The sequence below is a fragment of the Electrophorus electricus genome, chromosome 7 (genome assembly GCF_041902795.1).
Source record: "Electrophorus electricus isolate QZ-2024a chromosome 7, ASM4190279v1, whole genome shotgun sequence".
NCBI classification, from domain to species: Eukaryota; Metazoa; Chordata; class Actinopteri; order Gymnotiformes; family Gymnotidae; genus Electrophorus; species Electrophorus electricus.
This window is the reverse complement of record NC_137503.1, coordinates 16,126,258-16,270,436: the sequence shown is the minus strand read 5'-3', so window position 1 is coordinate 16,270,436 and position 144,179 is coordinate 16,126,258. Positions and strand designations below refer to the sequence as shown.

The window sequence follows — 144,179 nt, the reverse complement described above, 5'->3', positions numbered from 1 at the left end:
ATATTAGGTTTGAGACTCAATTTATTCTCAGGCACAGCAACCGGGTTTACACAAGGATGCAAATCTACCCTATGTACCCTCTTAACAGGCCCACCTTCTACAGGCTCAACAGCATGTGTAGTGCCCTGAATCTCCACCAACCTGTAGACTGTAGGACCCCAGGAATCTTGGATCTTATTTCTATCTAAAAGGTCTATAGCACAGATAGACAAGCTGACCAACCTTGATAATACACCTTGTCACTAAACTTTGATATTCTTTCAGTTGCCTTATGCTCCTTGGGTTTTTTGTGGGATTCCCCCTGTTTCTAGTTTCAACTAAAACTCAAAGATAATTAATGAACATATTTCTTTGGATTTTACTGTGTAAATCAAGATTGGTGGTGCTATTAAAGAGAGCAAATACGTCTTCTGTTCACAAGTCTATAGCAAAAGGTTAATTATTCTCAAATTAATTATAGGACTTTAATAATATCATTATAATATAATCATGTGTTTTAAAATATCCTCAAGAATGATTTTAACATGGAGCTGGGTTCACAAAAATCATAGCTTTGGGGGTCATTTCCAAATCAGATAGAGGTTTGTATAAACAAGAGAGAAATCTGATTCTAGATCAACATTTTTTTTCTGAGATACTCTGGAAATACGGGCTCTGAAACCTAAAACAGTATTCCAGTTGTTTTCTGATGTACTCTTTGATAAGTCTATATTATGTACTGATATAGGTTATAATTATAACCTTTATAGGTTATATAAAAATCACCCTGTAAATAAATAAACTGGTAAATTTTCAAAATAAATATGCCTAACTAAAAAGGACTGTTCTTAGGCCTCATAACACGAGGTTTTAATACACCAGCACATTTAGTAGACAATTGTATGCATTTATTTATTTATTTATCTAAAGTTCCACATGCTTTAATGATTAAAAACATCTTTAGAATATTCTATAACAAGAGAGAGAAAATAATGAAATTGTATTGTATTTTTAATTGCTTAATAATGTGTTCTGAAATACCAACACCAACTTCCAGGCTGAGGACATCACTTCTTCTATTACACAACACAAGTCCAAGCTCTTAACACGTTTATGTGTTGATATGTATGTCAAATATCTTGCATTTTTTATGAAGAGGCAGAAATTTACTGCCAATGTTATAGACAATAAAGTTGTTTTACATCAAATGTTTGATTGTCATTTTACCCCTCTACTTTTTCTGTGTCTAATTCTTATTCTATCTTCTGCATGTGTAATTAAAAAGAGGAATAGACAGTTAAGTTACAACTTAATTGATCCCCTCAGGGAAATCAACTGTATTCAATTTACATGAAAAATAAGGATAATGAGAGCTGGGCAGATTTCAAAAACAAAGGAATGAGGTCTATAGATTAAATGACAGAAATAAAAAGGTTTAATTCATAGAAGAGATAACAGAATATAGGAAGGATACTAGCAAACTATGGAAAACCCTTAAACAGTTTTATTATAGTAAACGGCTGAGAACTAAAATTAGTAATATTCGCTTAGAGTTTGAAGATAAGGTTATATCAGATAAAAAAAATAAGTGACAGGTTAAGTAAATGTTTTATATCAGCTGCCTGGTCAGACTGGGCTGTCTGGGGAGAGTTAGGTCTGTGACTATTTTAAACAACAAAGGGTTACAATATATAGTTTTCTTTTAGACAGTGGTGTTTGAGAGACTTCTTATAAAGCATCCGTTCTTGACCATATTCCAGCAATATTCTAGACTTTTAAGAAGTGCTGCAGAGGTAATTTTCCCATACATTATGCATATTATAAACTTGTCAGTTCAATATGGCTATTTTCCAAAATCACCTTCAAAGATGCAAGGGTGATTCTTCTTTATAAAAAAAGGGTAGTAAACTAAATGAAGGACAATATTGGCCTGTATCTATTTTGAGGATCTTATCAAAGATAATATAAAAATTATCTTTGAACATATAGATTTTTGTTTGACTGGTCAAAATCTTTTTTTTTAAATTTCATTCTGGTTTTAGAAGGTCTCTACAGATACATGTTTACTTTCTTTAACTTTTTTTCATGTGTGAGATAGATAAAGGGAATTTCTGTGGCATGGTAATGCTGGATTTGCAGAAGGCTTTTGATTTCATTGACCATGATAGTTTGTTAACTCAGATAAAAGCTAATAGTTTTAATGATATTGCTGTAAAATGGGGTGCTTCATATTTGAAAGGAAGGAAACAACAGGTGGATGTAGGAGGTACTCTAGCTTTGCCTAGCTTTATTAGTTTTGGGGTTCCCCAAGGAAGCATTTTGGGTCCATTTTTACTTTTGTATATCAATTATTTAAAATCTGTATATTCATAAAACCTTTGTCTGTATGCAGATGATTTTGCAATTTTGTTTTCCCATAGAGAAGAGTATGGTAGAATATACACTGAGTGAAGACATTTTGAAAGTTAGTAGGTGGATGTCAAATAATGGGTTGTCACTTCATTTGGGGAAAACAGAATCAGTTTGTTTGGTACAAGGATATTTAAAAAATTACAGGACTTAATGTGTTTGTTTGGGGCATTGTGCTGTAAGCTACTTATTTAAGATGTATGTTAGTTACATGTCAGGAGGGTGATAGACACACAAGTACATTTAAAATAGGCTTCAAACATTGCAAAACAAAATAATTAGGGTTATTTTAAATATTTTTATGGGATTTCACCTGGAATTGTATCCTTATAAAATGATTGGATGGTTAAAGGTTCAGTATAGATTTGTTCTGATAGAGTTATACAATGTTTATAAGATTGTACATGGAGCTGTTCCACAGTATCTTAAAAATTATTTTATACAGGGGTAGATGTTACAGTTAATAGCTAGTTTTAAAATGTTTACTTTAAATGATGCTGATGAATTTAATTGTTAATTTTACATGGTTGTATTGATAGGCACAGTGATTTGTATTATGATGTAATGCTTGCTATGTTTTAACTGCTGCTTATTGTTGAATTTGTTTATTTACCAAAATGGTACCAAAATGGAAATAAGTCTTTGGAGTTTTTGTTATCCCTGACTCTTTCTGATTTTATTATACTTTGTCTGATGAAGTGTGGGAATGCTGTTTTATTTTAAAATATGAAATGGTCCAATAAAGTAAATCAACCAATCATTCATTCATCATTTGTTATGTGTTGACAAGACTGCAGATGTTCACATGGTAGACACCATAAAGATTTTCATATATAATCTTCTTTTCTCAAAACTTTAATAATACCCTAAACATTATTCAGTCAAATAACCAAGGTTAAACTCAAACCTTCTGGATAAAAAGAAAAAAGGTGCAATTCTGGGCACAGTGACCACGGTAAATGTATACTTTGCTGACATCTTCCACCAACATATTCGCAAAATTCACTGCTTCTGAAAAAATAAACATAGGCTTATAAACGACTTAGCCTAAACATGGAGGGATAAAATAATCTAGAAATCATGGCTTTTCAAGAAAGGTCAAAAGTTGAGACACAGAAAGCTTTTCGCGATTAGCACAACTCGAAATTTAAGACAGTTTACATAGAAAGAATAGCCTCATTATGAGCAGTAAGAAAAACGCGTTAAAAATGATCAGGTGAAGTGGATAAGGCATCCAGTGGATCTCGCAATTTTGAAGGGGCTGTTAACCATGGTTTTTCGTGAGGGGGGGGAGAGAGGAAGGCTTCTATCTTTCCCACCTCTTTTCTCTCAGCTTTTAACAGTCAGAATGTGAGGCGCTCAAATGTCGCGGAACCTGCTACTAGTCGGTCGTCGTTCGCCCAGATGCATTTGCGGCTCTTTCCTCTATTTTACCTTGTTTGTCACACACTTATGTTGACGTTAGCGGCAAGAAAACGAAGTGGTAAGAATATGTTTCATTAATTAAATTAGTTATTTTATGAATACCTATTTTATGAATAACTAATTAGATCTTTTTATTAAACATTTTTGTGACAAGATGGTAAAATAAAACATGCTAAAAATGTTTAATAGTTTGCCATGATAGGTTATACGAAATCTCTCTTAACCTTTCGTTGATTAAAATAATTGGTCTGTACTGTAGTCTAACAGGGTTCTTTGAATGCTTCTACTGTTGAACCGGTTAGACGATAGTAGGTGCATGACCTCCTGTCGAAACTAATTTCTCTAAATAATATTTATAGTCTGTCGAATTTTAGAACCTAAACAACTATCGTTATTTCTCAAGCAACAACAAACAGTCCGCATTAAATTTCTGAACAGTTATACAACGCAAAGATTTGTTATGTAGCTGGACATTTTTAGCAAGTGGTTTTGCTGCTTTTTTGGCTACTGAAACATTTAATTGAGAGACGAAAAACGGCTGAAACTAGTTACATACAAAAGTCAAAGTTCACAGACAGCTAGGCTTTAGACTGTTCACCTTGCACCCCCGGTAACAGCGGGATTCGTAGCGCTGGGGGCCTTTCTGCTAATTAGAGCTTTCAGACGTTATACAGCGCTATATTATAGGTTCCAGATTGCTACCGTGTAACAGACTTTCGTTTTCCATTTATTTTGATACTTAGACTATCCAAGTGAACGTTTTCGTGAAATTGAAATTTCCATTAAACGTCAGTAATATTTTGTGAGGATGTTTAAGATACATCTCAAGTTTATGTGCAAGCGTGTATTATTATTATTATTATTATTATTATTATTATTATTATTATTATTATTATTATAATTCTTGTTATTATTAGAATTATTATTATTATTATTGTTGTTGTTATTATTATCATTAATAATAATAATACGTTTACGGATTTCGTCTAGACAATAGGTCTATCTCACACATATGTTCCCTATATAATTTATAATTGTCTTTTTCTAATGCGATTTAGAGATCTTTAAGTTTTTTACCATGTGATTTTTATGAAGTTATTTGCAATAGCGAATTAGTTTACTTTGTAAACAGCAGTGTTCCCCGAGTGTTAAGGATTCCGATAAACATCATTCTAATATGGTAATATCGCACACAATCTTGATGTCCAATTTTTGAGTAAAATTTAAATTGTATATTCTTTGTAGTCCCACAATGCGCTAAACCCACGCGAACTTGTATTTTGCATTATCCTTGTATAACGCAATTCTTCCTTATATGAACTGTCTATTGGATTGTATATAATGTCATATGAACTGTGTAGTTATAAGAACCATCTTTAGTGACTTTTATGCTTCTGTTTGGGGGGTTATTTGGATGGTTACATTAAAGTAAACCAGGTTTTGTTTTTAAAGAAAAATGTGCTAAAGAAATAAAGGACATATAGATGATGTGGGAGTGAATACTGTCTGTTATTAGCAGGTAGTTGTACTGCACAGAGATTAGTCACTGTTTACTGTTCCCAGGTATTTTTCTCTCATACCTGCTTATGTAATGAGCTGCTGGATCATCCCTAGACTTTGTCCGTGATGTCTTCTGAAAAACATGAGTGTATCCCTGTATGCTACTTGATTTGAAGAGATATTGCCACTCAAAGCTGATCTAAAATGGAGCTCTGGGTTAATGCATTTAGGTTTCTTAAAGCCTAGTGTCCTTTTTTCAGTCCAGTACAAGGGTGATGATTAGAAGGAGAGACCATGTTATCTTTTTTTGATACATCATCTCAGCTTTTTGTCCTACAATTCAATTACATGTTTAATACACTGGGCTCATGGTGCACTTGCCCCAGACTGTTTTGTCTCTCTTTATTTCCCTTATCTAGGAGAGAATGGAGATCAGTAACATGTGCGTTTCTTTGTGCTCTCCCCATTGACCCTTTTTAATGGAAAACCCAGACAAGACACAAAAAAGGTCTTCTCTCTTCATGTCTCTGAGCTCAGCCAAACTTAAACAGGCATGAACTCTGTGCAATAAGACCACATTTCATGACAGTGCATGAGAGAGAGAATAAAGCTTTTATGGCTAAAGTCTCTTGTGACAAATGTATAGTCAAGGATTGTATTTCATACCGAGTTAAACCAGAACGTGTGTGCATTGTAATGGGACAAGATAGTTTTGCTTCGAAATATCCTCATTCCTATTTTGATGTATGCCTTAGACTGTTCTGAATGTGCACATTGCTTGATAGCATTGGGGGAGTATTAAAATTTTAACAATCCAGTACTGAAAGTCTTCAGTAAATAGTAGTCTTTTGGAAACTACCAACTGGAAACGAATAATCACTTGAATTAAAAGAAGGAAGCAGCAGGAACTGTTAGGACAGATTCCTGCACTGACAATTATTGTTATTCTGTGGTGGCTCAAAAAGATATGTCCTATAGTAAGAGAAAAAATCTTTCAGATCTTTCCATAATCAGGCTACATTTGACTGATGCTCTTTGCATGCTATTTGAATTGTGCTCTCCACAAAATCTCATCTTTCTGTATAAAAGACTGAATATTGTTTCTAAAAGAATATGCATAGCCATCTTCATCCCATCAGATTTGATTGTTAAGGAACAATAGAAGAAGAGAAGATTCCGTACAGTGGCATTTCCACATGAGCCGAAGGTTTTATGATGTCTTTTTTTGCCCTTGCAGTTCTCTGATATTGATGCATTCACATTTGTGTTAGTCACCAAAGAGAACTGGCAACAGGACTGCAAGAGCTGCCTGGAGTGCTCAAAAGAAAATGGATGTCTGCGTTGCCCTGAGCGACTCTTCCTCTACTTGCACAGAGATGGCATGAGCCATCACGGCTTATGTGTCCATTCCTGCCCCACTGGACACTTCGGCCTGCGAGGAACAGATGCGAACCGCTGCATAAGTACGTTTGTCCTGGAAGTTCCTGGTTATATATGCACACACATGCTGTGTTGGATGTGCATGTATCTTAAACACTTTATTGGGTTATCTCAGCTCAAAGATGTAGAAAGCAACCTTCTTTTTCTGCTCCTTTATCCAAAAAGAGTCCTGTGGTCCTGTGACTAGAGGACTGCTATAAAAACAATCTGTTCACTCTCTTGTGTTCCCTTGAGTGTAACTGATTGATGTAAATATATTTGTTTTCCAGAATGCAAAGCTCAAGAGTGTGAAAGGTGCTTTGACAAAGACTTTTGCACTAAGTGCAAAGGAGGATTTTTGCTCTTCAAAGGCAAATGTTTCAGCAGTTGCCCTGATGGCACATTTCCTCATTCTACAGACTGTGTTGGTGAGCCATTTATTACAGTTGTGCCTGGTTAATTGTTTGTTCTTTATGATTAGATGTATTTAAAGTTCTATTAGCATGTAAATGAGACCTGTCATTCCAGATGTTATGTGAAAGGATTGGGCCAAGATTGTTTCCCGTGTGTACAGGTAGACAAAACACATGGTAGAATGGTATTCTGTGCCATTTTTAAATAGATTGGCATTATGTGTTAAATGATAGAATCTACACCACAAATCTACACAACATACACACAGGAGTCCTGTAAATTATAATGCCACATGCTATAAATATCCATCAGTCTGAAAAAAGTAAAAAAAAACAAAAAAACAAGAACAACAAAAAAACCCAGATGTTGAGTTGTGTTTACCTTCAAAATCTAATTTTAACATTATATATATATATATATATATATAATTTAAAATGGCAGTTACATTTTAAAAAGGTTTTGAAGGCCTATTCAGTGCATCTTTGTTCTGGAAGTCTGGGTGTGATGTACTGTGGATCTCTAAGAGCTTATGATGTTGAATATGTTTCAGAGGGTTGTATTTATGGTCCAGTTGGTTCCTGGGGTGAGTGGAGCCCTTGCCTCCACAATGGCCTAAATTGTGGTGTCAAGTGGGGGTGGCAGAATAGGACCCAAGTGCTGTCAGGGAGCTTGCCAGGGGAGCTGTCTGCATCATGTCCCCCTCAGAGTGAGACAAGAAAGTGCCGTATGAAAAAGAAGTGTACAAAAGGTAAGAAGGCTTGCTTTTTTAAATAGACTGATCCAGGGCTTTATGAATAAATATTTGGTTTAGATTCAGATAATGATGCTTACAAAGAAATCAAGATGCGACCAAACTTTGAAGGCAGTGATCTTGTGAAATGAGACATTCAACAATATGACGGCTAGGTCTTTATTCTGCTTTGCTTATGATATTTAGTAAATCACTGTCTGAGTACTCTAACAAGTCACAGAAGCACCACCAGCACGCCTACCCATTTAGCTCCCATAGTTGCTCAATATACCATGATCTGCACATTACATGAAACACAAGATTCACATGTTAAAAAGCTGTAGTGCCAAAATGGCTTTGTTTTCCCTCTCTCAAATTTGGAGATTTTTCCTCTGTTTTAGCAGCTAGGCTTTTTTAATCTCCACTTGATTCTACTCTGGAAATCATATGTTTGGACCAATTATCATCATCATTGGCAGATCAGATGTCTAGTGGCATTAAGTAAAATGGAGGAATAATCTTTGCTCTTTGCCGTCATTCGGAACAGCCATCTCAGCCTCTCTTAATGGCAGCCATGTGTGATGCCGAGGCAGAAGGGATCCTCTGACATTCCACTGCCTGCTCATAGATTACCCAGTGTCTCTTCAATTTCAAATGTTTATTGCTTTCAGATGAAGGGAGTGAATGTAGTTCCCCTAGTTGTCATGTTAGTTATTGATAAAAGTGGACTTGATACATATTGGTTTCGAATTTGTGTGTGTGTGTGTGTGTGTGTTTACTGGTTTCTGGGTTTTTGGTCATACCAGTCTGTTTGATTCTGTATAGTCAGTCAGTCTGGCCAAGTCCCACATGTAAATTTAAATGATGACTAGTCAGGTGTCACACTGTAAGTGAGATGTATGATCTAGTAAAGTGGTGTTGATGAGGTAAAACTTAAAGTGCAAGGACCCAGATCATCGCTGTTGCTGTTAGGTGGTCTTAAATATTTCAAGGACAGTGTATGAAAGCTTTGTGCCATAGAGGCAAAGCTTTTATTCTACATACACAGTTGAGTTATGCACACTATACCTATGGATCCTTTCAGAAGGTTTTTATTTGGTTTGAGGGGTGGTGGCAGGGGGTAACATTTCTGTAGCCTTCATTAAGAACTGAACATCACATGCATATAAATGTGCTCTGATCTAGAGTCATATCATGTGGTGATGTGAATACAAACATGGTATTTATTTTTGGTGAAAGGAGGCAGAAAAAAATGTTTAGATTAACCTTGCTCTGACACCCCTAATGGAGGCCATTCTGTTTACAAGCTCTCCAGGAACTTTCTCCAGATTCATGCTATGCTAACAAGATTAAAATGATGAATTTAAGTAAGGAAATTATGATGCCCGAAACATATGACACAAATGAAAAGCATATGTAATGGACATATCCCTTTCCATAAAAAAAGAAAAAATACTGTTAAATTAGGTCTAAACCGGTGGGGGGGGGGGGGGGGGGGTGATGCACTGCTCTCATCTCTGGAGCTCCCTGAATGTCCAGCTCTGATGCAGTATGACCAGTGTATGATCCAGGGGTGACCTGGCATCTCAAATGCTAGCAAAAAGGACAAATTATTAAAAGGATGACAACAACAACAATAAAACAATATTTTGCTCCATTTACCACCCTCTTAACCTCAGGATTCTGGTAACATGATTTCACTATGATTGAAAAAATTGATGCAGGTTTTGTAATAATGTCATCTTTGTGGTTTTAGGGTTTTAGCTAAACTCCTCCAAACCACTAGATATGATGTCCACATTGCTTTTACAATTTGGATGCAATGTTTAAATTCCTTACATTAAACTCGCTGCAGTGTTTATCCTCAGCTTTGAGTCTGTATGTTCCCCATTATTTAAAAAAACAAAGCAAAGAAAAAAATCTGAATTTATTTAATCCATCATGCCTTTCACAAACAAAGTAGAGACAAAAATTATTTCTGAATTTTTAATAGATCACTTAAAACACATGAATGAAAATAATCATAAGTAGCTTTATGTCTTATATTTATTGTTTAATCATTGTGTACTGGGTGTTCACATGCATTAGTTTGAGTGTCCACAAGCACAGATGAGGTGGTAATTCTCAGTCTCTGCACTGACACCTAGATGTGCAGGATCTCTGTCAAAAATGCCTATTGTTATAGGGAGTCTGATGTTGGGTAGCAAATATAGCATTTTGTTCTGACATGAATAAACTAGTGTATGTGATCTATTCCAAGGTGATCCCTCTTAAACCAATTTTAGCCCTTAGTGAGAGGAAATCTTGGATAATCCTTACAAATTAAAAAAACAGAGAACTGTATATTTGCATGATACACTTTTTAGGTTTAGTGTGACTGTTTTTAGTTTAGCGCTGCGTGTACAATTGAAATGATGATTAAACGCACTGACAATTATGATAGAAAAAACTGTTCAATTTATTAACAGACACTGTTATTGTGGCTCAGTGTACTGCAGTCATCCTTATGACATGTGCAAAACCCCTCCTCCTTAGTCATGTTACATGTGCAACTCTGAGGATTTTAGACCACTTCAGTTTGTGGTCAGAATAATCAGAGAGAAAAACAGAAGATGGTTATAAAATAATGGGTCTCAGTACTCTTCAAGGGGCTCCTTTAAGACTGTTAAATAAGAGCAGAATGGCATAGAAATCCTTTATTGCAATAGATACCAGGCCATGGAAAAATGGAATGCGTAGGGCTAGAGGTGTGTGTGTGTGTGTGTGTGTGTGTGTGTGTGTGTGTGTGTGTGTGTGTGTGTGTGTGTGTGTGTGTGTGTGTGTGTGTGTGTGGTGACATGGGGGTCAAAAAGAGATTAAGTGATTCAATTCCTAGCTAGCAGTGGTGGCAGGTTTCAGACCACAAGCCCTGTTCCCTGTTTCCTTGAACATAATTACTGTGCATTTCATTTTTATCTTACTCTCATTTTTGACTCCAAGAAAGACAGACAAACAAGCATTATGATTTGGATTTTGACAAAGACAAAAATTATACATTTGTATGTGCCTACTTCTGTACACTATTTGTTCCGCTTTCCCTTTCACTTTTTTTTTCTATGCCTTTTTTTATAAGCGTTCCTTCCCAAGATAGTGCATACCACCCACAAGCCCCTCTGTTGTTGATTTAGGCTTAAAAAAAGTTATTTGAACTAGACATAAACATACTTGAAGCATTGGAAGGAGCTCACGGTTTACTTCTCAGGATTAGAAAACTGAATCATAGCCAATGAATCTTAAGTGCATGTAAATTACATGCACAATGACACTCCTATAAACCCACACTTTAGGCCTGTAGAGGAATTTAATTCCTAACCAGTAATGTAATAGCATGAGACATATTTGTTTCTAAGATAGAATTTAAAAAAAAAAGAGTGAAGGAGTTAATCATAATAAAGGAATAAAAATATAGTGAATAAAACTAATAAATATTCGATTAACTAAAATACTGTAAAATCTATTTTCAGAGCTATGAGCTACCTACTGGAGGCTTGGGTAGTACTGTGAGCTACTGCATGCATATGGCCTTACATACTTTCACCAGACTGGAATGACTGCCCTGCCCTTACATAACTACTGTTTTGACCTTACAGATAAACAAAGAAAGGATCGGCGAGGGGAGCGGAGAAGAGCACAGAAGCAGTGGATGCTTTTGGACAACACGACTGTTCTTGAACCTCCAGGAGGAAACTGATTGATCAAAATAAAGAGCAGCAGAGGTCAATGGCGCACCAGAAGAGTTGTACAGACAATCCGCTACCAAGCAAAGCATTCATGTCGTTTCTATATTTTCATATTAATATATATCAAAGATTTTTCTAGATTTTTTTGTTTGAAAATATGAAAGATGCTCTGAGCACCATGTAGCCATGTAACATTCCACACCTACTACTGTTAAGCAGTATTCATTTATATTACTATTTAGGTTAATGAAATGAAAGCTCTTCAATGCCAGACTTTGATATTGTCATTTGTTTACAATAATGTGGCACATGATATCCTGTATTTGTTCTTTGCATCACAAATTGGTCAAAGTTCTACCCAATACTGCTGTATTGTTTATTAGAATACACTCATTTAAATGCAAAATAGATTGATGGAGACACACTCAAAGCCGTGATACTGCACATTTTCTACTGATGGATAACCAACAACTTCAGTCTATGGTTTTGATTTGTGCTGCCATTTCTGTTCGATCTGCCTCGCTCTGTTTCTTTCCTTTTGTGGTCTCCATTTTCTTACCACATCTGTTCCTTCTACTTTTACGTCTTCAGCAGTGTACTTGCGCTACTGCAGACAAATGTATGATGATGTAAAATTGTGTTCTGTGAACTTCATTATTTAAACTTCAGTTGCTGAATTTTTAAACAAATACAGATTAGTTATGGGTGTCCTAAGCCTCGGGGGCCACAGCGCTTGGGTAACAAAAAATGTAATGAACTGAGTCAGGTGTGTTCCAGGAATAAAATATGTTAAACAGTGTGTAGTGCAGCGGTCGTCTATAATTGAAACTGGGAAACTACGGGTGGATCAAGACATGTGATTAGCACATTAACTGTTCAGTCCAACAGTGTCTTGTATATTTCCCCATCAAAAAATATTAGTCAGTCAAAGGTTTTATCCTGTAGTTCAGTTTTGGGGCACTTTTGTCAGGAGGGACAACTTTTATATTGTGATTATTAGCTGAACTGTAATATTAACTTGCTCACAGTTAAAAGTAATAACATTTTCATAGATTTTTCATCATTTTGTTCAAGTGCAAGACTGATTTTCTATTCAGTGTTATTATTAACTTAGCTATATGACTGGGGAGCCTTGTGGTGTTAAGTCATCAACTTACTAATATAATTGAGATTTTTTATTTATTTTGAATTATTTAGATGAAATCCAAAAATGTCAAATGTGAGTAATAGTTTTTCAACAAACAGCATAGGCATTTGACAATGCCAAGTCTTTATTAAAGAAATAGTTAAAACTCTCAAGGTCAGAGAAATGCAAAAGGGGTGTTAACCCCTACATTTAGTTACTAGTTACATCCTTTGTTGGTTTTTCAACTAAAGACTCTTTAATGATCAATTCTGCACAGTAGTAAGTAGTTATTTTGGCCCATTCCTATATACCACACTGTCGACGCATATATGTTTTTGGAATGCTTTAAATGGCCTGTTTCAGACCACGCAGCAGAAGGGCATTTGGACTAAGGTTATTTCAAATTTTGTTATTTAAATAAGATTGCCTTTATTTATTACATCATAAATGAAAGTTAAGTTAAATATTTAGGCCACATTTTTCACAATTCCAGATAATTCCAAAATTTTCCCAAGCCATATGTGCAGTTCTGCATGTGCAGTTGTGTGTGTGTGTGTGTGTGTGTGTGTATGTATATATATATATATATATATATATATATATATATATATATATATATATGTGTGTGTGTGTGTGTGTGTGTGTGTGTATATATATATATATATATATATATATATATATATATATATATAAAAATTCCCACTCTGGGTGGTCTTTTTCCTTCATGCTTGGGGCCCTCCACCAGAGGCCTGGGATCTTCAGAGTCCTGTGTAGTATCTTAGCTGTTCCAAGGACTGCACTCTTCTGGCCAGAGATCCCAGATGTACCACAGGAGCCACAATTGCCACAGTTACCCTCCAAATAGTTTCTAGCTCTTATTTCAGCCCCTGGTATTTCTGGAGTTTTTCATGTTCCTTGTTCCTGATGTTGCTATCACTTGGGATTTCTACATCTACCACTATGGCCCTCTTCTGCTGTTTAACCACTACTACTATGGCCGGTTGATTAGCCATTACCATCTTGTCTGTCTGTATCTGTAAGGATCTCACAGGCTCTTAGACATTTTTCACCACCTTTGGAAGTGTATCCCACTTAGACCTTGGAACGTCCAGTTAATACTCAGAACAGATACTCAGCACTATGCCAGCTACTTGGTTATGGTGTTCCATGTATTCCCTGCCTGCTAGAATTTAGCATCCCGCTGTAATGTGCTGGTATCTCTTTGCACAGCCTGCATCTGGGGTCCTGTCTGCTGTGGTAGATCCCAGCCTCTATTGATCCAGTATTTAGAGCTTGTTCCTGTGCTGCCATGATTACTGCATCTGTGTTGTCTTTCAGCCTTTTCCAGCCATTGGTAGGATTTGTAGGACTCCATATCAGTTACTTCCACTATCTTCCAGTGGTACATACTGTGCAGTGGTTTATCCTCCAGTGATGATACCTGTTCCTCCTCATTTCCATCCTCCTTGGGTTCCTGCTCTCTGAGGGTCTCACAAAGCACTTCATCACTTGGGGCCATCATCCTGGTGTATTCCTGGATCTTGGTTGTTTCAACCTGGATAGTGGCTCTGACGCTCACTAGTCCTTGGCCCCCCTCCTTCTGCTTAGTGTACAGTCTCAGTGTGCTAGATTTGGGATGAAACCCCCCATGCATTGTGAGGAGTTTCCTTGATTTGATGTCAGTAGCTTCCATCTCCTCCTTAGGCCAGCATATTATGCCAACAGGGTATCTGATGACTGGCAGGGCATAGGTGTTGATAGCCCGGATCTTGTTTCTCCCATTCAGATGACTTCTCAGGACTTGCCTCACTCTTTGTAGGTATTTGGCTGTAGCTGCTTTCCTTGTGCCCTTTTCATGATTCGCATTTGCCTGTGGGATTCCAAGGTACATGTAGCTGCCCTTAACATCCATTATATTACCTTTTGGCAGTGTGATCCCCTCTGTTCTAGCTACCTTCCCTTGCCCTGTAATGATAAGACAACACTTATGATTATCATAAGTAATCATAAGACAACACATACCAGTCCGTATGACATTCTGATGTTTTTGCTGTATATCCTGGTGAGATGGATTAATGAGCCAATGCCTTGTTCACTTCTGGCATACAGCTTGATGTCATCCATGTATAGGAGGTGGCTGTTCTAGATGTACTGTTTGTAAATGTATTAATCCAGCCACTAAATTAACTAACACAAAAGGATCAAGTATGATCACCCGTTCTTCCTCATGCATTACTGTGGGAGTTTTGTACAGAATTACTTGTAAGAATTGTAAGAATTGGAGAAACCAAGAGAACAATACAATAATAACATATCTTTTTAAATTACCATTGTTGCTATGGCAGCAACGAAATTAGGAAACTTAAAGAAAAATAACTCATTTACGCTCTTGAAACTTTAGAAGCCCATGGAATGAATTTTATTATTTAAAATGACTTTTTCTTCCTTCTACTAATTCAGAAGCACTTTACATGCACAGCTGATGAAGGACCTCTGTCCAAAACGTTCTGTTTCTCTGGAAACTCTATGTACTTTACTACTATTTTTAATATCTCTACATCTCTTACTACCTCCATATATATGGAGATATATCAACATATATTTCCGTGTGTGTATATATATGCGGTGAAGCCTCCATGACTCAGACATAGTTTTCCAGCACATCGTATAGATGTTAAATTAAACTGGGAGATCTGGGGGATTTGGAGACCAATTCAACAAACCATTCATATGTCCATTGTAAGCACTTTTGATGGTGAATAGGGATCATCATTTCGAAGGTGAGTAGGGATCATCAGTGGACAGTGTCACAATACGGCCCCTCCCTCTTCCTCAAACATCTCTCTGTGCGTGTGTTTGTTAGTCTGTAGTGCCACGCCCTCTTGTGTCATCCACTTGATCCTTGTTGTGTGTAATTATCTAGTGTATATATATATACATATATATATATATATATATATATATATATATATATATATATATATATATATATATATATATATATGTATGTATATCGTGTATTGTCGTATGTTTGTCGGTGTTTGATGTACTTTAGCATGTGTGCTAAGTAGAGGTGTTTTGTGTTAATAAAACATTTTTCTCAACATGCCTCCTCCCCGCATCCTGCTTAAGCCTCGTTCTGTCATAGACAGCCTATTGGTGTGCAACAGTGCAATCCCATATACAGCATGCAAGTTGCAATGCACTCTGTTTTCTGACACTTTTTTATCTGCTAAAATGAACTTTTACAGCAATTTGTTTTACAGTAGCATTTCTGTGGGACAGCCTTCCCTTCCCACATGCATCAGTGAGCCTTGGGCATCCATGATCCTGTCACAAGTTGTCCTTCCTTGGACCATTTTTGTAATAACCATTGCATACCAGGAAGTCTCCACAAGGCCTGCTGTTCTGGAGATGCTCATTACAAAGCCATTACAATCTGGCTTTTGATAAGTTGTTGAGATTCTCATATTTACCCACATTTCCTGATTCCAAACATCAACTTCAAGAACTGATTATTCACTTGCTGTTTAATATACCCCCCACTCAGGATGCCATTGTAATAATCAATGTTATTCACTTCTCCTGTTAAAGGTTTTAATGTTGTGGCTGATCAGCTGAAATGTGTGTACATATACACACGCATGTATAATCATATTAAGAAGAAAAAAGGAAAGATGCATCTGTACTGTCATGTACTACTGAAACAACTGTAGAATATTTTTATCTTAGATTAAACTCTGTCTAAGTTTAGGCATTAATACATTAGCACTTCACTTCTTTTAAACATTTCAAGTGTATTGTTGTATGTTGCTTTTAGTAGCTGATTTTTTGAAATGACATCAGGATTTTTCATATATAGAATTACCTCTTCCAAGCTTCTATGACAATCTCAGCTAATGTTGTGCAAAAAATTCAATAGTTTCATGCTAAGTTAGGTATATTAGTTAGTATATAAGGCATATTACTGTTATACTGTGGTACAACTGTAACCCATTTTACTGTTGACTAACCCATTTTACTGTTGACTATCTACATCTTGTATTCAATCGAGGTTAATCTCTGAATATTATGAATTGTTCCATATGATACCACTAGGTGGCAGTAGATACTGCTACATCATCTAGAGATGCATGCATAGTGTAGCACCACATTTTGGGCCCTGGACCCAGTCATTTTTCCAGGGCCCCCTTCGCCCTCCCTAAAATTAAGAAATTGATTGAATATATATTCAATCAATTTCTTAATTTTTTGGGGGGGGTGGGGGGGGGGCAGTATAATTTAGTTTTTCTTTATACGGTTTGGTTTGTGTGCATTTAAAGCATTAAGCATCAGAAAAGGAAAAGGTGCCTTCCTTGAGTGACTGGCTGCTTCTAACAGTGTGCGTTTTACAAGTTAGTTGCTGGGTTGGCTAATTTCTTTTGATTATGACAGAGGAAACACTGACTGTTACATTGACTATTTAATGGACAGTGGTAGCTCAGTGTTTATGGTACTTGTAATTGTAAGGTTGATGGATCAAGCCCCACCACCTCCAAGTTGCCTCTGTTACTACTATTGGACACCTGAGTAAGGCCCTTAACCATTAATTGCTCAAGCTGTATTAAGTTGTAATTGCAAGTTGCTTTGGATAACAGCATCAGCTACATGCCGTAAATGTAAATAGTTACTTGCTGAACTGAATTAAATTCCTGTAATTCTTTATCAACTTCTTCTTTTTATAAATGAAATATTGTTACATATGTTTAGTAATCTCACTAGCAATTGCCCTTGGCACAGTTCAGGCTCACCTGTTTTCTGAAAGAAGTGGGTCAGAAGTTGAAATTACACAATACAGACTGGTATAATTTATCTCTATAATATCTCAATTTATTAATCTCTATAATAACAGAGTTTAAAAACTAGAAACCAAAATCAATTGATTTCTAATGCTATTGAAGGGCCCCTCATCCAAGAAGGGCTTTGGGTAGTCAGGGCCACCATTACCCACTGTCCAACACTCATGTGCATACCTATCTTGGTGCATAAGCTCAATGTTTCCACATTACACAGAAGCAATGTACAGTCTGACTATGGAAAATCTTAGGTGTCTCTGATATATAGCAGACCAAGCAAAGGTTGAGTAAAAGGTTAGCTTCTAGGCAGACATCATTGCTTCCATGTTAGAGTAAAATCTTATCATTTCAGATATATTTGGTGTTATGTGTATTTATGATTTGTTTTCAAAAGCATTCTGAGCATACCTTTTAAAGAGTGTGCACATGTTAGTGTTTAGCAATTATTTTGGGATATAAGAATATGTGATCTATGTAATGTTTTTGGACCTGGAAGAAATTTCTTTGTCAGTTAAAATGTGTCATGTATCACTAAATGATTATTAATACCAATTTTAAAGTCCTACATTTCAGCATTCAGCTATAGACCATAATTGGAGCTGTCCATCCAAAAAAAAGTGAAGCAATGAAAATAAAAAGGTCAAAATCTTTTTCACAGGCTCGTTCTGTGCTTCAGTTGAATCATGCGATGCCTCCTGCCATCTTCAACCATTGCAAAAAAACCTCACTATGCCGTCCCTTTCCATAGTCTGTGTGCTATGAATAGATCTTAATTAAATTAGCATGGTGGGTCATTTGTTCCTCATAAGAGAGCATGTTCATAAATGCAGACAGCACTTTTATTTGTTTGTTAAATGAGCACCGCTGGTGGTGTAAAACCAATAAGAAATGTACAGCATTATTAATTGAAAGAAATTTATGACAAAATTCATTCCTTACATTGTCAGAAAGGAATTAAAGAAATTGTACATTTGGAATTATTTCCAGCTACAAATATATATATTCAAATAGTGACACAACACTAGTTATTTCTAACACAAGTTTATTATGAGTTATTTCTTTATGCTTCTGTACACTAATTTTAGTATTATCACTTTCCTGCTTTAATTTTTATATTTTCACTTTTTTATATAATACTGTAAGATATATTTATGCTAAAATTGGAGTTTACCTACATTATTAACAATGCCTCTGTTAACAGTACCCTTATCATTGACTATATATTTAGTTTTCAAATGAGTAGTTATCAAACCAGTGATTAAAAACATCCTTAAATCTTTGTAAACTAAGTATAGTCTAGTTTTATATCACTGAAATCTTGGAAAAAGTAACTGAGCTACTACTTGCATTGTAAATGCATGAAATATTAAAATTTATACCTTATCACAGTACTGAGACAGTACTGTATAAAGTAACAAACAAAAAAAAACACAATATTTACACATTATCACAGTGAGACAGCACAGTATAAAGTAGTAAACAAGCTCTTACTGACCTCCAAGCAATTGTGTATCTCTTTGCATATACTGTTTGATCTCAAGATTTCTCTCTCTCACTTTCTCTCTGTCTTGCTCTCTTACCTCTCTCTCTCACACACACACAAACAAACACCCACAAAAAAACCCCACAAACAAACAAACAAACAAATGTCTGTTCTAGGACCACTGCATATGTATTCTGCCATGTGAACAATTATTTACATGGTATTGTCTCAATAGTTCTGCTGATGGAATACCACTACATGTAGCAGTGAAACAAAGACATTAAGTAAATTCCTCATTCTTAATTCTGACACAAATGGAAGTGCTTTTGCTTAGACCAAAAGCTGCTATAGCAAACTGTCTGATATGTTAAATTGGGATGGCTTTTCAGTTGCATAAAGTGTAGTCTTAAAAATCTTTATGACCATTAAATGAAATCTCTTACTGGATGCTTATTACTACCACAGCATTCTTGCATCTAAGAAACACTAGTAAGCTAAGAAACATACGTGATAGAAATACTATCATTGCATGAATAAAAACTAGTTCATGTCCAGCTAGTTATCCCATAATACAACAGAAGGTGTCCTTACTAGAACCAGAAGGTTTTACCATATTAGCCATATTTTATTGAAGCTACATTGGTCACCAGTAAATTCCATGTGTACTACAAACTACTGTTACTTCTCTATAAAACTGAAAGGTCTTGAGTGACCTCAATACCTACTTAACCTGAATGACCTCATTGCCTATTATGATCCAAACTGATCCTTCAATCGCCATGTGGAAGCTCATTAGTACGTAGAATTACGAACATTTCAGCAAGTGGCAGGGTTTTCAAGGTGCGGGACTGAAGTCTAGACTGAAAAGGACTTGCTTAACCAGGTCTTTGGTTAACAGCTTTCCTTTTTAAAAAGGTGCAGATTTAGGGGTTTCATGTACATAAAGAGTTAGATGCTGACATAGAGCTGCTGACTCCCTCATGTGATTGCTCAGGTTTGTTGATCATAGTTTGGTGTCACTGATGAATTACAGAGCCCTCACATCAGTGCTACCTTTTGGCTCTCCCTTTCAGTGAAGCTTCCATAGCCACACCTGCCAGAGGCCATGATCGCAATACAATCATTTACATTTACATTTACTGAATTTGGCGGATGCTATTATCCAGAACAACTTACAAAAGTGCATTTACTCACAGAATGATCATTAGATACACACCGTTTTTACTGTGCACCATATACATACTCATTTTCTACAAGCTGTTCTGTCTCTCTGATGGAGCATATGAATATTCTTGTTACCTGATGTGTGATACGACATCTCAAAGTGTTACTGCTGCTGTGGTCCCTCTGGCCTCCCTGACCTGCCATCATATAATGCTAGTGAATCATCATGATAACTATCCCTGCTGTGGTTCCACATACTTTCTGAATCTGCCCAACATGTCAACAGTTTGGAACCTACGACATCACCATGGTGCAATTTGCATGTGAATTTTCTGCTATGTAAAGTTTAGATCAAAATCTAATATCGAGTAAAGAGGATAATAAATGCTGCTTTTGTGTCTGGTTGTTTTCAAAGTTTCTTTTACATGCCATCTTGTGGATGTGTGAAAAAAGACAAGTGTAGAGGCAAACAACCTGTTTTCAACCATGTCACATACTCAGATGTGTTTATAGTGTTTTTGTATGGTAACTGTGATCATGTAGTAGTCTTGATGTACAGTATTTATGGAAAAATTAATCAGGATTACTGGAGTATAAAATTAGATTTTTTAAAACCTCAGAAATCCTCAGTTACCTCAGAATTAGGAGCTAGGGCTGATGTTTACAGTTGCACTTGTATTTGCTTGAATATAAATTATATATGCCTATTTTAAATTGTAAACATCCAAAAATATGTGGCAAATGAGCCAGCAGTCTCACCTAAAACTGCTGAAAGGAACCCAGTGGCTATTATCATGATAGAAGCTGACAGTCATTAAAAGCAATCCTGGGGCATTTAGGATTGCTAAACCCAGGTTGCCAATTACAAACCAAAAATGATTTCAGTGGGTTTTCCTGTGTTTTGTTAAAGTATCTGGTGTGGCTGATTTCAGTAGGGATAGTTTTCTGAGATATATCTCTGAGAGATAGTTTTCCAGCTGCAGAAACCCAGTGACAGCAGGAAAATAAACACTTTGCAGGACCAGCCACTGAAAAATAAATAAATAAATAAATAAAAATAATAATAATAATAATAATAATAATAATAATAATAATAATAATAATAATAATAAATATAGTACCTCACAGATTGATTTAAGGGCTACTGCAAGTAGGCTAATGAAGTTCAGGAAGCCCGAAGTTTATGAGAGCATTGCAAAGTCATGGCATAAAGTTGAAGGCCACTATGTGTGAACTATTCATGCAAGAATTGAGGTATGTTGGGTGGCTGGTTTTGGCTGAGGGAGTCTGCATTGATCCAAGAAACATGGAGGCTGTCACAGCTTTATAAGATAAAATACCTTCTTGGTTTTCTGAGCTGGTACCACTCATACATACAAGACTTATCCCAGACTGATGGGCAAACATATAAGCTGCTGCACAACAAGGATGGAAAGCATGAAGTTCCACAAGAAACATCTAAAGCAAGGAGTGAAAAGGGGTGCCTACCTGTCATTCTGGACCTTGACGGAATGGACAGCCAAACATCAGCAAATTCTTACTAGTCTAATTCACAAACCCACATGTGCTTACCTACCTACCAAGTCCAGCCCTGGAGGGCCGGAGTGTAGCAAAGTTTAGCGATTGCCTAACAAACCTATCAAACCTGGCAATTGATTGATGACTTGAATTAGGAGTCTTTAACTAATATTAGTTATGAAGCACTGTGGTGTCAAATCCTGGTCCAAGAGGACCAGAGTATGGTTTGATGATTGACCTTAACTGCACCTGATTCAACACTGTAAAAGATGAATTAGTGGCCCAGTAGATCTTACATTAATGTTTTAAGTAAAATGTATTTAACAGAAATGTCCATGAATTTGTGGCTATTATTTGTGCTAATGTAAGCGGAAAATGTAACAATAACAATTTTTAACTAATAATCTATTCATAAAAACATAATCCATTTTCAATAGTTTTGAGTAAATATGAATTAATATAAATAAGTTAATTTTCCAAACACACCTTTGTGTGAGTGCTGTCTTGCAGCCCACAGTCCATGCTGCATGTTAAAAGGCTCAGGTTGTGACAGCTCAGTGGTTATGGCACTTCACTTGCACACAGAAGGTTGCTGCTTCGAGCCCCTGAGCAAGGTCCTTAATTTCTTAAATTGTACTCAGTCATAATTGTAAGTTGCTTTGGGTAAAATTTTCAGCTAAATGTTTTGACTTATGAGATGGTCAATGCTATCTATGTAAGGTAAGAAAGCCTGTTAGATTTTTTAAAATCTTAGATAATTTACTCATGAAACCAGCAATTAATTTTTACAATATTAACTTCACTGGCTATTGCTTTACTTAATCAGCTAACATAACATTAGCTATTATTAACTATATGAAAGGTAGCTAACATAAAATTAATGTTAACCTAATCTGGTTAAAGATGGCGCCAAGATGGACCAACCACCTGAAACTCCGTAGCAACCACTTGATAACACCATAGCAACCACCTGAGACTTCATAGCAACTACATAGCAAGACCATATCAACCATTGAAAACACCCTAGCAACCACTTGATAACACCCTAGCAACCACCTAGCAAGGCCATACCAATCACTTGTAACATCTTAGCAACCATCTGGGACTCCATAGCAACCACTTGGTAACACCCTAGCAGCCAAATAGGAACTATGCGGGAATTGCTTAAGCTGCACAATCACTCTGCATGTTCTTCAGAAAATGCATTTTTTTTTCTAGTTATTGTTTTGTGTTGCTCCATGAGGAGGGAAGTGGCCATTTTAGTTTTTTTATGGCTTCTATGCATTCATTGATTTGGGCCCACAACATAGAACAAAAGAATAGAGTAAACTTCAGGGTTTATTCATAATATCAGTTGTATTGTTTTTTTTCTTTTTGTAAGCAAATGCACATAGTTGTGGGCCCATCAAGAAGTTTCCCAACCAGAAGCCCTGGGTAGACAAAACCATCCGTGAGGCTCTGAACTCTCGCACTGCTGCCTACAACATGAGGATCATCAACGGGAACATGGGTCCATGGTGGCTAGCAGGGAAGAGGTGATAAAGAGGTGATACAGTTCAGCATTTAACACTATCATCCCCTCCCTACTCACTACTAAGTTGGAGGATCTAGGACTGCATACATTCCTGTGCGACTGGATCTCCAACTTCCTAATAGACAGACTACAATCAGTACGGGTGGGCAACTGTGTCTCATCCACCCTCACCCTCAGCACTGGAGCTCCTCAGGGTTGTGTCCTAAGTCCCCTGCTCTACTCACTGTTCACCTACAACTGCGTAGCCACTTCCAGCTCCACCATCATTGTCAAGTTCGCTGACGATACTGTCGTTATGGGCCTGATCTCGGACAATGATGAGAGGGCCTACCTGGAGGAGATTAAACACCTGGAAAACTGGTGCCAGGGAAATAATCTCCTCCTAAACATCAGCAAGACAAAGGAGCTGATTATGAACTGCAGCAAGAAGCAGGAGTGGCACTACCAACCTGTGAGGATCAATGGAACCATGGTGGAGAGAGTAGATAGTTTCAGGTACCTTGGAGTTCACATCTCGCAGGACCGGTCCTGGTCCCACCACACCAACTCCCTGGCAAAGAAGGCTCGTCAGTGTCTTTACCACCTCAGACGCCTAAGAGACTTCAGACTGCTCTCCGAGGTACTGCAGAACTTCTACACCTGCACTATCGAGAGCATCCTCATGGGGAACATCACAGTTCAACAGAGCACATCACTCTTATGAAACTTCCTGACCTGCAGACCATCTATTACAAGTGGTGCCAGACCAAGGCCAGGAGGATTGTGAAGGACCCCACAATAGGCTTTTCTCTCTGTTGAGGTCAGGGAAGCGCTTTCGCTCCCTGAAGACCAAGGCAGAGAGACTGAAGAGGAGCTTCTTCCCACAGTCCATTCGGGCCCTGAATCAGGGAAACTGATAAACTGTGAGGACCACAGCCATGCCGTGTTACACCACCATGTAACATAACTATATATATATATTCAATTACCTTGTAACATAAAAACTGTAAATATGTTATTCTACAAAATGGATCTGTACATTCTGTACTTTGTGTACATATATATACACACAACCATATACATTGTACATTGTGTATATAATCATAATATACATATATTGTATATACATTGTTAATATATTTTGTACATATATAGAATATATATATTTCTCTATGCATATATATATATATTTCACATATATAGAATATATATATTTCTCTATGCACCCCTGTTTTCTTTTCCCTCAGTTTGGACAGAGCACTCTCAACCATTTCACTGAGAGTTATACTGTGTATGACTATGTATGTGACAAATAAACCAAACTTGAAACTTGAACTTGAACTTGAACTTGATCTGTTGCAATAAATGTTGGTGCTAATTAGATTTTTAGTTCTATCTCTCCATGTATGTTATGAAATATAGTTTAATTAGCAATATTTTTGTAATGGTATTTGTTGTAACATCAAACATGTCTTATTTGAACATAGGGTTAATTTGTGTAATCTGGGACATTGGGTAATGTGGGTCAGCCAGTGTGTTTATTCCCTGCTCTAACTTCTACTCTAGGTTTAGCATGGATGTCTTAATTAAAATCATATGGCTTCAGGCAACTGATGTCAAGAAGGGGAGTATGTCAATATGTTACAGAAACATGTCAATCAGAAGCTCCCCTGGGAATCGCATGTCATGGTTAGTGACATAGGATTCTGACAGGAATAATGTTAATGATATAAATCGATCATAAATCAGAGAATGTTCATAATTGTTATAAAATTATGTTTATGATCTATTGAAGCAACAAAAAATGAGTTAAAGTGTGGAGAAAAAAAATTTCAAACATTTTTAGTTGTCCAACTTTATCAAAATATGATTGAATGTATGGGACAGCATGCTTTGGATAATTTGGGACAGTCACTTAAGTTCCTTAACAATGGAGAAATTTAAATGTAGGGATTCAGTCACATCACATAATTTAATATAATCCTGCTTGGTTGGAGTATAAAACATTAACATAAAGAGATTTAGCATATGGCCTGAAGTTGTCAGATAGGAGCCAACACGATTACAAGATTACAAATTATGTAGTGTGAACAGTACAATGATATGATAACTCTGAAAGTGATGTAGTTTGTCTGTGACTTAACACAATACTGGTGAGCTGAATGAAGGGTTTACAGTGTTATCCACAAATTAGTTATACTTTTGCGATATTTCAAGTTTCGAAAATCAATGCGCTTTGACTACAATTTTTTTCAGTGTTCCATATTGTAAAAAATGTACTGTTTAAGTTTGCAGGAAAGTGCAGAAGAGGACAAGCTCATGATGGCAGCTGTGATGAGAAGAATTGGAGCTACTTCAAGAGCCCAGATGACATTGGAATTGTTATTAAGGGTGTCCGTGTCATTACAGGACTCAAAGATCTTGCCATAGCTTGTGCTGTTCTGCTTGGCCTGATCTACACATGGAGCCTCAGCTATCCCATGCAGCTGAACAATACATTTGATGTATTTCAAAAATGTTTTTTGGAGCTTGATTTTCATAAGCTCTCAAAGAAAGTGCAGTTCCTAAAGTACAATCTACTGGCATGGAACAGGAATGATTTTATCCAATCCTATATCTAGTGCCATACTTTTCAACTTAGGACAATTTTGTCCTTTTCTCTGTTTAGAAGTTTATAGGAATTTACATTTTTAAATGATTAAAAAAAGCTAAAATCTGAGTTTTTCAAAGCTCCTGAATGAATAAATCTGCTTTCAATATGAGTTGATTGACATTTTTGTATAAGTTGTTGTAATGAAATTATAATTTCTTGAGTCTTTTAAAAATAACTTTGTTTGTAATGTCAGAAGTAGCATTTAATAACAAACCTTATTATTCATCTCTGAATTTGTGTTTTTTATGTGTGAGAGATGTTTAAATTGTCATGCAGCCCTCCAGAACCACTACACACTGCATGTCCCAGAATCCACCATGGAGATCATCATCCCCAGAGTTTCATCCCCATCATCCCCATTAATTCAACACACCTGTGCTTCATTATATCACCTATTTGTGACAGGCTTCTCATACGCTTTCTCACTGCGAAGTATTACATACTGAGCATTGTATATTTCTTAGCTGTTTATTTGTGTATTGACTTGTTTCCATATTTAGATCTAATATGAGTATTGCCTTGCCCCTGCTATACCTGTTTGCACTAGTCATATTGCCTTTGCTATCTTCTCCAGTCTGATTTGGATTTGCCCTGTTGGATGTATTTGCCCCTCAGACTGATTTTCTTGATTTTTTACCTGGACTATGATACAAATAAACTGTTTGCTTTTTGTCTTGCAGCATGACACTAATTAATATAACAAAATAGAATAGTAAATAATATATGTTTAATTTTTAGTTTTACTGCTATGGCTAAATTTCCTTTAAATTAATACAAAGCATGGTTATATTTAATCAATAAGATTGCTTGTAAACTGTTGCCTTAATTTCATGGAGCAAATATGGGGTATAATTTTTTGCAGTGAACTCAGGTTCGATAGGTGTGTCTGATCAGGACAATAACTAAACTGCTGGACTCTGATGCCCCTTCACCATACCAGTGCATTAGATCATGGACTGTGAATCTGCCCTGAGCCAAAATGGGAAGTGTCATAATGGGAAGATAATAGTGATTTGGTATGGCTTAATAACCCTCACTTCTGCTGAATGGAAAAAACTTCTGGAGTTCCAATCTGTGATGAGTTTTGGGATTATTTATTCTTTACCCCATTTTCTATGATGAGCATAGTCCTTTAACATAGGTCTTGAGTATGACCAAGCTAAATGCTATGGGCCACAGATGGCTTGGCAAACTGGCTGATTTTATATTTATCAAGCATATACCAGGCAAGGTGAATGTAGATGCCAACACATTGTCCTGGTGCCCTCTCACTGTGGACACTGTGTCACTAAGCGTAAAGAGGAACTGACTAAAGAATCTCTCTGCACCATATGGGAGGGTTGCAATGGTGCAAGGAACCAGGAAGCTGCCTGGACTGCAGTACTCAACGATGTCCATGAACATGTCCATGATTTAGCAGAACAAGGTTTAGTAAGTGTGTTCAAACTCTTGTCAGCAATCAACCATGATGAACTGGTTGAAGTTTATAGTTCAGATCCTGTAGTACTAAAGATAAAAGAAAATGTGAAGTACTTACCAGCAACATGAAGCAAGGAGTTAGGGGTGCTACCTGTATAGTACAGTAGAGGCCAGCCAAACATGTAAGAGCTAAGATGAGGAGCATTACTACTAACTCATCTCTTGATCAGATGTCCACTGACTTACTACACCTGGAACCAAGTAAAGGGGGTATGAGTGTATTCTGTATTACTTTACAAAGATGATGATAAAGAAGGACATACCTACTGGTTAAGAATACCCATGAAAATGGAGAAAAGTACTTCCCAATGTCAATCATAGAGGCACCAAACCTAGCTGTTCAAAACTGAGAATTCTGATCCAACGAACACCTAAAAAAACCCAAAGAAAACAATACAGAAAATGAGAACGAACAAGCGAGTGACACCATGCCAGTGCACAGTTCTGCCAAATCTAGTGACTGCTTACATTCAGTCACGTGGTAGGAGGCCAATGTAGCAATTTACCTAAATCAAATCAATCAAATTTATTCAGATAGCACGTTTTACAACAGATGTTGTCACAAAGCAGCTTTACAAGTCCAAGTCCTCAGTGAACAAGCCAAGGGTCACAGTGGTAAAGAAAAGCTCCCTAGAGCATGAGGATGATACTTTGAGAGGAACCAAGATTCAAAGGGGGGATCCATTCTCCCTCCTCTGGCCAACAACAGTAACCACAATAGTAACGATTTTAAGAGAAAAACACATAAATAATAATAACATGAAAAAATAAGCAATTAATGTCTAGTCCGGTTTTCTAGAAGTCCTGATGGCGTGCGCATGTAGGAAAACCCATGCCACAAGAGAAAGACCATCAAGGGCAACAGAGAAGTAGTTGACTGTGGTGGAGGTGTGGTGGGTCCTACCCCACATTAAGTCAACCTTAAGCACATTACCACACATCAGTTTCACTTCACCCAATATTAAAAAGGCAAGTAAGTTTTTTTTAGTAATGTACCATTTTATTTTGTCTGTTTTCCATTGCAATCTGCCATTTAAAACATCAAGATTTATGGCATCTAGTTGACACTTTCATCCAAAGCTACATACAATTATGACTGAGTACAAGTTGAGCACTTGAGGGTTAAGGGCCTTGCTCAGGGGCCCAACGGTGGGGCTTGAGCCAGCAACCTTCCAATTACAAGGCAAGAATCTTAACCACTGAGCTTTTACAAGGCAAGAATCTTAACCACCGAGCTTCTACTGCCTTGTGGCTGTTGTACTAGGTTATTGAGCCTTTTACAGTATGCAGTGCCTGCTGTTACATGTTACCAGTAGGAGGCAGTGTGATCCTTTGCTGCACTGTAGGCACCTACTGTAGCCTTGGGCTACTCTGAGAGGCATTTGTGAATGCAAGCTATGTGGTCTTTCTCATCCCTTTAACCCATCCCTTTTTTTTTCTTTTTTCTTTTTTTTTTTTTACAGGTGAGCACAGTGTTAGAATTGCACTAAAATATGTTTAAACTAGTTAATACTGCATAGACATACATATTTTTAGGTTTATTTGAAGTCTTAACACACAGAGAAACCAGAGTGATAAAATGGCATATTTGTTTCTTTGTAAACTGTTTAGCTCAATTTGTAGTCACTACATTTTGTAAAGGGCAACGTTCAAATGTTTTCAGAAGCTTCATGCTGTTTGTTTAGTAAGTGTTAGTGGCACCTTTAGCAATTTAGCCTCTCCAGTGTTAATCTTCTATTTACTGTGAGATGTAATATTTGGTTGTTGCACATGGAATATTACTCTTTTCAGTCTGAAAATAAGTATGTATGATTTGATATCAGTCAGGGGTATATGTTTTTAAAGTTGGATAGTAGTCTCCATTTATTTATCTTTTATGAGACCATTTGTGGTGAATGAGTATATGATTACAAAATAGAGGCTATTTTTTTAATATTTTGTTTTGACACTTAATTATATTTTGTCATATGTATAACTGAAATATGATTTGTGATATATATATATATATATATATATATATATATATATATTATGGAAGGGGGGTGGGGGCAGGGTAGTAGTAGTTTTGGTGCTGATATAGATCTGAGTGTCATCAGCATAACAGTGAAAATGATGTTCGTGATAGCAGATAATATGACTGAAGAGTAACATACAGATGTTGAAAAGGAGAGGGACAAGGACTGATCCCTAGGGAACACCTTGTGTAACAGCAATAAATAGCAGATTTAGGCATAAATATTAAGTGCAACAAAGTGAAGTTAATCAGTAATATACAATATGAAACAGGTGAGGGCAGTGTCAATAATATCAGCATCTGAAAGGCTGGAGATAAGTATGTCATGATTAACAATATCAGTTGCAGCATTTAGATCTAAAAGCAGAAGAATACTCTGAGCACCAGAACTTACATTTAGCTGATGCTTTTATCCAAAACAACTTACAATTATGACAATTTGAGCAATGAAAGGTTAAGGGCATTGCTCAGGGGCCCAGCAGTGGCAACTTGGTGGGGCTTGAACTAATAACATTTTGATTAGTAGTCAAGTACCTTAACCTTAATAACCGTAAGTGTAAAGGAGACGATTATTAAGACAGGTAGATGAATTTGTTTTACCAATTAAAACTCAGAGATGAGAGCAGGCTCATTGGGCGAGAAAACAGACAGGTTCAACAGCTGATTTAAGAACGATATTACTATAAAGAAGTGTTAGGAAGGATGTTACTATAAAGCGGTATTAATAAAAATGTTACTATAAAGAGGTGTTAAGGGGTTTGAGAAGAAATGTTGTTGGATTTTATAAATTTTGTCTTTGAAAAATATGCAAAAGTTTCAAATATATGAAAGATTTCACATCAACAGTGCAGGGAGGGCTAGCAAAGGGAATTAAAAGTTTGTTAATATTTTATTAATGACTGATGAAATAATCAGTGAATGTACAGTATTTAAAGCAACTCTATATCTAAGCGTGTGATCGGAGAATGCTAATGAACAAGCAGTGAGGCCTGCTCAGGCTTAAGATGGGGAGGAATGGCCAACTGGACTAGTCTTTAGAGGGGCCAGCTGGTCAAGTATATCAAAGATGAAGACATTAAAGAGAGACAGAATCATCAGGACAAGACAGCTGAGAAATAGAGAATAGGAATAGTGAAGCTGAGTTCACAGCAAAAAGCAAAGTAAAATTGGAAGCATATACACAGAGCAACCAACTACGAGGCAATGCGAGCAAAAGTTGCAAAATCAGAGTACCAAAAGAAAATCACAAAACAAAAGCAAAAGTCAGTTGAGAAAAAGTGGGTAGAGGGGTGGATTAAAAACTTGAGTAATTGAGTACTAAGCACTACTTACTTTTTTTGTAATGGTAGTAAATACTTTTATGGTAGTGTAGGGTTATTACTGCTTTCAAATGAACATGGAACATTTAGGATGCAATTTAGCATTGCAGCTGAATATCCCTTGACCTTCGAACCTTAAGAAGTGAATTTCTTTCATGCTCTGACAGTTTAAAATTTGTGTACATGGAGGCTGTCAACCACCAAGTATTCAATTTCAATTAAATTCTAATACCAAGTGTAAAAGCTGAGTGAAACTAGTTCCAAAGTGATGCACTTAGTGGGATCAGATTTTTCTTTGTCTCAAATCTTTGAGCCTGCTTTGGCTCAAGCTTTGCATGGTGCTCAGCCCCATGATGCAGTTGGAAATTTGGAAAATTATTGTATGTTTTACTGATAGACCAAGGCAACCTAGACATTGTAATACCTAGGTATTTTGTAAATAACAAAACAAGCAATACACTTTTCCTCTATTAGAATTTTTGGTCCCAAAGAGACGCCATATGGTGAAGTGAAAATAATACACTCTCTAGTGGTTTTACCATCCATGTAAGAGCAGCATTCTTAAGAAACACACAAATACTAACCATCTCTCTATGGGGTGGCATAGAATGGAGTAAATATAGCTTATTATCAGAGATGCATTTCAAAGTACACACATTTTTGGAGTTATATAATTCTTGTCTTAAATCTTATATAATGTTTTTAATGTATAATTAAGTACAGCACTATATGCCTAGTATCCTTACTCTAAACATGCAAACTGAATCTTATATGTCTCAGGTGTTTACACAGGGCCGGTAACTCTCTCTGATGTTACTACAAATTATATGTATAAAGTGTACGAAAATACATTTCAATGTAGCGATGAAAAGTGATGACAGATACATATGATGAAAAATTGTTATTGCCCTCCTCTCTATTGCTTTTGGGGTTACATTCTGAAAAATGTATCTTCCTTGTCCAAATACAAAGTGTGAAACAACCTCACTGGGGCAATCGCAATTGCACCCCGAAACATATATCAGTCATATGCTGCCCTTCCTAATGTTAAGAAGTGTGTGTGAGGGTGTGGGCATGTGTGTATATGGGTGCATGTGTGTGTGTATGTGTGTATGAGGAGAGTGGGGTGGGGGCTGCAATTTATGCACAAATAGCCTTGTAGTCCATAAATTACAGCTCCCTTGGGAATGGTGTTGTTAGCTGCAGGAAGTTTCCTACTCGTAGGAGGATTAATGAACAAAGCTTGAACACTACACAGACCCCTGTAACCTCAGCAGCTCAGGCCCACTGTGACACACACTCCCCAGAGTCTCTGTTAGGGTCTCTGTTCGACGAACTGCTGAGCCAGGATGAAATTCTACCAAAACTTTACTGATGTTAATTACCCTAGTGTTTACTCAAGTGTATTACCAAAACAAAAAGAAAAGCATAGGCAGAAAAGTTCTTGTGAGCATAGTTCAATGTACCTGTCAACTATGCTTAGCCACTTTGCTGATCTCTGAAATGATATAAAAAGAAAAAACATCAGGTCTGGTCTTTGGTCCAATTGTTTGCTTCATTACCCAATTAAATCTCTGAAATAACACCAAAATAGTAGAATTCAGAAGAAATCTCTTATATCCTGCATTTTTATGGGCAAAGGCCCATAAATGTATGTAATTTATAGAAATGTTAAAAAAAAAATTCTTTCCTGTATATTCTTCAATAAGTAGAAAGGAGTGTTCCAATGGATCATCAAGTCCAGAATGTGACACTTAAATTGAAGAATTGAAGAACTGAAGAACACAACAGCAAAAAAAATCTTACTTGGTGAACCACCAACTGACCTGTCACAGCTTAGCCAGCACCAGCAACATGACCCTTTGAATAATTATTTTCATGGTCAAAACACATAGATTTTCACATTTTAATTCATTTCAAGTCATTTCAAGTAGGTACAAATGTCTAGCTACAGCTGGCAGAATGAAAGGGGTTCTCTCTCATTAAACTTATAACCCCTGGATGATTCCTTTAATCCCTTAAAGACAATCATATTTTATGCTTAAAGGAATGACATATCAACAAATATTCAAAGATTCTGATACTGTCAACTTTACATTTTAGTGTATTTCACTAAAAAAAATGACAATGGAAAAGCAATGTAATTGTGTTCTGTATGAATGAACTCATAAGAATAGGTATAAATTGGAAACCTGACATTTGGCTTTATCGTTACCGTACTTCATAAATTTTCATATAAATGAGGTCATGTTGATATTTACATACATACAAATTTCCACATGCACAGCCTTTCCAAACTGTGTGTATGTGTTTACACATGCATGTGTGAGCATTCATGCATGAGTTTTACTGCCTTTAGCTGTGCTATTCTGAAAAGGCCTAAGCCCTGTTCTATATCGTAGAAGCCAGGAAACATCATCCCCCAAGAGACAGCCAGTCAGAAACTACAGAACGACCATTATATAGAAAGATATACAACGGTGAATTTTACATCACCCAAATACAGGGATGGCCATATGCAGTAAAGAAATGAACTGATTTTCACAGGTCAAAGAGGAATATTTTAAGGAAACTTTGACAGTGAATACAGTAAATACTGACAGTGGTTTATTTGCTGATTTATTGCCAAACTTGAAAGAAACACTAAAGCAATATAACATATCAGCATTGGCTGACATTAGAGTCCTTAAGATAACATGTCAGAAATAAAAAGATTGATCACCTTTTCTAAGAAAACATGTTTATTCTTTCCCTAACCATGCCGAATATCTTTTGATGGTCACTCCTTAAAACCTCAAACACAATTCTAGCTGGCCTAATTTTGAGCTTGCAAATTTAGCCCATAAGACCCAGCAAGGGTTGCGCCAAGTGAAACAAGGCTTATAGTGGCTGTGTTTATGAGATTAGCTGATATCATAGAAACCAACTCCAATCTGGTAAGAAAAACAGAGATAAAATAGGATTTAAGCAGGCCTAAAACTGCTGCCAGTACAGCATGTGGCAATGCTCCTAAGAGGTTTATACATTTTTTTCGAGAAGACCTGAATTGCTGTCTGCAAACACGTGTGGATTATAGAGTTACAGTGTAGAACTGCTATTCATTGATTAAAAAATCCATTAAATGTGAGTAGCCTAAAACATTAGTGTAGAGAACTGAAAAGAAGTTAAGATAGGTGCTGTCATGGTTGTTAGGTCTTAAAAGGTTTACAGTGTCATAGGGTAGAGATATAGAAGGTTTATATTTGGATTCTAGTGATGCTTGACTGGTCAGCAGTTGCTGTGGACTAAAGTGGAACCTTACAGATGCACTGGGGTGGTCTTATTAGATGCTGCCCAGTTTTATGAAGCTCGGTGTGGCAGCTTTGAGATGTTAATAAGTTCCAAGTAAATTAAATAATTATGGTTCCAGATAAATGTTAAGGGCAAAATGTAAAATAAAAATATTATGTAATTACATTTTTTATGATCACAAGTAAAACCATGTCAAGGTTGGCCCCTCTTAGAGTCCCTGTCTCTATGGATTCCCTAAGCGTTACTTCCTTGTTATGGTTCGATTCCTTAGTTTCATTTTCTCCACCCACTATTTGTATCACCTGTGTCTTGTTAATACTTGTTAGACCATGTATTTAAGCCCTGTGATAGTTAAGTCTTGTTGCTGGTTATTGTGTTAATCCTAGCCTCTGTTTGTGTGATTTCTAGCCTTTATGTTAATTCTAGCCATGTTTTCCCAGTCTCTACATGTTGGCTCTATGACCCTGGACTATTCAAATGATTATGATTCTGGATTTGCCCCTAATAAATCTTGCTCTTCTCCACACATGCATCCACTTCCTATCCACTAAACATTGCAAACCATAATTAGGATATGCTTATTTCTAAATTTGTTGGGATGAACATAAAATGATTAAGTTTAAGATTGAGCATGGACTTGGTGGTTGTAGCTACCTGTGAACCAGGGGCTTTCAAAAAGTTGTTTCCTGTCATAGTGAACTAAAGGATAGATCAGTTGTAGCCTATGTTACAATGCATGTTGGTCTTGTATCACTCCATAAATATTTGCTTGCGATTCTTTGTATTATCAAATTATGTGAAGTTTCTAAAATGTCTTAACAGTGAACGTATGAAAAAATTGAAAACAGCTACATTTGGTTAAGGTACTTCTATGACACCCTATTAGATCAGCAAGCAAGCAAGTTCAAGCACCTTTGAATAGAAATGGTGTTCAACCACAGTATGCTGTGCCAGTTTGTGTTTTTCTTGTGAAAAGGAAGCACAGCATAGTCCACTGTTAGTGCTGTTTGTATTTTCATTTGTTTTTATCTACGTTATTACATGAGGGACTGACTCATAGTGCAATCCACACTGAAGGTTTGAATTTGTACTGGGAGGTCTCCAAATAAAGGCTATTCACCTTCTTCAACAGGGACAGGAACATTTAACACATCTGTCTTCTGTTTCTTATCTTCCACATAATCCCATAAAAGCATTCCTGTCAACACATTTTTTTCCACACATTTTCCTCTTTGGACTGTGCTAAGACTGGTGTGATAAAACAATCAGGGTCCTTTGAAGGTATGTTCTCAGTAGGACTCTTAAGGTTCCCTAATGGGGAGTTCATTTTCAATCTCACTTGAGAGTATGCCACAAACAGTAGATTACTAGATTAGACAAATTTGGCAAATACTTTTTTTTAATTCTTTTTTTTTTCTTTTTTTTTCTTTTTTTTTCTTTTTTACCTCCAATGAGCTTCTGCCACCTGGTAAACAATGACAAGAAACCACAAACTGTGACCTAACATCTCCTCTACTTACACAATATAGACCCATCAAAATGTCACCATATCTAAATGATAATAAGCTTGAAGCAAATGGTATATCAGTTGTTCTGAGAAATGTAGTCTGCATTCTTATTTGTTGACCAACTGTGAAATTAACTTTTTGCAATTATTTGGAGGGTTTTTTGTTTTTTAAACAATTCCAGCGCCTACAGTATATACACTTACCAGCCATTTTCATAGAAACACCTATATTTTAGGTACCTTGTGAACCTATGGTTAGCATATATGGCCTGTCTGCTTCTGGTCTGGATATTTTTGGAATACAGACCACTCTCAACCCAGCACTGACACAGACAAATGTAAAAACCACAGCGATAGCGCATTGCCTAATCCAATATGACTGATAAACCCATGCTTGTGTCAGTGTTAATGCCAGGGTAAGAATTATCTGCCACCTGAATTATATCCAGTCAAAAAAGGTCCTGTGGTCAAAACCTGAATAGTGCTGAACGGAGTAGAGAGTGACTGAAGAATCACATATGCCACCAAAGGGGCATGGAATTAAACACTTAATAGACAAAATGGCCAATGAGTGCAGGTGCAAGGTAGGTGTTTATAATAAAATGCCTTGTACATAAGGTACAGTCAGTAAGCAATTGGATTGTATTAACATTTTACTCCAGTACATTAGATATTAAATGAAACAATGACTGTGACATAAAATTGCAGATTGTCAGCTTTAATTCAAAGATATTTTACATCTTTGATATAATTTGTTGTCAACAATGGGCATGCACATGATGTCACAGTTAGTGAAAGTGGCTGAAAGACTGTCTGATAGTGTTAATGTTGTGAGTGAATTCCAAAGAAACACAAAAACATCTAAAATATGAAAGGACTGTGTTGTTACTGTACAAATTGTTCAGAATTAAAGACCACTGAAAGCTACAGAAAACAAACTAGAAAGACAACACAGTTTAAACAACTAGTCAGGTAGCTAACTTTGTAGATTTAGAAGTTAGCTATACTTGCATTAAAGATCTCAATGAACAGAAGAATGTATTTTTTATATGTTCAGTTTAATGGTCACAATGGAGAAGAGGTTGTTTTATCTGCACAAATAATGTTACATACCGTTACTGAGTAGCAATGTTAGCCATGAACAGAGTAGCCTAGTTAGCTTACAGTTTTCCAAATAAAAGTAATAAAATACAAACCTATCCATATATAAACAGATCACTTGTTAACTCCTGGTTTTGCCATTTCCCATAATAAATGCTGCCATGTTTTGCTATTCAATCTGACCAGTATTCAATCAGTAGTCTGTATTGTGCACTTCACCTTTTGACAGCACCTTGGCTTGCTTGGAACTTTGATGGAGGTCATACCAAAAAAGTACCATTTTCTATCCACATCTTTTTCTAAAGGATAACCAAAAAAAGTGAGTAGACTCAAGTCAAGCCAGTACCAGGCCAGCACCATGCGGTGTAAATGCACCATAAGACACATTTTAGCTACATGCTATACAAGTGTCCAGTCTACATACAATAACTGAAGTGCCTTACAGACACATTAAATCACACAGCATTGGTATCCTGGATTGAACGAAAATCAAAAATGCAAAAGTTGTTTTTTCCCTGACTTTAAGAAAATAAAAAAGCTGTGAAATAAATGTGAGGAACAAAAGTTGCTGTATGTTAAGGGCCATTGTTATATAAAAGGACACCGTTTAGTTTGATATTGCAAGTTTGTATAAAAATAAATATTGGCAAGGATTTCTAAAACCCTTGGTCAAACAGGAGAAGGAACAAAGGCAATTGTCTAGCATTTGATGCAGATGCACTCATAACATCTTGAGGTTGGCCATCCTGATGTTTTTGTAGTTAGAAATACAACAAAAAGGCAGAATTGAAGAAGTGCAGTCATATGATACATACCACATTTACTTTTTGCTCTTTAAGAGTGCTCTGTGCCTAATTCATAATTTGATACAGCTTTATTTTATTGTTTAGGTATGAGAAAATGCTACTGAATCATTGCAGGGGACTTTGAATTAATCATTCTTATCATCACAGTTAGACAGTCCAAAGCAGGAAGATGTCATGCCGTGTTGACATTCTTATTTTTGTACGGTTTCGTGTTGCCGTCTGCTTGTGGTTATGGGCTCCCCCCTCATGTGTGTAAGTGTGTGAGTGTTTGTGCAGGTGGAGAACATTACTCAGAGTATGAGCTAGATTTTGGAAATTTTGTTTGTGTGTGAAAGTTAGAGTTGTGTTGAAAGTTACTCACACAAGCATGCTCTGAATCAAAGGTTTTATCCTCCAGATGTATTCCATATATATATATATATATATATATATATATATATATATATATATATATATATATATATATATATATATATATATATATGCTCATTCAAACATTTAATCTGAGTGATTCATCTGAATCATTCCCTACATGTGGTATCATATCTGTGTACTGTTTTGGAAACATGGATAACACTTCTAAAACTTTAACCAGAAATAGAAAGTTGTGGCATGTGCAGTAAAACTGCTGATGACATAATTTAACAAAAAGAATATTCAGCTCCCTCCCCTTCCCAACCACAAAACTGCCCTAAAAAATGAACCTTTCTAGTCATTAAGATTTTGCTTATCACCACCAGCACTCTGAACAATCTCATAACTTAGAGAGAACCTCAATGCTCTTCTATGACATTATCGGCAGTTTGCAAATAAAGGAAGCAGCTGATTGCAATTGGGAGCCGGCAGTCCCTTGATAGAGGTTCATTACATGCAACAACAATGTTTTAAAGTAGGCCTCAGTGTCCATAAAAGACTCTTTTAAAAAGATTGGCAGGGCTTGGTACCATGATTTAATTTTCTACAGCCTTAAGCCAAATTGAGCAGAAATATATATAAATATCAAAAATGAATTACATGGATCATCAAGCCATATATTGGATGATGGAGTATCAAACCATATTTTGTGAGATGTACTTTTGTGTAGCACATCTAACCAAACACACATAGGGTAACACTTTTGACCCAACACATCTGGCCTAGTGCACTTGACCTAACATACATTTCAACAGGAGACACTTGGCTGTGACGCTGCTTCCTGTTTTTGAAACTGTTTCATGCCAACACCACTGTTTTGGCATACTAGCCCTTACTGCTCTCAAACTGTTTATCAATTATTTCCTTGGACTTAAGTACATTTTACCTGGAAACCGGCAACTTCCACTAGACACCAAAAACTGCTTTATCATCAAAAACTACATCCAAAGAACTACCAAAAACATAAATAACATTAATATTTTTCTTTTTCTATCATGTCTGCTTCCATTCTCCTTCAGTGTGCAGAGTGAAACATGTTTAATTATTCTTCATCCATCATTAGCAATAGTTTTATCTGTCAGAAGTGTAGATTAATTGCTAGTGTGATGGAGAAAACTCTAGCACTAGAGGTGCACATCCAGAACTTAGAAAGTGATAGACCTATCGAGGAATTAGACGTACAAGCTCTGGATGCCTTAGGTGAAGTTAGCATGTCCTCAAGCCCTCTGGCAATACAGTCCTTGCAGTGGGGTGAATAGGTGACGTTACAGTGAAATAGCCAAGCATCGGTTCAGCCATGCGAGCACCACACATCCCCAATTTGTGTGTACAACAGGTTTGCACTACTCAGCGAGGTGCCTGTTGAAAGAGTTCTGATTATAGGGGGCTCTATTTTGTGACATGTGAAATTAGATCGGACTTTAGTGATACCAGCAACAGTAGTTAGCTGTATACCGGGGTCCAGGGTGCCAGACACTGCAGGTAATCTAAAGGTCTTAGGCAAGCACAGGTTCTGTAAGATAGTAATTCACATAGGAGCTAATGATATATGCCTTCGCCAGTCAGAGATTACTAAAAATAATATTGAAGAGGTGTGTCAAGGTGATGTCCCATGCTAAGATCCCATCCTAATGTGGCATGGCAATGTAACATACAGACGGTTATCTTCGCTAAACTGCTGGATGTCCAAGTGGCACTCACAAAACAATGTGGGGTTTACAGATAATTGGAACACATTCGAGGGCAAGCTTTTAGGGTGGGATGTTATCCATTCTACAAGGGAGGGTGCTGCACTCCTTTCCTGTAACATAAGCCATACTCATATGATAGACCTAATTAATCTATGACAATCCAGAGCGGAGGCCAGGCAGCAGATAAAGTGTCTAAACAAACTGTCTGCTGGTCGCTACGTGACAACACCCAAGGTTCATCATATTGACACTGTGTCTGTTCCCAGAGCTAAGCAGAAATACAGAAACCTTAGAAAAACATAACCTAATTAGTATTAAAATAACCTAATTAGTATTAAAATAACTGATTCACAGAACACTACCTGCACCTTTCATCAAAAGCTGGGTTTACTAAATTTTAGATCCCTAATATCTAAAGTACTCATGATAAGTGAAATCCTCATAATAAGTCATAGATTTAATGTACTTTGGCTAACAGAAACCTCAATCAGGCCAAATGAGTACATAGCTTTAAACGAAGTGTGTCCTTCTGACTACAGCTATGTACACCACCCTTGTCTAACTGGCCATGGAGGTGGTATTGCAGTTATTTATACTGACACATTAAGCATAAACCAGAAAGCTGGTTATGATTTTGAGTCCTTTGAAAATATTTTTACTAGCAAAAATATAGTCAGTGATGAAAAGCCCACCCATCTACAGGCTACCAGGACCCTGTTCAGAATGTATTAACGAATTTGCAGATTTTCTCTCTAATCTAGTCACTCTAGTAGAAAGATCCTTTATTGTTGGTGATTTCAATATTCACTTTGATAGTGCCCAAGACCCTCTGAGATCGGCATTTATTTTTATATTATAATCAATTGGTTTCACCCAATGTATAAGAGAACCCATATATTCTGGTGGACATATGCTTGACTTAGTACTGACATATGGTGTAGCCAAAGAAAACATCATTATACTATCCCAGTCTGATGCCATCTCAGACCATTCCCTAATTTCATTTGAACTACATATGAGTCACAACATAGTAACCTCACCTAGCTAACATACCAGATGCACAATCATGTCAGCCACTGCACCTACAGTTGTGGCCAAAAGTTGAGACTGACACAAATTTTGGTTTTCACAAAGTTTACTGCCTCAGTTTTTTTTTTTAGATCCTTTTGTCAGATGTTTATATGGAATAGTGAAGTACAATTATAAGAATTTTTAAAACTTTTTATTGGCAAATACATCCAATTTAAGCAAAAACTTTAAAAAAAAATTAAGCATTTACAGTATTGACCCTTTTTAAAGACTTCTGCAATTTGCCTTGGCATGCTGGATATCATCTTCTGGGTAAAATCTTGACTGATGGCAAGACATTCTTGCCTAATCAGTGCTTGGAGTTGATCACAGTTTCTGTATGTGTCCACCCTCTTGAAGGATTGACCATAGGTTCTCAATAGGATTTAGATCTGGGGAATTTTCTGGCCATGGACCCAAAATTTCAATGTTTGTTCACCAAGCCTCTTGGTTATCACTTTTGGTGGTGGTGCTCTGTCATGCTGGAAAAAGCATAGTTCATCACCAAATTGCTCCTGGAGCATTGGGAGAAGTTGCTCTTGGAGGATGTTTTGAAACTATTCCTTATTCATGGCAGTATTCTTAGGCAAACTAACTCCCTTGGATGAGACCCAAGTGAGCAAACCCACACCCTTGGATGAGAAGCAACCCCACACATGAATGGTCTCAGTATGCCTCACTGTTGGCATAACACAGGACTGTAGCTCAGCAATTAAGATCATACCTGAATCAGAACCAGATACATGAAGTCTTTCAGTCAGGGTTTAGACCTAATCATAGTATGGAGAGAGCAATAATTAAAGTAGTTAATGATCTGTTGTTGGCTTCTGAACAGGGTTATGTGTTGTAGCTTATATTATTTGATCTGAGTGCAACATTTGACACTATAGATCACAACATTTTACTCAAAAATGTTGTTGGGATTAGCAGAATAGCCATTTCCTTGTTTAATCTTATCTAGCGGGTCACTACCAGTTTGTTAACATAAATGAAGACTTCTCAGCATACAACAAGGTTAGCTATGGTGTCCCACAAACATCTGTTCTAGGGCCTTTGCCTTTTTCTTTATATATGCTACCTCTAGATGACTTTTATGTAAACACTGTGCTAGTTGCCACTGCTACGCTTATGATACTCAGCTATATGTCTCAGCCAAACCAGAGGACATATATCGGCTTAGTATTATTGATAAATGCATAATGAATGTCAGACCCTGGATGTTGAGGAACTTTCTCTCACTTAATCCTGACAAAACAGAGGTGCTTCTATTTGGCCAAGAGACAGCTAGGGCCTATCTAATTATGAAATGAACCTCAAATCATCATTAAGTCTCCCAATCACATCTCTAATAGTTACAGATCTCGGAGGTATTATGGATCCCAGTCTCTCATTTGAAGCTCATGTAAATAATATTTCTAGGACCACCTTTCTCCACCTCAGGGACATTTCAAAGATTAGGAACATGCTCTCCTCATATGATACAGAAAGGCTATCACTTCAAGATTGAACTACTGTAATGCCTTAATATCTGGCTGTATGTTTTAGTGCCTGAACACGCTCCAGCTAGTTCAAAATACAGCACCCAGAGTTACTTACTAGAACTAGAACATTTGATCACATAAGTCCTATCTTAGCTACTTTAAATTGGCTCCCCGTAAAATTTCGTATTGATTATAAAATACTTCTAATGACCTACAAAGCACTGAATGGTCTTGCCCCACAGTACCTCAGAGAACTCCTAGTGCATTACAATCCACTACTTCTGCTTAGATCAAAAGGTGCGGGCTCTTTACTATTACCAAAAATAAGAAAATGTACCACAGGGGGCAGAGCCTTTTCCTATAAACCTCCTGCACTATGGAATAACCTTCCTGTAAATGTTTGAGACTTAGACACAGTCTCAATATTTAAGACTAGGCTGAAAACCTATCTGTACTATCAGGCATTTTATTAACTACTTCCCATCTTAGGTAAAGATGTAGATCTGTGGGTCCATGGTCATTGACAGTTATGGTAAACTGGGATGTTATGATGCTGTCACTTCACCTCTCTTTTGTCACTCAAGTTTATTGACTGAGAGCAGTGGAGTGCTGATTTTCCAGGGTGCCCTCATGCCTGTGCTTCTTTCTGGCTTTATCCTTTTAGCTATGTTGCCATAGCAAGATCTGATTGACTGCAGCTTTGCACATTATAGTTAATTAATTTATACACTCTCACACCTGGACATGCCTAATAATCTATTCTCTCTTTCTGCCGAGGTACACCTATCCCTGATGTCATGATGTTACTGAGCCTCAACCCATCATGGCTACTCCCAGCACGCTCTGATGTCCCATGCTGTAGCCCACCACAACTCCACCCCAGCGAACTACTTCTCCATTGCCTTTGATGCATGTTTTCTTGCGGGATGGGTTTTGGAAATGTGCACACCATTGGGAGAAGACTAGGACATCTAGAAAACCAGACTAGACATTAATTGCGTGTTTTTTTCATGTTATTATTATTTATTTATTGTTCTCTTAAAATTGTTGCTATGGTGGTGACCATTGTCAGCCAAAGGAGGATGGACCCCCCTTTGACTCTTGGTTCCTCTCAGTGTTTCTTCCTCATGGTCTAGGGAGTTTTTCCTTGCCACTGTCACCCTTGGCTTACTCATTGGGGGCTTGGACTTGGGCATTTGTAAAGCTGCTATTTGACAACATCTGTTGTAAGAAGTTCTATATAAATAAATTTGATTTGATTTGATTTGTCAAACCATCAACTAGATTTCACAAGAAAATTCTTAATAAATAAAAACAAAACAAAACAAAACAAACACAAAAAAGCTCAGCTCTGATTAGAACATAAGATGAAAAGTTGTGGTTTCTTTTGAGAGAATGACTGAAATTAAAAAGTGATAATAGAAGACATGCAGTACTCAGCATCTGGATTTTATTTAGTCAGTGTTGTATATTTATTTTTATGGAAGTGCAATGCTAAGTGTTTGCTGTAATTGATCACTAGAGATTTTTGTTTGAGCACAAATATACAGATCATTCTTATCCAGCAGAACAATTATCTCAGATATGATGTCATCTCATATGCACCATGGAAGGTGTGCACCAGAACAATGGTTTTGCAACTTCTGAGTTATAAATCTCAGTCAAATGTAGTGTTCATATGCATATGCATATGCATTCCCTTTCATTTTAAGAGCACATAACCTTGACAATCATGGTTTCATGAAAATTGATTTCTTGCTAACAGATTATCGCTGACACACCCACGATAGAGACCACCCCTACATGACACATTCCCACAATTGAGACCAGCCTAAATAACAGTACATTTCCATCATTTGAGACCAGTATGCAACAATCCGATTTTCCTCATGCTTCTCACAGATTTAGATGAGCCAAACAATCAATAGTGTAGAAAGCACAATAGACTTCCAGATAACACATACCTCTGTTATCTAACACCTGATGAATGAAATGAATGCTATTCCAAGGTGTGAGAATACATGCCAAAGACCCGCTTTGTATCATAACATCAAGCAAGTCAACATTGTTACCAGCTCAATCTGAACTGACTTAAGGGCTCTATAAGACACAGCTACCCTTGACTGAAAGAGAACTATGAACAATGGGTGAAAACATGTATGGGATCAATAGCACTACAGTATTTAGCAGGAAAGGTGAACAGCTACTTTATAGATTCACCAACATGGGAGAGGTGGTGGGTGGGGGGCTTCAGTAGTGAGCAAAGCAGAGAATTCTGCCATTTAATCCTTTCTCTCTCCCATGTTTCCCATGAGAATAATTTCATTTGAGGGCAAAGAGTCACTGATCTTGACATCCTTCCCGAAGGATCAGGGCCACGCCACAAACTAAACCCAAAATAAGTATTATGTAAAAATAAACAAATGGGTAAGGGGCATAGTGCATTAGAAAGTCTCATGAAAAAGAGGGAGAGTGATATCATGCTCCATGGGAGATCTGAGTCCTAATAATCTCTTGAAGGTTTTCAAAGCAAGGAGATGTACAAAGAAGATGGCAGATGTACTTGGATCTCACTTTGGGCTTGGTTAGCAATGAATGTAACTAATTAATAATTTGTGATCACGCAAGATTTGTGATTTGATTACACAGTATATTTTATCAAATAAAACAAGTCAAACAAGATTTGATCACCAAAGATGCTAAATATTCAACGAGCAGTGACAATGCTGTCTACAGAAAAGCCCTGATATACCTGGTGTTATGGTATGGTAATACCCAGATGGAGCACAGTCTCATAAGAGAACCCATCATAGATTTGTTAAACAGCCATGCCTGTAAACCCCTCCCTATGGAAATGAACCATGCAACCTGGCCTCACAAAGAATTCCTATGAGATGATACTGTTAATAATTTTTATACATAGTATTTCATCTGCAAAGTTGTAATCGTCATGTGTGCAAAATACCGCAACATTGAGGAGAGTGGAGTTTTTCTCTATTTTTGCAACCAACTCTCATGGAGAACATTACCCCCATTTCCCATCCCAATTCCAAAGAAAGTAGAGTAGAAAATGCCACCAGATGCCAAAATTGCCAGTTTGTCTATGTCTAGCCAGTGATGTGGACATTGGGAACATCCTTGAGTCATATGTGGTTCATGTGGCATGGTGTCTGTCCCACTGTTAATGACCCACACAACCCTACAGCAATAAAAAGACCACAAAAGACTGCACATGCAATCTTGCCTCATGAAAGTGTTTCCAATCTGTCAGATTTAGAGTCAGTGCCTAGTTTACCTATGCACCTTTTATGTTATATTTATGAAGATTGTCTATTTTGTATGCCTTGACAGTTTGTCAAACAGTTAATTTTAAAAGTTTGGCAACCCTATGAACTGCAACTAACTGTGTGCTTTGAATAGTTAGAGTACAAATTAGTATTTCGCTCCTTTTGTAATAATTTTTTGTTCATGATTTCCCTCATTTAAAAAACACAAGGAAAATAAATAACTCTAATCAATATGGAGTAGAACTAAGTCAGATAAGATCACTACTATGCATTATATAAGACTGTGCTATGATGTTACAGATTTCTGGTATGTAAATCAGAATTAGTTTCTGTACAAGTAACATCCAAGACTGTTTATTGTATAAATAACAGTCTTGGATGCATTCAATCTGTGTAAAGTTCTGTAAATATTTTGTAGAAAAAAAACACTCAACTTGCCAGGATCAAGAAAAGATTAAATAAAAGATTGAAGTTGATTGGCAGCAAAAAAGAAGAGAAGACTGTCTATCCTTCAGGCGAGGCAAGCAAGGAAATGCTTTAGTGCAGTGAGCAGAGACAGAGCATGTGCTAATAGACCTCCCTCAGCCTTCTGCCTCTCCTCTCCTCCTCCCCGCACACTCCCTCGCTCCCAGATAAGAGGGCAGAACTCTGTCTTTCTGGTCATTTCAGACACTGCAGGATAGAAAGGAAGGTCTTCTCGCATTTGTGTCATTTTCTTCTCTCTAAAAAAGGCTGCAGCTTAAGAGTCTGGTCCAGAGGGCTTCCTCGTTGGCCTCGCACTCTCCTCCTTGTTCTTTTTCTTTCTCTCGTTCCCTCTCACTTCGGTGCTCTGTGCCTACAGCTACTTGGCAGTGGGGGGGGTGGGATCTGCACTTCAGCCTGGTTCTTCACGTAACACAGGGGCCAAAGAAAGTTTAAAGGAAACAAGACCCTGCTTAGGAAAATAACCACCTCCACTACCGGGAGAGACCCAAGCACAGAGACAACGTTAAAGAAAGGAAGCGGAGGGGAAAATAGAAGAGGAGGGTCAGAAGACAACAGAGCATCTCTTCTCCCATCCACACAGCTATACGCGCTGCCCTCATGGCTGAGTGAGTGGGTGATCCCTTCATCAACAGGTGCCTTTTTCCAGACGCTGTGACCCATCCGTGCTTGTAGCCATGAGGCTGGTGGCACACAGACAGTGGCTGGCACTGCTCCTGTTGCTGTCGGAGGTGTCAGCTCCCGTCTGCTGCGGGAATGGGAGTGGGCAGAGGCGCGGGCAGGGTGAACGGCGGAGGAAGCTGCATCGCGTGCAGCATGGCCAGTGTAGCTACACCTTCATCCTGCCTGAGATGGACAGCTGCAGGACTAGGATGGATCCCTACAAGGGTGGCAAAGTTGTCCAGAGAGATGCGCCCCCCGGGGAGGGAGAGTGGCCGACCCAGCGACTGCAGCATCTAGAGACAGCCATGGAGAACAACACCCAGTGGCTCCAGAAGGTAAGTACCAAAGATGGCACTGGCGCACACCGTTAATTTTAAAGTCACTTTAAATTGCGGGACACAGGTACCCAAAAGCAATGCTTCTTACATGATGGCCTAAAGGGGGTGAATATACTAATTTAAAGTCATATACTTTCCATGGTGGCTTTTGGCTAAGCTTGATATGTGAGCCAAGATTTGAAGAAGGAACTGTGGCCTAAATAGGCAAATGGAATTAGGCTATTCAAAGTGACAACACTGGCAGGCCTAGGCTGATTAAACGAGAGCATAATAAATCAGTATGACAAGTTGAGTGGACTCAATGCTGTGTGAAAGGCATCTAAAATGCCTCTTGTGATTGTTCAAAGCATTCACATCTTTTATTCTTTATGGGCTTTCTTTTATATCAACTTGTCTTATTCCATCTGTAGCTGTGGCATAATGCAGGAAATAAGCATACTTGACGACATCAAAAGGGCTGTGATAAAACTGTGAGAGGGAGATTTGTTTTAGTCAGTTTGATTGTGCTGCCTTTTCTACTATGATCCAAGTGTCTTCATTGGTAATTCTGAAGGCACAGAAATCAAACTAAGGTGTGTTTGCTTTTTTCACTTGACTGTCTTATATGATTTTATATCTATGGTGTCCATTGAAATATGCTAAATACAAGACTTCAGTGTTATTTCAAGGAATTGATATGCTAAGTGATTTGACTGAGGTAATGAATAGATGAATAGGTATTAGTAAGCATGTGTGTGTCTGTGCATGTGTGTGCTTGTGTGAGTGTGTGTGCTTGTGTGAGTGTGTGTGCTTGTGTGTCTCTGTATGATTGTGTGTGTCTGTGTGTGTGTATGTCTGTGTTTGTGTGATGATGTGTGTGAGTGTGTGTGGGGGGGTGTTTGTTTTTAGGGATATGTGCATTTGGCATACCACCCAGGCTGATGAATGAATGTAGGTCATGCAAAGTTTTCAAATGCTTCACCTCAAGATGAAAATTATCCTCAACTCGACTCTTTTGAACAGACAAGATCAAGATTTTAAAGTAAATAAATAAGCAAATCAATGTAAAACCTTATGTTGTTATGTCAATCAGTGATGTAATTACTGCTTTGAGATTTATGCTCTGTTAAAAAGTGGGGGTGTAGCCACCACTGCTTAAATTCTGTTTACAAATAAATTAAATAAATGTATGTCTGTAATCATCAAAGCTATTCATGCAATTATATATTGAAAACATAGAGAGTGACTGTTCTTCATGTGTTTGTTTTTGTTCTAGTTACAGGAATAGAATATTCCCAGGTCCTTGGTGGACTAACCCTAAAAGTGCTGACTCACATTCTGGGTTCTTAAAGAATTTCAGCACATCTGTAAGCAACAGCCATGGAATCAAGCTATCGGACTTAGGGGGGCATTTTGGTAGTGAAATGAGAGAAGCTGTCTTTGATGTGCCACTGATCATTCCTTACCTGATAACCTACAAGATTCAAAAGCAACAAGACATACCATATGGGGGGGGGGGGGGGGGGGCATTGGAAATCTTCCTTATTTTTGCGTAATGGCCTTGGAGCAAAGATCTCTCTGGAAAAGAGCACCTCCGCCATCAAAGGCCAGGGGATTAGCGATTGTACGTCCCATTTGGAGCAGTTTATGATACAGCATAGGCCCCATACCCCTTTGAGTAATAGCTCCACTAGAAGAGACAAAAGGGACTTTTGGTCACTGTTGGTTAAGCTTTCAGTTTGATGCCTTGCTTGGAACAGACTTTAACATTTTTTTTTCTGTGTGTTAGTTTGTTGGGTTTTTTTTTAGTTGATTCAGTCCAAGAAGTAAATGCTTCTTTAAACTCAGTTACTCTTGGGGTCTATCTGATCACTGTGGACATTTTTGATTCCCGTAAACAAGGTTTCTGGTAACATTTTCACTTTGGATTATATCTACTCTGGTTTAAAGAGATGTACCATGGTCTACATTGTTACTGCATCATTGTTTCCATGCTCATTTCCCTTTATTTACTTGTACAGTATGAAAACAATGTTGCTTTATGACACACATTAAACTGCAGTCAAGTAGTAAACATCATATAAGTGGGTGTTGCTCAGTAATGCTATAAAACCACCTCTTGAAAGAGGGAAAAAAAGATTAATTTATGACTTTTGGTGAAACCTCTCCTATTGTGATAATTTTAATAAACAGGGGTTTTCCTTATGCTACAACACATTAATAGCTCCACCTTGGTTTATGGTTATGGGATTTGTCTCCAGCCTATTTCTTGTCTACATTCTCCCACATGAAGGAGGGATGGACAGAGTGAGAGCTCGGACAAGAATAGGCTTAGAAGTGTCACCTCGGGGCCACCAAGTCTATGACACCTTAGCATTGCCTTTAATGGTCTCATTAAAGGCAGCAGGCACAGGGCTTCCCTCTATGTCTGCCAGGGCCGCCCCATTGATCCCTTGCTGTGTCAGCCCATCCAATCTGAGAAACACATCAAATGTTCCTTCATCATAGTGCTGCCACATGGTGCTGTAAAGAATGTTCACTTGAAGCTCAAAATAAATAGCGTACCCATGGTGGGAACTACATGAAATATGTTTGGGAATTCAACTGAGGGAACTGTGTTATAAGAAAGCACAGAGTCCTCAAAACTATTTTCGGCTTAGAAGTGAGAAACTTTCTCCATTCTATACCCATATGTTTAGGACAAAAGGAAGTGATTGCATAATATGAATGCTTAGATATTAAGTGTTTTAATATACTCTTTGAACTTTTGCTGCTGTGTTTCTTTGCAGAGAGCCTGTCTCACAGCAAGAGCCTCTGTGTGTGTGTGTGTGTGTGTGTGTGTGTGTGTGTGTGCGTGTGTGCAGTAGTCATAGCAGTAGTAGGGTTTCTCTCTTTCTCTCTGATGTGATGCCTCATGTGTGTGCATGAACACATACTTGCTGGGTTTGGCCCTGATCACAGCAGCCAGCTTCAGTTTGTTAAACAAACATTTTGCTCATGTTTATCATTCTTGGGGAAGTGTCTTTGAAAGCACAGGGCTTATGAGGGGAGGGAATGAACATGGCCTAGGTCTTGTTGCCTGCCCCTGACATCAGTCAACAGTAAGAGAGCTCGATCACAGCCAGGACTCCTACACCCCTCCTACACACTGACAGGAGTGCTCTTACATAGTGAAGTACTGAATTGTCTTTTTGGCACTGGTTCAGCTGAAACTGGTCCTAACTAATTTTGACAAGATCAGTTGAAATTTAACCTTATAATGGGGGGCAGCAGTACATACAATAACTTACAAATCTTGAAAAGGATGTTGTAATTACAATTTTGCACTGTTGCAAAGTCATTTCTCACACTGTAGGTTTCTGATGATGCTATATTTTAGAGTTGGGAGAAGATGAACTACATACTATTTAAGTTATATTTTTTTCCCTCGTTGGTAGGTTTATGCTATATATTTGAATTTTATTTATTTGTGTTTTTTAACTATTACTTAGAATTTTCAGCACCACTCATTTAAAATAGCTGGCATACTGAAGAAATGCTTTACAGCATGTACTTGCACAGTTCTATAGGCCCTTGCTGGAGTGGTCTGATTTTACAGCATTCCTTTTATGCTTTTAAGATGATTCATTTATTGGTATGACAGTGGTCCTTTAAAACTTCTGATTAATGATGTATCTAGCCATTCTTACTGTAAGATTCAGGCTATTTCTTGGAATTTTGCAATAATAGTGACTTTCTTCAGTTCTATTTCTGTATTCTGCCTTACATTTTAGAACATATTTTGTTTAGACATTCCAAACTTGAGACTCATAAATTCATACGTTTCATCTCAACTGACATACTCTGCCTTTGTACCTCTGAGAAAGACATTTAATCTTAAAATATTCCAGGACAGCCCCTGTAACTGATTATAGTCTGCTACTAACCAAAATATGCCCTATGGATTTAAGCAAATTCTTATGAGTAGCGAACAGAAAGTAGAAACATTTTACTTCATATATTATATAGATCAGATTAAAACAAATGCTTTCCAGGTAAAACTCAACCTAGTTCTGAAAACTATCCATCAATTTTTGTTTTTAAGACAGAATGCATCACATCACAACATGAATTAATACAGCTTCAGTGTCTAATCTTGTCCGTAATCTGGAGTTTCTTGCAGTTATGTCTATAGGCCAGTTGTGAATTAGGAGAAAGTGAGCATTGTCTGTATGGCTGAACAGGGCTAATTCCAGTCTCTGGGCTTTGTTCTTTGTTATTGTTAAATCAAAAGCATCCTGTTGGCAATTGAGTTTTGTTTGTTCTTGAATCCATTTCCTTAGGTTTTCCAAATTTCCACAACTGGTGTTAAATTCAATTGCAATATATTTGGCTTCGATGCAAGGCAAAGTACAAGTAGGAAATCTGTAGTGAAAATGAAGGGGACCCATCAGACATAACCTCAAACATCTGGCCAGTTTCCGCAGACTGCCAGGAACTGCAGAATAATCTGATCCTGGACCAGTGGCACTGTGTGAGATTGATTTTGTCAATTTCAGCACTGAAGGTCACCATTAGTCCTTATTGGGCAAAGTAATTCTGCATGGCCCTTGCAGATAAAGTTCATATAAAACATTATTTGGACCCTTGAATCACACATATATTATGATCAATGCATTACTGTCTTAGATCTCTTTTTGTCTTAAATACCCAATAATCACTAGAGGCAGTGCATGCCTGTTGTTATTGAGAAACTCCAAATTACATTCAATTTTAAATTGAATTACATGGAAGCAGGAATTCTCAGGCCCTAATAGTTGGTCCATTAGTCTTGAAATCCAAAACATTGCTCAACATTGTGACCATCTGTTGCAACTGTTAATTTTCCAGAAATATGTTTCATCAGTAGTGTCAAAGACCTTAAACATGTTTTCTGATTACAGATAGAAGACAGACTTTAAATCATCTAAAAAGTTTGCCAAAACCACCAACACCCCATTTCACATTACACAATTGTGATATGGGTCAAAACAAATGTTTTAACAAGAGTCCCAGGTGAGAACCTTGTCTTGGACACCTTTGCATCACTGTGAAATAAAGTAAAAGTCACCTCCTGAGCACCAACAGGTCATTGTCCATAGCCTGCAGTGCTTCTGATAGCTTCTCCTCTGCTAATGTTTGGGATCTCTAGCTGAGGAGGCCTGTAACTCTCATCACTATTTGATGCCTCATTTGTCAAGCAGAGTGTGTAAAACATTGAAAATAATAATCTTAACACAAGAACACACTAACAAGCATGCTATCCTTGGAGAGAACCGTCATCATCCATGTTTCATTTTTACATCCTTTGTAACTATACATTTAGGCAAATTTGGAGTTTTAACCTTTCAGTTTTTCTGTCTAATGTTTAATTGTGCTTCTAAAACAAGAAATGTGATTTTGTCACACCCATAGTGTAGGGCTTAAATGGTCACCACCCAGAACCACCCTTTTTATTGACCACTGCCCTGCCTCCAATGGCCTGTGCGGCTATAGGTAAAAAAAAAAAAGTTATATTGCACTTTATCAAGTACGCAATAGATCAAATTAGCTGTTATTATTTGTTATATTTGTGTAAAAGAAGATAAAGAATAGCATTTCCTCTCCCCATGTTTCATTAGCAGTCTGATGTTTTAGAGAAACAAAAGCCAGGCACTATAATAAAATATTTATATCTCTTAGTTATTAATCAAGCTATGCTTACTAATTACCTGACTACTTCTTACTGTGTGACTCTCAGGGATGTACATTCACAATGCAGTGCATACATGCTGATTAGGCCTCATAGGCAGAACAAAAACACAGGAGGACCTATATAGAATTATATTGTATTATTTCATACAAACTTGTGTAATAAATTTGATAAGCTACATTATAAACTTGCTAATAGTCAATATTAACACTTTCTGTCTAACTTTGTCAAGAACTGCATTCACATAAAGTAATTTATAATAGATTAATGTTTACTGCTATCATGAAAATTATGCCATTTCTGTAATGAAACACACTCAAATTGATTATTCTGAAATTTCCCTGATAGAATTCTGGCAATGATAAATTTACAATAACCTACACATCTTACTGGATACAATAGTCCATTGTAACTGTAACTCCTTATAGAAAATCTAAATTTCTAGCACCCATTTTAAGTATCCATGCTAATTACAGCATTTCCTATATATATGATACATCTTCAGGCTGTTCATCACTACTTTAGGCATATGTAATGGGTAAAAAACAAGTAATGTTTTGTGAAAGTTAACATGTCTCAAGTGTTATATACAGTAGTGTTATATGTGTACCTGCCACATCAAATATCAGTGTCACTTTCACTGAAATACAAATACAAATGTAATAAAACACTTTGTAGATACAACCAAGACTATCATGGAGTAAAAAACTGAAAGAACCAATAATTAATTTTTCTATTGTTTTTGAATCAGATAAGATTAAAAACTGTATTTTGCACCTAAATTATTTTTCCCTTAGACCTAACAAGTCTTATTCATTCAGGGAGATATTTCCCACAAAACAAATGAATCTTGAAATTAAACACTGCTTGAGCAGGTCAGTATACTTAGTTTAAATTGGCAATGTACAAGTACTTTTTGGCTGGCCTACTTTAACAAGTTATTACCTACGTAATGAGTGATCATGGCCCTTGCAGTTTTTTACGTTAAAGAAATCCACTGGGCTCATTACATTACATTATCCAAGCAATTATTCCCTTACCAGTGGAATCACCTGCATAGTTTATGTTAGTTACCAATTCAGTCTACTTAACATCAAACAATATACTATCATACATGTCATGCATTTGTAATAAATAACTATGTAAAATTCGTTTACATTGGCAAATCTCACAACTGTCTGCACAGAGTGTGATGTTTTTTGTAAAAAGAAGCAGTAAGAGCACAAAGCAGGAGCTTCATCCATTACTCAGCTCTCTTAGCTCTTGTGTCCACTGCTTCCTGTCTTATGTCTGAACCCTCTTGGTCAATAGTCCCCGGCATGAGCATTACCCCTGAGCTTGTTTGTTTATATTAGCCCAGACGGGGAGGGAGAGGAATCTTGACTCGTGCAGTGCAGCTGTATTCTCCCCTCCTCTGCAGGGTCAGCAGTGAAGCCCTGATTGGTTGCAGCGAGATCTGAATTGCAAAATAAACACAGTAGACTTTCAGAGGAGCAGCACATTTGATAATTATAATTAATGCTGGAATCTGGCTCAATCAAATATAGTCTTAACCCTGCACTTCTGCAGCATTAGAATACAGAGGAGAATATATGGCAGATATGCCTTGCAAGTGACTTAGCTCCTCTGTGCAAACAAAAACATTTTGCAATGCTCTCTTGATTGGGCTCTGTTGATATGTGGGGTGTTTGCTTGTTTGTGTGTCTGTATCCTTACAACCAAGATGATGCATATAATCTGACAATGATCAATTGCAGAAGTAAGAGGTCTTAGCTCAGTCCTGCTGACTTGAAGTTAGTGCAGCTGTCACATACTGGTTCCATCTGGTGCAACAATCAGGTATGGACTTCCCCAAAGCACACCAAAATACTGTATATAACCATGATAGGCAGACTCGTTGTCGTATTTGATAAATTACAGTGCTATGTAATGACTAGCAAGATTTGCAATGAAGACTCAGTTTAGATTAAGGACCTCCCAAAACACATAAAGACACATTTTTAAGAGACAGCTATAATACCTTCAGAGGTAACCCAGTCCTCTATAGGATACACATGGACAACTGGGAGCTATCACAGACTATTAACATGTATGTCACTCATTCTCAAGTTTCATACAGAGATCATGAGATTCATATGTTTGACCCATGTTTAACACCTAAGTAGGGAAGTCCTATGCACTGAAACTAAAACCACTCAGGAGGTACATTTTCTGTGATCCATATAACTTTTCAAGATAATGCTTACTTTCCACTTTTATAACATATTCTTTTCCCCCATTCATAAAATATTGCTATTTTAATCTCTAAAACTTTGTAGTCAGCATTATACACAATTTACCAGCCCCAGTAATATGTTAGCGTAGATGTAAAACCATAAGGACATATACAATTATGTAATTATATAATAATAGTATAAAATGTATAGTTTACAGGAAGCTCTCACCGGGTTTGACGGATAACTTCCCCAACCACAATGCTCAGTGGTAGATTATATTACCAGTTCAGCCTTCAAATAGTTGACATCTTAGTAGACAACCATGTAGTATTTCTTGCAGCATGTAGTTGTATGTAGTTTTTATGTACATGCATACATCCTTGTGCTAATTTCTTTAAAGATACTCAAACTCTGAGGGGGTTCACAAATGTGGCCTTTCGCCTAAGCTGCTCTTCGGCCCATTAATAAATTCTAAAAAGGGGAAATGTTTCTACTGGTGCTTCCTGAGGGAAGACCCTTTCTTTTTTCCAGTCCAGAAAAAAAGAGTGAATGAAACATAGAGACTCTCCAAAGCATCTCTATATGGCTTCAAAGTGAAGACACTTTTTCAGGCTCCTTTGGCTCTCTATACCATATCAAATGAAAACAGATAACAAGACTAATCACATGTAGCCATGCATGTGCATGTAACCATGTTTGTGTCTGAGGTAAAGCTGTGCTGTCAGTTGAAAAGAGTATGGCCCAATTTCTTTAAAAGTCTCCAAAGGTTTCAAATAGCAGGGTTGCTATTTGTAGTCATACGATGTTCTCAGAAGAATGGGAAGTTATTTTCAGTGCATTTAGTACAAGGGTGGGGGTACTTACTGGAATTTTGTATACTCTGAGAAAGTGTGTGAGTGTATGTTTGTGGGTGTATGAGAGATGGTGTATGTTTGTGTACATGTGAATATATACAATCTTGCATGGGTGTGGACTTTCTGTAAACTGTATTAGTGTAGTGTGGTGTTACAGACACACTCAAGCATACACACATCCATACAAACACAAACTCCCCCAAGACTCCTTCTGAAGACCCTTTTATCAGGTGGGAACCAGTACCGAAACAGTGCCTACCACAATGTGTGTGTGTACTCCTGCAATCCATATCTCTCAAACAGGCAAGTGAGTAAGTACATTACTATAGTTGATATGAGGCATTAACAGCACATAATATATTAGCAGAAAACATCAGGGTTGGCAACACTAAGAACTGAGAAGAATTTTCAATGTCATTTTATTTATTTATAAATCTGTAAATAATGTGTGGGAATACTGCTCTAAATCCAATCACAATAAAAGCAATGCTTAAATGCAACAAAAAGTATGGAAGAACTTTTGTATAGGCATTTTAACAGACAGTTGGCAAAAATGAAAGTGGAGGAAACAGATGAGTCCACTACCCTGTAAAAGGAGGGGAGTGAGCAGTCTTGACGACAGTTCCTGATTCTTGACTTTGCCCATCCGGTCTTGATTTGAGCAGGGGATGATGTTTGCTGGCAGGATTGCAGGAATCACCACCCATTCCCCCCCACCCCCCACCAACACACACTAACTTCTTAGCTCAAATGTAATATGTTCAGAGTCCGATCGGGAGGAAGTAGTAATGTAGTAAAAAGCATGCCTTGCCATTGAGCTTTCCCGTACCCAGGGCTGTCACTTCCAATCAGCCAATCTGATTCCATGGCCACAAAGCAAATGCACACAACTGCACGTCATCCCACGCAATTGCACTCATAATCAGTATGCCAAATCATATTACAGGTCAAATTACAAAACATTTTGAAAAGTCCCTTAATGACAGAATGTTCTTTTTCACCCTTCATCAAAACACTGCCAGCTTAATTACATTTTCTTTTCCACCAACAGAGTATATTCTTGTTCTGTAAGAACGCATTTATTCTAACAATGTGAAAAAACTGTTACCATAAAATGGCGTTTCGAAGCCACTACTTAGCTACAGAGCTGGTAATCCTTGCATTCTTTGTAACACTGCTGGCCCGAGTGCCGCAGGGCACGACGCAGACTTTCTCCACGGTGAATGAAGTTTATTAACGTTAACTGCAGACAGCATAGGTGGTACTAACATAAGACATCTATGGTGAATATGATTACACATTAACATTGAACGAAGAACACATACACATTAATGGTGAGTACATAGACTAACGTTATGTCTACAGCGATGTTGACATAAATCGACTTTAACACATAAGTAGCGACATAGCTACTTATGCTACATAGCTATAACGACCAACAAGGGTGCACACACAGACAGGGGTTTAAATAGACAAACTAACACGTAACATTAATTAAACCCTGTTCAAGCGTGTGCAATCCCGGGCGGCATGGTTATAAAACCCCCTGCATGTGGCAGGCCGTACCACGTGACTCGTAGGGGCGGAGCATTCCGTGACATTGTTAGAGACCAAAAGACTTAAATTAGCAAGTTAGTTAGTAGTTAATTTATTTTATTGACTATGGCCACAAGCTATGTGATTGCTACAGCTAGCAGTAGTAATGTTAAAGTTTAAGTTTTCTAGCTACCTTTGTCAGCTTGCTAAGTGATGTCAACTAAATAATAGTTAAGAAGACAAGCAGATGTTGAGCAAATGTGAAATTGCCAGTTATTTTCTGAGTTTCCTTCTATTATTACTATTATTGCAACATCAAAGGAAAAAGAAAATTTATATATATATATATATATATATATATATATATATATATATATATATATATATATATATATATATATATATATATATATATATGAGAAATCAGCATAATTCCCTATTCTTTCTTTGGAGGTTGACAATTCTTTGCCCATGTCCCTCCTTTCACTGGACAATGTACCCAGATGACCGTCCATGTCAACAGCCCTGTCTGCACATGACATGACAGTGGTTCAGTTTTTTACTATATTTATGAAAATAATACCCTTTTGCCAAGGTTCTGTAAGGAACTATTCACTTGTCAATAGTGATATCTGTGTACCTATTCCAGAGTTGTATCTTACCTAGGACCTGCATGAATCGTGATTTACAAAATTCACACATCTTTATGTAGATATACACTGTCCATGTCACTGGACAAATTTGCTGAAAAATTAACCATTAATTTGCATATTTATAACTTTGCCAAGTTTTTTGCTGAGACCAAAAGAATGTTTGCAGGATAATGTAGCTGACACTGTTTGTTAGGTTTGGCAGTGTTGTCTTACATGTACATGTTTAGTTCAAGTTATATTTTTTATCATAATCAGGGTACATGTCTCAGCCAATGGTATGATTACAGAATACAGAACAAGAGCAAGAGGATATGTTTGGTTTGCCATGGAAAGAATATATTCTCTCAATTTATTGCACATGCTTTCAGATAACTCTCCACTTCTCCAACTTTATCATGAAACAATAGTTGGATCTAGAACCCAGCCACAAAATCAATAATCCTGCAAGAATCCATTTTTTTGTCACTATGTTTGAAAGAATTTGCTTGAAATTCTCTGACACACTGTCAAACTGAAATCTTATAGATTTGGTTTATGGAACAGTGGGAGTTTTGGAATAGTGGCTCTTGAAGTGAAAAGCCAGAAGATAAAAGTGAATGAGACCTATACACGTGGTTATATTGGTACCACTTCTAGGGAACATTTTCAACACCTACTCTTTTAAAAAATTGCAGCTTCCCTAGCGTGATACTGAAAACATGAAATATTCTATTGGCCCAAAAACAAAGTGAAAGACTCGCATTATTTATAACTGAAATCATGATTGTTACCACATAATTGTTTTTGTAAAATGAACTAGTTAGTTAAACATGTCTTTTCAGTAATAAAATAGCCATGAAGTGTAAACACAGCTGTTAGGTGACATGACGTAAAAACTACAAACCCATTCCACTCTGATTATTTGAGGTAGTGAACTGTCCATAACTGAGGACTACACATATCTGTACAGATGGGGTTTGAAGTCAAAGGAATGTTTTTCTCAGCCTCTGACTGAGACTCCAGTTATTCTTGAACTTCCTGAGCTTCTAAAACAGCACATTAACCTGAAGCCAAGTCCCCCATTTCTGGCAGGAATGTGTCTTTAACATTTCATAAAACATCTGCCATTAGAAAAACCTGTGGAAAATATAGTTTATAAAGATGTAGAAATAATCTGTGACTTTTACTAATATTGGTCAATGGATGGATGTCCAGGGAATCCTTGACAGGAAGGAGAACTCAAACTAAAAATTTGTACATAACCTATAGATAAAATCTGTATTTTTCTATAGTATTTCCCAAATTGTATTTTTTCAGAAGGGTACATATTAAGAAACCCAGTGTATGTTTTACTACTGTTTTAATAGTGGCTGTAAAAATGTTTTACTGGACTGGTTTTATTTGCTATATGTCATTAAACAAAAAACCATACAAATGTTTTATTTATAGTCAACATGCACAGAAGGTACAGTCATGATCTCTGCACAGCTGTCTTCATTCAAGTGACATATAAAATAAAATAAAATTCGGGATGTGAAATCGATGCAAAAACCACAGAACAGACCCTCGACCAAATCAGGCTGCAGGTCTCTGAGTAAAATAGGTTCCAACTTAACATTAGTCATTACCTGTCTGCCACTAAACTTTGTCAGAAATGTATAAATGAGAATGTTTTACAGCTTGTTAGTATTAAATCAAAATAAAAAATTTAAAAAAACAGAAGTCCCCTTTCATTTCTTAATGAAAAAGCCTTTTAGAGGCTGCAAAAGAGGCAAGGATTAAAACTACAAATTGTTGTGCTGGATCTGAGTCAAAGAGGGAAGAGAAGGAAGTTATTGTTTGACTGACTGGAGAGCCGAGGACGGTGTGCTGTGGAAGCGAGGCAGGGGAGACTGGGGCCGGCTGCGAGCCACAGAGATAAAGCCGATACTGGAGGGTATGTAAATGGAGAGCCAGAGAACCAGCAGGGAACTGAGTCTCTGCCCCTCATTCCCCTCCCCTCTGTCTCTGCCTTGGGTCTGGATGCTTTCATAGCTAGTACCAGTTGTTTGGTGTAGGGGTTTGATCAATTTATCCCCACGATCGTCACTTGTATATTCTGTGGAGAGGTATTTAGTTTAGGCCTGATTGATCTTAAAGAGAATGATTAACAGAAAGATGAAATGACTTTTCCTAAATGGGTCAGGTGAGCTAATTTCATGAGAGCCCCCTTTGTTAAGTCTTAAATTATAAATAATTTTATTAATTTATCTAGGCTATGATTATACACTTGTAATAAGTGGCTGTATTTCCTTGTGAATTGCTTTTTTTTAAAGTTCATTGTGTTTTGTACAAACAGTATCTTTGTACCCAATTATGAAGAGAATGTGAGACAACTGAACAGGGATGAAATAAAAAGTGCCCAGAAGTCAAAAGAGAACTTTATTACCCACAAATCCTGAGCAGCCTCTTGATTCTGCCAATCAAGCAGTGATTGATAGGGTGCTACTTAAAAGTGGTCAAGTCGAACCTTGTAGAAAAGTTCATACAGTAGTTAGGCTAGATCTTTGTAATTTTACAATGACTCTCATAATTTTGACCACATTCTTACCTAAAGTAAGTTGATGTAGCATTTGGTGCTTGTTGTCATACTAAATTGATTATATCACAACAAACTTATGTTCTAAGCATGCGTGTAACATTTTTTTCACATATTTTTTACTTAATTTAAGCAATCCAACCAGGCATCTTGAACTATTGAAAAACTGCATTAGAAATAGCAACAGGAGCCATGCTGACCAATATTGCTTTGTATCTGCAAATTATTCCATTATCTTTCAAAATGCATTTAAACAGAAAATTCTACCCACCATACTGCTCCTCTAAAAAGATCCAAAGCAAATTATCAGTGCTTTACTGTCACTGATAGCGTATTTCTTTCAAAAATGGCAGCACATTGTGCTATAATCAGAGTTATGCACGACATCTGGTTTAAGTTAGTGCTAGTTTAGCAACCTTCACTGAATCCAAATCAGCGTTCCCAAGCTCATTCTTTGGGCTTGTCTTGTGTGATTTTAATCCAAGGCAGGAAGCTTGGGTCAATTAACTGGTCAGGGCACACGAAGTCTTGTGGGAGTTAACGACAACATGAGAAATCCCAACCTTTTGGTTTCCCTGTTTATCTAAATATATTTTTCCAAGCCAACCATGTGTTGTATTTGTCACTACTTTAGATGTCCCTTTTTACTCCCAAGGCTGAATCTATGAGAAGGTACACCATTCCTCTCACTTCTGGTTGCTGTGTGGTGTTGATGGACTGTTTCAAATTCAAAAGTTCCCATCCTGAAACTAAGCTGATATAACGATAAGCTTCGTAGCTTTCTCTAGAGGCTAAGCCTGTTTATTGCGATTGTGATAAATTTTCCTTCGTTAGGCCCACTTTTGAGTGGCTCAGGACATGTTTGTTTTGGAGTTAGAGCACATTAGCTCTAAGAGGGTCACCACGGTGCACCTTTGGCTGGCACTGGATCCATCTCTCTTGGGCTTTCTGGGCCACTTGGCTGAGGAACAAGACCGTGTTTGATAATAAACATACCAGTTCCTACTCAGCTTGGCTAAGGAGCGCTGGAGGCTTTAAGAGTGGTTCTGCCAAACTAAATGAAGTTTTAGTTCGGGTTGTCTGAGCAGAGATTGTTCACAGTTCGTTTGCAGCCCTCAAAGACTGGAGTTAAATGGTACTCTTTTAGCACATAACATCTGTTAATGAGCATGCATTGGTAAGCTTCAGGAAATTGGTAATCAGGGATGACTTAATAGTATTCAGCAATGCCAGATGTTTTTGCAGTTTTTTGAAGCTCCAGACTTGACATATCACATTCTCTTAGTAAATTCATTTTGCAGTTTTATTATCTGTGTTACTGCTTTTAATGCTCACCACCTCTCAACAGTCCCCCGAGGGACAGATAGCTACCACCTGTTAGATGAAAGTGTTATTAGCACACTATAATTAAATATCAGTGTTTTCTCTCTTTTTGGCTACAGTTAGAGACCTATATCCAGGAGAACATGAAATCCAAAGTGGTGCATACTCAAGCTAATGTGGTTCACAACCAGACAGCCACTATGCTGGAGATCGGCACCAATCTGCTCACCCAGACTGCTGAGCAAACCAAGAAGCTCAATGTCGTTGAGGCCAAGGTAAAGAAGATTGGCATAAATAACCAAGATTAACATCAATAGTTTTTCCCTAATGTATTGGGTTTTGAATCTGTCTATTATCTGAATATATTCCTTTATTCACTGAATATATTCACTGCTCTCTAGCCTTTAAGTGGTAAACATTTACATCTATTAACCTGAGACATGCTTATTGTTTGATTTGCAGTATGTAAATGTAAACTTTGCTCTTGTGCAGTGCAGTAGAAACTGGCACCACTTCAATTGGTAATGTAACACTTGGGATTTTGTCATGCTTATCAAAGGTAATGAACCAGACATCAAGACTGGAGATTCAGTTGTTAGAGCACTCCTTGTCAACTAACAAACTGGAGAAGGAGCTCCTGCTGCAGATAACAGAGATTTCGAAGCTTCGAGAGAAGAACAGGTGTGGTATTGTCAAAATAATGCTATGTTTGTGTGTGTATGAGTGTGCATGTTTGCAAATGCTGCAGCACTGAAAAACTTGTGCGGCAGAACAGGTCATTTTTCAATATCTAAAAACATGTGGACCCTGTTTAATTTTATTGTTAAATTATGGACCTATATATAAAATAGCTTGCATGTATGTGTGCATGTCTGGGGGGGGTGGGGGGAGGTGAGGTGTAGGCACACTTAGCTGTTTTGAAGATCATGGACCAAAAAGAAGTTTCCCATACTCACCCAGACCTGCAAGATTTGGTGGGGGAAGCAGAAGCAAAGCCTTTGCAATGGAAATTCATCAGGCACTTAATTGATTGTTTGTAATGCTGAATAACTACAGAATAAACACAGTTCATGGAGTAGACCCCAGGCAAGTCTTTGTTGCACACAAGGGGCATAAGGCTTTCCCAGAAATGTCTACATTAAACAGACATTATCTGATATAATTCATCTATGAAGACCAGCTGAAGTTTGTTGTGAGCACTGTTTTGGTTACATTGCAGTGCATACAGGAGAGACTGAGGCTACTGCGTCAGAAACTGGTGCCAACTAAGAGTTCATTCGGATCTCTCATCATTATTTCTAGAGTACGTGTTTGTACAATTAAGAGAGAAAAGCGCTTTGGGGCGCTTAAAGTGCTAGTTTCATGTCTGCAAATACAAAGTCATAATTGCTCCAAAAATTGATGCAGGCTTAACCAGGGTCAACCTTAAATTACCAAGGGAACATTTTTCTTTCTAATAGATGTAACTGAGATGTGATCACCTCAACAGTGCATATACTAGACGTCCTTGCAAGGATTCTTGACGTTATAAAACAATTTGGAATGAATCATGTATTACAAATATATTAGTAACACTATGCGGTGTCATTTAGGTACATAAATGCAGGTCATAAAAGGGTGTTTGGACTATGAGGGGTATCACGACTGTCACATCAGGGTTAATGCCTAGTTGGATTCATGACAGGCTTGATTTGACCTCAGTTCACAGCTGTTTTTAGCTTCTGTCCTGCAGTAGTGTTATATTCTCTTTTTTTCTCTCTCTGTGTGTCTCTTGCTTTCTCTCTCTCACTCTCTCTCTCTCTCCCTATCACACACACACACACACACACACACACACACACACACACACACACAATCACAAGCACAGAGTTCAGTGCAATTATGAAAACTGCTATACAAATATATACAGTACTGCATATTTATACAAAATTAGTTAGTTGTGTCATTGTGACCACTTATCTCAGGGCAAGTGCATTTTACATTTAATCATTTGACAGACAATTATCCAGACACACTTGCAAAAATAGCTCATGTTTGTAAGCTGCATTGAACACAAAGAGTGTATCACAATATTAATAAAAATGTAATAATAAAAATAATAATGATAATAATAAAATAAATTATAATTAAATGAATAAATGGGGGAACATTTTAGCCTGCATGGTTTTAGCCTAAATGACATCCAACTAATGAAAGCTAGCTAAGAGTGCATTCTGATTCCTCTTCGTTATTTCAAGAGCCTGTGTTTTTACAATTAACAAATGAGCTGAACTCAAAGGCCCAGTAATAATTATTCAATATTACCATAGTTAAGTGCAAATTATTACACTGTTGTGTAAATAGGGGCCATCATTTTGAAATGTATGCTCTTGGTTCTCTGTCCAAAAAAAAAAAAAATGTGTTTGGAGAAGAAAAATATAAATTGTACTGTTGTTGCACTGTCCAGTGTCAACCAGATTTTTTGTCTTTTGAGTCTTGGTTCAACTCGTTTTTTCCTCACACTCTTAGAGAGTTTTTCCTTTGACTTACTTACTGAGGGCTTGGACCTTGGCAAAGACCTTCTCTAAAAAGGGCTATATAAATACAATTTGACTGATTGAATTTATAACATAAAGTTTGCAGCATTAGTTTGGCTATTGCTGGAGGGAACTGAACCTCAGTTACCTGTCCCAGGGAGAAGACCTGCACCATGATGTCAGAGTTACAGTCATTGCTGTGTGCATGTGTGGTTGTTTGCATTTCCCACTCAGATAGGGAAGCAATGATGAAATCCACTCTTAGTCTTCTTTTTAGCATCCCCAGTGGACATTAATTCCTATAACATTTTGATGACTTGCTGTACAGTGGTCCTGGAATCCTAGCCTCTTGCTGTTTTACACTGTTCTCAAATATTATATGAGTAATTACCATTACCATCACATCATCCTGGCCTCATATATAAGATATATAATAACTATACATTTAAAACTTACCAATTGTCTTGTAACAACAAGGAAAAATGTCCTCTACAGAAGTTAATTGTTTTTTGGAATAATCTAAACTGACAAAACAAATTATTATTCTAAATCCATACACAACAAAAAGTTTCTGTATTTTCTGCTGTTTAATTCTCATTAATATATCTTTATTGAATGCATTAGCGGAGGTTTGTATTTTCCTTTTTTTTTTCTTTTTTTTTTTCCTGAAATTACAAGGTACAACTAAACAAGAAAAAGTCATCAGATTTCACTTACATTGAGTGTAAACATCAAGGATAAGAACTCTGATGAAATCCATAATGTATTCCAGCCATTTCCAGTTTCATGATAATATTTTTTGTTTGGAAAGTAAACCTCTCCTTGACAACCTTTCCTGGGTCTGTGGCCCACGGGTTGAAAATCATTGCTGTTGGGTATTTATTTATAGGGTGGGATGACAGCAGAGTGTCGCAAAGAGTGAAAACAAGGCTGAAATATTACAGAGAGGGTACAGAGAGCATGGAGTTCAGCTAAAGCAAAAAAAAAAAAAAGGGTATATCAATGTTTCTAAAGGACTGATTCCATCTTATACGGTGACACAATAGTATTGCGCATAACTGACACTGATATTTTATCGTAGTTATTTTAACATTCCGCTGACTCATCATAAGATTGCTGTCCTTTTATTATTGTAATGATGTGTGAAAGCATACCCCATTGTACACTTTGATCCACTGGTTTTTGTTTTTGTTTTCTTTGAAGTGTTTATTGTTTTACTGTTTCTCTCCTGCTGTGCCATCAGAGCTGGCTATAGGAAAGACTAGATGACTTGCTTTTTCATGGATCTGTTTTTGACTTTTTTTTTTTCCACATGCACACATACACACACACACACACACTTCCTGCATGTCACAGTACAGAGGTTATTCCAGTTTTGAGTTTTTGAACAACAGTCAACAATAGTAAAAACCTGCATGACTTACTTAAAATGTGGAGGCAATGGAGAACACAGTTGCTTTATTATGTTTTCATTTATCGTGGCTTGTTGTGTTGTCTACTGTTTGCACATGTTTGGCTAAATGACTAAATGTTCCATATTGCCTAAATGTAAATGGAAACTAAAAAAGGCAGACAATATTTAATAAAATGGAATATCTCTAAAAGGGACCATACTAACATACAATGCATGCAGAACATTTTCAGACTGTGTCATGTTTTACACATTATTGGTATGTTTCAGATGTAATTATACACAGGAAAGGTTGTCCAATATCCTGTGCCAAACAATTCGAGTTTCACACATAGCCCAGCCCACTCACTTCATAACAGAAACCACATCCTCACAAGCTCTACACACAAGGATCAACAGGTAGGCATCTCCCTTTGTCAGTGTTTCACTGAATTAAACCCACAACACCTACAGAAGGTTCACCTACAAAATTACTTCATCACTACCCTTACCTTCTGCAAACATGGATGTAGCAGCCTTAAGTACAAATCCCCTAGCTCCTATCTCAACTGGCCATATATATATATATATATATATATATATATATATATATATATATATATATATGGCCAGTTGAGATAGTTGAGATATATATATATATGGCCAGTTGAGATAGCACTGCCCCCAAAGGCTTGTACGGTAGGCACTAGACATGATGGGAACATCACTTCAGCCGCCTCTCTTCTTACCCTGATGTGCCTATGACTCTGGAACAAGGTAAATCTGGACTCATCAGACCACATGACCTTCTTCCATTGCTCCAGAGTCCAATCTTTATGCTCCCTAGCAAATTGAAGCTGTTTATGCAGGTTAGCCTCACTGACAAGTGGTTTTCTTAAGGCTACACAGCTGTTTAGTCCCAATCCCTTGAGTCCCTTCACATTGTGCATGTGGAAATGCTCTTACTTTCACTATTAAACATATCCCTGAGTTCTACTGTTGTTTTTCTACAATTTGATTTCACCACACGTTTAAGTGATCGCCGATCACGATCATTCAAGATTTTTTTTCCGACCACATTCCTTACTCGGAGATGATGTTTCCCCACTGTCCTTACGCTTTTTAATAATGCGTTGGGCAGTTCTTAACCTGATTTTAGTAGTTTCAGTAATCTTTTTAGATGTTTTCTCTGCTTGATGCATGCCAATAATTTGACCCTTCTAAAACAGATTAACATCTTTTCTATGACCACAAGATGTGTCTTTCGACATGGTTGTTTAACAAATGAGAAGCTACTCACTGCATCAGTTAAGGTTAAATAACTTGTTGCCAGCTGAAACATAATCATCCATGCAGTAATTATCCAATGGGAGGCTCTTACCTATTTGCTTAGTTAAATCCAGGTGGTGACCATCTCAGCCACTTCCTTTTGATTGCTTTATCAAATGCATCCTCAAATGGAGTTGTTAACTCTATAAAATAAACTGTCCACTTATTTTCAAAGTACAACACCACACCCTGCCTTGGCATAGTTAATGCAACACACTAAGGGCCCTATAGGATTTTTTGTTGTTGTTTCTTTCTTTTTTCTTTTTTTTTTTTTACCAACATCTGCTACTAATTTCCAACCTCATCAGTCCATCTACCAATATTTATAGCCTGAGATTACTCCCCAGAACACTGCCCCTTGTTCACAAACCTAATTGCTGTCAATACTTGGGGAAAGAGTTAACTTCTATGTGCTTATTTTCAAATAAACAGGCTATTGAGCTAACTGCCTGGTTGTCTCCATGTATAACTTTCCTGCAACAAACTTTTATACTAATAAAATCTGCTTATCAACCACTACACAAAAATCACAGGCTAGGATCTTCAACTACCCATTGTCCAAGGTTTTGTGGAGTTGGAAGAACATTGTAAGTTGGAAGTACATTTTACACAACTCACATCCATTGCCCTTGCCAAGTGATTCTCCACTAAATTTGAATAATGAAATCTTTCCCCTTTTTCCCATTTGAAGCCACTGATGTGCATGGTGTCTCCTCTTCATGTTAATGAATAAAAGCAGTAATCATTCACCTTCTCTCTGGCAACATGGTCTTATTAAACACATTCCACAAATCATCTCTTCTGCTTTGCAATGGCCCTAACACATCCTCATGCTCCAAAGCACTCGTAGGTAACTGCAATACCACTCATAGATTCCACGTTCTTCCTGTTTTTGTGACTGGCACAGCCGTTTTTATCACAGCATCCTTAGACCCTAAAAAATAAGATAATGAGTTCCCTTAGCATATTAATATTCCCCAAATAAACTTGTCGGAAGTAGCTCTATCACATCTCTCTGTACCATGCCACACTACTTAGACCAATGGCACCCTTATCTTAAACCTTATTCATAATCCTCTCCAGCCTCTCTATGCTGGTGAGCGCAACTGTCTGTGGCCATCTAATATGAGGCAGCAAACCAAACTGGAGGCACCACATTTTCAATTTATCTGGTAAAAATGACCTATCAATATTATTAATAGCCTTCACCATTTCCTTCTTCAGCTCCTCAACTTGTTCTTTATCATTTAATGTTGCACTACACCATCTAGCCAAACTCTTTACTGGTTTCTCCACTACAGAAGGTATCTGTTCTCCTTCCATAAAAAAAAATGTTCCTGCACAAGTTTTTCTTTCACAATCTTCTAGACTTATTAAGCTTAACCTTCATCCTACCTCACTTAAGATTATCATTCATCTTCTTTAGCAACTACTGAGTACATGGCACAGTAGCTGTCAGCATTGTCAGCATTGTCATCCATGTAGGCCCTGAATGGAGGGAGCTGGGTACTGTGCTACAGACTCTCCCTCTCAGAAGCTCTAATTATCACCTCCATCGCTATTGTGAATGCTAACATTGAAATAGTACAGCTGGCCTTTATACCGATTTCCAGTTGCTGTAACATACTCTCCTGTATTAAAACAAAACTTAATAACCTGCCTTAATTAACCTGTCTAGTAATCCTATCTGGTACCTGGACGAATCCAAATGCCTTCCATAAGAGATTTTGCAGTACCGAGCCAAATGCATGTGTAGGTCCCTATCCTCTTTCTTTTCTCTCTGGATTTGATGCCAAATCATGCTGCTATAAGCCAAACAACCTGGAAATTCTGAAACTCCTGCCTTTTGCACTGATGTATCCATTAACTAAATCACTTTTAAATATGTAACCTTTGCAGTCTTTGTGTGATCACCATAAAGGAAATCTTACCCTCTACATTAAGACTCATAGGCCAAAACTGTTCAATACCCCCAGCATCCTTCTCTTTTGGTATAAAATACAATCCTGTCTCTTCTTGACTCTTTTGGATTAATCCCTTTCTTTTACACTATGACCATCATCTTTCATAAGAACTTCAAGATATCAGGGGCACCTTTATACATGCAGTACAGGACTCCATTAAGCTCAGAGCAGAACCTGCCTTTACACTTTTATACCTCACTCCACTTTGGTGGGCTGGCATCCATTTGCTGCTCTGTATCACCCACTGGTAGAATTTATGCTGCCCCAGCTTCTTTGTCCTTTACTTATCAGAATACACTCTATTGAAATGCCTTTTTGAGTTCTCTTTTGGGAACTTTTGAGTTCTTCTTTTCAACTTTTAGCCTCCTAGATTTCTCCTTACTAAGAAATGTCTTCACAAACCTAAATGCATCCCTAAAAGGTACCCTATAAGTCTCCTTCTTGTTTCTACTTTTCCTCAAGATCTCTGCTCTGCTTTATACCACCAACCTATCATTCAGCTCCTTTTGCAGTGTATTGATACCCCTCTCTTTCCTCCTCTACTTGCCTCCACTGCTTTCTAAGTGACCTTAACTCCTAAGTGAGTTTTCTACTTTCTAACTATTTCTACTTTCCATCTTGAATTCATTATGCCTTGCCTCTTTTCCTTTCCCTGCAAAATACCAAATCTTGCCATCCTATATTCATAAATAACCTTTCCTAAGGTACCTTCAAACCGGTCACTAATAGCTTTCAGATCATCATTAACACTCCTTCCAACCATCATGTCTTCTCCACCTGGCCATCTTACCTTTACTCCCAATCCCTTTTTCATTCAGACTTTTAAAATGGATTTAACTATTCTTTATTGACAATCTATACAGTACACCACAATGACAATGTACTGGAATGCTTTGTCATGTTTTGTAAATATATTAAAAATAGAGAACAAATATGTTTGCAACTATTCTTCATTTAGTATTTGCTTCAAGTATCTTTGGCATCAATTACAGCTTTATGTCTTCTTGGGAATGATTCTACAAGCTTGGCACACCTGTCTATTGTAACTACAATTTTTGTTGGCAGAATCATTTAAATAAAGTCAGGTTGGACAGAAAGTCTAAATGCACAGTCATTTTCAGGTTTCTCCAGAGATGCTTTATTGGGTTCAGGTTTATACTTTGGCCAGGCCACTTAAGAATTTTCATACTTTTTCCAAAGCCACACTTTAGAAGTAGTAGTGGCAGTATGTTTCATGTTATTGTCTTATGTTAACCTTTGTCTAATCCTGAGATTTAGATAATCTGAAAAAGGTCATCACCCACAATTGCTCTATATTTTTCTGCATCCATCTTTCCCTCTGTCCTCACTAATCTTCCAGTCCATGCCACTGAAAAACATCTTTAAGACATGATGCTGCCTCCACACTGTTTGACTGTAGGGTTTGTATAAATGAGGTGATGATCACTGCCTGTTTGTTTCAATGCTGCTGGGATCTGTGGCCAAATAGTTGAATATTAATTTCATCAAACCTGAGGATCTTGCTTCTAATTGTCTGAGAGTTGATCTTTTGGCAAACTCAAAGTAGGTTAATTTGCTTTTTAGTTAGGAATTGCTTTTATCTAGCCAGTACTGATCTAAAAGCCCAATTAGTGGAATGCCATTGGGTTCTTGCTTACCTGTCTGACCAAGGCCTTTCGTCCCCAGTTACTCAGTTTGGCTCCATCACTATATCTACAAAGACTGTTGGTGGTTCCACATTTTGGCCATTTTCAATGCTGCAGACATTTTCTTGCATTCTTTCCAAAATATGTGCCTTGACACAATCCTGTCTTGTAGGTATACAGACAATTCTCTCAACCTCATGGCTTGATTTACATACATGATCCACTGTTAGAACCTATATGGAAAGCTGTCTGCCTTTTGTAATTATATCCAATAAATGCAATTAGGTAAAGGTAGACTCCAAAGAAGTTGTAGAATCATTTTAAGGACCACTGACAGATGTAGGGTATCCTAGGGTCATAACAAAATGTTTGAATACTTATTTAAATGCTATATTTCAATCTTTTATTTTTAATTTAAAATGCATTCTATAAACCAAATTTTTCTTTGTCATTGTGAAGTATTGTATGTGGATTTTTGATAAAATCATGCTGGTTGATAAACAGTTCCTTTATTGACCATGAAGACTGCCATTGAGCAAGAGAAGCTTAGATTAGCTGTATAAGCAATTGGGAATAGGGTCCCTTTCCATCCCCAAATTCCTTTTTATTGAAAAGACCTCTGTGCTTTGTGCGTTTTCTAATAGATACATCGATTTAAAACTACATTGCATTCTTGGGGGAAATTATTTCAGTTTAGAAGCCATTTGGGACTCAATTCAAATGAGACTGCTGGATTGGCCCCCAAACTTTGGAACTTTCTACCCCTATTTCATCTTTAAAAAAATAAATAAAATACAGTGAAAAACTTTATACTCAGCCCCTTTACTCACTATCTACCAAATATATGTTTTCTGATAGTTTACTCCTTTAGTTTGTTCTGTCTTTTGCTGCATGTTTGTGCTACTGCATTGTGACCTTGGGTCTTATGAAAGACCCAACATAAAAATAAAAATAAAATAAAATAAATAAGCTAAAGAATTTTAAGTAGCAATTTAAACATGACCTTTAACCATGTGTTTGCATCTGCAGTGTTTCCTCAAATGGATTAGTGTTGCTTTTGAAACAGAATTGGCTAGCTAGCTGCTTATTCCATCTTTGGCCATTTCCTCATAGTCGTTTGGAGAGTAAGGTGCTGGTGCTGGAGACTCAGCAGCGAACAGAGCTGGAGGACATACGGGAAGAGAAGGAGAGGCTGCAAGACCTTGTGGGGAGGCAGTCAGCTGCCATCACAGCTCTGGAGAGGCAGCTACGCACAGCCAGCAGTAACAGTTCTGCCCTACAGAAACAACAGCAACAGCTGATGAAGTCCATTCATGCCCTCATCAGCTTGGTGTCTGCTGGGACAGGTAAACACGAATGCGTACAGACACACATGTGAGTACATATACAGTGCATACCTGTATGTTTTCAAAATGTGGGGTTATATATATGTTTTATTTGTGCTCTGAGTTTAAGGAAACATAGCATAGTTCTGGCGAAAAAAAAAAACATTTGACCTTTTTGGTATTATTTTGTTAGTCCTGATATCTTACCACCTTTTCCATTTGCTTTTCCTTTAAATAAACACACACACCTGCACACGTACACACACACACGCACACACACACACACACACACACACACACTGCATGAGATTACAGCTGGCATTTTTAAATATTTTAATCATATATAAAGTGATTGAGAGAATTAGAGGATTAGGTAGTGCCCCCTACAGGACCCCCTGAACATTTGGCAATTGTCAGGACTGCCCACAGTAAAGAAATGTAGTATCATTAGATAGATCACATGGAGGTCCCCATTTAATTTTCATTAGGAAAAATTATGATAGGAAAAATGTTTTAAAATAATTATGAAGCAGCTACAAATGCAGTGATTCAGATGAGTGAAACATAAAGAGTGCATGTTTGGTCTGAGCAAAGAAATACATTAGATAGTTTAACAATAAGCTCTTTCTTTTGATATTTTTGTCTTCTCAATTAAACATACTCTCATTCACAGACACTTAGACACATACACACACACATGGGGAGCTCAGCTAACATGAGGCAGAGTACATATCAGCTTACAGATTCCCTTTGGCAGTCCATGAGAAAATTTTTAATTTTCCTATGTGAAAAATGATCTTTAAAAGATTCCAAAAACAAAGATATCTTGCCTGAACAATGTGCAACCATCATGGGATATGACCTGTTCATGTAGAGTTAATGACAATAATTAAAATCACTTCTGTTGCCATGAGACAATGCTACTGGGATATGAGGACTATGTTAGTTTGCCATCTAAGAATTCTTGATTCAGCATAAACTTGACAGAATAAATATCTTCCCTTGCAGTGTCAGACTTCACACCAAGTGAAAGGAAGTTCAGAGACTGTGCTGAAGCCTATAGGTCTGGTCTCAACACCAGTGGAGTCTATCACATTTATGTTGGAGACATGATGGAACCCACAAAGGTACAGCCTTTCAACCAGGTCATTGAATTAGTCAGAAAGATAGAATGTGATGGACCCTGAGGAGCTTTAGAAAATGACATGATTCTTTATAACCCCCCAGTTCGTTCTTTTCCTGCAGCTCACCTGGTAGTGCAGGTAAAGCAAAGTGCTTCCAATGTGATTCCCAGGGAGAACACATCCTGATATATAGATGAGTCTTTGCCAAATGCTGTAATGGTTCTTTAAGAGATGAAGAGGACAAGAATGTGCTTAGCACTCTTTGACCTAGGACCATAACCTGCAGTTATTTGAATTGGTGAGGCCTTGAAAAGTGTTTGACTACTTAACAAGTATGGACTTGTTAAGAAGGGTGTATGGAAAGTCATGATAAATTAAAGCGTTTAGCCAAGAGAAGCTGTGCATTGCAGTGATTTTTTTCAAGGTAATGGCGTGAAAAAATCACGCCTTACCCATCGCAAATCAACACACAGCTTCAAGTAGCTTTTTGCGTTTATAAAACAGAGACAAAAATAATGTGATCAAATACACCAGTGCCCAATAAATCATTTAATGTATTAAATAATGTATTAATAACAATATTCATAATAAACACTTCTTCCACCAGGCAATTCTTTCCACTAACTAGTTTTCATTGCTGAGTAACACAAGGGAAAGGATTATACTACTCAATGGAATATTGCATTAATACAGAATTCAGCCATTGTGAGGTGGTCATAGGTGTGTATATCGAAGATTTTACAACAGCTTTCAACACTGCTCAGCCAAGCAGATTTTTATAATGTAAAATATATTAGAATATAAAATCATTGTGACAGAATAATGTTTGACAACCCTTTATGGTCCTTTGCTGCTAGAGGCTATTATTCAGAGCATAATGACTCCTACAAGATGGCTGTGGATCCACCACCAAGTTTAACATGCATGCAAGATTTGTGCTTTTTATAACAGGTTAGGTGTCTATGTGTCCTTCCTCGGATGCAAGCAGTTTAAGAACAGTGAGCCTGCCATGAACTCCAGTTTTGTGAAGCCCACAATACGCAATTCATGTTGTTGAAGTTCCTCAGCTGCTCTATGGCCGTTTTTGAGATTGTGGTTTAGTGGTCATTAGTAGCTATCCTGTTTGGCAACCAGGCATGCTTGTCAGTGAGATACTGTTCCACTTTGCTGATGCATTCTTACCATATTTGTTAAATGCTGCCATGATGATTGAGACTTTTCTCATTTTCACCTTAAAGAACTTCACCATTTTTTAACACTGACTGACCTGTTATATGGAATGCTGTTGGTTGTTAAATCTCCATAACCAATTGTCAGAACACTTTTATTGCTGATGTAGAATGTTATTCGGCAATCTAATATAAGTCACTTGCATAACTACCTCTGTTTCTTCTGTTTGATTTGAAAAAAAAAAACCTCATTTACCTGATGCTTTTATACAAAGCAACTTGCAATTATGAGTAAAGGGCCTTGCTCAGGGGCCCAACAGTAGCAACAGTGCTTGAACCAGCAACAATCCAATTATAATTCAAGTACCTTAACCACTGAGCTACCACTGTCCCAACTCACATGAGAATCCACTTGTTCGGTCATTTTTCTTATTATTCATGAATGTAAGCTTTCCAACCCAAATAATCAGTTATCCAAGATGCCATACCAGTATCTATAGATAATTTATTTAGACTGCATTTGAAGTGTGGAGAGAGATCAGTCAGTGAGATGCACTGTCACCACAGGTCTTCTGTGACATGGAAACCAGCGGAGGAGGCTGGACAGTATTTCAACGCAGGATCAACGGCACAGTAGATTTCCAAAGAAGCTGGAAAGAGTACAAAATGGTGAGTACACACACTCATGCATGTACACGCATACCTAATTGGACACACTCAACACACATGTGCACACACACAGAGTTTTTTTAAGTCTTTCAACAACTAGCAGCCTAGTGAAAGGTTGCTCAGGCAACATTGGCTCTGGTTTACTCAGGATCCATTAATCTATTAAGCCATTATAATTGGTCATAGCTGAATGAAGGAGATGCTACGTCCTTGTGCTGTGTAGGTTCACAGGACAATATGAACATGGCTAGATAATATTTATACAGAACATGGGCAGTTACTAAATGTTTTCTTAATTATTCAGTGGAAGAGTTTGGCTTCATTCTCATGAAATAAGCTAACAAATCAGCAAAAGAATGAAACATGGAGTGTAAAACAACATCTGACAGTACGACGTCACTGCCAACATTTGTACTCTTTTTATAAGGACCGTGGCCTGTACTATGTGAAGGCTCTAGACATGCTAGACATGCTACAAAAGTTTATGTAGACACCAACATGTTTGGGGTTTTTTATGTGCTACGTATAGCCCGTTCGAGCATCCCTGTCTTCATGGTTTCTCTGTCTCATGTCTGTTTCGTTTCAGTCCCGTTGTCCCAGTCTGTGTTGCATTTTTGTTTTCCTCATCCTTTTGTGCCTCCAGTCATCTCTCTTCATTTGTTATCTTTTGTTGTATCTCCTCAGCCTCCCTCCTGGCCCTTTTGTCATCCTCAGTCTGTTTCTGTTAAGGGTTCTGCTCCTGCTTCCACTGCTGCATCCATTCTTGGTTCTTGTTTTGTTTTGTCTGCTCCTGTTGCCCCTGTTCCCACGTCTGTTCCCTTGTCTGCTTCTGTTGTGTCAGGTGTCTGTGTGTTCTGTTTCTTTTGCTCCTGTGCCTGCTTCTCATCATGTCCAGTGTTCTGCTCCTGTTTCTGGTCTGTCTGTTCCTGTGTCTCATCTGGTTCCTGTCCCTTCTCCTCGGCTTGTCCATTCTGTTCCTGTCGGTGTCTTGTCCTATTCCTGTTCTTGGTCGGTTCTGTTTATTTTTTGCACACTTCCGTGCAGTGTGCTTTGGCGGGGGGGGTACTGTCACTATTGGCCCCTCCTAGTGTCCCTGTCTCCATGGTTTCCATGTCCGTGTCTTTGTTTAACTTTACTTCCTTGTTGTGGTTTTTGTTCCTTAGTTTCGTTTTCTCTGCCTCTCATGAGTTGCACCTGTGTCTAGTTAAGTCTTATTAGTATATCTATTTAAACCCTGCCTTTTTGCCTGTGCATTTGCTGGTTATTGTATTCCATGCCTTGTTTGTGATTCCTAGCCTGTGTGTTCATCCTATCTTAATTCCTTGATTGTGATTCTTCTCTGCACATGCATCCAACTCATAACCGCTCAATGTTACACTATGTTTTCACTTTTCAAGGAAGTGTTTGAAATTGTCAATACTTTTCCATAAACCACAGGATAAACATTATGTGTACAATTTAGAAGCATATATAAACCTTAATATGTATGAACCTTAATGTGCCACATCATAACCATTAAATAAATATCTACAAATATTTACATTTACAGCATGTGGCAGATACCCTTGTACAGATTTTATAGTCTCAGTCAAATACCTACTGGCTACATACTAGTTGGTCAAACGTAGCCTGATGCAGAATGGATTTTGATTAGTTATCTTAGGTATATACATCTAATAATAATTTTCTTAGATATCACACAGTTCAGTGTTTTGTTTTGTTTTTTTTTTTACAAATTCTTAAAACTAAATCTGTTATCACATGGTGGTATGGTGAATTTAGCCACTGACTGGAGCCCATCTTTCCTCAGGGCTTTGGGGATCCAGATGGAGAGCACTGGGTGGGGAATGAGGTAGTGCACCTGATCACCAGGCAGACCCAGTACTCCCTCCGAGTAGAACTGAAGGACTGGGAGGGGAATGCTCCATATTCTCTGTACGACACCTTCCAGTTGGCCAATGAAAAGCAACAGTACAGGTAAAAAAAAAATACAAATACAAATAGGGGGAAAAATACTTTAAGGTCTTGAAAGTTTTGAGGATCTATTAGTTATGCAAATTTGCATTCATTCATTGAGAGACTCAAATGTTTAGATTGGTACTTTAAGATGCTCTTTGTGGTATCAAGCCCTAGTTGTACTTCTTTGTGTGCTGCTTTGATTTTATACCATTACATAGTGGGCTGCAATTCAAGTTCTATTTGGACATTCAATTAGACATTTGGACATTCAATTTGGACATTCAATTTTTTTCAGTTATCCACTTCTGTACAAATACGGCGAGCTTCATCTTTTTTGAAGAATGGGATCTTGATGTGTATGGGTGTGTGTGTGTGGCCACAGTGAGATCTTTAGTGACCTCTGTGCTGATTTCCTCCTGTTCAGACTTCTGTTGAGGGGTTACAGTGGCACGGCAGGGCAGCAGAGCAGCCTGGCCTCTCATGGCACCAGTTTCAGCACCCGTGACTCAGACAACGACAACTGTCTCTGCAAGTGTGCACTAATGCTGACTGGAGGTGAGGCCCTGTTTCTTTTGCATATGCAAATTACTACTGAGAGAGTATATTGTGTATTGTGTAACAGTGTATATGTCCTGATAAAAGTACAGGTAAAAGTACAAATAAAATGAATGTCACACCCTTGTTCAGGATTTATAATGATTATTATCAAACACTCATAGAATAATGTAAATAATAAAGTAATTTTTTAAAAAGGCACCAGTTGGCCTCTGCCTGGCAATGGTGGCCCTCCATGTGGCCTATTGTTTATGTTTCATTTTCAGGTTTTATTCCATGCCACACAGGTGGTGTTGTCTATTTACATAGGTGACAGCTTTATCCAAAGCAACTTACAATTATGACTGAATACATCTTGAGCAATTGAGGCTTATGGGTCTTACTCAGTGGCAACTTGGCACTGGTGAGGCTTGAACCACCAACCTTCTGACTACAGGTTAAGTACCTTAACTACTGAGTCATAACTACCCACATTCTCCACACCGATGTCAGTCAGTGACGATGTTACATTGGCTTTCTTTAGTTGTGGTTAGTGCACTTTCATGTTCGGGTTTGATTTATTTGTTTCAATAAGCTCTTCAGTTGGAGACTCTCGTTTGCTTCTTTTCTTTTCCTACATATTCTACACCAGTGACACTGGCTAGTAAAAAAAAAAAGTTTAATCCAGGTCTGCTGGCCTTGTAAGATTTAATCTAAAGCACATTATACCCCTGTCTACACCTTCTCATTCTCAAGTCCCCCTAGACCCCATTATTTACGTAGCTTAGCACCCTAATCAAAAAATTTAAAAGCCATCTCTCAGCACAGTCTGATCTTACTCTTCCACCCAGAGTTTAAAACTGCAATATCATTTAAAAACAAGTTCCACACTTTCAGACTTCTCTATGCTCGTACACACATCTCCCTCTGTCCAAACAGTTTATTCAATACCAGTGTTCAACCATTGATCCCTCACCTCTAGTGGACTCCAAAATAAACTGGCTTTTAATTGTGATCCTGAACGTTATTTAATTTAATTGCCGCAAAACCAGCTGGAGACCTCAAAGTGCCCCTCTCTGTTTGTATAGCTATTCATAAGCAAATGTTGAAAAGCCCTGCCCTAAATCCTCCACAACTGCCATCCCTTTCCAATCTAAACATGTGTAGAGTGAAGAGATATTAATTCAGTCATGGTTAGTTCAGTGTCTCTCTGGGGAGCAAGAGCAGTCTGCTTCTTTTAGGAAGAATCACAGTTTGCTTAAAATGGCTATGAGATACCTCTTGCCCAGCGGGGACTCATATCATTCAAAACACTTGCAGCCTGTTGAGATGGAGAGAGCCTGCCCAGAAACAGAGACAAAAGAGACACTGTGGAGGGGCAGGCGGAAGAGGCAGAGGTGTTATTCTGAGGTATCATTTGTGCTTGAACAAGCCCCCACATGTTAGTACCTACAGAGAAATGCTACTATGTTCACTTCCACACAAGCACCAATGGATAAACCCCCTCGTCCAGAAATCCAAGTGGACAGCATGGATCATATTTATCAACCTGAGAAACATATCATGAGGTTATTTTCTCATAGATAAGTGCTTACCACGATTCTTCTCTGCGCAGGTTGGTGGTTTGATGCCTGTGGCCTATCCAACCTGAATGGCATGTACTACACGGTGGGTCACAACATCCGGAAGCTCAACGGTATTAAATGGCACCACTTTCGAGGCCCCAGCTACTCACTGAAGTCCACGACTATGATGATCCGGCCGACCGACTTCTAATGCAGCGTGCCCATGATCACAGCGTGGCGGTCTGGCCGTCAGGGATAGCCGAAAGCTGAAAATCAATGTTCCGTAACAGAACTCTGGACCAATATGGTTGTGATAAGCATTTGGAAAGTGAAGTCTTTTGTAACAAAGAGTCTGTTACTTACTGGACAACTGATCTTCTGTAAAGCAGAAAGTTACAGAAAGCATAGTTATCAGACTGATATTAAGAACTTATAGCTCTTGTTCTCTCTCTCTCTCTCTCTCTCTCTCTCTCTCTCTCTGTCTGTCTGTCTGTCTCTCTCTCTCTCTCTTTCTCTCTCTCTCTCTCTCTCTCTCTCTCTCTCTCTCTCTCTCTCTCTCTCTCTCTCCTATCTGATGATCTTACCCAAAATGTGAGAAATTCCCCTCTGCTCATATGGTGTCTTTGTGAGCTCAGCAAAAGCTGTTGTTACGACAACATCAACAGAAAAATAAATCATGCAACATTGAACTCTTTGAGACATGAAGAATATTACTGATGCCACATGTACTTTCTTAAGGATGATGGAGGTGAACTGAGCATATGGGATTCAAGTGATTAGAGACAATCTGTAGAAATTATGATGACCACTTTATTTTAGAAACTGTCATGCTCAAATGGTGGTATGGACATGATAAAAAATGTAAGAAGGATCCCCATGTATTGTTTTCATGATTTCATGATTTGTCATTTACAGATCCTAGTGGATATACATTTTTATACACTTTTTTTGTTTAATCAGTGTTTATATTAACTGGATGCAGTACATCTCTTTCTTTTAGAATCTTGCTAGAATTATATAAATCACTTGTTTGCCCCTTTGTGTGTGTGTGTGTGTGTGTGTGTGCGTGCGCGTGTGCGAAAGAGAGAGAGAGAGAGAGAGAGAGAGAGAGAGAGACACTTCCAGTTACTTGGTTTATGCTCATCATTTTTGCTCATCTTTCTGTGTGAATGTGAATTTTAATGCCTCTTAAGAATAGTTTTTTCCTGGTTTCACCATCACAGTGTAAAAACTGCCAGTTGAACAATTTGTGAAAATGCACTTTAAATGAATAGTCTACTGTTTCTGATGAAATATCTTATTCAGTCATAATCATGACATGAACTATTAATGCAGTTATGTGAGATGAGTTATGGTAATAGTTACAATAGTTAAAATTATTCCAGTTTTGTCAATAACCTTGAAAGACGGTCATCAGCTCAACAGCTGCAGTACTTCATAAGTGTTTCACAGCCTGCACTGTTTTCCACAGTATTCTGAAGGTCTGACTGAGGCACATTCAAAATCACTAAAGCATCTCACATCACATTGCTCACTGCCCTAGCCTCCCACATTCAAACTAAATACTTCTGGACGTGTCAAAAAAACAGAAGTGTTCTCTTTTTACCTTCTTGTCTTCTTCCCTACATTAATTGTTTTCCAGTGTCAAATATTGATTTTGCTTTTGTTGCTAAATGATTGGGTCTGAGCTATACAGTAAAACATTTCTTATATAAATGTGTGTCTTTTTGTTCTGTGCCACAGCCTTTGTCTTTAGCTGCCACAAAATTCCTCTTGGACATATTTGAGCCAGGTTGATCGCTTTTCTCTCTAAAATCAACTACACTCACAGATAAATGCTCTTTAACGTCATGCTTTTAAGTACCATTGCCACTTGTGATTAACTGCCCTCATGATGTAATCTCATGCCTTTGTTATCACTGAGTGAAATGCAGTAAATCACATCGTGCACTTAGATCTCATCTTGGCAGGGCTTGCGTCACGTTGATTCCGTAATATGCTCAAGCAAACTTGGACGCTACCAGAACCAAGTATCCTGTGATGTGTTCCAACATGTGTGTTGATTGGATGGAGAACCCTCATATGGAAACGCTTGCGTCTGAATGATTATAACTGTCTAAAGTCATATTTGACGCTGTTGAGGCTGATTTTGCAACGCATTATAAAATGTAACAAAATTGTGTTGTCATTGAACACATCATCTTGAAAATATCATTACAATTGAACAGCTCTTTGCATTAAAATGCAATCTGACATTTGCAACGTTGTCAACACAGAGGTCCAGTTGCTAGATTAGTGTGCTAATAGAATGATATAAATCACTTGTTTGCTCTGTCTCTGTGTGTGTGTGCACGTGTGTGTGTGTGCATGTGCGTGCACGTGTGTGCGTGCAAGCACTGGGTTGTTATGAAACTGTATGTTGTACATGAGTTGTTATTCTGCATCACTGCCGCACAAACTGCACATTAAATTAAAGCTTATACTGAAATGAACTCTGTCACCATGATCTGAGTGCAAATCCCAGCTGTGCCATGTGCCATCACCATAGGTGGTAATTTCATGAGCATACCTCTTATTTAAATCAGTATTCATTCAGATCCTTTCTCTAATAATCGGAGAGCCTATGTTACAAAGTACTTTAGTAAATGTTATAAAATAATTTCAGTACTCTGTTACCCAGTTGGCTGAGTTGGTTTGTTAGGTTTCTTACTTGTGTCTTTTGAGGGAGTTTCCTTTCTATTGTCACCCTCAGTTTATTCTGATGGAGGGGTGCTGGGCCCTTAAAATATTTGAAGTGAACTGAAGTGGAGGGAAAGATGGTGACATACCTTACTTTATCTCCATGGTTGAGTTGAATGATTTATGCTTTCCTAGAATTTGAAAATTTGTACATGGAAGGCATGGTGTCAGGTGATAAAGGACACACTTTCTGGTCTGGAAAGTTCAGCAGTGATTAATTAATTTATATGTTTTTAGTAATTTTATTGTTGTTTTCTAGGGTTGCTGTTATATCAGTCAGCAGTCCTTGGAGTCAGTCGATCAGCTCAGCTCACTAAAATGAGAAGACATGAATATACTATGTGATGACTCATCACTTAACTTTTGTTCATAAAATAAGATTATATACTCATAAAGATGGAGATTTCTGTGTCCATAGCATTAAAACATCAGTTAAACTATTAGCTCCTGCAACCATAGTGCTCTATTTGATCATTTATTCTCTGTCTCCCTCTAGTGGACAGACCTGTGACATTCCTTTTGTAAGGGATGAGACCCATAGAAACAAATTCAAAATCAGAGTGTAAAATAAAGTTATTTTTTGTAGGTCTGCAGGTTTGGGATTGTTTTGGGATTAACAACCAATTGTAAGATTGTCACTATAAATGTGTAAAAGTATATATAACTTTTATGTGAAAGCTTATACTTGATAAATTCTGTACCAATTTCCTTTGCAGGTCATCAAGTAGAGTGAGTTGAATTGGTGTCTTCAGGGATCTTGCCTATGCTCTCTTTCTTTCATGCATTTCTCTCTCTCGCTCTCTCTCTCTCTCTGACCTAAATTCTGCCTTTTTTACTCTCCCCCTTAGCGCATGCTCTTGTTCCTCTGGAGAAACTATAAGGGAAATCTAGGCTATCATGTCTGAACTATTTCCAACTACAAATCAGATAACCTCTGAAAGATTCTCACCCTAAATGCTTCCCTCCTAGATAGAATGCCCTACCTAAACTCTCAATACAAAACTATCTGTGCAATCTGTGCATGTATGTATCCTACAGCTATGATTAGATCCTTCCCAATACACTTCCCCTTTTTATGTTACTGTTAATGTTTTTCAGCACATACACAGATACACAGTAATACCAGGAGGGGGCAGTAGTTGAAATTGCATTATTAGTTAGGTCAACACCGAATAGTTACATAATGACCTGCATAGACTAGATGCAAAACTAACGGGGTAACAGCATTAAGCCATGTTGTGCATTTAGCTATGTGACTGCATAGATATGCTTGATTTGGTAATACATTTGTGTTTTAGCTAAAGTGCTGTGTGATAGAAGTACATTGCAACATGCAAAGTTCAGCTGGCAAACACACTATCACTTTTGTCCCCATTAATATATGACCTGACAAGAGGGGGGGGGGGGGGTGTTCAGTTGTGCACCCTGTCAGGCTTTACTTGCACAAAGCTTTAAATCTACCTATCAGCTACAAGCCTGGACATGCCAGATCCATCTCAAATATGCTAGAATGTTGAAGAAATAGAGAACTGCATGATAACTTAATCAAGACTTCTCCAGTCCTGGTATCTCCCCATTAAGCCATAAGCCAGGCTGGGGTGACTGTGCTGCAAAATTCGACTTGCTCTAAATGTGGAATGAATGCATTATTTTTCACATTCTTCAATACCTTGACTGATAGCTTTTCACATATTTTTGGCATGTATGCATGGTGTGTATGTCCTGTCGTATAGAATGATGTGAATCACACACATCTTTGAATTACACAAGGGTAGGAGTTTTGTGCCTGACTGAAGCTGAAGACATCACCAAGGCTTTATTTATACCTGGGACTTTATTAATCTTGGGACTTGCAGATTCATATTAAGTCATTCTGAAAACTTTGAAATACAGTACATCTGTGCAAAAACATAGACAGTTTGCACAATGTGCAGCTATTACCTATCTCTTGTTCACTGAACAAGCGAGTAAGTAACACAGATTGTAAGTATAGTAGCTGACAATGAAACTAAAGATTTTGCGGCTTTTTTGTGGCAAAATTTGTGGCTTTTCTTAAACTGGGAGCTCGATTATGGCCTGTAGCTAATGCGGTATTGCTGCCACCAGAGGATTGGTCCAGAAGACTGATGCAACATGTGATAACTCAATCACAATTTGTACGCATCACACACACACATACACACACACATACACATATATACACACACACAAGCCTACATGAACAATTAAATAGTTCTATATTTCTAATTTAATCAATTAAATTCTAATTTAATTGATTCATTGATGTCAAATAAATGAAATCATATAAACCCCATACATCAGATAACAGATTATATTATTCCCAAGAAGTCCTACTACAAGACTCTGAAGCACTATGAATATACTATCAAAATAATTTCTCCGAAATGCAATGCCTTGCATTTCTTACCACTCCAATGATGCGTGCTGCATGAAGTAATACTAGCCCTGTGACTGTTTTTAAACATAGCATTTGTTTCCCTCACCTTTTATTGCCTGTTTCCAAAATGCCTGTCCAAGGGGTTATGAGATACAGTATAGGAGGCTGTTATGGGTAAAAAGATAAATCTTTAAGATGAGCAAGCATCTCCCCAGGGTCATGACTCTGATATGCTCTCACCCTCTCAGTTCTGTGCATGGAAGAACCTGTTCATGCACTTGTATAACATTTGGTACAGCTACTATATCTGAGACATCCAAGCATCTGTGAATTATTTTATCTTATTGCATCTTAATAAGACTAGACACAAAAGCAAACATACGAACAAAAAGAATTAAAACCTTCTTTAAGAAGCAGGTAATTGCTTTGGTTGTCAATGCTTCAAAATGTATTAATTGCAGGTTGTGATTGAGCAGGAATTCATCAATAAAATTAATTTTATTTACACAAAATGGCTGCAGCAACCACAGACCAAATAAAATTTTTTTTTTGAAGGGCTATACCAGAAAGAAGGTCAAATTAATGTGTGCATAATAAAGACAGAAGGCATGTTTAAGAAAACTCCTGCATCTGATTCCTGCAGTGTCACGTTAGGTATGTACACGCCAGGGTCCAATCAGTCATTTCAGTCTATTTGGTGGGGATCGGAGATATGCACTTCAAAGCTGATTGCATGTATTGATTTGAGTTGCGGCAAACGCGTGCGAGAGCAAACGAGATGGCAGGGAGAGTAGAAAGAGGGGAGGGGAGGGAGAGAGTAGAAAGAGGGGAGGGAGGAGAGAGAATGAGAATACGGAGAACAAGAAGAGCGCAGCACGAGGAAGATGGCGAGATGAAAGGTGGCGGAGGGAGAGACAGAAGTTCGGCCTATTTTCTGAAGCAGGTGCTGGTGTCGTGTCGACAGAACGGCTGAGGACTGGAAGGATCAGCGGCGTGTGAGTCACACCAAAATGACTCACAGACTACGCCAGTCTCTCTCGTTAACGCGCCTAGCCAAACACACACGCACACACACACACACACACACACACACACACACACACACGTAGAAAATCATTTCACATTCATTATTACAAACCTATGCATGGAGTATGTACAAATACAAATACACATGTGGAAGAGAGAGAGAGATGCTCACAATGGCAACATCTTTTTCATTTTTGCCATTTGTTGTTAGTTACAGCCCAGTTGGATAGGGAGGGCTAATTTGGGTCACCATGATTCACTGAATAAGGCATAGCACTGATCTGAGAAATTTCTGAGTGAACTTCTAAAGGTCATGTAAATACCTGCATGGAAAACTGGATCTGTAAATTTAGAGTTAAAATCTCGAACCTGTTTAAATAAACCAAAATGCTGTCATAGAAAATGTGTCTAGTATGGGCTGATTTGAAAAGCAAGAAAAGTAGAGTTTGTTGTTAGATTTCATTCCTATGATTCAACTCCTTTCACTTGTAATGCTCAGATAAGGCTCATGCTGAAGGCTGGTAGACTACGCCAGGCTACAACATTTGCATCAAACCTTGCAAACAGATTGTCTTATAGGATTAGCCTCACTTTATTCAAAAGTAGAGTCACATAATTTACTGAGCAATACTGTACCTCTCTGTGTCCTCCAGTAGAAAAGTCACAATGAAACCCACTGAATACCAGCACTGCATCCCTTGTTATTTATTTCCTTTATTTTAGTTAGTGTTTCCTTTGATGATACACCACCAAAAATACACACAATTAAATACTACAAAATGTTTCTAAGGTATCTTCATTTTTAATGCATATATTCAGTTACATGAAAATACCAAAATAATACATGAGGTATCTTAAATGGACTTTAGCATTCTCTAAATATCTATATATATATATATATATATATATATATATATATATATATATATATATATATGTAGCAACATGTCCTTTTATTTTTCCATGTGTGTAACTCTAAAGATATCTGGATGAAATAAAATCAAACTAAACATTTTGCTGCTTGTTCAAAGCCCAGACATAGATGGATACAACCATGAAGAGTACAAAGTAACAGAAAGCAGCACAAAAGCATGGTACAATCCAATATATCAGAAAAGGTCAGGTGTCATGATGTCAATAAAGGGTGACATTGTGTTTCAGACTGCATGCCAACCTATGGTGGTTGGACTGGGTGGAGACTGTTTCTAAAGCTGGTGGTGGTCAGAGCTTTGAAGCTGTAGTTGCCAAGTCACAGGAGAGAGAACTGTATATGGTCAGGTGTGTGCTAGTAGTTTAACTGCTCACACTATAACCGGAAACATTAGCATGACAGCTAATCTTTCTCTTGGATTCCTCTTATATGTGTCATTATATTTATTTAACTACTAAATATGTAGCCTACATCGTGTCATCATTATTTTGTAGCAACATATTAGCTATATCACAGCTTTATTTAAGAGTTTACAATACTCACTATGTCATCATTATGTCTGTCACATTATTTATGCTACAGTATTATTTGTTTATTATTTATCTATCAGGGACAATGCACATTGATCAACATAAAGTAAATGCCACAGCATCACCCAACTGGCTAATGTTCAGCTGTAGTCCCTGAGGCCTGATGCATGATACTTATAGATATGCTTTTAAAAGAGAAACATTTAGATATTAAATTCACTATCAACTTCTGTCTCATTAATAAAAGTCTCAAAAAGTTATTAAATTCTCTACCAATTTCTGTTTGGTTATAAAAAGACTAGATTGGTTATTAAATGATTTGCCTATGTGACCCACGATATCATGTCTTAGCTACAGGACATTCATGAATCACCAAATATAGAGCATGAACACAAATATGCTTGTTGACTCATATGTGCTCAGTCTATTTTTAAATATGAGATATCCAGAGAGAGACAGAGTTAGGTGGGCAGTTGTAGTGACAACCCACAAAGAGTCTCATACCAAAGCTACTGCAAAGCAAGACAAAAATACTGTATAGTGGTCTTAGTGTCAAAGGCAGATATTTGTAGGTCAGGAGGAGTAATTTTAAATAATCTGGAAGGACTATTGTTGGGGCTCTAATGTCAATTAAAAGAAAATTGCTAATTAGTCATGGTAAGCCTCTGAAATCATAGCCATGTTGGTTAAGGAAAATATCAACAATGAGATCCACAACTTGAATCACATTAGTGATACCACTATAGGAAGGGGGCTTAATACTAGCCTAATCTTATACATCTCTTGTGCAAAATAAATAGCCTTAAGACCATTTACAATGAGATTTTGTCTGAGCAAAGTCAAAATTAAAGGAATACACATGAGTCATAACAGCCTAGAATAATAAGGTGGTCTCTCAGGTCTGGTATACAGAAGTGGTGAGCGATGGTGATAAAACTGATTTACTTTGGTGTGATAACATTTATGAGTAACTCAGAAGTACTCCAGAAATGTTGGATCTTCATGACAGTACCCTGTGTTTCCTGCAGCTGGATTAATGCTGAATAACTTTAAGCTAATGCCCCTTAAATTTGTATTCCCTTTAAAATATATTTTGCGCAGTGACTGAAAGGAAGAGGTTCACAAAAGCTTTATGGCCATGTTTGTCAAGCCTATCAGTGTCAGCACTACGGATTAAAATATATTTGTAGTAAAATTGTTAAAAATGTATTTTTCTACGAAATGTCAACTGTGCCACGTTTATTATCTCGGCATCATGTGGCATAAAATATAACCACAAACAGTTTTAGATTCTGTCATTAGGAACATAATATGTTTTTTAATAAAACAAGCATATGATTATTCAAATTGAGTTATGTAATAATGAATAAAATATGTATTTATATACTTGAAGAAAAGACCACATATTAGTTTAGAGGAAACAATAATATTTTCAGAAGTATTCTTTCAAAAAATGGTGGGGTCAAAATCAGCCAATTTCAAAAAATGGTGGGGACATGTCCCCAGCATCCCCAGCATAAATTACGCCTATGCATGCTATGATTGGATGGAAGGGACTGAATTCATTTGCCCCCGGACATGACTAAATAAATGTGCTTGATGAAAAAGTACCTTGGCCTGAATTGCCATCCAATTTCAGTCATCTAGAGTTCGGAGATCTCAATTGTAAAGCTTATTAGACACACTAATCATGATAATATTAACACATTTTCTCTCTATACCCATAATTTGGTGGAGAACTGTCTACATGCAGAAGTGTGGATGTCTGTTCAGCTGCTTTGGTAATAGTAACTATAGGGTGATTTCACTGTGGAAGTGAAATAGGTTTCCACTGATTTTCATTCAAGAAAACCTAAAACAATTCCTGAACATCTTTTTGAGAATAAGGTTATAAAGTCAAACCTCACACAAATAAATTATGCACTCCTGTTACAGTCTTGCACATTATCCTACTTGCTGCTAGAGTACTGTATTAAACCAGCACTGTACTCTGAACTGTTCTGGCTGCTACCGGTGACTATGTTCAGGGTAGCATGTCACTGATTCCTATGCACAACTCGCTTTACATATGCCCAGTACTGTGTACTGGACTAAATAATTGCACTGTCTACTCATTTTGTATTTGTCCTGTCCTGTATTTATTATTGTTTATTTAATGTTTATTTAATGACGTTTTTGCACTATATTGGACTGTTTGTACTTGTGTAGCATGTTGTCTGTTGCACTGTTGTTTTGTGTTGCACCATGGTCCTGGAGGAACATTGTTTTGTTTTTGTTCTGTACTTGTATATAGCTGAAATGACAATAAAACCTTTTTGAACTTTGAACTATAATGCATTCTCTTCAAGCATCAAAAGGACTAAGGTCATTGGTGACACAGCACTACTACAAATCAAGTGATGACTGCTCATTCAACACAATTCTGTTACTTATTTCTACCAGTTGCAATAGGCTGTTAATTTACCATAATATCCCCACAAGTTATATAACATTTGAATCACTTAAGTGAAAAGCACTAATATTGTATACAAGCAGTAAAGGATGTGTAAACATGGTTTGTATGAAGCACTATATCCCTATAATTGTTTTTAAGTGTTTGCATTCATTCACACACACACACACACACACACACACACACACACACACACACACACACACACACATTCACTGTAAAGTTATGTGATTCTCATTCTGTCACACTTTCTGCACACATTCTAACATACTTATAATTATGTAAGTTGTTCTGAATATGAGCAAATGCCAAATGTAACGCTGTTTGTGTGTGTGTGTGTGTTCTTATTAGTGCTACCAGTATGCCCATATGGGACATGCATCCAAGGACTGTGCTCTTTTAAAATCGAGTGTGTAAATTTCTTCCTCTTTGTGAATTATTTTGAATATTTTGAAATAACTTGGAAACTCAGTAGGCTTCTTTGTCAAATATCTTTTAATCCATTTTACAAGAATGTGAGGTTGATATTGCTCTGGCTAGTCTGAGAAGTTTTAAATACACACAAGATTCAACCTACGGTGCTATGTGAGTGCATCTGGCTGACAGTGTCAGAACTGATGTAAGTAATGCTTTCATTCATTCTGCATTACACTCCTCCGTGCATGAGTCACCCCAAAGGGGAGGCAAGCAAGAGCATCTGGAATGGCAGTCCATTTATTTCTGTCGCCACACCACACTGCCTCAAGGAGATAAAACAAGCAATTTTTGTTGGACAAAAACACTTGTGAAAAACAGAATGTTCTTTTCTCCTAGATGTGAGTCTGACTGATAATTTTTTGGTATGGTTATTAAAAAGCAATGAGAATAATACAGTAGATGATATTCCACTTATTAAGTGTAAAACAGAATTGGGGAAACATTCAATACACTACACCAGATCACTTGTTCACTGCCAAACAATTCTTGTGGAACCAACATGTGCAGTTCAACATGTTAAATAGACCAATAGCTATAGAAGTGATTTCCTTTAGCTTTCATTTAACGTATTTTATTGAATTTGACTATATTTTTCATCCTAGTGTGAAAACACTACTGAGTCATTTTACCGTTTGTTAAGTTATGAAGTTACTATTATGCTTCATGCTTACTCTCATAATCCTTTACTTAATATTTTAGGGCTTCAGTCTCACAAATGATACGTCTTAAATGATGTATTATATCGTCTGTGTACTGTAAACAGAGCAGACTTGTTGTAGAGTCCTCTGTTCATCCCAGATTTTCTGCACACGATTCTTCTCCCTAAAATAGGCCCAGCTTACGCTTTCAGAACAGGCCTGTGTATCAGTCAGAGGAAGCTAGAACATGCACAAAATGCAACAGCCAAAATGCAAAAATAGCCCTTCACACAGAGTGCTGGCAAGCTCCACAAAGCATTCTTTGGCAATACATAAGGCAGTGCTTGGAGAGGCCTTTTAATCTGTGACCAAAGTTATCTCTGTGATGTGCTGTGTATTTATATATACATTACACAAGCCTGTAACTTGCAAGTGACTCCTAAATGAAGACATGCAACCTTTTCTCTTGTGGTATGAGATTTTTATTTGATTACAAAGCTAGACAGGAGTGAGGCAACACTTCTTGGCATGGCCACCTGTCACCCCTTTGCCCCCACAGAGGAAAAATTCTGCTAATATTTCAGGGGTCTCGGTGGTCACCATGTGCATAATAGGAATGCCACACCTCCCATCTGTGGGGAGGTACTTCCTCTTTCGTGTCATATTAAAAGCTCAGTGTCCCGCTAAGAACTTCCATACAGAGTGCATTGACCATGAGTTTGACTACCACTCAGAGTCAGCCCTTCAGCCGAGCTGTAAGGAAGATCAGGGTGGCTTCCATGGTGGCCAGCCTGGCCAAGAGCTGGCAAACCTGGGCCAATGAGCACACTAACAAACAAGACACCATCCCAACAGGATGGATTCCTGACTCCATCATTGAGCAAGCCAAAGAGAAGGATAATGTGAGGAATGAGACCAAGTTCCTGGTCACACCACGCATCGCCATAAACGCCGAAGATGGCAGCAGCAGTAGGATCAAGACATGCATGATGAGCAAGACCATCACACCAAAGAGCAGAGAGTGCAGCCATAATCTGGTGAGTTCCAACAAAGAGAAGATCCATTCCAATCAGCTGGCACCCGAGGAGCCTAGAAACTGCCTGGGGAATAAATCTCCCACCAGAAGGCGCCACTGTGTCGGCAAGGTTACAGCTGTAACAACGGCCCTGAGAAAGACAGAAGAGAGGGAAATGTCTCGCAGCAGTAGTATAGAAACTGAGGACAGCGGACTTGGAGAAGATGTGTCTTTAAGTGACAACAGTGATCAAAGTGAGCCTGAAGAAAATAAACTAATTAGCAAAGCCAAGGTATGTGATGCGTATCAACCAAACCTCCTTGTTTACAGTGTTAGTCCACTCTTCATGAACATGTCCACAGTTTTTTTAATAGGGAAAACAAATAATTTTTTTAATTGATGACAGTTTCAAAGCAAAGAGAGTGAATGTCATTCATTACTGAGCAGCTAACTGTTCTCAGAATCCTCACTGTTTAAACCCCCCCTCTCCCTCACCATACACGTACACATACTTGTGTATCTCATTAATATTTTCCCCTCTAGACGACACTGCAGTATTCTGAATATTTACTTGCAGTGGAAGATATGCAAATAGAATACAGTACATGGTTTATCTATCTGACCTTCAAACAGAGCCGCATGGCTCCCTGAACTATCACAGCAGTGTCACTCTGCTATTTGTCTCATTGTTCTGGCTGTTGGCCTCCAGTCTCCAGATTAACATGACACATTCCCACTGCACAGGACACTGCCTAGAATAAGAGCCTTTTAGGATATCACATAAAATACCAAGCAGTTCGAGTCTCACACATGCAAAAAGAGAACAGTACATTGTGAGCTTTTGGCAAATGATGAGCTGACTCACTCTGTTCATAAACAAGACTTAATTGAGACACTGTGCCTTTTAATCCCCTAGCTAACAACTTTGGAAGATAGAAAAATCCATCCCTGACAAATTAGCACAACAAGAAGTTAAATCTTTTTTACCTGATTGTACATCTTCTGCATCGTAAAAGTTTGGTGGTGAACTACCATATATTAATCCAAATTAACATGTCAGAAATGTTTTCATTAGTTTGGCTACTTTCAGAATACATGGGTTGTAAAATGTAAGTCACATACTTTCAGAATACATGGGTAATACGTAAGTCACATACCTTCAAAATAAGTGGGTAAATATTCCTTGAGTAAATTCAAACCTGTGTTGCTTGTTCAAATGAAAATAATGTTCAAGATCATAGTTCAGTTTTAGCACTCTCTACTTTGCAGATAAAGGTTAGCACAATGGATGACCTGAAGAACAAATGGAAGAAGTTTGCAGAAGCGCACGCTGAGGGTCAGAAACTTAACCCTTTTAGTGAGGACTTTGACTACAAACATGCCATGGCCACTCGACTCCACAAGGGTGATGCAGGCTACGGTCGCCCCAAAGAGGGCTCCAGAACGGCTCAGCGAGCAGATCGCGCCCAGAAGCACATCCGCCGCGAGATGGATGAGATGTGCTTCATCATCCGTGACATGGGCATGAGAGACAAACAAGGAAGCATTTACGTGACTTTTGGTCACCTGTTCGACCGTTACGTCAAGATCTCTGATAAGGTGGTGGGAATTCTGCTGCGCTGCCGCAAGCACAAGATGGTGGACTTTGAGGGCGAGATGCTATGGCAGGGCCGGGACGATGATGTCAAAATCACCTTGCTGGTGTAATGTTCTGGGATATTGACAAAACTAGCACATTGAACTGTAGTCAGACGTTAAGCAACTAAACCAATCAAGGTGAGATTCACAAACACTGAGCATGCTTTGAATTATGCAAAGTACCAATTTAACCAAGGTATCCTAATAAGTGTATCCATAAACTGAAATAAGTTCATTGTCTCCCACCATCTTGTATTTATTATTAACAATGATAGCAACTTTAAGAATTCCTTTATCGTTCTGTCAAGTGAGTATAAACCAATAGTTAAAAGTAGCAGTTTATGCAAGAATTGCACATACAGGTCTAGTTGAGCTGGTTACTTAGGAACACAATTTCAAAGGTGAATAATTATAACAAAACACTAGTTGGTGTAAACATGTTTACACCTATTACAAACATATGCTCATTTACAATGTCTGCAGTAGAAATACTGTACAAACAAATTTGAAAATATTAATACAATTAGCATCAGAATACAGTTTTTACATACATAGTTGGTCAATTCTCCCAGGTATACAAGGGAGGAGTGACTGTCATATTGGTCTTACACCAAACTCTAGGCCTGCCAAGACTATTAACCATACCAGCCTCAACATCTAAAAATATTCAATGCATTATGACCTTGTTGGACATGTGCTGGTTTATGTGAAATTGTTCTACATTTTTTATTGGTTGTTGTTAGCCTTGAATTCAAACATGTTGTGTTCAAATTAATTTAATTAATTATTTATTTGTTTTCATAATCTTTTCATTATTGAATTTTTCAGAGATGGTAAGTGTGAATACATCTTTCAAAGGGAAAGCATAGTATTCTTCTAACAGAAGCATTTATTGTAAATAATTGGGATTCAGCAGTTTTTGTTCGATGGGTATGCATAATTCTTTGTATCTAGGTTAAAATCTAAGTCTTATTGGATAATGATGCCTCTTTTTGCTTGTTCTTTAAACATATTTTGAAAATTCTCATTCAAGTTAGAAATGAATTTGTAAGCCAGTCTGCCAGCAGGATAAACACTATAATATGTGTGGTTTACATAAAACAAATTGCATCTAAAAATTGTCATTACATTTTTCTGAATGTTGGCTTTGTCTACATTCAGCCCAACATTCAACACAGTAATATTAGATTTTCAGGGCATTTGCCTAAAACGTCTCTAACCACCATTGTGCTGGCAGTCTTGAAATACACTGTGTAGACAAAAAGATTATCACTTCCCTCTTCCTTTAAGCACTGAACAGTAATTTTGCATTACAACTATGTTGTTGAGAGATTTGTTTGCATGATTTCAATGAGACAAATCAATCAATGCTAATTTTGAGTAGCATAATGTCATATTTGGAACCATTTTCATACAATGTGATGACCTTTAAAGTATCTTAACCATTGAACTTAAGATACAGTTGAGCCATGGTTTTTTAGCTCACAAGTTGTGCACTGGATTTCCCAAGCAGGCTTCACCCAGCCCTAAATCAACCATCATTCATTCTCTTACCACATGACCACATTTTGTAAATCTGAGTAAACTAGTTTATTCTTTACAACATTTTTCAACAGATTAACAATTCACCAAATTGTGCATTACTCAACTATGTCATCTTCTTCAAATGGGTCAAATTTACATATAATGAATTATAAGGACTTAAACACATTTTTTCTACAAAGAAAATAAACTCATCACAGCATCACATTAAATAATATGTTGATTAGCCCCCCACCACCACCATCCTCTATAACATAAATTATATGTTTGTTTTAAAACAAAAGCTAGTGACAATATAATGACAATTTAATGACAATGACAACATTTTAAAAATCTCAGAAGATAAATGTGTAAGCACACCCTTAATAGTTTACCTTCTGGTATTACAATTGGAATCATTTTAAAACCTGTGGTAAATGCATCCTTGGGGTTAATGTGTCCTCACTACTGTTTCTAGCTACATATTCAGTCATTTAAGAATATAGATATTTGTACATTCTAAAGGTTCTTTGTCTTTCAATATTTAATCAATTAAAGTAACATATCTGCAATTAAATTGTTCAATAAACAAATCTAAAAGAGAATGATTAAAGTTAATTGATAAAAGTAAATAAAATTTCCAAACTAATGTAAACATTTCAGCATTCATTTTCGGTTAAATAGTAATCAGGGGCATACCTTATTGACTTCACTATTTAAAATACACTGTCAGAGTAATATTCTTACAAAATAATAGTTGATAATCATTAATCTCAATTTCAGTCTCCACCATAATCTAATTTAACTTATATAATTTTAATTAATTTCATAAATCCCCATTTAACAACTGAACACACATTACTAAAATAAGACACAAATAAGACAAGAGTACATAGTCCCTCAGAGGAGGTTAGAACCCTCAAGTAATGGTTGTATGATTAATTTGCTCTGGGCTCAACCTATTTACAAGACACATCTTGCAACTGAGACTACTATCCAACTTCTATTGAGACAAACGTGCACATAACGTCCTGACAATTCCCCTACCATAGTAAGCAGAGAACAACAATCATCCATAGTAATCTTTTCTTTGTAGTTTAGCAAATGATATTTCAGTGAATTTGTTTAACACCTCCAACACTGCATTACAAATAAAATGTTTTTGGCATAAAACTCCAGAATTCCAGAGACAAAATTCCAGATACACAATGTTCATTTTCTGGTGCATTGTGCCCTGTGAACTGATTCACAAACATAAGCTAATGTTGTATTGCTACATGAACTCGGCACTGTCTATCATGATGCATGAATTGCTTGGCTTTTATTGTCTCCATTATACATGCAGTAGTGCCTCAGAATTATCGGAGTATACTGCTTCTTATTGCTTCTGGTGATGAACATGTTCAATTACCCCAAAAAAGAGAAAATGGCAATGTTCAAAATGGAATGGCTTGATTAACCCAAGTCAGTTCTGATAGGCTAAACAGTCCTTTTAAGGTGTGCTTGCTAGAAATCAGTAATTCCCTTTATCACTTAATTGAAAAGACACCAAAGCTATGTAATATATTTTAAATCAAACATTTCTTCAGTCCATTTTCAGATTCTTTTTTTAGATGCCAGCATGTGAAAGAGGCCCATTGTCGATATGTCAGAACAAGTTTTAGAGTTCACAATAAATCCATACTCACAGAATCCAAACATCCTCGTGTTCTCTTTCATTTGTATTCAATATGGCACAGAGCATCTCTGCTTTGCACTGTAACAGTATTTCCATGATTATGTATCTCAGCTGCTACATTTGAACTCAACCAGTGTTGAGATTTTTTTTTTCATTTAAAACCCTCCTCCTATACATCTCTTACTAAATCTTATTAGATTTTGATGAGCCAAAAGGCCTGCCATGCCTATGCTACTATCTAATGCTATAACCTTAACATTGCTACTGAAGGTTCTGTATCTTCAACATCAAAGGTATGATTCAAATAATAACAATAATTTTAATAATAATAATAACAGCCACCTTTGGCTCACTCTGAGCTAGCAAGCATATAATGAAAAATGGTATTTTATATATAAAGTGCACAACTAGACCATCACACGTAATAGTGGCTAAATTAAATATATTTACTGGCATTCGTTCCATGAAAATTCTTTCTAATATTCTAATACTTATTAGCTCTTACATTTACAAAGAGAATATAATTTGTTTTTGAATTCTCTGTGAAAAATATATATCTCAGCAACCCAATATAATATTCCTAAATTGGAATATGTGACATTATTTGTCACAACAAAAGTTAACAAGGACTGAAAACAGTCCCTGTCCCTTTAATTCTCTGTGTACCTGATGGATCAGCTCATAGATTCTGATCAATGAAAGATGGCCCAAGCCTCAAAGTAAAGACACTTGCTGGTAGAATTGGCACAGTTAAAAAGGGAAGAAAAAAAAAAACAGTTTGAGTATGAGCCAAGCATCAACTACAATCACTGAGCATTCCATGTATATCTATTCCATCATTTCCCCCGTGTGAACAATAAGTCTAAAAAAGGCAAGCTTTTATCTGATTGTTGTTGTACTTCTCCTTCACCACTTTTACATAATATTGCACAAACCAATTCATGGCTAGGTGTTCCTAAGAAGCAACATTTCACCCATTCTCAAAGACTAAATACAAATAAGACCAACCATCTCTGACAATAGCAACCAATCATAAGCTGTACACATTTCTCCAGAAAGACGCACAGAGACCACTGATGAGGAGCAGAAAAAAAGCCCAAGTTACATAAACATGAACGAAGAACTCATTCTCTTTCTGCCTTCAAGCCACACCTCTGGCCCATCATTGTGTGTTTAACAAACACTTCTTCAGAACCTGTACAATTAGGTTCAGAATTTTCCAGATGGGCTCTAGAGAATTCTAGAAGGCTCCAGATGGCTCAGCTGCTGCAGTCATACTCAACCAGCGCTGTAAGGTAAGGGACTTTTAGAGCCCTTTCAGAGAGGAAAACTAAAACAAAAACTTGGCAGTTCGTCTTACGAGCGTTCGCAGCATGGTCCAACTGTACTTTCCAGGGAGAGCTGGGATGAGTGTCGAATCAGTGGGGCCATTGTGGGATCCACCATGGAGGAGGTGGGGAAAAGCTTGTACCAGCTAATCACCATGCTTGTTAAATCCAGCTCTTCCAATAGGATGCGGGCTACACCCATGAAGCATTTGCGATCCATTCGGCCATAATTCCCCCAGACTATAATCTGTGAAGGAAAATAATGTTGACTTTTTCTCTGAGAGAAATATTGTAGTAGGAAATGTATTCTGTGTTGCACTTGATGTGTTACTGTACTACAAATCAAGTTTAAATAATGTCCATTGTGACTAATACTGTACATAATGACTTACATATATAAGGAATCAAGGTGTCTGGCAAGATCTGGCCACTTACTTATAACTGGCTCATCACCCCAGTATATTTGTGTACATTAATTAATGCTCGAATGAATGCAGAAGAAGAAAAAAAAATGTAATAGCTATGTATGGTGTTTGCATTCACGTTAACTTATGTTCACTCTTCAGAACTGCAAACATTTCATGCTTTCATTCTTTCTCTCTCTCTCTCTCTCTCTCTCTCTCTCTCTCTCTCTCTCTCTCTCTCTGTCTATCCATATGGATGGATTTTCCTAGATAATTTCATGTTTATTAAGACACACTTTCAAAAATGGTCTCTTAAAACTCCTTTTAGATGTTTGTTAAATGTTCTTTCTGTCTCAGACAAATGTTAATATTCTCTAACTAGGACTAAGATGCCTCTATGAAAGAATAAAGTTGAAAAATACTTAAAAATATGACAATTATATTCTTTTGCTTTACTTGTATGACTCATTGTCAGATTGCTTTAAAAAAGCACTTTTAAACCATTAATGTCAAAATGTGAGAAATACAGTATGATATTTTTGCATACACCATAATTGCACAAATCAAATATCCATATTTTTATGCACACATGTTCAAATATAATTGAAATATTTTTGTCAGCCTTTTACAATAATTCAGTAAGTTGTATCAAGTCCACTGCTGATCTTATGTGCATGGTTCACATATTGTGTAATTCAGATAATAGTAACGAATACATAATTCATTTAACAGTGGATTCTCAATTACTATGCTAATGATATGAGTGAATTGCTAACTTTTAGAGTGATCTACTACTTTACAAATATAATGCTGACTGCAGATGGCAGTTTTAGGTCACTTGTGTATATATATATATATATATATATATATATATATATATATATATATATATATATATATATATATATATATATATATATATGTATGTATGTATTGATAAAGATGCATAGCCTTTCTGAACTCTGTGAACTCATTCATGCAAATATTTTCATTCATTATGGAATAAGAAGGACTTGGAAAAGCTGATTTAACAGCTGCTATCTTTCTCTGTAATACATATACTACATTCCAATGATCATTAGCCAAATGTATTGATCATGCAACTGAGAAAAGGTGCAAGATACAATTGCATTTTCAACTCAATTTTGGAATCATTAAGCCTGAAGTTTTCATTTAATCTTCTCAAGTGATCTATGTATAACAAAGCATCTTGGGTCTGCATGGGAACTAATCCTTAGCCATATGTTTTGACATTTTAGTCCAATTATTTATTAAAAATTTATATTTTCCCTTTTTCATTGATATTATATGACTTTTTTCTTTTTATTGTTTCTCTTTTAGAATTCACATGTGCTTTTTCAAACTGCCACTGCAGTATATGCAGCACTTATTTTCAGCATTGTTTACCTGCACAACCTTTCCCTGTGGACTCTCAGAGAAGGCGAGGACCTGGTTGTAAAGGGGGTCCAGTGACTTGCGCACAGACTTTGTCTTTTTCTTAGCTACACACATACCATTCTCAAGAAGATACACTTTTATGTAGGCCGCTGAAAAAACAAAAGACTTATAAACATGAGATGCACAAGATTACACTGTCGAAACACATAGTGTTTTTAACCCATACAAAGATGTTCACATGGCTCAGATTCAAAGATAATGAAGCACAAAACAAGTACAATGCCAATACTGCAGGTTTTGTTCAAAATCCCAAAACATGCCGTATTATATCATTTAATCGTCTATAGACTTCAATAAGCTTTCTAATCAAACCTCTGCAGCACTGTATGTTCTTGGGCTCAATGATACAATAGAAAGCAAAGTTCACTTTGATAGGAGAATCACCTGGAGGTCCTTTGGAACCAGGTTTCATGATGAGTCCTCTCGCCTGTATGATCTCCACCTCCAACTGTCCATTCCTTTCCATCAGACCAATCTCCACATCACCTATATCACACACACAAATATATATGTATACAAATACACACAAAATCAGCCTGAACGTCAATGAAGGGCATTTATTAATATTAAATGTGAATCAATAATAGCGATCACTAATACAGTTGTTATTAATGTTTATAAAATTGAACATGTCAGTGTGATCCTAACCCATTGAAGTTGTAGCCAGTGTCTGCCGCCCTACAAACTGTGCTGGACCCATCCCATCCAGGAAATCACTGAATTGGGCATCTGAAGCCAAACACATCCCACTGTAGTTTAGACTGGAAGGGAGAAGATAAGGCCACATTAACTTAAGGCTGTTTTAATTGCCGTATCCCTAACATCGCTGTCATTTCAGTATAATCTCATAGAGTTCATAGGTATTTCTAACAACAAAGATATTGCACAAACCAAGTGTAACTGTGAGCGGTAAGGAGGCGGATGCATGTGCGGAGAAGAGTGAGATTTATTAGGGTCAAATCCAGAGTCGCAGTCAGAGTAGTCCAGGGTCATAGAGCCACCACAGAGATTATGGGGATACATGATCAAACAAAGGTAAACAAGGGAAGCTGCTATAACATAGGCTAGGAAACACGAAGGCTAGAATAACACAACAGGCTAACATAAACAAAGGCTTTGAAACGCAGACAGGCTTTCATACATCCACCACACACAGAAATGCAACCATTCAAATAAAAAAGGAACAGCAATGAAGTAAACACAAATGCAATGAACAAAAAACACAGGGATCAAGACAGGGTTTAAATACCTGAACTAAATGAGGGACAGTTGTGGAAAATCAAACGAGGGATGGAGAAAACAAAACTATGGTATGGAGCTAAAATACACAAGACAGGGAAAACACGGAACACGGAAGCTGGAAGAGAGTAATTGTGACAGCAAGCTTTTTATGTAAGGTCCATGGGCAAACTTTTCCATTGACCTCATTTCAGGAAACTTATCTTCATTTGTAGTAATTACTCTAAAATCTTAATGAGATCAGGTTCATGCTAAAGACAGAAGTAGGCCATTCAAATTACAACTAATTTCTGAATCAATATTGATTTAAACCTCAACCATCCATCAACCAGATAAGGCTGGTAAAGAAACAAAAAAATCCCTCATTTAAACTTAACGATGGGTCCTTGTCTGTTTCTGAAGTTTTCATCTCAGATGAAATGCATGGCATGCAGAATAAAATCACAAGGGTTAAATTAAATGTACAGCAGGATTTAGATTCAATTATTGCTATACAAAGTTAGAGTTAAAATTAAAATCTTTAAGAGGTATTTCAACACTAGCAAGTTACTGTGGCTTCGTAATCAGCATATTTGTTTCTTGAAAGCTGTATCGATAATGATTTTATAGAGACTTGAGAGGTGGTGCTTTTTGTGTAATGAACACTGGCAGCTTTGGACTTAATGATATCTGATCTTGGGATTTCCAGAATAAAGTGGTTCTCTGGAGTAGTGCCAGCTCACACACACACACACACACACACACACACACACACACACACACATACACACACACACACACACACACACAGAATTAATGCATGTGAAATTTTGGCAGCATGAAGCAGCATAGAGACTCTTCTAGAGACTAAAGATGCTTGTCTGCTTTTTAATAACATCAGTACCAAATGTTAGTACAGTGCTACACAAAGAACTAACTAAAATATAGTGATGAGCTAAGCTTTGAACTCTTTTGCTACATGACCTTCTACTTGGTCATTTTATTTTATTGTCGAAAGATCCAGGCTCATACTTTGATTTTCTCTTTTAATCATGTCTGAGTTTGTATTAATTTTCCTTCAGAATTCTGTCCTTGATTCTACCCTCTCCTTGATAAAACCTCCTCCCCTCTCTTTTCCTCTCTGACACTTGGTATGTCTTTGCACATGTCTATTTTTAAAGCACTGACAGAATGGCCCAGACCAGCTGCCTCATATCCAGACTGACAGTCCCTTAAGAGACATCTTCTCCTTCTCCTTCTCCTCTCCTCTCCTCTGCTTTCCTCTCTTCTCCTCTCCTCTCCTGTCTGCTCTGATATGGGCTTTTACTCTATTACTTCTATTATTTTGATTAATTTTCAACTTCATGTTTTATTATTACTAGTTTATTCCAAATTCATCAGGGTTCCAAGTTTGTTTGTGCATTGTAGTTTTTTCCTCTACCATAATTTCTCACTTATACATTCCCACAGTGCATTGCTTCTCTGTATCCCTCAATACATTTTGATGTTGTGCCCCTGAGTGATCTTTACATTTTCTTTGCTTTATACATTTGCTTTTTATTGCAGCAGCTGTCAGCATATGCAGACAAATTGCTAAAAATAAAGCAATCATATGACAATATGATAAACAGGCCAAATAAACATCCAAGCGTAATGTTCTAATCATTCACGGTGATTTGAAAAGTGGTTTGCATATATGCAGTCAGTGTCATGCCTCATTACTTTTTGATGCGCTGGCCTTAATTTCTAGTATGTATAACTGACTCACAGCAATTCCCATATTTCAATTTCATAACCAATATGTTGGCTGTGAAAGCATTTGTGCACAGGCCTAATTGTAAATACTGATCTAACCTCTTCTGTTTGCTGACGGTTTTATAGGAAAGGTATGTCTGATTCTGAGAAAGAGAGCAGCTCAGGCACAAGCCACAGACTCCACAGACTCTAAGTCGTAGAGATTATTTATCATATTGTAGTTCTAATCTCATTCCAATCCTTTTACCCTCTGTAATATCTCTGTTCATTTTTTTCACTCTTTGTTTTCATTTTTTTATCTTATCCTCTAGAAACTAAAAGCTCAAAATCAGTGTCAGCCCCTGCGTTAAACCCACATATCTACATTTCTAAATCAGGGCTAGTATTTCTGGACGCGCTGATGGACAGCAGAAATCAAAAATACCTTTCAGCATACATAAATAATGTTAATGTTTTATTAGTTGGTATGATTTTAAGTGAGCCGTTTCATACGTTTGAAACATGCTATCCCGATGCCTAAAATAGACAAATGTTCCAGTTCTTTAAATTAATGTCATGTCACCTAACCTACAAAAAGCACAGTACTAAAAATCAGAGAAACAAAGACACCAAACCTGAAACAGAAGCAGGAAAAACAATAAAAGAAAAATGTTAAACAACAGAAGTTCAAAATCTAATTATTTTTAAGATTTTCCAGATTGATAAGATTCCCAATAGCACACACAATTATGCTTTTGTGATGGCATCTAAACCCTAGTTCTTACTGCCACTATCATATGTGTATTTGTGTAATGTACAGTTAAGCATTCAGGAGATTTGTGATCCAAATATGTTTCAGTTCCTGGTAATCCAGCTTTGACAAGGTGGATTTTTGCTACCATATTGGTTTGTGGCCAGCCAGATATGACACGTTATTGGCTTTAATCAATCAAACATAGTTTATTAAAATAATAAATTTATAATGAACAATTGGAAAGAAAGCAAAGATTCAACAGTAAATCCTTATGGATGTCATTAATTTTGTTGTTAGGTATGTCACCTTGAGAAGGACTTTTTGAAAAATATTGACATTAAACTTAAACTTGAAATTCTGAGTCATCCATTTGACAAAGCACAACATGTTTATGTTTGCATTCTCAATTATTATTTGATAAAGAATTTCCAGAGACGCCATGTACCAGTATCTCGCTTCTCTGACCAGAATGATTCTGTTTCAAAAGACTAAAATACCAGGATTTGAATGGAAACTTTGATTTAATGTATACCCCTAGTTAAAAGGCAACTTAGCTAAAAAGGCAAATCAGTTTATTTAAACTTTTTTTTTTTTTTTTTTATCCCTCGACAAAACAAGGATTCTTTTTGTTGGCATGCAAAACACTACACCACTTCCAAAACTGCAAAAGTCTCCTGCAGGCATATTCACAGACATATACTGCACAGGAGATCTGTGGTTCACAGACATGTTTGTTATATTTCCACTATTTCCATTCTATAGCTATCAACAATGCCAGACCTTGCTGTGGACGAAGAGCATCACGTAACCTTCATAACCTGGTGCAGCAAAACAGCTTTGATGTGACACCCCGGAACAAAGTCATGCAGTGGCACGGTCTCAAATGTGTTTATGCTACAATCCTACAGTCACGCTATGAGTCTGAAATCAAACACTTATCAGTTCAAAGGAGATGGGATTTTTCATGCCACAGAGAGAACAAAAATGCTCCAGAAAGGCCAGGAATGAGGAGCAGTTGTGTGCGACCGCAGCACTCACTTGCCCTCCGACCCATAGCTGTTCATACTGTCTTCTATTGACTCGTGGCTGGCCTGCCGGACAGTGCGACTGGGCATCTCCACGGCCAGTCCTGTCTCTGTGCTTCGCTGGATCCCCTTCAACTTGCGGCCCTCCGCATCTGAGCAAGGCCCGCAGAGAAAAGCAAGAGACAGAGAAAGAGCAAAAAGGACAATTTAGTGGAGAAAAAAACACAAATAAAAAAACAAAAATAAGTGCAGACTATTATCGTTGTTGTTTGCTTACAAGTGCACTACTGCATTTCCAGAGTGCATGTCATGCACATACTGAGCAAATACATGCACATTGTCATAATGAGAGTCATACTGAGTGTGTATATAACGTTCCATGTGCATATTCATATATTTATGCAGATTTCTTTCAAAAATTGGCTAGTTGTCTAAGAACTGCCTATATTTCCTTATTTTTAAAAAGTAACATGATCATTTCAATTTGAATATGTTGTGTATTCCACTGCATATATTAAAGCCATATAATATTATTTATTTCAATATGGTTATATATGCACATTTATTCCTGAAGCGATTTTAACAATGTTCTTTATAATTACACATTATTATAAAAATACCTTTATACTTTTTTTTTATTATTTTTTATTTTAAAAAGTGAAAATAGAAAGGTAATTGCCTATACCAGTGTTCCCAAAACAAAGTTCCAAAAATTTCTAAAAGTTGTTGAGTATAGGATGCTTACTTTTATGCCATTTTAAACAGCATCCATAATTTCCTACAAATAGCTGTTGATTGAGTAGAAGCCATATGAAATATCTTTACCTTATGCTGTCAATAACAATGGCATAATCTGGGAGCAAAAGGTAGATTAACATGTATACATCCTGAAAAGGGCTAAAAAGTGATAACACTGTGTCAGTAACAATGTATCTTTTTATATGGGAATTGGTGAAGCAAAGATGGAATCTGAGAAGATACTGTTACTGAGGATGCAATAAAAGACTTTAATTACTGTTTTAAAGTATATTCCAGATTTTTTCAACCTAATCACTGTTTACTGCATCTGTAGCATATGAACCATTACCATAAAAAATTTGCCATGAAATGAATGGAAAAATCCACTGAATCATAACACACACATCCAAGAAAACAAAACAACATTGACTAGAAACACAAATACAACTGGGGAGGTGTTTCAAGGTTCCTACTGCCCATAGGCTTCCATTCTAAGTGCACTTGAAGTCAATGAGTTTTTTCATTATTGTCTAAATACTCACAGATTCATTAAAATTATTGTCAGTGGTAATCAATCATTTTCAGATGGTGCAAATTATATACAGATGCAGTATACTAAATTAATGCTGCAGTTTTTGTTTTAGGCTATAAAGGACTGGCGCTTGCAGTTAGAGTGAATCAATCTCATGGAGAAATATGCCATCATTTGCTGCAATATTTGCTTTGAGACAAATCAACTGGTAGAATCACCACTCTGGACTTTAAAAACATAACAGAGCCTATAAAATATCACAAAGCCTGAGAACAATGATGTATGATCATACGATGTATGATGTAATCATGACAATATTCACCTAGTTTACAATTAAACATATTCATTTTGTCTTTCACTGTTTTATTAGGCTAACACTATTAGGTTACAGTCTCAAGCTACCTTTCTCACCTTAACAGTTGGCAGTTAGATTTTTGCTATTGAGATTTACTCTGTCCACAGGTAGCATGGCTCTCAGCCTAAAAAAGAAACAAAAAACTGCAGCATGGTTATTGCACACCTCACACTAGCAGCAGCACATGCCCTAGTTAGCCCGTGTCTAAAAATACAAGCCTCTTTGTTTCTGTCCATGAATTTCAGGTGTGGTTTGCAATCTGAAAACTACCCTGTCTCAGGAGGGGGGGATGTCTGCACCGGAACACCACGTATCGGGAGAAAAGAAGCCAGGATAGCAGGGTTGCTATGGGAGACGAGGCCAGTGTGAGTCTATGGATGCCTCCCGCTCCCTCTTGCAATTTTTGTCATGTCACCAAATCAGCAAACAGAATCAAGAGTGGCAGAGCTTGCTGTCCTCTGAGATAAATGAATGTGCGTTGTTGGATGAGGCACATGTTGCAGTGCAGTTACACCCTGTAGCCATATGATGTGGTGATTTTCTTAAATGTCCATCTTATGGCTTATAGATAGATAGATAGATAGATAGATAGATAGATAGATAGATAGATAGATAGATAGATAGATAGATAGATAGATAGACAGACAGACAGACAGACCGACAGATAGACAGATAGATAGATAGATAGATAGATAGATAGATAGATAGATAGATAGATAGATAGATAGATAGATAGATAGATAGATAGATAGATAGATAGATAGATAGATAATACTTATTCACTGATTAATTCAAAGATTAATCAAGATGCCAGTCATAAATACAGGGTGACTGGATGGAGAGCAATGTTGCATATCAATCACTGATCACTGCTGCTCTCTCATCATAGTTGTGATTTACCACCTACAGCAGTCACTTATCGCTGATGGTGGTACATTGATTTATTTTCACTCAGAATGATGAAATGCCAAGCAGTCACAGGAAGACTGATAAACTTTCTCAACTTCCTGAGCCCTTGGACAACATTGTTTTCTATACAGAAGGACCGAGACATCAGGTTTCACATCCTACTTACAGGCTATCATATTTTTTTCCTGTGCAAGAAACACATTCTTGCATTTTAATATAATGTACTGTCAGCATCATGGTCCAATTCCCCACTTCCAAAATTAAGCTAAATAGGAAATCTTAAAATCCTACCTAATCGATTTAAATGCAGCCCACCATAGATTGCCAGGTACTATTGACCCAAACAAAAATGTCAATTTTGCGTTTGGCTTGAGCTATTGATCATTCCATCATGTAACACTTTATTACTCTAGCTTTCCTTAATTACCTATTAATTCTTTGATGTATGGAAGCGCTGGAAGCCTATTGATCCATGCTCATGTTGATGGACGGCTGTGTGCTGCAGCAATCCCCTCTGCACTCAGGCAAAAAGAACAATCCAAGTTGTTGGTTTTTTTTACCAGAATCATTTCTGAATCCCAGTCCAGATAAGCAAGCCTTCTAATTATGAACACCCATAATTATGTGCAAGGTTCTTTCATTCTTCACTGAGGAACAGGATGCCTTTGGGGTTTTCAGGAAATTATTTTACCTAACTAAAAGTAAAATGACTAAAAGAATCACCTCCATACCCCCAAAGGGATATTTTACATTTTGAAAGGCTAATGCTAGCAATGCTATAATAATCCATTAAGCTTTACACAGCCTTACTAACTACTGTTTGCTAGATTTAATTTCCTTTCAGTCACATTATTATTTTTGATGAAATCTATTATGGTCCCTTAATAATGATTTTGCCAAGGAATGTTTTTTACTTGTAGAACACACATAAGACAATAAACTGCAAAAGATACATAAATAAGATACACAAGCTACACCCCCTCAGGATAACATTTCCTTTGGGTTATAGCCCCATATTTCCCAAAGGGACACAATAAATCAAGAGATTAATCATTTAAAAACCCCTCAAAACCCCAGAATGTCAGCATGGCCAGCATGTGCTAGTCTTCAGAGTGTCCATCTGTTAAATCACAGTGGAAGGTCTGTTCATACAGAGAACAAAGACTCCAGCAGAGTCAACAACTCACTGAATATATTTATTCATACCGCCACAATTCAGCTAGGATTCAAGAGAAAAATGTGCAAATGACAATGGGTTACAATTTATGCCTATGTATCAAATGCCTCAAAAAAATTACATATATACAATTCAGTGTGGATGGATTTCTACTGTTGCACTCATGGCATTGGTACAAAAATGAAATCAGGAAGGCACATAATTGGCCTTTAAATGATTCATTTTGAGTGAGCAGTACTGAGATGAACTGAGGTAGAAAGAAGAGGTGGAAAGAAGAGGATAAAAATGAGTAGTCTGTGTCTGTGCTATAATTGGATATGGGGGAGGTGGATATGGGGGAGCATGTATGAGAATGATGGTATTAATATACCTGAGATATTTTAGGGGTTTTGCAACTAGGGTTTGAATTAGAAGCAGGAAAGACCTAATGTTCTTTCTGTTCTTTCAAATGATGTATGATGGGCAATTTTCTTCAGACCCTAATCTTTGGCAAATTTGGCTTGATTAGAATTAGACTGATTGAGCTGAGAAGATTCAACTCCTAATTATTCTTTTGTTTTATATTGCTATATTCTTTGAATTTTTATTTAGACATGTACTTGGTGGCTTACTTTGCTGTTCTGTACATGGTGTTGCAATATGTATTTGTAATCTTGTTAACATTTTCAACTAAGCACATGATGTTTCACTTCATGATAAAGTTTTTAATAGAAGAAAAATTGACTGTGATAGTCACAATATGCATTTGATTAAAAAAATTCATTTCTGTAATTAGACATTGAATGCGTGGCAGTAAAATTGTTTTGTGGATAGAAATCTTTGCCCTGTTGGATGCATTGCATTCTTTTCCAGGAAGTGAACAGATTTCATGAGAATTACTCAATCTAGAATTCAATTAGACTGCATGGTATATTCCACATATCAATGCATAACATTCTCCTGCCCTATACTCAATGAAGAGGACACCCATTCATGAATTGAATTGACTGTGAATGCTCTTACTGGAGAGGCACCACTTCACAATATATTTTGAGTAGGTAGCAGAAAGTGTCATGTGTGTGTGTCTGGCTATTGTGTTAAGCCGTAGACCATTAGGAGTAGAACCATTCAGAAAAACGGATTGGAGCAGATTACATAACCATCACTAAACAACTAGATTCACTAACAGTTTGGATGATGTAGGCCTCTCAAAACTCACTGCACAGAACTGCAAAGGTCAGATCAGTACATATGCTGTTGTCATGTGCAGGTTCCTGCTTACTAGCATACTAACTCGACTAACTGCTTATTAGCAAACTAACTTGACTAACTGCTTACTAGCATACTAAATCAACTTCGAGGAGAAACTGATGCTTATTTGGACAATAAAAATTGTTATATCCATATATGAGTGTGTACACATACACATTTCTATCAGTAGTTTGTTTTTAATCTTGGTATGATGATGATATTGCAAGGAAAAATAAAACTATTCTTTTTATTTTGTCTCTTGCAAATTTCTATATTTAAACTAATGGACAAGTCCTTGTGCATGTTGAAAAAAATACTAGTTATAAGAGTCTTTTTTTTAAATAAATGAAAAAAAAATGACTGCTTCAAAGTGCCATTTAGTGGTTTCTCCCTTTGATGGAAGACATCTATGTAATTTCTATATTGTGTTACTGCAGCGATTAAGGAACACAAATGATCCACAGTAACATTTTTTGGGGGGTTGACCCACTCACATTCAAAGCGCATAACAGCCCATGTATCCGGATATTCTTCAGTGTATGACATAAGACCATCTGCCTATACCACCTCTTGTTTTGTCATCATGGGTTCTTTAATGTGATGCCAGTTCAAAGTGGCACGTGCCAAATGACATTGGTGTAGCTTACTAGCTGTACTCCAGACATTGGATATTTTCCATGGGAGAAAAATGATGAGTGAAAAGTAATCAAGCATCAATCTAAGATAATGTCAAGTAGGCATTGCCAGAAATCAGTTTATATATAGGCAGGACAATGTTGTGGAAGTGAAACTTGCAGTGCTCATTTAAGTCCAGTGCACATAATGTAGAGTTAAACCAGTCTGAAATAAACAAGGGAGGAGTTAATTTAATATTATTAGAGTATGATGCTTTTTCTGGAATACTTGTAAGACCCTAAATATTCTGTTTATGCAACTTTATGCAACTGATATGTCTGCTGGCCTATAGTTCCCGAAAAACTAATGTACCATTATCAAATGGTCTCATAACTGTAGGATCATAATATGGATAAAGGCCTTTGTATGGAAACCATATGTTTTCAGTACTTCACTCAATAGCATATGAACAGCAAAATCCTGTTATGAGACCTACTCTTTGCAGATGTCATCTATACATTTAAACCAACTATATATAATAAAGTTGGTTTAAAGTATATGCCAGTATGAAATAAAGACTGTAAAGCGAGACAGGACAGGTACAGGTTTTATATTTCTACTAGATTTACCTATCTCTGCCAGTCCACTCACAGTCCAAGTGTCCTCTGGGGAGGGGAAGGGGAGGTGGGACAGATTGCATTCTCACCTGCACTAGATGACTGGGAATCGATAGCTACTTCATCTGCCATCGATCCAAGACTACCCTTCTCACATGCATAAGCAGCACCTCATGCAGGCACGTGGGAAATTAACACTGCACTTACATCTTAACACTGCCATCACTAACATCTTTACCAAGCTTTGAAGAAATTTGCTGCCTAAATTAAGTTTAACACCATGTGTACAATTTGTTAAGTTATTAATGACTTGAGGTGCCACTTCTAAGTCTTATCACATATGATATGAATGCTGCTTCGTATGACATTTCACAGTTCTGTGACCTGGACACATTTACCAGTGTCACGGTTTGTCCCCATGATATTGAAGTTGATCATCTAACCCTTCCATTGGCCAGTGTATTATTGTCTAATTGTCTAATTGTGAAACATCCTTGCACATAAAACATAAAAATGACACCGTATATGGGTCAACTTTGACATTTATAAACTGGCAGCCACTAAATCACCGCACAGACATGCACAGACACACACAAACACACGGCTGACAGTCGGTACGTCTCTTTGGCAGGCTGAGAGCTTTCGTGTTATCAATCACAATGACCTCCCTTCTCATTTCTGTCTTTCTGCCCTTGCCCCCCTGCGCTCTTACACGTCATGTAAAGCGTGCGTGCTCAGTGGCAGAATGTGAGTTTCTTTCGGAGGTATTTTGGGCCTTGGCATCATCACAGGACCTGTGAGTGTAGGAGGGTTAAGAAGCTTGAGGACTTCAGAGCATTCTGTTGAAGCAAGAAATCTGTTTCTCTGTGGGGGGCACTCATTGCGTCAAACAGTGATGTGGCAAATTGGATGAAAGAGTGGATGAGCAACAAAGATTTTGAATATATTGGGTGGGCGGCAAGGTGACTGTCATGTTTGGAGCACTTTTAATGATGCACTGAACCTTTATGGATTTTTTATCAAAAATTTACAATGACCATAAAGTGAACAGACTAGTGAGTACAAAATTGATATTACTGACATTTACATTTACATTTTTGGCATTTAGCAGATGCTCTTATCCAGAGCGTTACAAAATTGTTTTGTCATTTCTCATTGAATGTATCCAGTATCCAATGTGTCCAGTAAAGTAGGTTAGAGTTCAAGATACCAATAAAGTCTATATCATACAATGATAAGTGTAATAACAAACAGTATCAAACAATACATGCTTTCAGTCACCCAACAATAGTATGAATTTTATTGGTAAAGGATCAGTGGCCATTTGAATATTCCACAAATAGATTAGTCTTCAGTCTGAAAGGGACTCTGCTGTCCAGACAGCCAGTGGAAGTTCATTCCACTATCTGGGAGCCAGGACAGAGAATAGTCTCGATGCTTGTCTTCCATGAGACTTGAAGCATGGTGTTTCAAACCGAACCATAGGTTCTAAATACTCAAGGTATGGATCAGGATTTGACAATTATCATGATGTATGGAGGGGCTGGTCCATTTACTTAAGATATGGAAGAAAAATATTCTACAATATATGTTTAAAATGGTTTTGGTTCAGTTGTATAGGTCAATTAAAGTGCCATCTTAGATAATAAGCTAGTGTGGTCAGAAGCAAACAATAGCAATCCAGATAACACTGGGAATTAATTATGTAATGGACAATTTGCATTAGATGCCTAGTATCCTTAACTGGAACTCAATCAGTGATGTGTATTTAAGACTGATATAAAATGTATATACATGTATATAAATCTTGATTTATATATGTACATTTCACTATGTATCTACATTTTTATCTTCATTTTACAATGTTATACACATTGATGATCAAAAAATAATTACCACAGAGAAATGATGATTAAAAGACACAGACGTATTAATTAACTGACAAATCAATGATGAGCAAACAAAAACATGGTCATTTTTATATGACATCATCATTTTAATCCTAAAATTTGTTCTACATGATTTTTACATGGCCAATACATTATGGATCTGCTAGAGTCCTTGAATAAATTCAATCGACATGTGCAGAGATGTTTTAAAAACAAGAAAACAAAACCTATGAACATTTATCACACACACTTTGACATTACTGATTATAGCTCTTTAAGCATGTTTAGAACTTTCCATTTCTATTGTAATCAGAGAGTTCCTAATTACAATTTATAAAACTGAAGTGTAATCCCATGAACTCTGCACAACCATGAACTACCATTTTTAAAAATGGTAAATTACAGTGACAAAAGTTTAAAAAAATAAAAATGTTCTAAGTCTTTTTCCCTGTATGCTTTGAAATAGACAGATCATTAGTAATTTTCTCTATTTTCATAGATTAATGGGTCCTTCCTAAAAATCATTAATACAATATATGAGGCAATTTATTACAAGATCATTTTGTTTCTATAATTATGATCAGACATGTCTTTGGGTTTCAGAATTGAGTAATAGACATTATTACAGAAGCTGTGACACTCTGACATGTTCATTTGTAACTCTGTCATAGTCAGTATTTAGTGTGTGTTCCCCGGTGCTGTTTATAAAGAATATTTAGGAATGCTTCATAAGTGACAGAGGTGAGATAAGAGATCTCTGGCTGCATTGACTAAATTTGATTCTCATTGAGTATACTGCTAATATTCTCTTATTAACATATTAATTAGTGAAATTAGCATGCATTGAGTAGACTATTGCATATATGATCAGGGTATGGATTAGTTCATAGCTAAGATGGATGTCAAGATGGATGTGGCCTTGTGATGAGCTCATTTGTGAAATAACTGCCATCTGATGAACATCCACATGTGCACACACACAAAAAAAACTCATAAATACACAAACAGAAACATACATATTCATTATGCCTCATTCATGTTTGCAGTCTGAATGTGTGTTTGTGTGTAAGCACACATGAACAGCTATACATGGCATCTTTTCTCATGACAAAGTCACTATGTCTGCACAAATGTGGCCAAGAGAGTGTGTGTGTCTGTGTGTGTGTGTGTGTGTGTGTGTGTGTGTGTGTGTGTATACACACCTAGAAGTCAAATGTGATTAATGAGCTAAATTAACAGCATCATGTCATCTGATCATGACCATGAGCTAAATATTAACCTGCAAACAGTGCACTTTAATAGGAATACTAGCTTTGGATTATTACATGTCTGTCATAATTAATAATAATATGAGTTTTATTAGGCTGTACCTTGACAGTACCTTGACAATACCTTTTTCAGAATAAATGTGTACTGTAGGTGGTGTTTGTGTGTGTGTTGTCATTTGAGTCAATATGTTTCCTGCATGACACAACCATGATACAAGTCTTGTTAATCTTGTTTCAAACATTTACTTCAGACCACCATCTTCAACACCGCTGCTGCTCTTTAAGAATATGATAAAAACTCACCTGGTAAAATTTCATAACATGTAACTGCATAACAAAAGACAAAAATAATTTCAATTTAAAGGCAAAAAACTCTTAGGGTGGCCTCTTTTAAGACTGACCCAAAGTCAAGTAGCTTTTGAAGCCTGCATGGCTGCTGCCAGCAACTCATATTGAACGTGACTCCCCCAAGGAGACACCTTTATGGAACTTTCAAAAGATCTTCAGCAAATATCAAGATGAAAGAACACTTGCAAAGCCAACTGAAGTATATTGAAGACCTGGCTTACTTACATATAAAATCAGTTTCAGAACTCTTATCAATATCTGTTGAAGCACACATACACCCACAGGCTAATGGTCAGTACAGAGGGTCACGCATGTTGTCACAACCCACCCCACCCCACCTCCCACGTGCATACACATGCCTCACCTGCATCATCCTCGTCGAAGGAGTTCATGCAGGGAAAGTAGATGGCAAGAGCCTCGAAGGAGGCCGAGAGGCTCATGCGGCTCTGAGAGCGCTCCATGTAGAGGCCGGCAGCGGGTGTAGGGGCCGGTGCCGCCTCTGGCGGCCTAGGCAGGCGCGCCTGGGCATTCTTCACGCGGAGCACGGCACGCGGCGTCTTGGCGGACTTTCACCGGCCCCCTTGCCAGCCGACAGAGAGAAGAGCAAAGCAGGGGGAGGGGGATGAAAAGCAATGGAGGGGAAAAAGCAAGGAGGGAAACAAAATTCCAGAAGCCCCTTCCTTCTTTCCGTACCGGCAAACCCACGCTGGGGTAAGGAATCCCAAAGTTCCTCTGACGAGACGAAGCCAACGTGATGATCACTGGCTGTTTTTTGTTGTCTTTGTTTTCTTTCCCTCTTCCGTTCTCCTTTTGCCCTTTTTTGGCAGTAGATAGGTCTTCAGGAGAACAGAGGGAGAGATGAAAGAGGAAAAATCGGAGACAGCCTCATATCAGGAGCGGATGTCTGGAGTGAGCTGAGCCGTGGCTGGTGTAGACAGCATGATCTGTTGCTTTTTTTGTGTGTGTCGATTGGGCTGATCTGTGCTGATCCCACTCCGCTCAGAGCACTGGTGAGATAGATGTTTGGATGGCGCGATGATGCAGCTTGTTAGAGGGAGGAGGAGAGATAGCATGAGAGAGACAAACAGAGAGAAACGGAGAGAGGGAGAGAGGAAGAGGGAAAAAAGCTCGTACTATTCCAGCAATCTGAGGCTGATTCAGTTCATTCAGTGCTGAGCTCTTTGTGGAGATGAAAAGGGGGAGGAGGCACATGGAGCTGTTGCTGGGATTCAGAGGAGCAGCCAATGACACTGTGGAGGGGGGTGTGGGAGTGGTCTGGACTTGTCACAATGGCTGTGCAAGAATATGTTTCATCTATTCACTAATACTGCTTCTCGCTGTCTCTGTTCTCTCTCTCTTCCTCTCTTTCTCTAATGCTCTGTCTCTCTTTGTCATGCATTTTACTCCATTCTTCTCTTCCTTGTCCTCTTTCTATTTATCTCAGTCTCCTCTCACATGGCCAAGAAGGTTATTTTTCCTGAAGCTCATGAAGCATCTGCCTCTGCAACATTTGGCACCATATAAAAAAATAACATTGTATAATATAAAGTTATTATTAGAATATTAGAAGGCATTATATAGAATGCAGTCTGGCATCTGTGTTCAGGAGTCATGCTGTAGCTGAGTGTGTTCCTGTGTTCACATGTTTAATTGGCTGAAATGGCTCCTGTGCCACTTCACTGAACAATCACAACTCTTCTGCAAGTAGAAAGCAAAACAACCTTTCTGAACTAATACTAAAACTAAAAGCAAAACACATCTGCCTCTCTCTCTCTCTCTCTCTCTCTCTCTCTCTCTCTCTCTCTATATATATATATATATATATATATATATATATATATATATATATATATATATATATATATATATATATATATAAGATAATTATTATTATTTGCTTCTGTAGATCAAATAAACACCAGTTTATAAAGGATTCATTATTGTTATTGTTGAACAAACCAAAAATGTTTCTGTAAGGATTTAAAGCTGTCTTGCCATCATTTAGTGAAGCCTGTTTAACTGTTTTACCCTGTTCAATCTGATAACTGATTGCCAGTTGGTTAAGAAAAATGCTGTAACCAAGAATTGTTCAACTTTGTTGGCCCCAATTAATAGCACAAGGCCAGTGAAAAGCCAGTTTTTGTGAATGTGCATATACACTATATGGACAAACGTATTGGGACACCTACACATTTCACAAATGACATGTTTTTTTTTATGATATCCCATTCTAAATCCATAGGCATTAATATAGAGTTGGTCTATCCTTTGCGACTATAAGAACTTCCACTTTTATGGGAAGGCTTTCTACAAGATTTTGGAGTGTGTCAGTGGGTATTTTTACCCATTCAAACAGAAGAGCATTGGTGAGGTCAGACACTGATGGACAAGACAGCCTGGCTTGCATTCTAATTCATCCCAAAAGTGTTCGATGGGGTTGAGGTCAGGGGTCTGTCTGGTCCAGTCAAAACCGGAAAAGAGTCTTCCCCAAATTGTTCCCACAAAGTTGGAAGAATACAATTGACCAATTATCAATTAAGATTTCTCTTCACTGGAACTAAGGGGCCTAGACCAACCTTTGAAAAACAAGCCCATAGCATTATCCCGCCTCCATCAAACTTTACAGTTGGCACAATACAGTCAGACAGATAACATTCTCCTGACATTCGCCAAACCCAGACTGCATCAGACTGCCGGATAGAGAAACTTGAGGCAAGGCTTGCATGCAGATGCTTGGCCATGGAAACCTATGCCATGAAGCTCCAGGCACAGTGTTTGTGATGATGTTAATGCCAGAGGAGGTTTGGAACTCTGCAGGTATGGACAGCAGAGCGTTGGAGACTTTTACGCACTATGTACCTCAGCACTCAGCAACTCTGCTCTATAGCTTTACGTGATCTGCCACTTTGTGGTTGAGTTGCTGTGGTTCCTAAATGCTTCCACTATAATAACATTCACAATTGATTGTAGAATGTCTATCGGGGAAGAAATTTCACAAATGGACTTGTTGCATCCTATTACAGCCCCACTCTCAAGTTCAGTGAGTGCTTTAGAATTACCCATTCTTTTACAGATGTTTGTAAAGGCAGACAGCATGGCTGGATGCTTGATTTTATACCCCTGTGGCAATTGGATTGAATGGAACTAATGGAATTCGATGATTAAGAGGTGCCTCTCAGTCTTTTACCCATATATTGTAGTTGTTATGTGTCTTAAAGGCACATTCACTAAAATGTGCATCTATTTTTGTTTACATATCATATATATATATATATATATATATATATATATATATATATATATATATATATATATATATATATATATATATATAGCACTGTTAAAGTTAGTTATCGGCTTTTTAAAAATGGGGGGGGGGATGCTGTTTTTTCCAATTATTTTCTGACTTTCCCTTCTCTTCCATTTATTTTTATTGTTGAGCGGTAAGGAGGCAGATGCATGTGCGGAGAAGAACAATAGCAAATCCAGAGTCATAGTCAGAGTAGTCCAGGGTCATAGAGCCAATACGGAGCTTTCGAGTTTACATGATCCAACAAACAAAAACACACGAAGGCAAACAGGGGAATCAGGCTATAAGAAAAGACGCTAGCAAGAACTCAAAGGTTAACAAACACAAAGGCTAGGAGAAACACAAAGGCACAGAGCACAAACTTACATACAGGCAGATAGAAGCTTTCAGATATTCTGACATTCAAACAAACATTAAACGAAACTCAACCATTCAAATAATGAACAGCAAAAACACCTCCCATTGAATAATTACTGCATGGGTGATTATGTTTCAGTTGGCAACAAGTTATTTAACCCTAACTGATGCAGTGAGTAGCTTCGCATTTGTTAAAGAACCATATCGAAAGACACATCCTGTGGTCGTGGAAAAGATGTTAATCTGTTTCAGAAGGGTTAAATTATTGACATGCATCAAGCAGAGAAAACATCTAAGGAGATTGTTGAAACTACTCAAATCGGGTTAAGAACTGTCCAACGCATTATTAAAGAGTAGAAGTACAGTGGGGAAACATCATCTTTGAGGAAGGAATGTGGTCAGAAAAAAATCTTGAATGATCATGACTGGCGTTCACGTAAACGTATAATTAAATCAAATCATAGAAAAGCAACAGTAGAACTCAGGGATATGTTTAATAGTGAAAGTAAGAGCATTTCCACACGCACAATGAGAAGGGAACTCAAGGGATTGGGACTAAACAGCTGTGTAGCCTTAAGAAAACCACTTGTCAGTGAGGCTAACTGGCAAAAAATGGCTTCAATTTGCTAAGTAGCATAAAGATTGGACTCAGGACCAATGGAAGAAGGTCATGTGGTATGATGAGTCCAGATTTACCCTGTTCCAGACTGATGGGCGCATCAGGGAAAGAGGAGAGGTGGCTGAAGTCATACACCCATCATGCCTAGTGTCTACTGTACAAGCCTGTCGGGGCAGTGCTGTGATCTGGGGTTGCGTCAGTTGGACAGGTCTAGGTTCAGCAATGTTATGTGCCCAGTGAATGAGATCAGCTGACTACCTGAATATACTGAACAACCAGGTTATTCTATCAATGGATTGTATCTTCCCTGATGGCATGGGCATATTCCAAGATGACAATGCCAAGATTCATCGGGCTCAAATTGTGAAAGATTGGTTCAGGGAGCATAAGACTTCATTTTCATACATAGATTTGCCACCACAGAGTCCAGACTTGAACCGCATTGAGAATCTTTGGAATGTGCTGGAGAAGACTGTGCAGTGGTCCACATCTCCCATCAATATGAGAAAAATTAATGCAACCCTGGACAGAAATAAATGTTGTGACATTGCAGAAGCTTGTGGAAACTATGTCACAGCGAATGGGTGCCGTAATAAAACCTAAAGGCTGTTCAACGAAATATTAGAGTGTGTGACCTTGTTTTTGGCCAGGCAGTGTGTGTGTGTGTGTGTGTGTGTGTGTGTGTGTGTGTGTGTGTGTGTGTGTATATATATATATATATGGCCAATTGAGATAGGAGCTAGGGGATTTGTAATATATATATATATATATATATATATATATATATATATATATATATATATATATATATATATATATATATATATATATATATATATGGCCAATTGAGATAGGAGCTAGGGGATTTGTACTTAAGGCTGCTACATCCATGTTTGCAGAAGGTAAGGGTAGTGATGAAGTAATTCTGTAGGTCCAATTAAATATTAGAGTGTGTGATCTTTTTTTTTTTTTTTTTTTGGCAAGGCAGTGTAGTATAAGTAGCAGATTAATGTTAAAGAGGGCAGTGGGGTTCAACAAAAAGTAAAAGTGGACAATTAATTACTGATCTGTTTTTTTAATTTAGCTTTTTTTATTTTATGCTGAAAAATTCTTTATATTTGTGCTGATTGACAATATATACTGTGTGCATGTAAAGATGTAATACCCAGTAATAAAAGGCAAATTTATAAAAGTATTATTTAAGAACCAGCCCCTGAAATTCCAGTCTATAAATATTTTATAGATTTGGAAAACCAAATGTTAGAACATAATTTACAAGTACACATGGACAGTTTAAGATACATATAACATCTATAACGTATCTATTATATACTTATAAGTTCAAGCTACTTATCACATATTGAAAAATATCTCTTCAGCATATTTGCAGGTCAAGTTCCTTTCAAGCTTAAAATATTTATGTGCAGACACAGGAAACTATTCATTTCAAAAACAGTTATATTTCATTTTCAAACTTAGTGACTAACTATGATGACTAACTACTAGACTTATGAATTTCCAAATATAGCTCTACGTAATATAAATGTTTCAAGTGAAAATTATAAAAACATCTTAAAGGTTAATGTTCCCCCTAACTCTAACTATGCCTAAAATTAGTACCAAATTTGTAGTAATGTTTGAGTTAAAATTCATTTGCAAGTGCAGATCACAAAGATCAAAGATCATTTTAGTTCATTTTAAATATTTTATAAATATTAGTGTTATCTAAAAAAGATAGTATGAGAACCAACTATCCTATATCATAAATATGTTATATATCATAAATTATAAATACATTTTAACAAACCAAACTCCTTGCAAACTGCTTGCACAAGATTCAACAGTGAGGTAATGGAATGAGCAATATTCAGTTTGGTTACAATGGTAAATGTAAATTACTCTATTGAGCGGTGGAACTAAAGAAAAATGTTTGATCCTTGGTGACATCCTTGGTTTTAAATTCAACTTTCCAAAATAGCTACTTAAAGGAAGTCAGCCACCACTGACACACTTCCTATCATGTTCCACGGGCACTTGTACCGAGGGCTAATGTGTGTGAGGATTTGGGCCTTGTAGGCCATAGACCAAACCACTGTGAGGCATGAGGCATATGATGAGGGGGAATGCAGTTTTTTAAACTTAAAAATTAAGTGTTTTGCATCTATAATTAGCATATGTTATTTCAATTAATATATTATCAAAATTATATAGTTATATTTACAATGATATTTTAAGAAGTCCTCTGTGTTTTTCCTGGGAAGGGAGGGTCAGGACCCCCTACTACCTCCAATCCTCACCCCCACCCCATAATCCCCACCTTCCAGGCATTTCAGAAATGTCTGCCTGGAGATGGAATATCATGGATTCATATGGATTGAGGGCAGAATCTAGCCACAGCAGTTAGAGAAAAGTGGCCTTGGCTAGATGATTTGTCTCACTGTGCTTGATAGTGAAAATCAGAGTGTGATAACTGAGGACAGTGATTTCTGAGAGGCTGAGACAATGGACAGGATTCAATGTGCTTGTAAAGAAAGTGAATTGTGAGCCTCTTAAAGACATAACAGTTGTGTAGATTACATGTGGGAGGCATCCCAAAGAGAGGGTATGGAGCCAGTGTAGCTGGTGTACTCCAAGGAGACTAAATGGTGCAGATAAGGAACCAAGGAGGCAGGGCAGAGAAGATGGGAAAGAAAGGCATGGCCTTGGGGAATGATGTTGATGATGTAGCTGAGGTGGCTCAGGAGGAAGACCAGCTGTAGTGCACCAGAGAGTGTCGAGTAGGTCAGAGCAAGGATGATACAATTCCACTTGGGCAGAGGGAGTGTGACCTAGATGGAGACCATATCAAGAAGGATACCAAAAAGTGTTACATACATGGCTGAAAGTTGATGATAGCATCAAGAGGTTGCAAGCATATAGGAACAAAGACAATTCAATGCAAGGAAGCTGTGCAAGAAATGGAGACTGAAGGCCAGTGAAAAGAATTTCAGTTAAATCAATCACAAAGCTTCAGCTGTGGTGTTGAAGAAGCAGAGAGAAGGTTTTACCAAGAGAGGGAGGAGTTAGAGAATATTTTTGGAGAGAACACTGTGATTATTTCCTTATAAAAATTAATTTGTGTGAGCAACACATTAAGTATTTTGGCTGGTACACTGGTTCTATATGCATGACATAAGGAAAGTCAATTTAAGCAGCAACTCTGTGTGTGTGTGTGTGTGTGTGTGTGTGTGTGTGTGTGTGTGAGAGAGAGAGAGAGAGAGAGAGAGAGAGAGAGAGAGAGAGAGTTCAAATAACATTTTCTGCAAGTCGAACTGATGAGGCATGGCAATGCAACTTCAATTCTCATAAATGTGTTAAAATAATTTTTTTAAAAGCACAACTGTCTGGTAGAATGTGGCAGTAACAAAGCTTTCTGGCTTATGCTGTGGGTTTTATATCGCTTGTATAAGATGCCTTTTTATGGGTCCTGCATCCAAGCCTACTGCTTGATAGCCACAGCCACCCTGCTGCTTGCCCACAAATGTAATGACCTTTAAACATGTAGTCCCATCTCGTAGCAGCCCCATGGGGAAGAGCCCAGGAGATACGAGTTGCCTAACAGCGGTGACATTATCAGTGCCGACTAGTGATCAAACCTGACAAGCCTGATCTGAGTGTATCACAGAGAGGGTTGTGCTGTGTCTGTTTTGGGGATTGTTGGGGGGGTGGGGGGTGGGGGGGCATATACATATATGACTTAAAGAAAGCCCAGATTTTCCAGGGTACAGTAGCAACTGGGTAAAGATACACCTGCTAACATGCATTTTGCCCACAAACTAGTTACGTTTTTTTCTGTGGAAGCCTTTGGTAAAATAATGACATACCCTGCGAAATAAGGACTTAAAAATCTTCTAAGCAGAGGTGTGGACTTGAGTTTCATGACTTAGACTCAAGCCCAACTATGGATGGGTACCGATATCCGGTACCAATATGTCAGCAGCTCCTATATGACTTCAAGTTTTTGATCCAAACTATAGAAGCAAAATTTGGACTCCACACCTTTTGGCTGATTAGTCGTATTGACCATAATAACTCAAATGCTTAACACTATAACTTCAAATTGTATACCAAACTCAAGTAATGTCTGGTGAGCTTAATGTAACCTATACATTTACAATTTGTTTACATTATTCCTATCACTGACAGAATAGTTAACCACTTCTAACTATGTTTAATAGTAACGGTTACTAGTTGTAACGGTCCGAGTGCTGCAGGTACGGAACAGGACACAGAGTCCCTCGACTTTGACAGACGTTTATTAACAACGCATACGACGACGGCACTCACACGTAACATAAACGGTGAACACATACACATCTAATTATCACAAGGTACGTGACTGTTAAAAACGATAAAATGAACAATAACCAACAATGATGCACACACCAACACGGGTTTAAATACATACACATACATGATACTAAACCGTGTGCAGGTGTGTGCTATCAAGGAGGGCGTGGTTACAAACAAGACAGTGTGAATTCCACAGGACGCGGCGGGCCGTACCATGTGACCAGTGGCAAGGGGAGCGTTCCGTGACACTAGTAATAGAAACAAGATAGATGAAAATATGTTAGTTGATTTTATTAGTCTGTACCTTTTAAGAGGCATCCTAAATACCATGAAATTGTAGGTAATCCGATGCTCACGTTAATCTCCCTGGTATAATGTTTTGACCATGAGGTATGAAATGATGCAAGAATTACTTTCTTTTATTTTAATATGATTTTAATTTTCTTTTTTTTTTCATGGAGAGCTTCCTTCGAATGCTTATAATTCCTTTGATAAGTAATTTTCAGAAAGTTTCCCCCCCCCCCCAAAAAAAAAAAAAAAAACCAGCACAAGCCATCAAATCATCTGTGCCGAGGAGCATTCAATTATTTAATTGTTTATAGATATAGGAACATGGACACTTTAGATTGTGCACTTTTTAATGATAGTTCTAAAGTGCTATATCTTTTTGTCATTGATATTTTAGTGCTTTAGATGTTTGGTGCTGGTTATTGTTATTTATTGTTGTTTGGGTTTTAATGCTTAATGTGGCTCTTTGTGTGCAAGATGAATTCCCTTTGGGGCAATCAAAGTTTCAATCAATCAACTTATCTATTAAAATCCAAGAACAGTTTTTGAAAAGTTGAGCAAAGTGAGGTAGATGTTGCGTTTGTAAGAATAATGAGTAAAATTTAAGAATTATTTTTAACTAGGAGCTTCTCACGAAGATTCAGTCTCACTCGATTTTACTTTATTTAGATTTTTAAAAATGTGTTTATTGTTGAGTTCATTCTTTGTCTTTGTTCAACTTGCTTACCTCCATATGTTACTTCCTAGTTTTTATTATAGCCTGCTTTCCCTGTTTGCCTTCGTGTGTTTTTGGTTTGTTATTCCTAGCCTTCGTTTTTTCCTAGCTCCTGTGTATACTATCCTAGCCCTTGTTTTGTGTATCATGTATTCTATGACGCTTCGTGTTGGCTCTATGACCCTGGACTACTCCGACGACTACGACTCTGGATTTGCCCCTAATAAATCCCGCTCTTCTCCGCACATGCGTCCGCCTCTTTATCGCTTAACGTTACGCAGACTCCTTTAATTGCCTGAGCGGTCAACCTCCGGTGCTCCAAAATGGATTGAATGATTGCTGCTGATTGTGGAAAATTGGATAAATGAAAATATCAAGAGAAGAATGTGGAATAATAGTCGAAATATATTTTTCTACTTTTAAATTACATATTTATACTGCATATTTCTGTGTTTTAAATGTGACTCGAGAAGGAACACTGAACTGAGCTATGCATGTCTTTCAGTATAAGTGGCCTTGAGAAACGGCCAAGTAGAGGCCGGCAAAACTGACTAATAGATTTAGATCGTACCTGGCCGTACCGAACTCACTGTACTATCTAAAAGCTATGTGCATCAGTGCTGATGAGTAAGGGAAGTGGAGAGGTCTGACCTGATACTCCGGTCTTATCTGCCTTAGCTGCATTCTTTTTGCATTAAATAGACTAGCTGACTAGCTAACTCTGGTAAATTATTATATTGGAGTCCTCCAAGGGAAAATTCATTATCCAAAGGGATAGGAGTGAGAAATAAAGAGAATGATAGTGAGCAAGGAAATTAAAGCAAGCCAATCAGAAAAGACAGTGAGTTAGGAAAATTAGAGCAAGCCAGTGACAGAAGACAAGGATGCCCCAACTTTAGAGAATTATGTTAAGATTACACACAACTGTCAGCTAGTCAGTGTTCGCTTTCAAGAACAATCTCCTTTGTTGCTTGGGTTTATTCTTTGTAACAAAGTTCACTTTGATTTTAAATATTTGTTGTTTTGTCTCCTTTCAAGATGTTTATCAACAGTAGTGACTTGTTTGAGGCTACTTATGTCACTGTGCTTAGTTTCAAAATAAAGAGTGGTGAGTTAGTATTCTGTCAGGTTTGCTAGAATTAACAACCTGCTAGTAAAAGAAAGAATTATGCCTCAGGCAAAGTCTTCTTTAAGTCTGTTTATCAGTCACTGAGCCATGTGCCAGACTGAATAAGGATGAGTTGGATTCCTGTGATGCTGAATAGTTGTTACCCCCTCGGTGGCAGAAAAAGACTGATGCATCTTAAACTGTTAACAGAACAGATCCTCCTTGCAGGCTACTTATGTCATTGTGCTTGGTGTCAGAACGAACAAAGGTGAACAAATTAACAAAGATATTCAGTCAGCCTCATTAGTATTAACAGCCAGAGAAGCCAGTAAAGACATGTATGCCTCTAAGGACGTTTATCAGCTACAGTCTTATTCCAGGTTGTTAATGTCAGAATACTGAACAAGCATTAACTAGATTCCTGTAAGGCCTGATAGTCTTTATAGCCTCAGAGACAGATTAAGACCTTGTTGGGTTTTGGACTGTTAACAGAACAAGCCCTCCTTGCAGGCTACTTATGTCATTATGCTTACTTTTTGAATTAAGAAGGATGAGTTAGTTTTCTGTCTGGCTTGGTACAAAAGTGAGAATTACGTGATGGGCTGATAAGTGATTACAGCCTCAGAGGCAGATAAAGATGTTGAGTCAGTTGCATTCCTGCAAAGATAAATAGTGATTATGACCTGAGAGGCAAGTAAAGATGTTAATACCACTAAGTTTCTGCAAGACAAGACTTCATTTGACTTCATTTGTGTCAGACTGAAAAGGTATGTGCTAGATTTCTCTGAGGTAGGATAGTTTTTAAAGCCTTGGGGGCATTTAAAGATGTTTATGGCTCTTATGTATTTATGACTCTAAGGCAGCTTATCAAACAAACTCTCCTTCCAGGATATGTATCAGTCATTGTATTTAGTAGAAGACTGACCAAGCGTGAGCTAGATTCCTGGGAGACTTCAATGTATTACGAACCCGCGAGTCACGTGGTTTGGCCAGCCACGTGTAGTGAGAGGATCTGTTTGTGGCCACACCTGCACACACCTGCACCTTGTTTGTTTGTATGTATTTAAACCCGTGTCGAAGTGTTGGTCATTGTTGACGTAACGTGTTGTTGATGGTGATATTAAATGTTATACTTGTCATTGTTAGATGTGTACGTGTTTATCGTGTTCATTTAATGTTAATTATTTCATGTTCTTTGTTTGTAAGCACGTGTGAGTGCCATTGTCTTTAAATGTTAAATGCTCATCCCCGTCGTTGGAGCCTGTGCGTCCTACCTGTCGCCCTACGGCACTCAGGCCACCTCACGTTACAGACCTTGGAGGCATATAAAGATGATGCCTCTGACAGTTTAAAAAAAAAAAAACAGACTTCTGTGCTGTTTATCAGCCATGGTATTTAGCTAGTTTTATTTTCTGTCTCAGATGGAGTTGTGATATCTCTTAGACTATTTACAGGACAGGGTATCCTTTCAGGCTGTTCTGCCATTTTGCATAGTGTCAGACTGAAGAAAGATGAACATTATTCACCTGTCTAGCTAGTGTTAACTGCCTCAGGGGCAGGTATAGGTGTTGATGTCTCTAAGGCTGTTTTCAAAACTGGGTCATCTTTCACACTATTTATCAGTCATTGTAATTAGTGTCAGGCTGAGCATGTTTGATTCCTATGAGGTTATCATGTGTTATTATTTCAGATCCTGTTTACAAGGCAAAATCTCCTTCCAGGCAGTTTGAGTATTTTTGTATGTTAATTCATACACACCACCTTGCCAGTTTATCATTCCTCTACCTTTTAACTGTACTCATTGAATATTTGCATACTTTGCAGGTTTACAATTACTTATTGCAATAAATATGTTGTTATGCAAAATTGTTAGCTGTTATAAAAAAATTATAACACACAACGACTACCTGATGGATGTATTTAGCTGAGAAAAACACAAGCTTCTCAACCAAGCAGATGCACGGAGGAGTTTAAAAATCCAACAACACCACAGTTCCTGATATATACATACTAATTCCACACAGTATCACATCACTACCATGTTTGTGGGCCCTGGGTGTTTCCTTTGCACTTAAGGAGGGGCACAGGTCTTAAAAATTGTGCACTACAGATCTAAAAAATGTACATTTATCATATGGATACCTAATAAACTCTTACAGATCACTTTGATTTTTATTGTTCTGTCATTCTTCATGATTTTAAGAATGTGAATATAGCTTAAAGGCACTATAGTTCTCATTATGATTATTTGAACATGTGAGTGGATTTCAAAATACTGTAAAATCTAATTGACATGGGAGAAGAATGTGCAGACAAAAAGAAAGAAAGAGAAGCAAACATGGGTCTCCAGCTAATTTGTTTAATGAAATGAAAGGAAACAAACCTGAACATAAAAGGGCATTAATTCAAACAAAAGTGCCAATGTAACAGTGACTGACAGGTCATGGAAACTAAACAGGCTTAAATAATACTAAACATAATGACATAATAATCCCCAAGTAGTGTAGCTACTGATGGCTAACACACACTGCCTGGATGAACAGAAGCAAGATGTGACATAGAACACAATTTCAACATAAACAAAGGTCCTGTGTGCCACCAAGTGCCAGTAGTTGTCAACAGGGGGGCAGCACCAGAACACGAATGATTGATATTACATTTTTTAATTGCTTATATCTTGATAGGCTGTGATAATTGAAGTTCAGTGAAGTATTAAAGTGATAAAAGAGAATTTTATGAAGAATCACATTCAATGTAAGAAATGAGAACAAGGGAGATTTTACTTAAAGGAAGAACAGACCAATTGTTATATGGTGTAAATGTGAACGGTCCAATGAGGCTCTTCTGGAGACCCAGAAAAGACTATGAGCAAATTCTTGCTCAGCTTATATTTCATGTCAGTTCATTACTATGAACAACACTCAGGTGCATAGTTTGAACTATGTGTAACCTAGTTGACACAATTCACCCACTGTCACTTAATATCTTATGTTAGGAAGGTGCCATGAAATGCTCAGTAGTTTATATTATTGTTCCTCCATAACATTCAAATTGACATTTTTAATTATTCTATATATAAGTACTGGAAAAATTTAAATATTAGGTTTTACATAAGAACTGGACAAGATTTTTATTAACATGTACCTTTACTGTCTTTGGCCAAACAAAGCTAATTCTTGGAAAATTACACTAGTGTGGTTTGTTGATGTGGCACTTGTGAATGGCAGGGAAGTCTGAGAGGTAGATAGAGATGGAGTAGTCTAAGTGGTAGGTAGTGATGCAGTGGTCTGCATCTCTATCTTACAGGTGCGATACAGGTGGGGTAGGATAGTAGTCTGAGTGGTAGATATTGGTGAAGCAATCTTAAAGGAAGATACAAGTTGGTTAATTTGAGAATTGGATATGGATGGAGTAATCTAAGTGACAGATAGAGATGCAGTGGTCTGAGAGGTAGATATATGTGCAGATCAATCTTAGTGATAAACAGAGGTAGTGAGATCTGAGAATTAAATACAGATAGCTTGTGAGTGGTATTGTGAGTGGTAGATACAGGTGGGGTAGTCTGAGATGAAGGTGAAAATGATGGTGTAGTCTAAGAGGAAGACATGGGTGAGGTGATGTGAGAGAGGATATGTGTTGGGGGAGAGGAGGCCCCTCTCTTCATTTGTGTGTTTGGCTGAGTATTGCGAGTAGGATATCAAAAAAGAAGAAAATATGATAATTATACACTACATGTATTACCAAATTAAAGATCATTTCCTGCATACAAACTGAAAAATCCTTACTTATTATCTTTACGAATATAAATCAAATGCTGTAAAATGTAAATGTAAACCAGATATTCAAGGCCATATTTTTATGGACAATTGTAATTACAGTTGATTTACCAATTGTACTCTTTTTTTGGGGGGTGGGGGTATCTACAGATAGAAAATGTAAACACATTTTATTTTAAACTGTGTCAAAGCTTTAAAAAGATACATTTAAAAAGGTAAAAAGGTAAATCCAACAGAAGTGTGTTTGGAAGTGTTCCTATAAATGGTTAGCTTATTGCTAACCTAATGTGGCTTTGCTGAGTCTGATATGGATACAGCTCTTCTTAAGAGTTCAACATCCAAAACCGCTTCTGAGTCTGATTTGTTTCAACATTTCACTGATTAACCTCAGAGACTGTAGCCAAATAATTCTTCACTAACAGCATGTCTCTCCACACCTCTGAGAGCTCATCTTAAAGCATGGATGACATGATTTACTGGTGGACTGATTGCTTTCCCTTTATCTAGCTCTGGTTTAAGCATGCTTCAGCGTCTGGTGACTTGAGTGGTAGACACCTTGCAGTCATAACAGACACTCATGCTTTGTAGGTTCTTTAGCAGAGCTTTAAGTTTGCACTTGCTGCTAACTTTAGGGGTTCTTTAAAGCTTGATTGCATTTAGGGCTAGCACTCATTGTGACCTGTTTTCTTTATTATTATTTCATGCCTGCAGCCTCCAGGAGACTACATTCCACATAATACTCCTGTTCCCTCACAATTTCCTGTTTATTAAAGTCACTTGTGTCTAGCTTTCCCTAATGTCCCTGTGTATTTAAAACCTCCTGTTTTAGTTTGTCTTTGTGAAGTCTCACTCAGCTTTATCTGGCATTTCTCAGCCATTGTTATTGTACTTATCTTTCACTAGTTTCTTGATTTTGCCTTTTCCTTGTTGGTTTTGTCTGACTGGTCATTGTCACCTTTGATTTTGTACCTAGGCCTATATTTTGACTCTGTTTTAGGATTACCCTGTAATTGGTTTCATGAAACCTCTTGTATTAAACCTGCACTCAACTCTTATTCTGCGCACTGAATCTGACAGAAGATTTGTCAGATAACATATGGAGTCAGCAGGATCTGGTTCTAGTCCAGATGCACTAACAGCCCTGGGTTACTGCACCTGGAACAGTTACTGGGTCAGCACCACTAGCACCTCGAATCCCTAGGTAATATGTTCAAGGAACTGTCCTCTTTGGCTTCCTGGTTGCCAGCAGCGGCTGAAAGGAAGCCACCTTGCTGGTCCCTTTTTGCCAGGGCTTCCATTGTCCTTGGTGCCAGCAGCTTTAGAGCAACTTAGAGGGCTCAGTTCTTCACCCAGATAGACCTCAGAAGTACATACAAATTAAGAGTAGAAGTAAGGAAGGGGACGAGTTGGAAAATGGCTTTTATTACCACCTCAGGATGCTGTGAGTACCAAATTGTCATATGAACTAGCCAATGCCCCTTCAATTTTCCAGGCCTTCATTAATGATGTGCTTCAGGACATGATGAGGAGGTTTATAGTGCCCTTCATTGATATTTTGATTTATTCTCCCATGTTTGCCAAGGTCATGTGAGAAATGTTCTGCAGAGGTTGCTGGAGAATAACTGGGGGGGGGGGGGGGGGGTGCCTTTCATATGCAGCACTCAACCTTATTGGTTTATATCTTCAGCTCCATAGGTGCCACCATAGAGTATTAAAAGATTGAGGCAGAGCTTAACTGGCCAATTTCAAACACTCCAAAGGACCTACAGTTTCTAGGATTTGCAAACTTTTACTAGTGCAGTGCCATCGCTGTCCCACTCTAATTATTACTTAAGGGTAAACCCCAATTGCTATATTGGAATTCCTATGCCAACCAGGCGTTTGCTGCTCTAACCTCTGCCTTCACTAGTGCTCCAGTGTTGAAACATCCTGACCCAGAGGAGCCATTTGTAGTACAGGTGGCTGCATCCGAGGTAGGAGTCGGTGTTGTAGCAGAGGTGGATGGATCCAGGGTAGGAGTTGGCATCATTCTCCTCCAGCAAAAACTCATTCTGAATGCAACTATGACGTGGGGAACAGGGAGCTACTTGCCATCAAGTTGGCATTAGAGGAGTGGCATCATTGGGTGGTTGGTGCAAAACACCCCTTTGTCATTCAAACTAACCATAAGAACCTGGAGCACCTGAGGCAGGCCAAAGGTCTTTCTCCCCAACAGGCCTGCTGGTCCCTTTTCTTTAACCAATTCCATTTTAAAGCTTTGTTTTCTTTATAGGTTTTTTGCTTGTTTTTGTTCTTTGCAATTTGTTCCTTCACTTGAGAAGCTGACTAAACTTACCTTGCCTTGCATCTATGTAAGATAATATCTGCAACTGGTGCCGCAGGGTAAGGAACAGGACGCAGTCTCCCTCGACGTGGACATTTATTGATGAAACACGAACGGTAAACATAATGGCACTCACATAAAACATACAGGGTGCACACGAGCAATATCTAACATCGCCTGAACGCCTTTAGCCTGACATAAGGGAAATGGAATTATGTAAAATAAGTCCATACAATAAAACAATCACTTAAATGAAGTTAAATTGACTTAAATCATCTATATCAATAGACCCAACAATCACAGCCAAAGGCTGCACTAGTGTATTCATTGTTATATTGAAATTGGCCTGAAAAATTTAATAATAACAAGAGATCACAATTACTGGATTATGTCAAATGCATCAGACAGTATAAAGTACTACTCTGCAAGTAGTAATTCTGTACTAAAGTACGACTTCCAAGTACTACTCTGCAAATAAGACTTTTAAGGAATTATAGTAATTTCAGCTGAGTGTGCTGAGCATGCCAAGCAGTTATGGATTTTCCTTGGTCAGTGTTCTGTGTGCAGTCTGGCCAATCAAAGGTGTTCCCACAACACACCCGCTGAGTAATACTGAAATCTCTGGTTACCAGAATCACTAGTCATAGTCACAACATGGGTCAAAATAAATGACATTCACAACATCTGTCTGGGAACATCTTTATGAGATGACTTCCCCACTCTCTAGCCAATCAAAGCATGAAACCCTAAATGTAGTTTGTCATTTCTTTTCAGCTTTTTTGTCAATTAGTTACAACTCACTGTCTCATATTATTTTAACACTTGGCTTTCTCATGGTTTGACATGGTTTGTTTCCACTCAGTAAGTTCACAAGTAAGTGCTTGGTGAATCTTGCAGCCCACCAACTTGTACATCTAGTCTAGTCTAATCTAGTTCTGCAATTCCTTTTCTCTGATTATTATTCCCAAGGGTCTTGAACATGGCCATAACTAGTCACAAGTGCTGTATTATCAAAGTCTGCCTGCAAAATGTCTGTCCACTTGCTGTTCAAACTTTAGCAGCTAATTTAGCAGATTAGAGTTCTATGGGGGCTTATTTTACATATGGACAAGTCAGAACACAAAATGTAAGCTTGTCAGTATTCTATTTAAGAGCTAAAAAAAAAGTAAGTAAAATAGAGTGAGGGAAAAGCGATGGATCAAAATTAATTCAAATGGAACAGGAGGTCAATGAAGCAAGGCTAAACCCTGAGCTGACAAGCTAGCTCTTATCAACAGTCTGCAATCTAGTAGCACCACTGTGGTGCTCCAGTGTCCAAGACAGACATGATTGGCTAACACCTGTGTACAAAAAATTAAAGTAATCGATTCAAGATGCAATGAAGGCATTGCTGATTTTCTCTGCATCATGAAAGAACACTATTCGATTCTCTAGGCTTTTATAAGATGGAACACCAAAACTGGCAATAACTGGCCATGAACACTAAATAGGTCATCCATTATTGAGACACATATATCATCTGTACTGAAGCAAATTTGTTTCTTCATGCTCTGCATCAATATACATATAAATTCCTCCCTGAACACACTCACACATGCAGTGTAAGAGCATGTAGCAGTGATTGCTTAGCTTTTATTGAATGCTGTCTGTGGTGAAACCTCTGCTTTATCTCAACATATTATCAGTGCAGCAAAAGCACTCTGTCTATTCCAATGCAAAATCTATTTAATAGATTTACACTACATTGTGTCTGCAGGCAAATCCCTCAATATATCAATATGTCCCTGCATTCCTTCTCTCGCTCTCTCTACTTTTTTCCTTGTCTACACCACATTACACTTGTGCTATTCTCTAATAGTGCTAGCGGTTAATGGACGCATTATGCTCACTGTGAGATGTACCACTCATATTGCAGCTCATAACAGAATTGGATGTATAAATAATTAATCTAAGCATTCTTTGTGTAGTATGATCTTGGATTAGCACATCAAGTGCTAATGCAAAAGTATTAGCTAAAGTATTTAAGATAAAGTATTACCTTAATCACTTTAAACATAAACATAAAACATGTTCAAAATGTACAGTACTGTTATATAGATGATATTTAATTTTTATTGTCACTCCCAGTCTTAAACCAAGATTGAGATGAAATGGTATGAAAGTTTAATATCAAAATTATAGTGATCAAAAATATCACAGTATTGTTAAAATGTGCTGAAAATGTTCAAAAAGCATATTATAATATTATTATTATTATTAGTAGTAGTAGTAGTAGTAGTAGTAGTAGTAGTATTGTAATTATTTATTAATAATGTTAATTTTATTACTATCATTATATTCTTCTTATTATTATCTCTTATTATTCACTCACACCCCTTCTCCTTATTCATCATCAAGTGCTAAGGCAAGAGCCAAATCTGCTTGTGCATAATGATTTCCAAAGGTGTTGGTGTAATATAGGCCAATTTGTTGGTCATTTCAGAATATCATGAAAATGCTGAAGTGTTTTCCAATGTTCAGTTAAAATATTTATTGAACTTCAGACAAATACAAATAATACTGACACATCCTAGTTAGCCTATGCTGGAAAATCCACATAGAAGAAGAAAACTGGTCTAAACAGTGTTCTGTTTCAGCAATATGCAAATACAAACATAAACAAAATTCATACTTAATGGGCATTCAGCTAGCTCTGAGGCAAAAAAAAAAAGTGTCATCTCCACACCCCTGACAATATTTTGTGTTTTTCCAATAGTAGGTAACACTGAAAACGTTTGTTTACATGTTGGCCACTTCTGGTAAAGATATGGCACCCCTGGCCTACTGTTTGTGCTGGCAAACTGCAGGTACATGAGCCCAAAGCGGGGCAAATAATGAAGGTACTTATTTGGCCCACATGTTCCAAAACAGTTTGGGTCCACTTCTGGCAGAGATTTGGCAGTACTACTCACTGGCAAGGTACCTGTGACCCATGTATAAAAACCTCATTTGCTATTAGCAAGTTAGACAGACAAACCATTACATTCTACCATTCTGAAGTCCTATGACCACACATCAGACATAGTCCTCTTAGTAGGCCTACTTCAGGCAGGATCAACTCCTCAAAATTCCAAGTAGAATGCTATTCCCACAAGCAATCTCCCTTGAGCGGTCCAATCAACAAGGCTGGGGAAGGAGATCCAGGTTCTCCCAGCCAGGGATGTCGCTGATGCCACAAAAGAAGCCAGCCCAAGACTACCGTGGTGTCAGAACCAAAACCTCCCTCTGCCACCTCTGGATACCAAGGTCTCCTTGTGCCTGGAAAGGAAGGGGGGGATAGGTTCTCTTGGGTTGGGCCCTCCTGACACTGACCAATACTCACCCGACCTCCACCTATGCACAATGGTTCGTCTACGAGAGTACACAGGAGCCTATATGTCTGGCTCTTTCCAGGCTCCAGCTTCTCCACTGCTGCCTGCTAATCAGAGGGTGCCAACCAGAGAGAGCCTTCTCAGACACTGCCTTGTAGAGGGTGCTGTCTCTGTGCTCTGCCAATCACAACAACCACCTGCCAACCACCTCCTCATTGCCCTACCAACCTGAGAGTGCTGACATTGCACCCTGCCAACCAGAGGGCGATGTTCCCATGCCTAGCTTCCTAGATGATACCATCTCCATACCCTGCCAAGATGGAGGTGTTCTGTGCCCTGCTCTCCTAGGTCCCAGTTGTCTCCAGGAGGGTATCACCTCACTAGCACCCTGCCATCAAGAGGGTGCCACTTTGACCATATTTTTGAATTTTTGTTTTTGTTTATCCCACCACTATGTCAGCCATGCACCCTGTTCAGGTCTCCTTTATTTCCCTACCATTATATTGTATCCATCTCTCCTGTGTCTTGTTGCCTTCTTTCATCAGTTTTGTTTACATTAAACTATATATATATATATATATATATATATATATATATATATATATATATATATATATATATATATATATACTTGCTTCCTGCATCATCTGAGCGATCACCACAGGAATCCTCTTTGTTTTTAGATATGTAAAGTCAACTATAGTCAGCAAACTCCCTGCTGGTAACTCCAGACACAGATTACACTTGTTGTAATGGGTATCCTCAAATGAAAATTATTTTTAGTCCATAAGCAGATTTAATGGGCAAATATATAAAGATACTGTGGATATTTGTCCTATCACCATCTTATTTGCACCTCATTACTGTAACCACAGTGAGAAAAATAACTCACTATTTTTCTCTCATTTCCATTCTTTTGCATGGGCAATCATTTCGTTTTCATACTACTTTCACTGTAATGTGGAGAATCGGAAATAATCTAAACATTGGGTAAACCGGCTGCATTGTCTGAACAATGGAACCATTTACGGGGACAACACACTCCATATGCAATTTTAAAATCAGCTAGAGTCCTGACCTCCTGGGGACTTGCAGTACTGACTCATCAGCGACCTAATCACCCTGATATTAGAGGCTGCACTGAAATAAGAGCACAGTGTTGACTGATCTGGCAAAGACACCCACTGACCGCTGACCACAAAAGTGAGAAGGATAGGTTGATTGTACATACAGGACACAGACATTTATACCACATAGATCTGTACAGAAATTTTAGCTTTGGTTAAAATAAGTTAGTAGGACGTTAGTCTTCCAGTGGCTATAGATTGGTCAAAATATCACTGTGAGATCTTTATTTACCTATGATGATGTATTGAAAGCAGATGCACATCAAAAAGGCAGAGTATTTTTTGCTGTAAAGCACCACTTGTTCTTTGCTGCTTGCCTCCTTTGTCCCACTGGAGTTTAACTTGTCCTTGCAGCAACCATTTCTGTCCAGCTGGAAAGTTTGTTTCAAACTTTTATTTTTCCTTTTCATTTTTTGTATGATGCAATATCCAGTCCTTCAGTATTACAGTGCATTTGCATATAAATGGTGCATAAAGGGGTGGCTTTTAACTCTAAAGACGAACAGATGCTCAAACCACACTGCTGTATTCATAGATTTATTGGTGTGGTGTTTCTGCTTGTTCTGATAGTGACATAAATACAAGGTGACATTATTTTTAAGCTTTCAGAGAACTATACCCTAAAGGGAAAAGGCTTCTTTCACTCTGTGCTTTTAGAAGTAGACCTTTCCTTTTTCATCAGCTAATTGTAATATCAAGCCACAGGAAATGATGAGTACTAATTAAATATGCAACATGATTTAATTACCATTAATAATTTATATTAAATATACTAAGAAATGCATTAATTAAAGGTAGAAATTAAATGCAAGCACAGGCTGAAGGAGAGTAGGTTGCTACAGGGCAGAGTATGGAGCACTGTAGAGTACACTGAGCTGTGTTTGCGGTGGTTTAATAAAGTGTGAGGTAGGTTGTGGTCAGCACTGCATTTTAAAGGCTAATGTAGAGCAAAAAAAGAACAGCTCAGGGCAAGATTACACAGAGCAGAGTAGAAAGAACATTCTCTACTCACCAAGAACGTCCTAGGAAAGTCTGTGCTTTTGATCCTCAAAAGGAGTTGAAGGTCCTAAAAAGGACTACATCATATTTTTCTGTGGGGCAGGTGAGGGAGGGGTGTTGCAGATAAATAATAAAGATATTATTTAATTTCATCATATATATTACAATTTTAAAGCACATGAAATACAAATGACTAGTTTAGCCTTCCTAAGGGACTATTCATGCACATTTTCTTTTTCACAAATGAATCAAAAACATCTTGGTATTTAGGGGCAAATACCACATTTGGAGCTGATGTATAGTGTCTTAGGCTTATTTTTTCAGATACAGCCTGATGCATTTTCTATAGTATCATAATAAACTAATATAATAATAATGTCATCTCAAACTAAGGGTGTTTGAACTAAGTAATATAGCAATGTTCTTTAAAGCTTTAGGGTTTGGTAGGAGGATCGTCCTATCCCACCGCAAAGCTACTGTGCCAACAAAATTTTGAAAAATTGACATGAAAAGATAAGCATCTCAAAGTGAGACTTTTTTATGAATTTAAGAATTTGTAAGAATGTAAATACTTATGCTAAGCTTTTAAAGTGATAGTTTTCAGCAAATGATCTCATTTGCTCACCTCTTTCCTGGAACCCAAGTATAACTCAAAGACTCTAAAATGAGTATAGTGAGCCTTCACAAACCCTTTACAGGGCACTTTTTCTAGTATGGAGCTAAGCCATTTGATGCAGTTCAGTAGCTATTCAAAATCTTATCAACAGACTCTCTTGGCATGTTGAGCCTTGGTTGAATTCAGGGATACACAGAGATCTGCCTCCCTCTCCTCTGACTCATAAGACAACATGCCCATTCTGGGCATAACAGTATGAAACCACATGTTGGCACTTGACCAGACCAAAAAAAAACACAATAGCAGGTCTAGTCTTAGCATGGCGAATGGCTTGGTTATGGGTTTACAAAAAGATATGACAACCACCTTTTACCAAACATTTCAGAAGTGTGTCCAGTTGAAGGTGTCAAAGAACTAGAACATAAAATATTTAAAACTAGAAAACAACTTTAAACAATTTTGGAATAGTAGATATTTTGATCAAATTAAACTAGATTTGTGTTAGATTAATTTTTTAATTTATTTATTAGATTTAATTTGATTTGTACTTCACCATGTCATGTAAGCTATTAGAGAATACTGTACTGCTGCATTAGCAGTATATTAGGGTTTCTAAAAACTATTTTGCTCTCATTCTATACCTTATGGAGAATTAATGTAGTCTTTTTTTGTTTTTCTCTCTAATGTCTCTTTTACTGCAAAATATCTTGTTTGTGACGATGGGCAAGGCAAGAGAGTGACACGCGAGCAGTTGAGCACACTGGTGCTTTATTAACACAATGAAAATAAACAGGCCTATCAAAGGGCAAAAGGGGAAACTGAAAGACACTTAAAATAACTGAATAGGATTACACTGACTTGATAGAGGTGTGAACAGGTGTGTGTGATCAGTACTCAGGTGAATGGGAACGGTGATCTTTTTTTCGCTTTAGTGAGTTTAGGATGTCAAATTAGAAACACATATGCCCAAGGAAATTGTGTGTATGTGTAGTGTGTGGTGTGCTATACCAAAACAACCAAAAATGTTTTCTCTGTAGTCCAATTTGTACAATTAATAAGAATTTGTAAAACATGCTTATTGCCATCCAATTGCATCCTATGTACCATCATATTCCATCCTATGTGGTGATATTGCAAGATGTCTTTCCCTCACTTTGGAAACAAGCTTTATTATTCATTAACTAGAATACCAGGACTCTAAGTAAAAGTGTCAGTTTAGGTCATTAGAAACAAGCATTATGGATCCCAGTATTGGTTTAATGTTGATGGTGCATGATTGATCAGTTTACAAGATATGTATAAACCGTGTTTACTCATGAGCATATATTAGGCTATTAATCAAATTTAACTCAATTCAAATTTATTTGTACAGTGATTTTTATAACACATCACAGAACATGTTTACAGAAATCATATATACAGAGAATCCAACTCCAGCTTCCTAATGAGCAAGCCATTGTGATAGTGGCAAGAAAAACTCCCTGCAAGGAAGAAGTCTTGAAAGGAACCAAGATTCAGAAGAAGATCTTGTCCTCCTCAACAATGAATGGCAAACTACTAAAACGTACTGTATAAAGTTGCTTTGATTTTAACTTTAACTTGCTTTAAAGTTTATAAGCTTGGCTTATAAACTTTATGAAATTACAAACATATATTTGGCAGAGGTACTCAGATTATTCAGATATTTTGAGGTTAGCTAGTTAGGTATTATATGTATTAACTGTCAAGTTAAGAGTCCTCCAGTAGTTTGGCAAGTAATATTTTATATTGTTCCTGTAGCTCCAACTAACTGATGACAGCTGATTTCACCCCTGCAAATACAGTTTGGTTTTGGGGAATCCATAAAATCAAGTTTGAAAATATACATTGGTGTACAGCTTTAGAAAGCTCAGGACTTCCAGAACTGGCTAGTATAATAAATCATGAACCTGGACAATGTACAAGAGCCAAAACTCTTGTAACTCTACAGAGTATCACAAACCATAATTTGAACTCTGTGGTATATGGTACTCTTATATGATGTTTTATAAATGTTTTTATGAAACTACCTGGCTATTAGTTGCCTTTCAGGTGCCTTCAGCAGTTACCTGCAATTTGTCAGCGAGTCAGAACTGTTATCTGGTCTTTTAGTCATTTAGGAACTGGGAGGAAAGGAGAATGAGAGAGAGATGGGAGGGGGGATAGAGCAGAAGAAAATGGAAGTAGGTGCTTGCTAGTGTCTGGGAATTTGGGATTGAAGCTAACATAAATCATTCCTGAGTAATTTGTGCTTACACAGCTTTCCCACATTAAAGGTCGAGGATCTCTCTCTCTCTCTCTCTCTCTCTCTCTCTCTCTCTCTCTCTCTATATATATATATATATATATATATATATATATATATATATATATATATATTTCTTTTTTTACTGTTGATTGGGTGATTTAGAAAAAAAAGAAGAGCAAGGAGACCAGTGTTTCAATAGTCATTATCTGAGGCTGAGCTTCATTCCACAGCTTCTCTCCAATCCTCTTGAAATAGACTTTGAGAGCTGCTATCCTCTGATGATTACATCTATCTCTCTCTCCTTCAACCTCTATCTACCTCCCTATCTTTCTATCTATCTAGCTAGCTAGCTATCTACCTGCTCTTTACATCACTACTTTCATTACATATATATGAAGTAGCTTCAAATAATTTTCTTACTCCTCATCAATCCTTGCCTCATTTGCTAATTCTTCCCTCCATTTGCCTCATTCAGTCTTTCATATTTCAGTGTTATTAATGATTCAGAACTAAAATAAACCCTTTTTCTAAATACAGATAAAAACATAAGAACATTGCCATAGTATTTCTCTCTCTCTCTCTCTCTCTCTCTCTCTCTCTCTCTCTCTCTCTCACACACACACACACACACACACACACACACACACTTTCTGTACAACCACAAATTATGTATCAAACCAGTCCTTGAAAACCAGAAAACCAGCTTACAGATACATAGCTTATATATTTTTACTTTCTGTTGCTTTTCCTATATTGTGTGTCTTGGAGTGTTATCCAAAGTGCCTTATTAACTTATTCCAAAGTTGGTGATATTCAGTGCTGTTACACCCACTAAGTGGCACCTAGCTAAAATATGAAACAGCTGCTGTGCGATTAACTTACAAATTCAGCAAGATTCAGCAAGCTTAAGAAAAGAAAAAACTATGTGCACTAGCAAGACAAACCCAGTTTAAACAGCTAGCCAAATAACTTTGTATATTTGAAAATTATATTCAGAACAGATTAACATTACAGAACACAAGAATTTATATGTTAGAGGTAATGGTAACACTGGAGGACATGTTGTTTTACTTGTACAACTACATATCTTTACTGAGTGGCAGCGGTAGCTACCACCAAAGTAGACCTAGCTAGTTTACAGTTTTCAAAGTAAACATAATAATAAAATACAAATATTTGTACAAATCTGTCCACATACAACCTGAATATCCACTGGTGTCCTCAACAATTTAATTTCACCAACAAATATCCATGAACCAGCAGTAGTTTTGGTGGATCGCTGTCAAATCCAACTTCGTTTATATTAAGCAGATAATCACTTGTTTTATATCTGTTTCATTTGGTGCATTTACATTGGTCCTGTGTGACAATACAAGGCAACCAAACCCATTAATTTTCAATGGGAAGTGTTGGCTTCATCCAGCTGCACAGTGCATGATGGGTCTTGCACACTAAGTTGGGAGGACGTGGTACAGCAAAACTTTGAGGTGAGTTGAACTTTATGTATATAAATCAGGCAAATGTGATGCATCAGAAAATAGCTGCTGTTTGTGCAATTAGTATCAACAATGCTATGTTTGAAAACATTAGTTCAGTTTTCAAATATTCCGATGGAGCATGATGGAAAAACCTATTATTGCATCGACAATACATTCAGATGCGTTCAGATGCAGGGAATGTATTATTTTGGCCAATTGAAGAGGAGGTATCTGTTCACATCTGTTGTCGTGCACTATTTCTGCCTTTACCTCTATGGCATCCCCTTCATCCTGCATACTGATCATGCCTCGCTGACTGCCTCATGCAGTTGAGACAGCACGAGGGCCAAGTTGCAATGTGGATCATGGCACTGCAGGAGTACATCTTCACCTTCTGATACTGTCATGAATGCCTGCACAGTAACACTGATGCCTTTTCTCCCAGCCTATGCAACACACAGCAGTGTAAGCAAAACACTGAATAGGCTATGGCAGAGATTCTACTGGCCAGGATGCTGCATGGATATAGAGCTACATTTTTATTGCTGCATACCACTGCATGGCTAAAAACTGACCATTGCATGCCCCACTCCAGTCCCTGCACTCCAGCCCACCTATGGAAAGGGTCATTGTGGATGTCCTGGGCCCCTTTCTCACCACATACTCATGGCCCAGGATTTATGCAGTCCAAGACCACAGTGCAGTCATAATGGAGAAGCAGCTAGTTGAGGAGTTCTTCTGCCACTTTGGAGAGCCTGGGGAGCTTCACAGTTACCAGAGGCACAACTGTAGGCAGTCATGGCTGAGATTTGCAACCCCTGGGTGTCCAGACACTCACACCGCTCTATTCTACCTACAGAATGATGGTTTCTTGGAGCATTTTAACTGAAAGCTTATCACCCTGACCAACATAGTCACTGACTAACACCTGCAGGACTGGGACTGCCACCTACCCCTGGTACCGCTTGCATGCAACTCTGCCATGCAGGAGTCAACTGGTTTCACTCCAGCTCTCATTATGTTTGACTGTGAGCTTGGGATGCCCACAGAGTGAGAGTTCGGTTGTCCACTGGGGTCTGAGGAATGCAATGGACCCGGAATGGTCTTATGTCAAAACATTCTGCTACCAATTCATGCCATGCACCACCTCACCAGAAACCATCAGGGTGATGCCATCGGTCATCAAAAATGGTATGCAAGTGTGGATATTTATCCCACTGGACTGAGCTTCAGTTGCCGTGGGAGGGACCCTGCATTGTGAGGGACTGCCTGGGTAAAGTGGTATATCAGCCCACGGGCAGACTGTTGTGGTCCCTAGTGATTAACTCGCCCCATATTGGCCCAATGAAAGAGAGACTAAGATGGGCCTAGAGTCCAAGCAGACTGTTGGGGCACCTCACAATGCTTGTGCTGGCCAGGATGTTCAGCAGGCCAGAACTTCAGCTATGGGAAGGACACATTGTGAGCGGTGAATGTATGTGCACTTCAAGGATTTTGTTTGGGTTGCATGGGACTATGGGAGTGGGCTTTTAAATAAAGGAGCATTTTCCATTGGAAGAAATTGCATTTCCTGGTCCTTCTTCATTGATGCTACAGTATGATAGCTAGAATGAATGTTTAGAGAATGTTTATATTTGCCATTAGGACAACATAGTAAAACATTTCTATGCATAATTCTCTCAGAGATATTATGTAATAAATTATAGTATTGATTATTTAAGGAGAAAATAGTATTGTTGTAAATTGCTTGTAATAAAAACTTGTATGGTGACAAATACAAGATTAAGAGGTGCAAGACTTCGCAAGTATTTTGTTAGGTTTGTAATTATATATATATATATATATATATATATATATATATATATATATAAAATTAGGCAAGAGAGTATTTTGACCATACTCATATCATCATTTCTTATGCATATTTTCCAACTCCAACCTGTATAAATTTGAATGCTTATTAGATTTAAGCATATCAGGTGATGTGTACTTGTGTAATGAGGGAGAGTGTGGACTAAGGATATCAACACCCTATATCTAGGTGTGCATAAATATTAGGCAGCTTCTTTTCTTCAGGCAAAATGTGCCAAAAAAGGGGATTTAACTGACTCTGAAAAGTAAACAAATTGTAAAAAGTCTTTCAGAGCACTCTTAAAATTGCTAAGATATTGGGGTGTGATCACAGAACCATCAAACATTGTGTTGCAAATAGTCAACAGGGTCACAAGAATTTTTTTGAGAAAAAAAGACAAATTAACTGCCAAAGATTTGAGAAAAATCAAATGTGAAACAACCAGGAACCCATTATCCTCCAGTGCTATCATATTCCAGAACTGAACCTGAAAATCAACTCCCAAACCTACTGCCAGACACATTTTTCAAGCAGTGTTACAGGAAAAAGTTTGCATCTTTCAAGAAGACAATGATTTTTATGCAGGACAATGCTCCATCGCATGCATCGAAGTACTCCACTGCGTGGCTAGCCAGTAAAGGCCTTAAAGATGGAAGGATAATGACATACCCCCATTCCTCAACTGACCTAAACACTATAGACTTGTGGGCCCTTCTTAAATGGGAGATTTATGGTGAAGAAAAATAGTACAGCTCTCTGAACAGTGTCTGGGAGGCTGGAGTTGCTGCTGCACAAAAAGTTGATCAACAAATTGACAGATGCCATGAATGGAAGGCTTATGACTGTTATTGAAAAGAAGGGTGGCTATATTGGTCACTTTTTTATTGTTTGTTTGTAAATTGAGTTTTCTTTATTATTCTCACTTTAACAGATGAAAATAAACAAGTGAGATGGGGAGAATTTCTGTTTTTCATTTAGCTGCATAGTAATTCTGCAGACTAATAGTTGCCCAATAATTATGCACACATGTATTCTCCTAAGAAACCCAAAACCTCTTTTACTTACTTAAATGTTCAGGTTTGAGGTTTAATATTTTGGACTGACTGACAGCACAAGTTGTTCAATAATAAAATGAACTCTCAAAAATACAACTTGCCTAATAATTGTGCACACAGTGTATATGTATTTAAGTATGTATGCATTGAACTGCATTTCCCAGAATCCTCTTGTGTGTTCCCATTCCCCTGATTATCACTTTCACCTGTGTCAAGTTTATTCCCATGTCTCTGTCTATAAATATTTCTCTGTTCCTGTTTGACTTTGTGAAGTCTTGTCAAGCTCTGTTTTGCGTTTGTAAGATGGTCACCCCATTGTTGTCTTTTGGCCTGCCCCAAGTCTGGTTTGTTTTCATGGTCTATTGCCTGTTCTGCTGCCAATCTTTGCCTGGTTTCCAACCTTGTCTTTGGACTGCCCTTTGTACTTGTATATTAGACCTATTGAGTTTTACCTGTGTGTGACTCCACCTTTGACTATAAAGCCTGAAATAAATATATATTCACTAGAGACCCAACATCTTAAAAAAACTGATAAGGCTTACACCTCTTAGTCTTCTAGTTACCTCATTTACTTGGTACCTGTTCTCATATTTTGTTGTTTGTGCACTTCTAAGGGCACAAATGCTGTTCCCAGGAACAATCTGTATGAGGAAAACAAATAACACAGCCAGCTGTTTTTGCACCACAGGCTGTTCCATGAGAGGACAAATAAATTTAGCCAAGAAACATCATATTACTGCAGTCTGGTCAATGCTGACTCAGTAGACAGCAATTTGCTAGAAACTTTTCACAATGATAGATCTCCAGTGTGGGGCAGTGGGTTGACATTTTGAAAAGAGTAAGCTGTGACAATGTAGACAAAAGGAGATATGAGCAAATATGTTTTCAATACTGTCTTTGCAGGGTCAGCTCACAGATTTTTAATTGTGAGCCTTTTTGTATACTCATCTGTCAGCTGAATAGGAGGGTGGAAACTATGGATTGATATTTAGGGTCATATTAGTTTGATTTACTGGTTGACCAAGTGAGAAAAGCAAGCAAGCCTAGACTACCTTATAGTGCCAGCAGCTGTGACAGAAGAGTCTTATTACATAACAGTCAGCTGTTTTATATAAGCTT

The 144,179-nt window shown here is 37.5% G+C and overlaps 4 protein-coding genes across 4 annotated transcripts; 3 read left to right on the top strand and 1 right to left on the bottom strand.

Moving 5' to 3' along the window:
* The first annotated feature begins 3,769 nt into the window (after positions 1 to 3,769).
* Positions 3,770 to 12,410, top strand: rspo4 (R-spondin 4). Its single transcript, XM_035524110.2, has 5 exons — positions 3,770 to 3,871; positions 6,585 to 6,776; positions 7,023 to 7,160; positions 7,697 to 7,894; positions 11,506 to 12,410. The coding sequence occupies exons 1-5, from the start codon at positions 3,793 to 3,795 to the stop codon at positions 11,604 to 11,606; spliced, it is 708 nt and encodes a 235-aa protein (XP_035380003.2). The 5' UTR covers positions 3,770 to 3,792; the 3' UTR covers positions 11,607 to 12,410.
* Positions 12,411 to 46,025: 33,615 nt separating this feature from the next.
* angpt4 (angiopoietin 4) lies at positions 46,026 to 80,563 on the top strand. Its single transcript, XM_027004968.3, has 9 exons — positions 46,026 to 46,826; positions 61,777 to 61,932; positions 62,217 to 62,338; positions 71,616 to 71,848; positions 72,836 to 72,954; positions 74,688 to 74,789; positions 76,600 to 76,766; positions 77,173 to 77,303; positions 78,898 to 80,563. Exons 1-9 carry the CDS (start codon positions 46,506 to 46,508, stop codon positions 79,056 to 79,058), a joined length of 1,512 nt encoding a protein of 503 aa, XP_026860769.2. The 5' UTR covers positions 46,026 to 46,505; the 3' UTR covers positions 79,059 to 80,563.
* A 10,137-nt stretch (positions 80,564 to 90,700) lies between these two features.
* Positions 90,701 to 96,053, top strand: abraa (actin binding Rho activating protein a). The gene is made up of 2 exons (XM_027004998.3): positions 90,701 to 91,345; positions 92,323 to 96,053. Exons 1-2 carry the CDS (start codon positions 90,752 to 90,754, stop codon positions 92,758 to 92,760), a joined length of 1,032 nt encoding a protein of 343 aa, XP_026860799.1. The 5' UTR covers positions 90,701 to 90,751; the 3' UTR covers positions 92,761 to 96,053.
* A 787-nt stretch (positions 96,054 to 96,840) lies between these two features.
* On the bottom strand, positions 96,841 to 115,249 carry rims4 (regulating synaptic membrane exocytosis 4). The gene is made up of 6 exons (XM_027004997.3): positions 113,854 to 115,249; positions 103,825 to 103,963; positions 99,729 to 99,841; positions 99,465 to 99,566; positions 99,030 to 99,169; positions 96,841 to 97,465 (listed from the first exon to the last, which is right to left on the bottom strand). The coding sequence occupies exons 1-6, from the start codon at positions 113,948 to 113,950 to the stop codon at positions 97,247 to 97,249; spliced, it is 810 nt and encodes a 269-aa protein (XP_026860798.1). The 5' UTR covers positions 113,951 to 115,249; the 3' UTR covers positions 96,841 to 97,246.
* Positions 115,250 to 144,179: the final 28,930 nt, after the last annotated feature.

Coding starts and splice junctions, on each gene's coding strand:
- rspo4 (XM_035524110.2), top strand. CDS start 3,793: ATGCATTTGCGGCTCTTTCCTCTATTTTACCTTGTTTGTCACACACTT. Junction 6,777..7,022: donor AGATGCGAACCGCTGCATAA/GTACGTTTGTCC, acceptor TTTGTTTTCCAG/AATGCAAAGCTCAAGAGTGT. Junction 7,895..11,505: donor GAAAAAGAAGTGTACAAAAG/GTAAGAAGGCTT, acceptor TTGACCTTACAG/ATAAACAAAGAAAGGATCGG.
- angpt4 (XM_027004968.3), top strand. CDS start 46,506: ATGAGGCTGGTGGCACACAGACAGTGGCTGGCACTGCTCCTGTTGCTG. Junction 72,955..74,687: donor ACATGATGGAACCCACAAAG/GTACAGCCTTTC, acceptor CTGTCACCACAG/GTCTTCTGTGACATGGAAAC. Junction 76,767..77,172: donor AATGAAAAGCAACAGTACAG/GTAAAAAAAAAA, acceptor CCTCCTGTTCAG/ACTTCTGTTGAGGGGTTACA.
- abraa (XM_027004998.3), top strand. CDS start 90,752: ATGAGTTTGACTACCACTCAGAGTCAGCCCTTCAGCCGAGCTGTAAGG. Junction 91,346..92,322: donor AACTAATTAGCAAAGCCAAG/GTATGTGATGCG, acceptor TCTACTTTGCAG/ATAAAGGTTAGCACAATGGA.
- rims4 (XM_027004997.3), bottom strand. CDS start 113,950: ATGGAGCGCTCTCAGAGCCGCATGAGCCTCTCGGCCTCCTTCGAGGCT. Junction 99,842..103,824: donor AGCTATGGGTCGGAGGGCAA/GTGAGTGCTGCG, acceptor TCTCCCTTCCAG/TCTAAACTACAGTGGGATGT. Junction 99,567..99,728: donor ACTGGCTACAACTTCAATGG/GTTAGGATCACA, acceptor TGTGTGATATAG/GTGATGTGGAGATTGGTCTG.